This window comes from Lithobates pipiens, unplaced genomic scaffold, assembly GCF_037356315.1.
Source record: "Lithobates pipiens isolate NorthernLeopardFrog02 unplaced genomic scaffold, aLitPip1_a1.2 Scaffold_8, whole genome shotgun sequence".
Lineage (NCBI taxonomy): Eukaryota > Metazoa > Chordata > Amphibia > Anura > Ranidae > Lithobates > Lithobates pipiens.
This window is the reverse complement of record NW_027507903.1, coordinates 656625393-656747288: the sequence shown is the minus strand read 5'-3', so window position 1 is coordinate 656747288 and position 121896 is coordinate 656625393. Positions and strand designations below refer to the sequence as shown.

The window sequence follows — 121896 nt, the reverse complement described above, 5'->3', positions numbered from 1 at the left end:
TTAGGTACAGCGTTGCATGACCGCACAATTGTCATTGAAAATGAGAGAGCTCTAAAACATGAAAATCAGCCTGAGCAGGAAGGGGGTGAAAGTGCCCGGTATCAAATTGGTTAAAGGCCTTGTCCCCTCTGGCAAGGTACCCCCCCCCCCGCCCCCCATGTTGATAACATGTGAAATGGTACGTCTCAAGAAGGAAGGTGACTCACTTGTGAATGCAGATCACCCTAGATAACACCCACATGTGATGCTGAGCCTCCATGTTTGAAAGAACTGAAATTCAGTGAATGACTTGTGGTGGGTCAGGGACACTCAGGCTGGGGAGGAGAGACCTAGGTGACACTGGACCTCCTCCAGCCAAGAAATCAGGCAGGGCTCTATCTGACTCTTTGTAGCTTCTAATGCACATTGTGAGACGCTCATAGCATGTGGTGAAATACAAGACCCTATACAACTGTGCAAGACTAAAGAAAAGGTTGGAGTTTAACTTGAAAACAGCAGATTGGACGCTCTGAGATCCTTAAATTCTAGAAGAACAACAAGTCCCAGCATATCCTGCAGCATTTTATTATACAGTAGTATATTCTATATGGCTGTAGTATGATGGAGGAGCAACAAAGGTACATTAGATAGAGATATCAGGTGTCCTCTGGTGTCCTTCAGTCCATATCAGAAGATCTTCTTCTCACAGATGTACTTTATTATTTCAGTACAGTGACCATCATTCCATTCATGTCCATGCCTTAACATAGCACAGTCTTCCCCTCCTCCAACAACATGACCCTTCCAATCATCGGGCTGACCCTTCTCCCAGAACCTGAAGGACAGAAGTGACAATAAGGGTTTAGACCAATACAGGAACCGAGCAGAACTGGGACCTCAGAAATGCTGTTAAAGACGATGTGAGCCCAACAACTGTGATTGGCTGCAAGAGAACTGACCACACACTACAATTACTACAATCTACTAAGGGTAGATCAGAGGTGGCCAACCCCATACATACATAGCCCCTAGTTATGTGATGTTCTCTTCCTCCCAACTCTTTTCCTGATTGAATATGTGAAGAGTTTTCTCCTCCAGGTCCTTCATGTGAGAAGTTCTTCTCCTTCACTCCTTTACCTATTGGTCTATGTGAGGAGTTCTTTCCCTCATCTCTTTCCTACATTGGCGTGAGGAGTAGGGATGAGCCAATGGTTTGGCTTAAACCTAGGCTGTTAGGGTGTTTGAAAGAATGGCCAAACGTTTGGTCCCCTCTGCCCTGGGAGCTGAGCATCATCTATAGAAGTGGTATTTCTACAGCTTCTATATATAACAGCTTCCTGCTGTCAGTGGTTCCTAAAGCAGCAGCAAGTGTTGGTGCCCGCTGCGTCCCTAGCAACCATCTCTGGCACATTACTCACATGGGTAGGAATCTACAGTTACATTAGCAAAGGGACAGGGATAACAGCAACTGTCACTGGCCATATTTGGTCAATGATGTCACTACTTTCCCCTCCAATTCCCTTATATAGCTGATGACAGCTCAGGGAACTGTCATTCAGCGAGCAGTACCATTGGGAATAGCCATATACATCAGGTCAACCCAGTTTTTAATTCTTAAAAGCAGGCGTAGGGCACCGTGATTGATGAGGGGCTCTTTTTTTGGTATTTTAATTTTTATTTGGGTGTCTTTATTTATGAGTTACACAGTTAATATGCACCGCCTACTCATTGAGGGGAGGCGGTATGTGTAGGCCCCCATATTTTTAACAGGCTTCCAAATTCTGATGAGCTCTCCCCACAATCATTGGCAATGGTCCTGGGGAACAGAACCTTATCTGAATTAACATGAGGATAAAGTGCTTTGCCAGGGTGTCCTCCCTGGCATGGCATCCCTCCAAGTTAAGGTCATTTGGTCTAGCATGGCTCAGGAAGGAGGAAAAAAAACTGAACCAGGGGGTGTTCCGCCCATCCCTAATTAAGATAAAAAGCCTTCTATGTGCAGAAGCCTCCCTCAGCCCCCCTAATACTTACCTGAGCCCCATCTCGAACCAGCAATGTTACAGGAGTGTTTTGGCTGCCTGGGACTCTCCCTCCTCATTGGCTGAGACAGAAGTATGATGCCATTGGCTCCTGCTGTTGTCAATCAAATCAGTCAGCCAATGAGGAGAGAGAGGGTGGGGCTAAACCGTGCCTCCGTGTTTGCCCCCTTGTGGGGCCACTCAACAAGAGGAAGGGGCCAGAAATGTTGACAGAGGACCCATGAAGAGGAGGATCCGAGCTGCTCTGTGCAAAACCATTAAACAGGGCAGGTAAGTATGACATGTTTGTTATTTGTTTTTAAAACTGAGACTTTAGTATCACTTTAAGGATATGAAAGCATTTCCAATAGGATCCACAGGTTTTATGATGCTCACCTTTCACTCACACAAAGAGGCAAGAGGGTGAAAATCAAGTACATCGATCAGGAGAAGAGGCGACACCCCGCTGGAACCTTTTATTACAGAGTCAGTCCCTCTACCCAGCCCCCCACTGGTATGTTCTGCTCAAAAGGTCTTGCTCATAAAGACTGACTCATAGATTATTAATAAACATGTACTGAGGCCCTGCCACTGGAAAAATGGTTGAAAAAAACAGCACAGAGTTCGCACATGTGCAGAGTGCGGGACTCCGGAGTATGGATTTTGAGCTGGAAAAACAATTTTTACAGCTTTCCCGGGATTTTGGTATTCCTGAACGTTTGGAGATGTCAAAGTGCCTTGGGAGCGAAGAAATCTCCAACCCAGTGTCCGGGTTTTGTTGAGGACCAGCAGGGTGTGTGTGAAGGACTGAGAACATTTCAGGGCTCCAGCCAGGAGGGAGGTGCGCTCCCATTCTGGAGACAGGGCTTCACCTTAGGAGACGGGTGTGAGCCAGTATCTCTGGGCACATTAATGAGGAGCTGTGTGCCTTAATGAGGAGCCGTGTGCCTTAATGAGGAGCTGTGTGCCTTAATGAGGAGCTGTGTGCATTGATGGGATTGAAGATATGTGCATTGAAGAGACGTTGGACTGAGGGACACATTACTAAGAGCAGAAGTACTGCTGAAGAAAGAGCCAGGTGGCTTGATATTTTTTGCCTGTTTATGCTGTGAGCTGGGAAAGTTTATGGACTTTACGTTAATCTGTTTTTATAAAAGTGGGCTACCAGGCCCTTAAACCTGCCATGGACTTCACTAAAAAAACATATCTACCCCGAGTCTTATCACTCAATTTCATTATTGTTTTCTGGGTGGCAAAGTATTGTACAGCACTGGGCGGAGTAAATTAAAGTCTTAACAATGTGCTCAAGGATCCATCGGTGTGCCACCTTTTCAGATCATTTTGCCAGATCTTAGAGATATGTGAGAAGAATTCTGATATTTGAGGTTTCTATGTCTTACTTTGGAGTTATGTCATAAGACGTTCCATCCACCCATCTCCAGGTTCCATCCGCATCTGTTAGACCGATCCAAATGGATTGTTTGTTTGCGATCCCACGAAGAAAATTCTTAAGACAAAATATAGAAGTTGTTAGAAGGTGAATTATACACACAATGGCTGATTAGGTCACATGACAGTTGGGCTACCTTTATATTTTAGGGTTTAGGTAGGAAACTGGGGAGCCAGGAGGAAATCCACTAAAATAATGAGAACACGTCACACCCCAACACAAATGTGATCTTCCCCCGGAGGCAAAGACATGGTGGGAGTGGGAGAATTATTGTTTTATCTCTGGAGTTGATCCCCTTTTTAATGGCAATATTCTGTTTGCTTTGTTAGCAGCAGTTTGGCATTGCATTCCATCTACTAGGACCCCCAGGTCCTTTTCCATCCTAGATTCCCCCAGAGGTTCTGCCCCCAATGAGTAGATTGCATTCATATTGTGGTGTTGAGCGTTTTTCATATATCTCAGCAGGTCATCATCAATCGTGAACCCCCCCGAGGAAGCAATTTTTTGTGAAACGCGTCGGTTCCATATGCTTCTTTGTACAGTATTTTACAATTGCTACCTGTTTGATGTGTCCAGTTTATCCTGTTGACTTGATTTTAATGATGGTACTATGGTTTTAAGGAATTTGATAATAAAATCAGTGATTGTAAAGGCAGAAGGTGCATTCTATGCAATGATGTTACAGGAGTGTCTTGGCTGCCCGGGACTACCCTCCTCATTGGCTGAGACTAAGGATGAGCTGAACACCCCCCTGTTCAGTTCGCACCAGAACCTGTGAACAGACCTAAACTTCGTGTGAACTTTAGAACCATATTAAAGTCTATGGGACTCGAACGTTCACAATCTAAAGTGCTAATTTTAAAAGCTAATATGCAAGTTACTGTCCTAAAAAGTGTTTGGGGACCCGGGTCCTGCCCCAGGGGATATGGATCAATGCAAAAAAAAGTTTTAAAAACGGCCGTATTTTTTAATAATGATTAACGTGAAACAATAAAAGTGTAATATTCCTTTAAATTTCGTACCTGGGGGTGTCTATAGTATGCCTGTGAAGGGGCGCATGTTTCCTGTGCTTAGAACTGTCCCTGCACAAAGTGTCATTTCACAAGGAAAAAAAGTCTTTTAAAATCACTTTCCATTGTCGGCTCCCATAATACAGAGAACACGTAATGAGTGCTCTCTGTATTAGCCGACAATTTATTCATTGATAAAAAATTAATTTTTTTTTTTAAAGCGTGGGGGTTCCCCTAAATTCAATTACCAGGCCCTTCAGGTCTGGTATGGATATTAAGGGGAACCCCGCATCAAATTTTCAAAAAAAAATTGACGTGGGGGTCCCCCCTAAAAATCCATACCAGACCCTTTATCCAAGCACGCAACCTGGCAGGCCACAGGAAAAGAGGGGGGGACGAGAGAGCGCCCCCCCCTCCTGAACCGTACCAGGCCACATGCCCTCAACATTGGGAGGATGCTTTTGGGGCCTCATCCCCACAACCCTGAGCGGTGGTTGTGGGGGTCTGGGGGCGGGGAGCTTATCAGAATCTGGAAGCCCCCTTTAACAAGGGGACCCCCAGATCCCACCCCCCTGTTTGAAATGGTAAGGGGGTACAAAAGTACCCCTACCATTTCACAAAGAAAGTGTAAAAATAAGACAAACACACTTTTGAAAAATTCCTTTATTAAAAATAAAAAAAAATAAAAAAATAAAAAAAAGATTCCAGCGGTGGTAATCCACTTTTGCTATCCAGCGACGGATGATCATCTCTCCGGGGTCCAGCGATGGCTGATCTGATCCAGCGACGGGGGATCTCTCAGTCCAGCGCTGTCCATACATCCGTCTTCTGTCTCCACTGCGGAGACACTGCGGGGATCCCAGCGCTGACCTTTCTTATATTAGGAGGGCGGGGCAACCCGTCACCTGACCCTGCCCCCTATGACGCTGGTGAGGGAAGCCATGGGGTTCCCCAGTGACGTATGGGTGACCCCGCCCCCCTCTGATGTAACGCAGGTTACCTGAAGGGTCTGGTATGGATATTTAGGGGGACCCCCACATCATTTTTTTTTTATTTGACACGGGGTTCCCCTTAATATCCATACCAGACCTGAAGGGCCTGGTAATTGAATTTAGGGGGAACCCCCACGCTTTTTTTTTTATCAATGAATGAATGAATTGTCGGCTAATACAGAGAACACTCATTGAGTGTTCTCTGTATTACGGGAGCCGACAATGGAAAGTGATTTTAAAATACTTTTTTTCCTTGCAAAATTACACTTTGTGCAGGGACAGTTCTAAGCACGGGAAACATGCGCCCCTTCACAGGCATACTATAGACACCCCCCAGCTATGAAATTTAAAGGAATATTACACTTTTATTGTTTCACTTTAATCATTATTAAAATCACTGCTTCTGAAAAAACTGCAGTTTTTAAAACTTTTTTTTTGCATTGATCCATGTCCCCTGGGGCAGGACCCGGGTCCCCAAACACTTTTTAGGACAATAACTTGCATATTACCCTTTAAAATTAGCACTTTAGATTTCTCCCATAGACTTGTACAGGGTGTTCCGGCTTTTCAAATTTGCCGTGAACACCCCAAATTGTTCATTGTTCGCTGAACAGGCGAACTCGAAGATCATCCCTAGCTGAGACAGCAGCGCAGCACCATTGGCTCCCTCTGCTGTCAATTAAAGTCAGTCAGCCAGCCAATGAGGAGAGAAAGGGGTGGTGCTGGGCCACGGCTCAGTGTCTGAATGGACACACGGAGCTGTGGTTCAGTTTGGGAGCTGTCAGGAAGGCTCTGCCAGAACACAGAATATTAGCAGTAGACAAATCCCTGTTCCCCAAATATCTGGAAGAAGAGGCGCATTAGTGCGTGGTAATGCACGAACGTATATGCGCATGTCCGGAATTTCAACAAATATGTGCGTGCGTGGACACATGTGCGCGGAGCATCTCGGGACAGATAAGGGCCAAATGGGCTATTTAAGCTGGATCAGCACCCAGGATCAGTGCTGTCTCATCTACAGCGTTCTGTGATTTGTCCTGTTCCCTGTTATCTGCTTCTGCTCTTGAAATACTTACAATCAGGTGAACAAGTTTGTTGCGCTTAAATGAAATAAACAGTAAATAAATAATATAAACAAGTGAGTCCAAGAGTCACAAACGCGTCACGATAGTGAAAGTTTCAATGCCGTGCCACCAACTTCCTCCACCTTGTGCGACCACCACCATTCATGCCCCCCGCCCCCCATGGTAGGCGTTAACACAATTAAAGGCATTTATTGATTATGGCCTCCTTTTCCACCCAGCTGCTCATAGAAGCTATACTACAGCTTCTATGAATGGAACACCAACTATGAATAGATGGGGCAGACCTAACGATCATCCACCCATCCTCCATTCAGAGATCATTTCCCATTCATAGAATAAAGAGGTTTTTTTTTTTTTTTTTTAATTACTCAGGTGTATTGGTAATACTTGAACCATGAAGCCAGAAGGATATCCATAGGAAAGTTTTTTTTTTTTTTTTTTCTGGAAACCTATAATTAGAGAAGAATGTAAGTTTTCCTTGCTGACCTCCTAAACATGCCAGTGGCCTGGATAGAATTCCAGCCAAAACCTTTTCTTTCTACTTTTTAATATACCGGGAAGGAACCAGAACCTCCATCAAGTCGTCATTGTAACACTAAAAGAGATGAGAAGCACTGGATTGCAGTAGCGGCCGCTCCATTAGGGACACAGGGGCATCTCCCCCCTAATCCATGCGCCCGGCCCCAATCTCCAATGTCTTTATGGACCTTCCTTTGTGCACTGGTCCAAATCATTTGGTGGAGTGGGGATTATAGTGTGGGGCTTGGCCCCTTAGTTCCAGTGAAGGGAACTCTTAAGGCGTCAGCATACCAAGACATTTTGGACAATTCCAGACTCCCAACTTTGTGGGAACATTTTGGGGATGGCCCCTTTCTGTTCTAACATGACTGCACACCAGTGTACAAAGCAAGGTCCATAAACACATGGGGGAGCGAGTTTGGGGTGGAGGAACTTGACTCAGAGTCCTGACCTCAACCCGATAGAACATCTTTGGGATGAATTAGAGTGGAGACTGCAAAACAGACTCTCATCCAACATCAGTGCCCGCCTTCACAAATGCTCTGGAAGAATGGTCAAACATTCCCATAGACCCACTCCAAAACCTTCTGGACATCGGCAACTGCAAGTCAAGCTTTCTCATCCAACATCAGTGCCTGACCTCACAAATGTGCTTCTAGAAGAAAGGGCAAACTTTCCCATAGCCACACTCCTAAACCTTGTGGACAGCCTTCCCAGAAGAGTTAAAGCTGCAAATGGTTTTCCAACTCAATATTGAACACTACGGACTAATGCTGGCCATACACTATGCAAAAAATCGGCCGAGTGGGCTTTCGAAAAACGAACATACATTTGTGGGAGCAAATGATCACGTCATCAGGTAAGTAATGATTTTTGAACAATAAATCGTTTAGGAACATCAATGTATCGTCTTTTTGTGCGGTTTTTGCATATAAAATGGAAGTGTCAAAATGCGTTTGACCTCTGCACTGTGGCTTCCTGAGGTTCACGTATACGCACACAGGATCAACGTATGTTCGTCAGAACGAACACTGTGTGTAGTAGAGATCTACTGCACCACTAAGGATGTGCCGAACACCCCCCCGGTTCGGTTCAGGTCTGGTATGGATTTTAAGGGGAACTCCACGCCAAATAAAAAAAAAATGGTGTGGAGTTCCCCCTAAAAATCCATACCAGACCCTTTATCCGAGCATGCAACCTGGCAGGCCGCAGGAAAAGAGGGGGGACAAGAGTGCACCCCCTCCTGAACCATACCAGGCCACATGCTCTCAACATTGGGAGGATGCTTTGGGGGTCACAGACCCCTCAAAGCACCTTGTCCCCATGTTGATGAGGACAAGGACCTCCTCCCCACAACCCTGGCCGGTGGTTGTGGGGGTCTGCGGTGGGGGGCTTGTCAGAATCTGGAAGTCCCCTTTAACAAGGGGACCCCCAGATCCTGCCCCCTCCTGTTTGAAATGGTAAGGGGGTATAAATGTCCCCCTACCATTTCACAAAGAAAGTGTAAAATAATGTAAAAAAGACAAACACACTTTTGAAAAAGTCCTTTATTAAAAAAAAATAAAGATTCCAGTGGTGGTAATCCAGTCTTGCTATCCAGAGATGGATGATCATCTCTCTGGGGTCCAGCGGTGGCTGATCTGATCCAGCCACGGGTGATCAGTGACGGAAACCTGCGTTACATCAGAGGGGGGTGGGGTCACCCACACGTCATTGGGGAAGCAAAGCTTTCCCCCCTGCGTCAGAGGGGGCGGGGTCAGGTGACGGGTGGCCCCGCCCTCCTCCTATAAGAAATGTCAGGCTGCCGGGATCCCTGCAGTGTCTCCGCCAGTGGAGACAGAGGATGAAAGGACTGCGCTGCGCTGGACTGGAAGGAGAGATCACCGTCCCTTTACAGGCATACTATAGACATACCCTAGGTATGAAATTTAAAGGAATATTACACTTTTATTGTTTAACTTTAAGCATTATTAAAATCACTGCTCCCGAAAAAACTGACATTTTTAAAACTTTTTTTTACATTGATACATGTCTCCTGGGGCAGGACCCAGGTCCCCAAACACTTTTTAGGACATTAACTGGCATATTAGTCTTTAAAATTAGCACTTTAGATTTCTCCCATAGACTTTCACAGGGTGTTCCGTGGCTTTTTGAATTTGTCGCGAACACCCCAAATTGTTCACTGTTTGCCAAACAGGCAATGTTCGAGTCGAACATGAGTTCGACTTGAACTTGAAGCTCATCTCTATGCACCACCTTAAATATGGATGTGGATGAGAGGACCATTGCCATAGCAATGCTTGGAATGATGGCTATACACCAAGCAGAGGAGCCCAGAAGCAAAAGGCGAAGGTTATGGAGTAAAGAGTGGCTGAAGAACCGTGATGACCTCTCTCATATGAGATTGGTTCGAGAGCTAAATGAAAACAATCCTGATGATGGGTCCTTTCAGCTGCTACTGAGTAAAGTTTCACCCCTCATAACAAAAAAGGACACAGTCTTAAGACCTAGCATCACAGTGGGGCAGAGACTGGTAGCAACACTTCGTTTTGTGGCAAAAGGATGAAATTTTGAAGACACCAAATTCACCACTGGAATCTCTGCCCAGTCGCTTGGCCACATCATACCTGAGACCTGCCAAGCATCATAAGAATCATGCAAGACGAAACTTAAAGGTAATGACACAGTGCTTTTATTTTTCACTCTCAAACACTGTACAGCTTGCTTTGTTAAACTTTGAATTTAGAAGCTCTAAACATATCATAACTCAAACTAGTTCATAACATGTTAAACTGACAAAAATAACATCTTTTAAACCAAATGTATGTGATTCACGAAGATGTGTACTGATAATCATGTCCCCAGTTGCTTTGTGAACAATCCTGCTGTGTGTATGGTACGTGCCACTGATGCATTTGTTGAGGTAGTTGCGATGATTGGGCGTGTGTGGTTTTGTGCTCAGCTAAGTGCGTATTTGTGGTCAGCTTCCCCCTTAACCCTTTATTAAGAAGCTGAATGAGTAATGGCTCCAGTAATTGTTTTTGGTCTTCTGACATCCTGCGTATTTTCTTGGCAGCGAATGCACCCAGGTCATCACATTCATCACTCACATTCTGATTTAACGCTGCAGATGCTTGTAGTAGAAAGTTGCTTGTAGAATCTTGCCTTGTCTTTCTCTTTCTGTTCCTGCTTACTGGTGGTGATGTGACAGTTTGTGTTTCATTGCCAAATAGATTCTGTATAATAAAGAAAAATAAAAAAATTTATCTAGAATTAAGCCTTACATTTTTTTAACATATATTTTTACCATTGCACAGCTACCGGCATCTGTGGAGGAATGGAAAGCAACAGCTAAACAATTGGAATTTTCCCAACTGTGGTGGTGCCATAGACGGCAAACATGTTCGCATAACACCACCAGAAAAATCTGGCTCCTTCTATTATAATTATAAAGGCTACTTTAGCATCGTCCTAATGGCAATCGTGAATAGACATGTGCATTAGTTTTCGTCCGAATGCATTTTCGTCCAAATTTCAGGTATTTTCGTTTTCGTTTTGACAAACGATAACGAAAGCACAGAATCAGAAAAACGAAAGATCCGACATAAATAAATGCTTTATTTTCGTTTTCCTTGTTACAACAGTTCGATATAGAATAGGAGATTCGACGTGACTCTGACAATAACAATCTGTGTCTACCATTTCACAAAGAATGTGTAAAAAAATTGTTAAATAAGACAAACACACTTTTGAAAAATTCCTATCAATGACCTTCAATGAGTGTTCTCTGTATTACGGAGCCAACAATTCATAATAGCTGCGAGTGATTTTAAAGGACTTTTTGTTCCTGCATAAATGACACTTTGTGCGGGGACAGTTCTAAGCACCAGAAACATGCGTCCCTTCACAGGCATACTATAGACACCCCCCAGCTACGAAATTTAAAGGAATATTACACTTTTATTGTTTCATTGTAATCATTATTAAAATCACTCCCCACGAAAAAACAGCCGTTTTTTAAACTTTTTTTTGCATTGATACATGTCCCCTAGGGCAGGACCTAGGTCCCCAAACACTTTTTAGGACAGTAATTTGCATATTAGCCTTTAAAATTAGCACTTTAGATTTTGAACGTTGGAGTCCCATAGACTTTAATAGGTTTCTAAAGTTCACACAAAGTATGCTATATACTAGCTCTGTCTAATCTTCTTTATACATTCGACAGACACCATAAGCCTTCAAAGATAGATTCGACCGTAATTCATGTGGATTTTCAGACGAATGCAATTTTTGAACGAAAAACGAAATAAATAAAAACGAATTTCGGGAGTAACTAAATAAATTAATTTTTCGGACAAAAACGAAATTCCGAAACAAAATATTTTACTCTGCACATGTCTAATCGTGAATGCAAAGTATGAGTTTATCTTTGTGGACATTGGCAAAAATGGACGAAATTCCGATGGGGGAATGATTGAGAAAACCACATTTTTTTTCATTGTTTAAAAAATAGACTACTAAATCTACCAAGCCAAGAGGACACAGTGGAAGGACTAAACTTCATATTTGTTGCAGATGATGCATTTGCTGTGTTGAAACCATTTACCCTTAAAATCCTTACAACTGATAAAAAAAATCTTTAAATACAGGTTATCTCATGCTAGACGAGTTGTCGAAAATGCTTTTGGTATTATGGCCAACTGCTTTTGTATCTTCCATACAGCAATAAATGTAGCCCCCCCCTCCAAATTGACACTATAGTTCATTGCTGCTGTGTGTTACATAATTTCTTAAGGCGTACTAGCTCCAGCTACATGCCACAATCCCTGGTGAACTGGGAAGATTCTCTGTCTGGGGATGTCATGCCTGGTGAGTGGCATAATGACACAGAAGGGCCATTAAACCTAGGCCGTGCCCCACCACGTCTCTCCAGTCAACTCGCTCGTCAGAATCGCCTGGATTATATGCAATATTTTCTGGGTTGTGGAGCAGTAGATTGGCAAAATAATCTCTAAATGATATATGTAAATTTGAGTGGCTGCATTTATATCTTATTTCAGTACTAAACACAGGTGTCATGTTATTTTTTCATTAAAAATAAAAAAAGTACAAAGGTACATGTACTTTAAATTTTGATGTGTTTTGCATTTTTTTATGTATTATCTTCAATTTTTATTTTCTGATCTGTACGTATAAAAGTGTATTATAAAAAATAATATGATGACTTACCTGACTGTCTGCCATTTCCTCAAATGTTTCTTCTTCTTCATCTCCTGAAATATTTCCACTGATACTGTCTAAACTTGACACAGAGGGTCGTGCTTCCTCCTGGTCAGTCAGAAATCGTAGACTCTCAAAATACCACAGGCGTGGCACATATACTTGATCTGCACCTGCACTCGATTTTTTGGATTCATTAATTTTATTCAATTCTTTTTTGAAGATAGTACGCAGATTTGCAATTTTTTTGGTCACATAGGATATATCTGTTTTGGCATACACAACCGTGCATAGTTCCACTATTTTAGTATACGCTTCATTAAGTTTTTGACGGTCTGAATAGTCTTTGAAGTGTACTTTCCATAGACATGGAAGGTCTCGGTACATTTCAAGGAATTGTGGCAGGAAATGTGGTGAGGTAAATTTGTCCACCATTGCTCCTGTAATAAGAAACAATGCATCATTGTTCAGTTGCCAAACTACACCTAACAATTAATACCCTAGAACACAGATGTCAAACAAAAGGCCTGCGTGCCAAATCCGGCCCTCCAGGCCATTTCATGTGGCCCTCGCACCTTTCCAGCTGCAGGAGAGCTCCAGACCTCCTCTGGTCCTCCTCCAGACCCATACTTTCTGCTTTCAAGCAATGCATCCAGCTTCTTCCCAGCAGCTGCATGAGGAAGGGGTGGTGCACTGTGATGTAAAGTGATGTAAGGGAGAGTGGGGGACTCAACTTCTAAAAGTGGGGTGGCTCTTGACATCTAATATAAGGGAAGGGGATGCGCTGGACATCTAATCTTATAGATACAACCGGCCCTTTTGAGGGCAATCATAATGCTGATGCGGACCACGATGAAATTGAGTTTGTCACCCCTGCCCTATAACTATTGTACTGGTCTGCTTACCTTCAGTTGTTACAAATCTTCTGTGTATTGGTCAGTGTAATAATTTGGCTGATCAGTGACATCGAGCGAGAGTACGTTCTGTTTTCATACCGGACAACGTTCTGTGTGCCGGGTCGGACTGTACCATGGTGCTTTATGGGAGTTTAGAATCTCCGTCCCTCTTCATTCGGCACCATCTTTAGCAACCGAACGATGGCTGAAGAAAAGGGGCATGCCGTTCCCGAAACGATTTTGCCTGCAAAGTTTTAGAATAAAGGCAACACCTATGTCCCTGGATGAGATGAAAACTACGGTGAAGATTCTGGAAAAAAAGGTTATGATGGGAGGTGCAAAAGCTACCCCAGGCCTATTACAAGAAAAGACAACATCATGGAGAAGGTTGTCCATGTGCTGTAGAAGAAGCATGGTATGGAGCGAACAAAGGACCAGCTGCGCAAGAGATGGTCTGACTTGAAGCATAGGGAGGAAGCCCAGTTGCATAAAATACAAAGAAATATCCAAAAAGTTATTTTAGCTTATTTTCTGACATTTCTGCTCTCTCAGCGAGGCATGCAATCCATGTAGTCTCTCGGCAATGTCATCAATGCAAACTATATTCTTTAGCATGCATGCTTTTTTTATGATTTTTTGTTTCATAAACCTAGAAAGACCCAAGAAAGCACACTTTAAGAACAGAACTGTGACAACAGGAATGGATATTGTTCTGGTTGATGACACAACTCCAGCTACTGCTCTAGGACCAGATGATGATGATGCAGAACCATCCCAAATTATAACAGATGTTGAAGCAGACCAGGCCCAGCATTCTTCTGAGACCATCACAAGTAGCACAGGTAATCCACTACACATACGCTTTAACATCAACTCCATTTCCCAAACATTTTCCTGCTTTTTCTTTATTTCTTCTTATCTTCAACAGCATATCATCTGTCTGGTGAACAGGGACTATATTCCCTCACTGCCCAAAGATTGGTATCTGATATTTTGAAGTGCTCATCAGAGTTAGCGAAACTTAAAGATCACTTATCACCAGTTTTATGTTTGTAGTTGACACACTATGTAAAATTTAACACGTGTCACTTTTGTACATGTTTTTTTTTTTCTTTTATGTTTCTAGAGTTCAGTTCCACAGACACCATTGGGATAAGTCCTTTATTAAAAATAAAAAAAATAAAAAAAAGATTCCAGCGGTGGTAATCCACTCTTGGTATCCAGCGATGGGTGATCTCTTCTTCGTTGTGAAATGGTAGGGGTACAATGTACCCGGCCGTTACCATTTCAAACAGAGGGGGGCTGGGATCTGGGGGTCCCCTTGTTAAAGGGGGCTTCCAGATTCTGATAAGCCCCCGCATGCAGACCCCCACAACCACCGGCCAGGGTTGTAGGGATGAGGCCCTTGTCCCCATCAACATGGGAACATGGTGCTTTGAGGGGTCACAGACTCCCAAAGCATCTTCCCTATGTTGAGGGCATGTGGCCTGGTATGGTTCAGGAGGGAGGGCACTCTCTCGTCTCCCCCTCTTTTCCTGCGACCTGCCAGGTTGCGTGCTCGGATAAAGGGTCTGGTATGGATTTTTGGGGGGAAGTCCATGGCATTTTTTTTTTTTTACATTTGGCGTGGAGTTCCCCTTAATATCCATACCAGACCTGAAGGGCCTGGTAATTGAATTTGGGGGGAACCCCACGCATTTTTTTATTTTGTTTTATCAATGACTATACACACTCCCCAAGTACAAAATTTAAAGAAATATTACACTTTTATTGTTTCACTTTAAGTATTATTAAAATCACTGCTCCTGAAAAAACTTCAGTTTCTAAAAGTTTTTTTTGCATTGATAGGACCCATTAACTTGCATATTAGCCTTTAAAATGAGAACTTTTGATTTTGAACGTTCAGAGTCCCATAGACTTTAATAGGGTTCTAAAGTTCACACTACTTTTAGGTCTGTTCGCAGGTTCTGGTGTGAACCAAACCGGGGGGGGGGGGGGGGGGGGGGGTGTTCGGCTCATCCCTAGTGTTCAGACACAACAAGTCAAATATGTATGAACACATATAGTAGTGTTTTTATGCACACAAATATCACATACGTGGACATGCACTTATAGTAGGGGTGACTGCCATCACAAACTTCAAAGAGAAACTCAAACCAGGTTTTTTATGCAGGCCAAAATCTCAAGACTACTGATAATGTTTGACAAAAAATTATATTTTGGAAAACCATGAGAGATACCGGTAATTAAAAATCATTGGTTGATGGATGTATAATGTTCAGTAGTAAAATGTAAATATAACATTTTTGGATGCTATTTAAAAAAAAAATGCACAAAAAAATGTCTTTACTTTTATTTGCAATAAAGTTTTAATAATGCATATTTGGTCTGTTGTACTATTTTTTACAAGTTAGGTATATTACGATTGACCAGGTTGCAGGTTATATAGTTGTTGGTGTGGACATTTTGACGTGAATGTTCTTTGGCACGAATATTTACTTTCCGGGTTAAATGTTTTTCACACATGCGCAGTAGCAACCATTTGTTTTTTTTTACGGACGAAAAACGCATTAACCTTGCAATTTATCGTTCCTTCGGCAGAAGTTTTCCAAACATGCGGTTATTTTTTTCCCACAAAAACATCACTAACGATTAACGAGTTGTGCCCATTAACTTGCCGAAAAACGAATGAAATGTCTACAATATTCGGCCAATTTTCCGTATAGTGTATGGCCAGCATAAGACTGGGATGCCATTAAAGTTAATTTTTGTCTGTATAATTATTAATACACCTTTTTTTTCAATGTTTGATAATCGTGAAGCTGATCGCTCTATTTAGAAATCAAAGGACTTTGTCTCTGTGAAGAAGCTTCAGCAGTGTAAGCTCTGTTACATTCCTGTCTGGATGAGGCAGCAAGTAACACATTTTTTTAAATGTCAGAATTTCACCAAGAGATTCTATAAAGGGTGCAGATGTAGTGTTGTCTACCGTGTGTGTGAAAAGGGTTAACTATTCATTTGACCCGACTCAGTCATAACCCTTGTACATACGATCGGAGATTCCGACAACCAAATCCGTTGAATTTTGTCCGACGGATTTTGTCCGAAAATGTTGCATACACACGGTCGGACGAAGTTGTCGGAAAATCCGATCGTTCAGAATGTGATGACATTATTTCGTTACGACGGGACTATGTTCAGGCTAGTAGCCAATAGCTTTGATGTAGGAATTTGATCTGAGCATGCGTGGCACTTTGTCCGATCGGAAATTCTCTACACATGATCAGAGTATGTCCGATCAGAGCATTTTGTTGGAAAATATTTCCGGCAAGTTGGAAAATTTGGTCCGACCGATATTCCGACGGAAACAGTCCGATGCAGACCACACGCAGTCGGAATATCCGACAAAACGCTCAGTTCAGACACATTCCACCGGAATCTCCGATCGTGTGTACAAGGGCATAATCTCTCTCAGTCTACCAGTGCTTAGATTGTTGTCCTGCAAACTGGACTAGACATGTGCAAATTAGTTCATTTTCGTTTTCATTTCATTTGTTTTTTTTATTTTTTCAGAAATTTGGAATTCGGATGTTTTGGGAATTTTCACATTTCGATTTTTCGGATTTCCGAATTTCCGATTTTCTGAATTTCCGAATTTCCAAATTTCGAATTTTCGGATTTCCGAATTTTTGATTTTCCGAATTTTGTATTTACGAATTTTTCGAATTTCCGAATTTTGAATTTCCGAATTTCCAAATCTCGGATTATCGGAACTCTGAATTTTCGGATTTTCGGAATTCGGGAATTCAAAGATTTGAAAGTCCTAAAATTAGAAAAAAGAAAGAAAATCAGTTTAATTAATATCTAACTATTAAAATAAAGAGTACGAATTTATCAAAAGTTACAAATTATTTGAAATAACAAATGCCGCATCTAAACAAATGGAATGGAACAAATTAATAATAAATAATTAATAATAAATAATTAATAATAATAAAAAGGTTTTATTATTATTAGATCGTTACGTTCCATTTGGTTAGATGTGGCATTCCTTATTTCAGATAATTTAATTAGTAACTTTGGATAAATTCGTATTTGTTATGTTCACTAACAGACACATTTGAAAGGGAATTCCAATACCAATAATTTAATAGTTAGTTATTATTTAGAATTAAACAGATTTTCTTTCTTTTTTATTGATTTTCGAATTTCCGAATTTCCAAATTTCCGAAAATTCGGAATTCCGAAAATCTGAAATTCGAAAGTTTGGAAATCCGAAAAACAGAAATTCGGAAATTTGGAAATCCGAAAATCCGAAATTCAGAAATCCGGAAATTCTGAAATTCGAAATTTCGGAAATTCGTAATTTCGGAAATTCGCAAAACTCTGAAAAATTAAAAAATTCGGAAATTTGGAAAATCTGAATTAACGAATTTGTCAAAATTCGTTGAAAAAAGGAATTTGGAACTAAACGAATTGCACATGTCTAAACTGGACAATCTCTTCCCAGGGTGTGGCTGGGAGCATAATAATCAAATACTGCTGGCAGTAATGTGATCAGACAGTGGGACTAATACAATAGGAAGTGTATATCTGTGCATACCATCTCTGCCTCGCCATTAATGACCACCAGGTGGGCCCCCTTGTTCTCGCACTCTTTCTTGGAGGCGTTCCATGGTATTGAGTCTGAAGACAAGTAGTAACAGCTGAGTCCATTGTGTCTCCATCCCTCACTGCATAATGGATTAGAGGAGCCTGAGGGAGCAAGAAAGAGGATTGGGTGGGTGACGCTGGATTGTTATGGTTATAGCTGTATAGTTTAGCCAAGACGGTAAAATTATAATAAAAGTTAATCAGGCACAGCATGCAGACATTAATTTTGTGGGTGCAATGGGGGTACTCTACTACATGCCAGCATCCCTTTATCACTAAAAAATTGTAAATTTCCCTAATGGGATTTTAAAGGACACTTATTATCACAACACATTGATTTAAAATTATGTAATATGTTTATTAGTACAACATCATACAAAGATTTAAAAACATATAAGTACGGCATAAAATATTACTTTGTAAACGTCCTAGATCAGTGACGGTGAACTTTTTTTGAGCCTGAGTGCCCAAACTGAAATAATAAAGTTGGTTTTGTGTTGCAAAGTGCCAACATGGAAATTCATGAGAGAGGGGGGCTGAGCAAAAGAGAGGGGTTGTGAGAGAGAGTGGTGTGTGTGAGAAAGAGAGGGGGGTTTGTGAGAGAGAAAGAGGGGGTGAGAGAGAGAGAGCCGGTGTAAGAGAGATGCTGAGAGGGAAGGGGGGCTGAGAGAGAGAGAGGGTGTGAGAGAGATGCTGAGAGAGAGGGGTGTGAGAGAGATGCTGAGAGAGAGGGGGGAAAGAGAGAGGGGGTGAGAGAGAGTGTGGATGCTGAGAGGGAGGGGGCTTAGAGAGAGGGAGGGGGGCTGAGAGAGAGAGGGGGGCTGAGAAAGAGGGAGGGGGGGCAGAGAGAGAGAGAGGGTGTGAGAGAGATGCTGAGAGAGAGGGAAGCTGAGAGAGAGGGAGGGGTGCTGAGAGAGAGAGAGAGAGAGAGTGAGAGGGCTGAGAGAGAGGGAGAGGGGACAGAGAGAAGAGAGGGGGTGTGAGAGAGATGCTGAGAGAGAGGGGAGCTGGAAGAGAGGGGGGACAGAGAGATGGAGGGGCAGAGAGAGAAGGGTGTGAGAGAGAGGGAAGGGGACAGAGAGAGGGGGGGCTGAGAGGAGAGATAGACCTCTAGCTCTGTCCTATTCTGCAGTCCCTGCTCTGCCTCCCTGCCCCAGTCTTTGTCTACAGGTTGTCAGTGTATAATTGTGCCCGGTACCTGTCTCTGTCCTTGATCCAGGAGAGCTCTCTGCTCTGTTCCATCCAGCAGCTCCCTCACAGCCTGCGCCTCCCACCTGTCCTCGTCTTACGGGCCCACAGTCAGCCTGTTCTCTGGGCCTTACTGTTGAAGAGGAGGTTTGAGTAGTCCTAGCTCCGGAAGGCGCCAGGGAAGCTGTGCCCGCTGTGCCCCTCTTCGGCCGTCAAGTAATCAGTGAAGCTCTTCTCTCCCTCCCATGCTGTCAGGTCTGTAGCCTTCCGTGTGGAGGCTGTGGGGCCACCCACTCACTCGTGCAGACAGTATCCTGCACCTTGCCACTGCTTGTGGCCATGCTCTACCCGCCGTGAACCTGGACCCTCTCGCGTGACCATTCGTCATCACTGTCCTAGATGTTACAAATTAATTGATGTGACTTTTTTCACCCGATACATTTCGAGAGAAACTAAATCTCCTTCATCAGGGATGTTTGAAGTATCACATCTCCACAATACAATTTGAACATTCACTGAATTGTCAAAAGTATTGCGACACCTGCCTTTACACTCATATGAACTTTAATGGCTTCTCAGTCTTAGTCTGTAGGGTTCAATATTGAGTTGGCCCACCCTATGCAGCTATAATAGCTCTTCTGGGAAGGCTGTCCACAAGGTTTAGGAGTGTGTCTATGGGAATGTTGGACCATTCTTCTAGAACCGCATTTGTGAGGTCAGGCAATAATATTGGATGAGGAGGCCTGGCTCGCAGTCTGTGCTCTAATTAATCCCAAAGGTATTCTGTTGGGTTGAGGTCAGGACTGTCAAGTTTCTCCACCCCAAACTCTCTCATCAATGTCTTTATGGACCTTGATTTGTGCACTGTTGGGCAGTCATGGTGGAACAAGAAGGGGCCATCCCCAAACTGTTCCCACAAATTTGGAAGCATTAAATTGTCCAAAATGTCTTGGTATGCTGATGCCTTAAGAGTTCCCTTCACTGGAACTAAGGGAGGCCAAGCCCAACCCCAACCCCTGAAAAACAACCCAACACCATAATTCCCCCTTCATGAAATGATTGCCGGCCAGTCAAGTTCCTCCACTCCAAACTCGCTCATCCATGTCTTTATGGACTTTGCTTTGTGCACTGGTCCAAATCATTTAGTGGAGGGGGATTATGGTGTGGGGGTTGTTTTTCAGGGGTTGGGCTTGGCCCCTTAGTTCCAGTGATGGAAACTCTCAAGACGTCAGCATACCAAGACATTTTAGACAATTTTATGCTCCCAACTTTGTGGGAACAGTTTGGGGATGGCCCCTTCCTGTTCCAACATGACTGCGCACCATGTAGACCAAAAGAATTGGATAGGCTGCACACCCACACAAATGCATCGGTTCAATCAGTTTAATAAAGCATCATAATACCACTGGATGGGTACAGGTAGAGGAACGAGGCTGAGACGTTTAACACGATGTTGGTTTTGGCAAGGCATGTCAATTGTGTAAAAAACTTCAACCTCGTTCCTCTACCTCTGCCTGTACCATGCAAGAAGTTAGGGGGCTGTGCTAATGAATTGGCTAGTCATTTTTTTCTAGTAAGTTCAAGACAAATTTCAAGTAATAAAAAATGTTTGTGGAAAAGAAAAACACTGAAGCAAAATATTTAATTTTTTTTTGTGTGTGTTTTACCTGCATTTTTTAAATTGATAACAGGGTCTCTTTAAGAGCCCAGGAAAGTAACTGGAACTCCCACTAAGCCCTTGTACACACGGTCGGAGAATCCGTCGGAATGTGTCCTATCGGACCGTGTTGTCGGATAATCCGACTGTGTGTGGTATGCATCGGACTGATTCCATTGGAATATCCGTCGGATCCAAATTTCCAACATGTTGGAAATATTTCCCGACCAACTGGTTTGATCGGACATACTCCGATCATGTGTAGAGAATTTTGATCGGACCAAGTGCCACGCATGCTCAGATCAAATTCCTACATCAAAGCTATTGGCTACTAGCCTGAACGTAGTCCCATCGTAACGAAATTACGTCATCACGTTCTGAATGATCAGATTTTTTGACAACTTAGTCCGACCGTGTGTATGCAACAGTTTCGGACAAAATCCGACGGACAAAATCCGACGGACAAAATCCGACGGACAAAATCCGACGGACAAAATCCGACGGATTTGGTTGTCGAAATCTCCGACCGTGTGTACAGGGGCTTAGAGGAGGCTCAGCTTCCCTTTACACTGGAGTTACAGCATTGGGATGGACTTGTTGCAAGGTGAGGATCACCCCACACAACCCCCCTGATACAGGGCTCCACATATCATTTTGAGGTGAAATATTTTTGGATTTTTTTTCTGATCCTTTTTGTGATGCAAAAAGTACAATTATAACTATAATATAAATTATTGAGGTTTTTTATCTTTATCTGGACTTACAAAGGTACGATCATCAGTAGATGTATTGTAGATCCTTGGAGAATTTTTTGAGGAAATAATTTAAGATGAACTTACTTTTCTGGAGCGCTTCTGCCACTTTCCCCAAAAATCCCAAAATCCTTTGAATGTCGCTGGATAAGGAAGCTGAAATACACAGAATGTCAGGAGAGAGCTGGCATCATTTTATACCAGAGGTCTCCAAACTACAGCCCGCTACAAGATTTAGCCCGCAGCTAGGGGTTAGCGGTCCCTCCCATCCCTACAGTCTTCATTTCTATTCATCCTTACTGATTACATCAAGGCTTGTGATTTTTATGTTGCTGATGGCTATATAAATCCTGTATAATAATAATAATAATAATAATAATAATAATAAATAGTATTTATCCATCCAAATATACAGTAAATTGAGCAGTACATAATTACCAGTGACTTCATCTGTTAAATTATACTTCACGTTGGAATCTGAGAAAGAGAGGAAAACCAACATCAATTAGTATAATCAGGTTTATCATTATACACCTCTCTGTACTCTACATACATTCATTTTGGGTTCACATGGTTTCTGCTAAAGAGTAAAATCCACCAGTCTGAACTTTGATTTTAGGCATTTAGTCATGTGACCATATTGGGATTCTTGAAAAGCGGTTTCTACACATAATACAATGTTTCAGGATGGTTCAGGATGGTTACCATTCATGATCACCATGAAACATGGTAGACCAGGCAGGAGAAATCCTATTTGATAAAAGGTCTGCTTTCAAGCCCAACTCTAGTTTAATACCAAAATTAAAATAAAAAGCAAATGGATTGGGTTCCCCATTGATAACGTCATTTGTGACGAAACGTGTCTGGGAAGGCACGCAGTGACGCCACCACGCTGAACGAGGGGAGGACGGGCTCCCGAATGAATGCCGGCCGGCTTTTTGATTGTTTCCTTTGATGCGCTTTTTTATATGGATTAAATGTAAGTGCAACTATTTTTATTTTAATAAAATGTCCAACTGGTTTTACACTATGGAGGCTCCCTCCTCTTTTTGAGTTACCAATAGTGTTACTACCAATCTGAGATCGCTGATTGTGGGAGTTTCATGGGACGCTGCTGGATACAGGGAAAACTGATCCGTGAGCTTTTGGTGTATGGAAAGGGCACAGCTGAATTAATGATAAGGCTCCATTTGTGTTGTTTTCTGATAAGCGCATCCACTACTCGGTGATGGGCACCTGTTTACTGTTCTGTGTGGATTCACTGTGGTGACCTGAAAATAACTCCTACAAAGGACTCTATCCTATAAGCCTTGTTCTTTACTTTCAAGTTTATGAACTGGGGTCTTGAAGTTTTTCTTTTGGCATTTATTTATGTGAAATGAATTTGATTTATTTATTATTTATATGAATTGTATATATTAATTTATTTAATTAATTTATTTAATTTAGGTATTTGACATTCGGTTAGCTAAATGGGGTTTGTGGCGCAGCTTTAGAGCCATCTTTTTTCCAGTGTATTAAGTGTATGTATCCCACTTTGAGCTGCTGCCTCTAGTTTATTTGTTTTTTTGTTTTTTGATGTTTTGGCATCCTTTTACCTGAGCACAGTTTATTTTCACTTCTATCTCTGGATATGTCCCTTGCAGTAATTATAGTATGACAGTTTTCCAGATTAAATGATGTCCAGTGTCGCTTAACCAACTTCCTGTGAACTCAGGGTGTCAAAGACCTACCTCCGTGGGTATACCATCCATGGGTTCACAGGAGCATGCTGCTGAGAGCAGCACCTTGTCATTATAAGGTCTGCTCTCTGCAACATTCCAGATTCACCCAGTGCTGAGGACAAAAGAGGAACCTTAAGATCAGAACCTACTCTCTGCTGAGGACAAAAGAGAACCCATGAGGTCTGGCCCCAGTCACTGCTAAGGACAGAAGAGGACCCACCATGTAATGAACCAACCCACTGCTCAGGACTAGGGATGAGCTTCGTGTTCGAGTCAAACATACGTTCGACTCGAACATTGACTGTTCGTCTGTTCGGCGAAGTCCGAACATTTTGGTCCGTTCGCGCCAAATTCGTGTGGCGCTCACGGCCCACAATGCACTGTGATGGCGCAGTGCATTGCTGGCTCATGATTGGCCAAGCATGCACTGTGACCCCGCATGCTTGGTCAATCGCAGCGCCAGCAGCGAGGAGAGCCATGATTGGCCACAGGCAGGATGCCTGTGGCCAATCATAGCTCAGGCTGTGTAGTGCACGCCCCACACTATATAAGGCCGCCAGCGCGGCGGCCTTGTGTAGTGTGTTGGCGTCTGAAGCAGTGGGTGTTCTGTGTACCTTCAACACAGTACACACCGATCGTTTTCGGCCGATTTTCGATCTTGCTGTTGTGTAGTGGTTATTGTCTGCGTGCCCTGACCGCAGTATACACCGCTATATTCACCTCACCTATATAGCTAGTGATCTATCTTTTATAATAGAGCTTGCAGTCAGTAGTGTTAGGAGATAGTGTGTGCTGTCTGTGTGCTCTGTACCCAGTACATACCGCTATATCCACCTACATAGCTGTTCTCTATTTGAGCCCACTTGCCATCTGCAGGAGTTATTGGAAGTTGTGTGTGCCTCCAGCACAGCACAGTATACATCTGTATATACCCCTTTATCTCTGGTGTTCTATAATAAAGGCATCTGCAGGAGTTAGTGGGTGTTCTGTGTACCTTCAACACAGTACACACCGATCGTTTTCGGACGATTTTCGATCTTGCTGTTGTGTAGTGGTTGTTGTCTGCGTGCCCTGACCGCAGTATACACCGCTATATTCACCTCACCTATATAGCTAGTGATCTATCTTTTATAATAGAGCTTGCAGTCAGTAGTGTTAGGAGATAGTGCGTGCTGTCTGCGTGCTCTGTACCCAGTACATACCGCTATATCCACCTACATAGCTGTTCTCTATTTGAGCCCACTTGCCATCTGCAGGAGTTATTGGAAGTTGTGTGTGCCTCCAGTACAGCACAGTATACATCTGTATATACCCCTTTATCTCTGGTGTTCTATAATAAAGGCATCTGCAGGAGTTAGTGTGTGTTGTGTGCCTCCAGCACAATATACACTACCCAACTGCTGTTTTACCCAACTCCCTTCAGGCCATTACCATGTCTGGAAGGCCAGCAAGGAGAGGCAGACAGCCACGAGCCGATAAAAGAGGACAAGCAGGCTCTGTGTCTAGAGACAACAGTGCTGGTCGTGGACGCGGTGCATTGTCATCAGCACGTGGCCATGGGACACGCTTGTCCTTCTTTTCGGCAGCTGGACATGTTGAACCGCAACATGCCAACGACTTGGTAGAGTGGATGACCAAGCCCTCTTCATCCTCCTCATCCTCTCTCACCCAGTCTCAGGGTACTAGCAAAGCAGCTGCCAACGCATCGTCTTCCCTCCTCTCAATGTCATCATCAGTGACTCCTTCCCTAGACCCACCACGTCCTTCTGAGGAGTCTCCGGAACTCTTTGAGCACAGTGTTGGGTACATGCTCCAGGAGGATGCCCAGTGTTTTGTGGGCTCTGATGATGACACTCAGCTAGAGGAAGGCAGTAGCGTGAGCGCAGAGAGAGGGGATGCTCAAGAAGGACAGCAATCTGGCAGTCATGTTCCACAAGCTGCAGCATACTGCCAGGTTTGCTACAGCGATGAAGAGGGAGGGGATGATGAGGGCACTGACTCCACGTGGGTGCCTGGAAGGAGAGAGGAGGAGGAGGAGGAGGCACATGTCCAATGAGGCAGGATGCCCTCCGGGGACCAGCTTAGGGGCAGCACACCGACTGAATCACACCGCAGAGCTCCGCCTGTGCAGAGCGCTGCCTCTGCGCGTTATTCTAAAAGTTCTTTGGTGTGGGCCTTTTTTGAGACGAGTGCATCAGATCGCACCGCTGCTATTTGCAACATATGTCTCAAGCGTATCTCATGTGGCCAAAACATCAGCCGCTTGGGCACCACATGCTTGACCAGACATATGTTGACCTGCCATGCAGCTCGTTGGCAAGCATACCTCAAAGACCCACACCAAAGAACAAAGCGGACCTCTCCTTGCTCCTCATCAGCTGGCATCTCCAACCCCACTAGACCTTCAGTCCTCTCTGAAACCTGCTCTGAGAGGAATGAAGGTGTAGAATTAGGTGTGTCACAGCCAAGTGCTTCCGGGAACTCTGCTAGCGGTACACCCACGTCCGATTATAGCAGGCAAATGTCCCTGCCCCAGCTGCTGGACCGGCGAAAGAAGTTCACTCCCAGCCATCCACAAGCCCAGCGGTTGAATGCTAGCTTGGCTAAATTGCTAGCACTTCAACTGCTGTCTTTTCAGTTGGTAGACTCGGCCCCCTTCCGTGAGTTTGTACAATGTGCGGTTCCTCAGTGGCAGGTCCCCAAACGCCACTTTTTCTCACGGAAGGCGATTCCGGCTCTCTACCGGCATGTGGAAGGCAATGTCCTTGCCTCGCTGGACAGGGCGGTCAGCGGTAAGGTGCATATTACCGCTGACTCATTGTCCAGCAAGCATGGACAGGGACGTTACCTGTCTTTCGTGGCCCATTGGGTCACTCTTCTGGCAGCTGGGAAGGATGCAGGACAAGGTGCAGTAGTGTTGGAGGTTGTTCCGCCACCACGCCTCCAAAATGCTACTATTGGTTGTGACACACCTCTCTCCTCCACCCCCTCCTCTTCTTCTTCCTCCATGGCCTCTTCCAGTGCTCTGTCCTCAGAACCAGCGGTGCTCCGTAGGCGTTCCAGGGGCTACGCAAGTACGCAGGCAAAACGATGCCATGCCGTGCTTGCGCTGGTTTGTTTGGGGGACAGGAGCCACACTGGGGCGGATGTTTTGTCAGCTCTGCAGGGGCAGGCCGAGAGGTGGTTGACGCCACACCAGCTTAAGCCAGGAATGGTGGTTTGCGACAATGGCACCAACCTCCTCTCCGCCCTCCGACAGGGACAACTGACCCATGTGCCCTGTGTAGCTCACGTCCTTAACCTGGTGGTGCAGCGGTTCTTGGGCAGGTACCCCGGCTTACAGGATGTCCTGAAGCAGGCCAGGAAAGTCTGTGTGCATTTCCGCCGATCATTTAATGCCTGTGCTCGGCTGGCTGAGCTCCAAAAGGAGTTGAACCTGCCCAAGAACCCCCTTATATGTGACATGCCCACCAGATGGAACTCAACATTGGCCATGCTGCAGTGGCTGCACACGCAGCAGAGGGCCATCAATGAGTACCTGTGTGACTACGGCACCAGGACAGGGTCAGGGGAGCTTGGTTTTTTCTCACCACGCCAGTGGGGCATGATCAGGGATGCATGCACTGTCCTGTCACCGTTTGAGGAGGCCACAAGGATGGTGAGCAGTGACAGTGCATTCATCAGTGACACTGTACCTCTTGTCCACCTCTTGGAGCATACACTGCGTGGAATAATGGACAGGGCACTTGAGGCAGAACAGAGGCAGGAAGAGGAGGACTTCCTTGCCTCTCAAGGCCCCCTTTATCCAGACAGTGTTCCTGCTGTGCCACCCATCACACAGGAAGAGGATGAGGAGGAGGAAGAGGAGGAGGAGGATGATTGTGTCAGCATGGAGGTGGAGGCTGGCACTCAGCATCAGCATCAGCAGCAGCAGCAGCAGTCTTGTAGGGATGATTTACAGTCCCAAGAAACACGTGGACTTGTACGTGGCTGGGAGGAGGTAGCTGCGGATCATGTTGTCCTTAGTGACCCAGAGGACTCCGGACCGAATGCCTCAGCTAACCTACGCTGCATGGCCTCCCTGATCCTGCAAAGCCTGCGGAAGGATCCTCGTATTCTTCGGATCAAGGAGAGGGACCATTACTGGCTGGCCACTCTCCTTGATCCACGGTACAAGGGTAAGGTTGCCGACCTTATCTTGCCATCGCAGAGGGAGCAGAGGATGAGACATCTCCGGGAGGCCTTGCAGAAAGGTCTGTGCAATGCGTTCCCAGAGACTGGGAGGTTACAAACTCCTGGTCCTGGACAACGTGTTGCTGAGGCATCGGTCAGAAGGAGCGGTGGAGAAGGTTGCCGTCTGACTGATGCTTTCAGACAATTTTTTAGTCCGCAGCCCCAAGGTATGATCGGTTCCAGCACCCATCGCCAGCGTCTGATTTACATGGTGCAGGAATACCTAGGGGCAAGGTCAGACTTGGACACCTTTCCCACCAAAAATCCTCTGGCTTACTGGGTCTCTAGGATGGATCACTGGCCAGAGCTTGCACAGTATGCAATTGAGCTACTGGCCTGTCCTGCATCCAGCGTTCTTTCGGAACGCACCTTCAGTGCTGCTGGTGGCTTTGTTACCGATCACAGGGTGCGCCTGTCCACCGAATCAGTTGATCGACTGACCTTCATCAAGATGAATCAGTCTTGGATCATCCACAGCTACCAAGCACCTGAAGCTGATGTAACAGAATATTTTTTTTGAAATATCACATCCCTTCAAGACTGCCTATGCTGATGCTGAGTGACTGTTATGTTGATTGTCTATCCTCTTCCTCCTCCACTGATATGTTGGAAGAACATTTCTGGTTCTGGTTGATGCCATCAGCCCAATTTTTCTGCCCCTGTTTAACAGGGGCGCTTAAGTACAATTTTTGATGCAATGCTTTGCAGCAGGGCTAATTCCTGCAATCAAACAAGAGTATATGGGAGAGGTTGCTGTGTGGTGGCACCAGCACCAGTGTCTAAGGCCCAATTTTTCTGCTCCTGTTTAACAGGGGGGTTTAATTACAATTTTTGATGCAATGCTTTGCAGCAGGGCTAATTCCTGCAATAAAACTAGAGTATATGGCAGAGGTTGCAGTGTGGTGGCACCAGCACCAGTGCCTAAGGCCCAATTTTTCTGCCCCTGTTTAACAGGGGCGTTTAAGTACAATTTTTGATGCAATGCTTTGCAGCAGGGCTAATTCCTGCAATAAAACTAGAGTATATGGCAGAGGTTGCCGTGTGGTGGCACCAGCAGCAGTGCCTAAGGCCAAATTTTTCTGCCCCTGTTTAACAGGGACATGTAATTACAATTCTTGATATAATATTTCACAGGAGGGCCCCTTCCTGTGCCCACCCAGAGTAACGGTGAGGACTTATAGTGTTGTGGCACCAGCACCACAACCACCAAAGGTAAATTTTTCTACCACTGTTCAACAATGGCATGTAATTACAATTCTTGATATAATCGTTCACAGCAGGGCCCTCCAGCGCCCACCAAGAGTCACTTTGAGGGCTTACAATGTTGTGGCAAAACCAACACCTTGTTCCGCCATTTCTGCAGAGCATATAGGGCAGGCCCCTACTTTCAAACATCCAATTTACAAACATCTCCTACTTGCAAACGGAAGGAGACAACAGCAAGTGAGATGAAAAAAGATGGACGACAAAACAAATTATACAGTGGTGATAACCCTTCCCTATGTTTTCCAAAAAGCTTAAAAATAGTTTTTTTGACTGGAGCTACACTTTAAAAATGTACCAGTTGAAAATTACAAACAGATTCAACTTAACACAGCAAACCTACACAGTCCCTGTCTTGTTTGCACCGCCTGTATACTGCTGTTCTGAGTATATAGGGCCTGGGGGCCACACGCATTTCCTTTTTTTAATATGGGTACGGGGTTCCCTTTAATATGCGTACAAGACCTAAAGGGGCTGGTAATGGGCAGGGAGGGCTACCCATGCCATTTTTCTCAATGATTTTCAACCATATTGCAGGAACCAGATATAACATTAAAACCGCAAGCAGTTTTAAATGGTGTTATTTCCGTTTAATGTCATTTTGTGCAGGGACTGTTCTAAACACGGGTAACACGTGGCACTTCACAGGCATACTACAGACTCCCCCCAGGCACCATATTTAAAGGAATATTTCACTTTTTTTTTTCACTTTAATCGTCATTAAAATCAGTGCTCCCGCCAAAACGGCCATTTTTAAAAACATTTTAGGCATTGACCCATGTCCCCTGGGGCAGGTCCCCAAACCCTTTTTAGGACAGTATCTTGCATATTAGCCGTTAAAATTAGCACTTTTCATTTCGAACATTCGAGTCCCATAGACTTCAATGGGGTTCTAACGTTCGTACGAATTTGGGGTCCGTTCGAAAGTTCTGGTGCGAACCGAACCGGGGGGTGTTCGGCTCATCCCTAGTCAGGACCCACCCACTGCTCAAGATAGAGAACCCATGAGGTCAGGAACCACCCACTGCAGAGGACAGAAGAGGACCCATCATGTCATGGACCCATAATGTCAGGTCATATAATTTCCTGAGGATAAAAGGGGACCCATGAGGTCAGGAGCTACCCACTGCTGATGACGGAAGAGAACCCACAAGGTCAGGTGCCACCTACTGTTGAGGGCAGAAGAGGACCCATCATGTCACAGACCCATCACATCAGGATCCACCCACTGCTGAGGACAGAAGATAACCCTATCATGTCACAGACCCATGATATCAGGACCCACCCACTGCTGAGGACAGAAGAGGACCCCCTGAGGTCAAAATCCACCCACTGCTGAGGAAAGAAGAGGACCCATGAGGTCAGGACCCACCCACTGCTGAGGACAGAAGAGGACCCATGAGGTCAGGACCCACCCACTAATGATGACAGAAAATTACCAATGCGGTCAGGACCCCACCCCCCCACCCACTGCTGATGACAGAAGAGAACCCACAAGGTCAGGTGCCACCCCTACTGTTGAGGGCAAAAGAGGACCCATCATGTCACAGACCCATCACATCAGGATCCACCCACTGCTGAGGACAGAAGAGGACCCTATTATGTCACAGACCCATGATGTCAGGACCCACCCACTGCTGAGGACAGAAGAGGACCCATAAGGTCAGGACCCCCCCCCCACTGCTGATGACAGAAGAGGAACTGTAATGTCACAGAGCCATGATGTCAGGGCTCATAAACCACCCACTGCAGAGGACAGAAGAGGACCCATTATGTCATGGACCTGTAATGTCAGTTTTTTTGTTATTAAAATTCACCTAATTTGTTTGATATCTGGATACATTGTTCTACATAGGGATGAGCCGAACACCCCCCGGTTCGGTTCGCACCAGAACTTTCGAATGGACCCCAAGTTCGAACGAACGTTAGAACCCAATTAAAGTCTATGGGACTCGAACGTTCGAAATGAAAAGTGCTAATTTTAACGGCTAATATGCAAGATACTGTCCTAAAAAGGGTTTGGGGACCTGACTCCTGCCTCAGGGGACATGGGTCAATGCAAAAAAAAGTTTTAAAAACGTCCGTTTTGGCGGGAGCACTGATTTTAATGACGATTAAAGTGAAAAAAAAAAAGTGAAATATTCTTTTAAATATCGTGCCTGGGGGGTGTCTGTAGTATGCCTGTGAAGTGCCACGTCTTTCCCGTGTTTAGAACAGTCTCTGCACAAAATGACATTAAACTGAAATAACACCATTTAAAGCTGCTTGCGGTTTTAATGTTATATCTGGTTCCTGCAATATGGAAAAATGGCATGGGTAGCCCTCCCTGCCCATTACCAGCCTATTTGGGTCTTGTACGCATATTAAGGGGAACCCTGTACCCATATTAAAAAAAAGGAAATGCGTGTGGCCCCCAGGCCCTATATACTCAGAACAGCAGTATACAGGCTCTCCTCGCTGCTGGCGCTGCGATTGGCCAAGCATGCGGGGTCACAGTGCATGCTTGGCCAATCATGAGCCAGCAATGCACTGCGCCATCGCACACGAATTTGATGCGAACGGACTAAAATGTTCGGATTTCGCCGAACGGACGAACAGCCAATGTTCGAGTCGAACGTACGTTCGACTCGAACACGAAGCTCATCCCTAGTTCTACAAACAGACAGAGAGAGGCTTTGTGATATCTACATCCTGTTTGCACACTGTGGTGAAAGGTGGTTTGATGGGTAAGTGTTCCAGTGGTTGGAATAAAATAATCTTACTGATTGCTGTCTGGACTTTCTCCAGGTTCCTCACAGATGCTTGAATGCTCTGAACATCTCTGGAAAGAGAACCTGTAATGATAACAATGGTGGCTTATCTCAGATTACTGTGGCTCTACACCCCAATACACCCACAGAACATTACACAAAACTTCATAGGTGCCTGATAATATACAGTCAACTGCTAATAAAATTATACAAATGTAGTCACAAAAAATTTAAAAGTACAGCGCACGAGAGCCACACCCAGCCTATTTACAGAATCCACAATGTATAGGCAATAAAAAATCACTTGTTTCACAGTATAACATTGGCTTTCCCACCCTAGAATAGATACCTCCTTTGTTGTAGGCACATTAGATGACTTCAAGATCCTAGATGACAGTAGCAGGGTGGATCTCATCCCTTATGCCGTGTCCTTGCCTTACCCAGGTAACACATATACTACAAGATGGTTTATTGGATGGTGAAAGGTTGTTATATGCAGCTACCGTATATATCCTTTGTCCTTCCTAAGGATCACACACTATTGTGGGACAATAGAAGAGGGCTAATAGGAGGGTATCCTTTTTTTATGTTAAAGGGATAATCCCTGAGACCCCGCCAAGTGTTTCACAGATCCAGAGGAAGTGGAATATATGGAACCCATAAAAATGCATATTGACATTACCATTGAGACCATTGTACACTCACCATTCCTCATCTGTGACATTTCCTCACCAACACTTTTATCTGAAGAGGAAATAGAAAACAATGTCAGATAAGGTTCTTTAATGTTGGAGAACTCACATCAGAAAATACAGTTTAAAAAAATGAATAAAGACATGGTCTCTAGATTGCACAGACGTGGTCTGGGTGTTGTCAATCTTCATAGTGGTCATTATAAGGCCCCATTGAATCCCATTTCATCGTTTTGGAATTATGAAGCTGACCTGTCACATATACTGCATATTTTGCATATTTGCATGGTAGGTGCACCATTCTACTAATTTGTCAGTGTAACCCCTCCAGGTATTTATGACATCTAATGCCGCGTACACACGATCAGATTATGTGGTGGACTTGGTCTGGCGGACCAGAGTCCGCCGGACAATCCACCCGTGTGTGGGCTCCGGCAGACTTTTGAAATGAACGGACTTGCCCACACATGGAATAATGTCTGTTCATTTTGAACGCGGCTCCAGGTAGATGGAACTAGCGAAGGAAGTCAATGTCGCCGCCTCCATCAGCGAGATTGACACCTCACAAGCCCCGCACCTAGTATGGATTTAAAGGGGAACCCCTAAGCCGAAAGAACGGCATGGGGGTCCCCCCAAAGTCCATAGCAGACCCTTATCCGAGCATGCAGCCCGACCGGTCAGGAAAGGGGGTGGGAACAAGCGAGCACCCCCCCTCCTGAGCCGTACCAGGCCACGTGCCCTCAACATGGGGGGGTGCTTTGGGGAAGGGGGGTCCTGCGGCCCCCCCACCCCAAAGCACCTTGTCCCCATGTTGATGAGGACAAGGGCCTCTTCCCGACAACCCTGGCAATTGGTTGTTGGGGTCTGCGGACAAGGGGCTTATCAGAATCTGGGAGCCCCCTTTAATAAGGGGGCCCCCAGATTCTGGCCCCCACCCAGTCCCGGAGGATGCTGGGACTGTGATATCATAAGGGATGGGGTCACCATGTGACATCAGCCGGTGACCCCACCCCTTGTCCCTATATAAGTCGCCGCACAACGCGTCACCAGCATTAAGTCCGGAGAGAGCGTTGTGTCAACATCTGAAGGAAGAAGAAGAAGCAGAAGGCGGCGGCGCGACAGCGACAGAAGACCGGGCCAACACTAGTTAAAGAGCTGGAAGAAGAAAGCGGAGGCCCGACAAGAAGAAATGAAGAGCGGGACAAGACCCCCGAAGAGCGGGACAAGACCCTGAAGTCAGAAGAAGACCCCCGGACGGCTGCGACGAAGGAGAAAGCCGTGCTCCTCTGCTAGTAAAAGAGCTAGCAGAAGATAGCGGAGGAGTCTGGCGAGAAGACCCCAGAAGATGGAAGAAGAGAAGACCCCCGAGCGGCTCAGGAGGGGGAGCTCGCTCATCCCCACCCCCTTTCCTGACCGGCCGGGCTGCGTGCTCGGATAAGGGTCTGCTATGGACTTTGGGGGGACCCCCACAGAGTTTTTTCAGCGTAGGGGTTCCTCTTTAAATCCATACCAGGCGACAGGGCTTGTGAGGTGTCAATCTCGCCGATGGAGGCAGCGACATTGACTTCCTTCACTAGTTCTGTCTACCTGGAGCCGCGTTCAAAATTAACGGACTTTACTCCGTGTGTGGGCAAGTCCGTTCATTTCAAGTCCGGCAGGTTTTCCGCTGGAAAAGTCCGGTCGTGTGTGGGCAGGTCCACTCGGAAAGTCCGGCGGACCTCCGTTGCAAAGTCCGGCGGGTTGTCCGCCGGATAGTCCGATCGTGTGTACGAGGCATAACAGATAACACAATACCTCCCCTGATAATGCCCTCATCAGCTTCAGAAGGACAGAGCCCACTTTGTTCAGACATCATCCAGGGTCACCATTAGGGATGAGCTTCGAGTTCGAGTCAAACTTAAGTTCGACTCAAACATCGGCTGTTCGAACGTTCGTCGAAGATTGAAGATTATGGGCTGTTCCCACCAAATTCGAGTGGCGCGTCACGGCCCATAATGCACTGCATCATTGCAGTGGTTTGCTGGCTGATGATTGGCCAAGCATGCACTATGACCCCCATAAGCAAATAGAGCCATAATTGGCCAAAGGCAGGGTGCCTTTGGCCAATTATGGCTCAGGGGATTAAGTACACGCCCCACACTATATAAGGCCACCGGCACGTCGACCCTTTGTAGTGTGTTGCTGGCATTCTAGAGAGGTAGAGAGAGAGAGAGTGTCATTTCATTTACTTTGAGCAGGCAGTTTATTCAGTTAGGTAGATCTCACTGCAGACCGTTCCTGCTGTACTGTTTCTAATCTACTTCAGGCAGACATTTGATCCAGTTTAGCTAGATCTCACTGCAGACTGTTCATGCCGTACTGTTTCTAATTTACTTCAGGCAGTTGATCCAGTTTCGCTAGATCTCACTGCAGACTGTTCCTGCTGTACTATTTGTAATCTACTTCAGGCAGGCAGTTGATCCAGCTTAGATCTCACTGCAGACTGTTCATTTTGTTCTGTTCCTAATATACTACAGGCAGGCAGTTAATTCAGTTAGCTGCAGTATATTAAGTACTGTATCCTGTGCAGGTATAGCTCGCTGCAGACCGTTCCTGTGGTTTTGTTCCTAATATACTACAGGTAGGCAGTTCATTCAGTTAGCTGCAGTATATTCAGTACTGTATCCTGTGCAGCTAGATCTCACTGCAGACTGTTCCTGTTCTCTTCCTAATATACTACAGGCAGGCAGTTCATTCAGTTAGCTGCAGTATATTCAGTACTGTAGTCTGTGCAGCTAGATAGATGGGATCTCACTGCAGACCGTTCCTGTTGTTCTGTTCCTAATATAATACAGGAAGGCAGTTGATTCAGTTAGCTGCAGCATATATTGAGTACTGTATCCTGTGCAGCTAGATCTCACTACTGCAGACCAGTTCTGTTGTTCTGTTCCTAATATACTACAGGCAGGCAGTTGATTCAATTAGCTGCAGTATATTCAGTACTGTATTCTGTGCAGCTAGATCTCACTGCAGACAGTTCCTGTTGTTCTGTTCCTAATAGGGATGACTCGAACACCCCCCGGTTCGGTTCGCACCAGAACTTTCGAACGGACCACAAATTCTTGCGAACTTTAGAACCCCATTGAAGTCTATGGGACTCGAACGTTCAAAATAAAAAGTGCTAATTTTAATGGCTAATATGCAAGATATTGTCCTAAAAAGGGTTTGGGGACCTGGCTCCTGCCCCAGGGGACATGGGTCAATGCCTAAAATGTTTTGAAAAATGGCAGTTTTTTCGGGAGCACTGATTTTAATGACGATTAAAGTGAAAAAAAAAGTGAAATATTCCTTTAAATATCGTGCCTGGGGGGTGTCTATAGTATGCCTGTGAAGTGCCACGTGTTTCCCGTGTTTAGAACATTCCCTGCACAAAATGACATTTAACGGAAAAAAAGGCATTTAAAACTGCTTGCAGTTTTAATGTAATATCTGGTTCCCGCAATATGGGTGAAAATCATTGAGAAAAATGGCATGGGTAGCCCCCCCTGCCCATTACCAGACCCTTTGGGTCTTGTACGGATATTAAGGGGAACCCCGTACCCATATTAAAAAAAGGAAAGACGTGGGGCTCAGGGGCGTCTGGAGGGGGTGGCTGGGGGGGCTGCAGCCCCGAATGTGTCCCCCTATAGCCCCGAGTGTCAGCTCTGCAGGGTAGGTGAGAGCGCCGGGACCAATCTGATCCCGAGCGCCTCCGAGCGTGGCCGAGTGCGGCCGAGTGCGGCCTGAGTGCCAGAGCAGGTCCCGCCTTCTGGAGCCTGCACGTCTATAATGGACGTCCCACTGGTCCAAATAGGGACAGTGGGACGTGTGACGTCCATCATAGGCGCTGTTGGCTCCAGAAGGCGGTAATAACAAAGAGGCTGCCACGCCACATCCCCACTTGGCGCTCGGGCAAGCCGCTCTCCTCTCCTCCTCGGATCCTCCTCTGAGGACTGGCTGCTATGACACCACGGCTCAGTAAGGTCAGTGTATGATGTTAATGTCAGTGTAGGTAGGTCAGTGTATGTAAATGTCAGTGTAGGTAAGTCAGTGTGTGTTAATGTCAGTGTAGGTAGGTCACTGTAAGTAGGTCAGTGTATGTAAATGTCAGTGTAGGTAGGTCAGTGTGTGTTAATGTCAGTATAGGTAGGTCAGTGTATGTAAATGTCAGTGTGTGTTAATGTCAGTGTAGGTAGGTCAGTGTGTGTTAATGTCAGTGTAGGTAGGTCAGTGTATGTAAATGTCAGTGTAGGTAGATCGATCAGTGTAGGTAGGTCACTACCGTTAGTTTATGTATATGTCCAGTGTATGTAGATCAGGCAGGTGAGTGTAGGTAGGTCAGATAGGTAGGTCACTGCCGTCAGTGTAGGTAGGTTAGTGTATGTAAGTCACTACTGTCAGTGTCACGGCCCAGCCAAAAAAAACCTGCATCCCATACAACACCCGACCCCCCCCCCCCCCCGTTTCCGCTTGGACTCTGGGCTGAAGCCCCTGGTCCTTTTGCAACCTAGCAACTCCCCTGGTGGGGCCCCCAGGCCCTATATACTCAGAGCAGCAGTATACAGGCGATGCAAACAAGACAGGGACCGTGTAGGTTTGTTGTGTTAAGTAGAATCTGTTTGTCATTTTGAACTGGTACATTTTTAAAGTGTATCTCCAGTCAAAAAATCTATTTTTAAGATTTTTGGAAAACATAGGGAAGGGTTATCACCCCTGTATAATTTGTTTTGCCGTCCATCTTTTTTCATCTCAATTCCTGTTGTCTCCTTCCGTTTGCAAGTAGGAGACGTTTGTAAGTTGGATGTTTGAAAGTAGGGGCCTGCCCTAAATGCTCTGCAGAAATGGCGGAACAAGGTGTTGGTGTTGCCATAACATTGTAAGCCCTCAAAGTGACTCTTGGTGGGCGCTGGAGCGGCCCGCTGTGAACGATTATATCAAGAATTGTAATTACATGCCATTGTTGAACAGTGGTAGAAAAATTGGTTGTGGTGCTGGTGCTACAACACTATAAGTCCTCACAGTTACTCTCGGTGGGCACAGGAAAGGGCCCTGTTGTGAAATATTATATCAAGAATTGTAATTACATGCCCCTGTTAAAGAGGGGCTGAAAAATTGGGCCTTAGGCACTGGTGCTGGTGCCACGACACTGCAACCTCTCCCATATACTCTAGTTGTAGTGCAGGAATGAGCCCTGCTGCAAAGCATTGCATCAAAAATTGTAATTACATGCCCCTGTTAAACAGGGGCTGAAAAATTGGGCCTTAGGCGCTGGTGCCACGACACTGCAACCTCTCCCATATACTCTAGTTGTAGTGCAGGAATGAGCCCTGCTGCAAAGCATTGCATCAAAAATTGTAATTACATGCCCCTGTTAAACAGGGGCTGAAAAATTGGGCTGGTGGAACTGGTGCTGGTGCCACGACACTGCAACCTCTCCCATATACTCTAGTAGTAGTGCAGGAATGAGCCCTGCTGCAAAGCATTGCTTCAAAAATTGTAATTAAACGCCCCTGTTAAACAGGGGCTGAAAAATTGGGCCTTAGGCACTGGTACTGGTGCCACCACACTGCAACCTCTCCCATATACTCTAGTTGGAGTGCAGGAATGAGCCCTGCTGCAAAGCATTGCTTCAAAAATTGTAATTAAACACCCCTGTTAAACAGGGGCAGAAAAATTGGGCTGGCGGCATCACCCAGAACCAAAAATGTTCTTCCAAGATATCAGCGGAGGAGGAAGAGGATAGACAATCAACATAACAGGACAGTCACTCAGCATCAGCATAGGCATTCTTGAAGGGATGTGATATTTCAAAAAAATATATATTTGGTTACATCAGCTTCAGGTGCTTGGCAGCTGTAGGTGATCCAAGACTGTATCGTCTTTATGAAGGTCAGTCGATCAACCGAGTTGGTGGACAGGCGCACCCTGTGATCGGTAACAAATCCACCAGCAGCACTGAAGGTGCGTTCCGAAAAAACGCTGGATGCAGAACAGGCCAGTAGCTCAATTGCATACTGTACAAGCTCTGGCCAGTGATCCATCCTCAAGACCCAGTAAGCCAGAGGATTTTTGGTGGGAAAGGTGTCCAAGCCTGACCTTACCCCTAGTTATTCCTGCACCATGTAAATCAGACACTGGCAATGGTTGCTGGAACCAATCATACCTTGGGGCTGCGGACTAAAAAAAGTCTGAACGCATCGGTCAGGTGGCCACCTTCTCCACCGCACCTTCTGACCGATGCCTCAGCAACACGTTGTCCAGGACCAGGAGTTTGTAACCTCCCAGTCTCTGGGAGACTGGCACAGACCTTTTTGCAAGGCCTCCCGGAGATGTCTCATCCTCTGCTCCCTCTGCAACGGCAAGATAAGGTCGGCAACCTTACCCTTGTACCGTGGATCAAGGAGAGTGGCCAGCCAGTAATGGTCCCTCTCCTTGATCCGAAGAATACAAGGATCCTTCCACAGGCTTTGCAGGATCAGGGAGGCCATGCAGCGTAGGTTAGCTGAGGCATATGGTCCGGAGTCCTCTGGGTCACTAAGGACAACATGATCCGCAGCTACCTCCTCCCAGCCACGTACAAGTTCACAGGTTTTTTGGGACTGTAAATCATCCCTACAAGACTGCTGCTGCTGCTGATGCTGAGTGCCAGCCGCCTCCTCCTCCTCTTCCTGTGTGATGGGTGGGACAGCAGGAACACTGTCTGGATAAAGGGGGCCTTGAGAGGCAAGGAAGTCCTCCTCTTCCTGCCTCTGTTCTGCCTCAAGTGCCCTGTCCATTATTCCACACAGCGTATGCTCCAAGAGGTGGACAAGAGGTACAGTGTCACTGATGCATGCACTGTCACTGCTCACCATCCTTGTGGCCTCCTCAAACGGTGACAGGACAGTGCATGCATCCCTGATAATGCCCCACTGGCGTGGTGAGAAAAAATCGAGCTCCCCTGACCCTGTCCTGGTGTCGTAGTCTCACAGGTACTCATTGATGGCCCTCTGCTGCGTGTGCAGCCGCTGCAGCATGGCCAACGTTGAGTTCCACCTGGTGGGCATGTAACATATAAGGCAGTTCTTGGGCAGGTTAAACTCCTTTTGGAGCTCTGCCAGCCGAACACTGGCTTTAAATGATCGTCGGAAATGCACACAGACTTTCCTGGCCTGATTCAAGACATCCTGTAAGCCTGGGTACCTGCCCAAGAACCGCTGCACCACCAGGTTAAGGATGTGAGCCACACAGGGCACATGGGTCAGTTGTCCCTGTCGGAGGGCGGAGAGGAGGTTGGTGCCATTGTCGCAAACCACCAATCCTGGCTTAAGCTGGCGTGGCGTCAACCACCTCTCGGCCTGCCCCTGCAGAGCTGACAAAATATCTGCCCCAGTGTTGCTCCTGTCCCCCAAACAAACCAGTGCAAGCACGGCATGGCATCGTTTTGCCTGCGTACTTGCGTAGCCCCTTGAAGGCCTATGGAGCACCGCTGGTTCTGAAGACAGAGCACTGGAAGAGGCCATGGAGGAAGAAGAAGAGGAGGGGGTGGAGGAGAGAGGTGTGTCACAACCAGTAGTAGCATTTTGGAGGCGTGGTGGCAGAACCACCTCCAAACACTATTGCACCTTGTCCTGCATCCTTCCCAGCTGCCAGAAGAGTGACCCAATGGGCCATGAAAGACAGGTAATATCCCACCCTGTCCAGCGAGGCAAGGACATTGCCTTCCACATGCCGGTAGAGAGCCGGAATCGCCTTCCGTGAGAAAAAGTGGAGTTTGGGGACCTGCCACTGAGGAACCGCACATTGTACAAACTCATGGAAGGTGGCCGAGTCTACCAACTGAAAAGGCAGCAGTTAAAGTGGTAGCAATTTAGCCAAGCTAGCATTCAACCGCTGGGCATGTGGATGGCTGGGAGTGAACTTCTTTCGACGGTCCAGCAGCTGGGGCAGGGAAATTTGCCTGCTATAATCGGACGTGGGTGTACTGCTAGCAGAGTGCCCGGAAGCACTTGGCTGTGACACACCTAATTCTACACCTTCATTCCTCTCAGTGCAGGTTTCAGAGAGGACTGAAGGTCTAGTGGGGTTGGAGATCCCAGCTGATGAGGAGCAAGGAGAGGTCCGCTTTGTTCTTTGGTGTGGGTCTTTGAGGTATGCTTGCCAATGAGCTGCATGGCAGGTCAACATATGTCTGGCCAAGCAGCAAGTGGTGCCCAAGCGGCTGATGTTTTGGCCACGCGAGATATGCTTGAGACATATGTTGCAAATAGCAGCACGCGATCTGATGCACTCATCTCAAAAAAGGCCCACACTAAAGAACTTTTAGAACAACGCGCAGAGGCAGCGCCCTGCACAGGCGGAGCTCTGCGGTGTGATTCAGTCGGTGTGCTGCCCCTAAGCCGGCCCCCGGAGGGCATCCTGCCTCGTTGGAGATGTGCCTCCTCCTCTCTCCTATCAGGCACCCACGTGGAGTCAGTGCCCTCATCATCCCCTCCCTCTTCATCGCTGAAGCAAACCTGGCAGTATTCTGCAGCTTGTGGAACATGACTGCCAGATTGCTGTCCTTCTTGAGCATCCCCTCTCTCTGCGCTCACTCTACTGCCTTCCTCTAGCTGAGTATCATTATCAGAGCCTACAAAACACTGGGCATCCTCCTGGAGCATGTACCCAACACTGTGCTCAAAGAGTTCAGGGGACTCCTCAGGAGGATGTGGTGGGTCTAGGGAAGGAGTCACTGATGATGACATTGAGACAAGGGAAGAGGATGCATTGGCAGCTGCTTTGCTAGTACCCTGAGCCTGGGCGAGAGAGGATGAGGAGGATGAAGAGGGCTTGGTCATCCACTCTACCAAGTCTTCGGCATGATGCGGCTCAACAAGTCCAGCTGCCGAAAATAAGGACAAGCGTGTCCCATGGCCACGTGCTGATGACGATGCACCGCGTCCACGACCAGCACTGTTGTCTCTAGACACAGAGCCTGCTTGTCCTCTTTTATCGGCTCGTGGCTGTCTTCCTCTCCTTGTTGGCCTTCCAGACATGGTAATGGCCTGAAGGGAGATGGGAAAACAGCAATTGGGTTGTGTATATTGTGCTGGAGGCACACAACACCCACTAACTCCTGCAGATGCCTTTATTATAGAACAACAGGAATTAAAGGGTAGATACCGGTGTATACTGTGCTGTGCTGGAGGCACACAACACCAACTAACTCCTGCAGATGGCAGATGGCTCAATTAGAGAAGAGCAAAATTGGTGGATAATGGTGTATACTGCGCTCAGGGCACACAGACAACACCCACAAACTCCTGCAGCTGGCTGAAAGCTCAATTACAGAAGAGCAATATAGCTATATAGGTGGATAATGGTGTATACTGCGCTCAGGGCACACAGACAACACCCACAAACTCCTGCAGCTGGCTGAAAGCTCAATTACAGAAGAGCAATATAGCTATATAGGTGGATAATGGTGTATACTGTGCTCAGGGCACACAGACAACACCCACAAACTCCTGAAGCTGGCTGAAAGCTCAATTACAGAAGAGCAAGAATGCTAAATCGGTGGATAATGGTGTATACTGCGCTCAGGGCACACAGACAACACCAACAAACTCCTGCAGATGGGTGAAAGCTCAATTACAGAAGAGCAAGAACACTAAATCGGTGGATAACGGATGGTGTATACTGCGTTGAAGGTACACAGAGAACACCCACTAACTCCTACAGACGCCCACACACTACACAAGGCTGCCGCGCTGGCGGCCTTATATAGTGTGGGGCGTGTACTGCACAGCCTGAGCTATGATTGGCCACAGGGATCCTGCCTGTGGCCAATCATGGCTCTCCTCGCTGCCGGCGCTGTGATTGGCCAAGCATGCGGGGTCACAGTGCATTCTTGACCAATCATGAGCCAGCAATGCACTGCGGTGGCGCAGTGCATTGTGGGCCGTGAGCGCCACACAAATTTGGCGCGAACGGCCCACAGAGTTCTGGCTTCGCCGAACGGGCCAACAGCCGGTGTTCGAGTCGAATATGCGTTCGACTCGAACACGAAGCTCATCCCTAGTTCCTAATACAATACAAGAAGGCAGTTGATTCAGTTAGCTGCAGCATATATTGAGTACTGTATCCTGTGCAGCTAGATCTCACTACTGCAGACCATTCCTGTTGTTCTGTTCCCAATATACTACAGGCAGGCAGTTGATTCAGTTAGCTGCAGTATATTCATTACTGTATCCTGTGCAGCTAGATCTCACTTCAGACTGTTCCTGTTGTCCTGTTCCTAATATACTACAGGCAGTTGATTCAGTTAGCTGCAGTATATTCAGAATCAGTATATATGTGTATATATATGTGTATATATATATATATATATATATATATATATATATATATGTGTAGCGGGGTCTCTTTAAGGACTATAAAACTACTGTTCCCAGAACCCCGCTGGTTCCCAGGATGTTTTGAGTTATGTCTCAAAGACTCATGGGGGAGGATATATAAGGAGGGGGAGAGGCCTAGTTCTTCCTCTTTGGACACCCCCCTCTCTTCAAGCAAGAGGAGATCTGTGCTGAACTGCTGAGGCACAAGGCCTGAAGCCTGGGCCTTGTGCTCTTTTCCAAAGAGCTCTCTGCCAGCCTAGTTGCACCTGAGAGACATTTTCTCATTCCTTGCTGCAGTACACCAGAAGGATTGAAGACTCGGAGGTCGGTGGATTCCTGTTCCTAGACGAAAAGGCAGAGAAACCGGACTTGGACTTGTCCGGGTGGTGAGAGCTGTTTAAAGACAGATGCTTTATCTTTATTATTCGTTTGGATTACAAAGTTGTGCTTGAGTTACCCACGCACGCACACACACATATTTAGAGTATAAGTGATTTAATGTGTATTGCTAGATACTAACTGTGCCAGAGTGGGTAGTGCAGATTGCCGGGGGGTTGGCGGAGCTGTGCTCAGGACCCAAACCAAACTTGCGGCCCTCTTAAGTGAGGGTATCGCTATACGTGGGGGCTCGTAAATCCGGGATTTCTGAGACAGCGGTGAACACGCCAGAGGTACCGGCATGGACCCACAGGGAGTCAGAGCGTGGTGTGAAGCGGCTAAGGCCGACCCAAGTCATTCAGTGGTCATTAGCCTCCCAGGGGAGAAATGGTCGACTGAGACCGTAGAGGAGTTAATGAAGTCAGTGTCCCCAGACCATGAACCATGGGTGATGGAGATAAAATCAGACCCAGACATCTCATATCAGTATGCGCTAGTGGAATACTGGGATGGGATGCCGGAGGCTTGCAAGCGCAACCGTGTACGGACACAAGACAACAGATCCTTTAGGTTGGCGCACGCAATAAAGGAGGAGCCTTCGCCAACGGGATCACCGCAGGCTGCGGCCCGTACCACACCCGAGAGTCTCAGATCAGCACCGGCCACCCTTAGCGCAGAACTGTGTGCTGTCCTGGGGGAGATTGTGGCCCAGTGCAAGAAGGATCCCACAGATTACCCGATGTCGGGGTACAGAAAACTCCGGATGTTTTCAGGGAGGAAACCTGTACCTTCGGAAGAAGAGGGATTTGAAGAGTGGTTAGATAGCGCAAGTCAGGCACTAGAGGAATGGGAAGTTCCAGAGCGCATAAAGAAGCAGAGGATTGTGGAAAGTCTAAAGGGGCCTGCTCTAGAGGCCGTACGCAACCTGAAGATGAGCAGGACAGACTGTAATGCACAGGAGTACCTAGATGTACTACAGACTGTGTTTGGTGGGAAAGAGAAAATCTCTGAGCTTGCTTATCAGTTAGAGCATTGCTACCAGAAGAAAGGTGAAAAACTATCAGACTACATGGGACGTTTAGATAAAATCCTGCATAGGATGATCCTAAAGAAGGGGATCAGCCCAGGAAAAGTAGATGAGGCCCGTGCTCAACAGGTACTGAGGGGAGCTCAACCCATGGATCCTATTGCATGGACACTGCGTGCCCGACTGGATGGGAAGAATCTGGAGTACACTGACCTCATCCGAATGATCAGAGAGGAAGAGGCCCTACTGGAAGAGAAAAGGGAAGAACATCTCACCGAGCCCGTCAACCAACCGGTAGCAATAGTTACACCGGCCATGACTCCCGCTAGAGATAAGGAGCTGGACACTTTGAAGTTACAGATGTCCCAGGTGATGGAGATGTTGACTGCTATGATGGCGAAAGGTCAAGGGGGAGCCGAGAAACCAAGTCCTAGGAGGGAGTTGTTTCCAGATACACCAACACCAAGCCCCACTCGAGACCGAGAAGAGATGCTATGCTACAACTGCGGGGGCAGTGGCCACTTCGCCAGTAGATGTTCCAGTCCCAAGAAGAAGAAGATAGATAACCGCCAGCCGGCGGGAAACTTCAGAGGGCCCCGGTGAGGGAGTCAACCGGGTGCCCATGCCTTTCAGTGAACTCCAAACTGAATAGAAGGAAGAGAGAGAGAGGAAACCAGACCCCTCAGAAGGAATGTCTACAAATAAGAGACAATAACATCCCTCAGCGGGTTTGTACTCCCATTACTGTGGGGAGGGTCAATGCATGCCAGGCTCGAAAAAGAGTAAAGTCAAAAACCAACTGGATGAAGACGGGTCCCCAGAAGAGGGTGGCCTCAACCCGGCCCTTCCCAGAAGAATTGGTCGGCCCGTCCCCCACTGTCTCCATCCAGGTGGAAGGAGTCTACACGAAGGCCCTCCTGGACACTGGAGCTCAAGTGACTTTGTTGTACAGAGACTTCTATGATAGGCACTTGAGCCATTTGCCTATACAGAAGATAGAAGAGCTGGAGATATGGGGCCTTGGAACTCAGAGTTTCCCCTACGATGGTTACCTGCCCATAAAGCTGACCTTCGATCCATCTGTGGCAGGGAAAACAGAGGTGTTTGAAACCCTGGCAGTTGTGTGTCCTAGACCGCCCGGGGCCAGCAAGATGTCCCTCATCATAGGGACCAATACGGATCTGGTGCGAAGACTTCTGACCCCTCTAGTGGAGACGAGAAACCATCAAGATCCCAATATCCATCCCATGCTGAAGACAGCCTACCAACGGTTGGTCCTAGAGCAGAAGACCCCAGGAGAGGGGATAGGGAAGGTGTGGAGACTTGGGAGAGAGGGAGTGGTGCTGCAGCCCGGAGGGGTAGCCTGCCTCAGGGCCACGGTGAAGCTTACCTGGGAGCAGCCTGGCCCCTTTGTCATGCTGGAATCCGATCCAAGGGAGGACCACTCAGGCCTGGAAGTGATACCGGAAGTGATTTCAATCAAGGCCCTGAAGAAGGCTCGAGGAAGAGTCCCAGTGAGTGTGAGAAACCCTACGGAGAGACCCATAGAGATCCCTGCCAGGATGCTGTTGGGGCAGGTGAGTCCTGCGGCCCCAGTCAGCTGGTCAGAAGTAAAAGGAACGGGTGAAGGAGGAGATGTTTGGGAGAAACTTTCCATGGAGAACCCGGACCTACCTGGAGCCTGGAAGGAGAGAGCCAAGGCCCAGCTGACTAGATGGGAGAGGATTTTCTCAAAGGATGAGTTTGATGTGGGATGTGCCAGGAGTGCCACCCACCGAATCCGCCTCCAAGAAGACAAACCCTTCAGGGAAAGGGTTAGGCGGGTCCCTCTAGCTGATCTGGAGGATCTGAGGGAGCAGCTTGCGGAGTTGAAGAAGACTGGTGTGATTCGGGAGTCTAGAAGTCCCTATGCCTCCCCCATAGTGATGGTCAGGAAAAAGAATGGGTCGTTGAGGCTTTGTATTGACTACAGGACTCTCAACAGGAGGACCATCCCTGACCAGTATACCACACCGAGAATAGAGGATGCCCTACAGAGTTTGGCTGGTGCCAAGTGGTTCAGTGTAATGGACCTCAAGAGTGGGTACTACCAAATCCCCATGCACCAGGAAGACCGAGAGAAGACAGCCTTCATAACCCCAGTGGGATTCTTCGAATTCAACAGAATGCCTCAGGGCCTGTCTGGAGCCCCTGCTACCTTTCAACGCCTCATGGAGAAGACCGTTGGAGACATGAACCTCATAGAAGTCCTTGTGTACTTGGACGATGTCATTGTCTTCGGGAAAACTTTGGAAGAACATGAGGCCAGGTTGGAGAAGGTGTTGAGAAGACTCAGCGAAGAGGGACTCAAGCTTTCTCCCGAGAAGTGCCGGTTTTACCAATCCTCTGTGAACTATCTGGGACACATAGTGTCTGAAAAGGGAGTGGCTACAGACCCTGAGAAGTTGGAGGCAGTTACCTCTTGGCCAAGACCGACAACAGTCACAGAGCTCAGATCTTTCTTGGGGTTCTGCTCCTATTATAGAAGATTTGTGGATGGGTTTGCCCATCAAGACTGAAGGAGTAGAGAAGACCAGGACTACACCTTATCATCCACAAGGAGATGCCCAACCTGAGAGGTTTAATCGGACCTTACTAAACATGCTTGGAACTCTAGAGACAGAGAAGAAGCAACACTGGAGCCAACACATATCAGCTCTGGTGCACGCTTACAACTGCACCACAAGTGATGTGACGGGTTACTCCCCCTACCGGCTCATGTTTGGGAGAGAAGCAAGATTGCCGGTGGATCTGGCCTTTGGCATTTCCCTAGACCATGCCTCTGCTACCTCCCACAAGGGATATGTGGACCGACTTAGACACAATTTGAAAGTGGCCCATGAACGAGCTCAGGCGGCCTCGGACCAAAGGGGAGCCCGCAACAAGAGGAACTTCGATCTGAAGGTTCGAGTGCAAGACCTGCAGCCTGGGGACCGTGTACTGCTACGCAATCTGGGGATCCCTGGGAAGCACAAGCTTGCTAAAAGATGGAGATCGGAGCCCTATGTCATTTGCAGAAAGCTACCTGGATTGCCTGTGTATAAGCTAAAACCAGAGGGGAAAGTGGGGCCCTTGAAAACTTGGCACAGGAATCATTTGCTCCCACTTACTGAAGCAGTCAGAATACCTCCAGTGAGAGATCCACCTGAATCTGTTTCCATTCTGGATACCCCAGGACCTAGCACTCGGTCTCAGACCTCCCGGGTTAGAGATGGACAAGATTCCCAACAAGGTGAAGGTGGAAGAGGAGAGCTTGAGTGGCTGTGGCCTTCATCAACTCCAGGAAATTCTGCCATAGATCTCCCACCTACTGAGGATACACAGGATGGGACACTGAACCCAGAAGCTACAGAGTTCATTCCATCTAGTGGTGTGCCTGAAGGCTGGGAAGATATCCCTAGCATTTACTCAGAAGAGGAAGGAACTGATGTTCCAGAACCAGTGATGCTGTCAGAATGTGTTCCTGAAGTAGAACCTGTGGCACCAGAGCCTGAAGTCCCAAGAGAACAGAGAGCTCGCCGAGTTGTGAGACCCCCCAAGAAGCTAACCTACTCTCAAATGGGAGAGAGCTCTGAGGACTCTGTTGTGACTGCTAGAAGAAGTGCTGAACGCTCTAATCCTTCCACTGACCATTTGGTGGAGGGCAACCCCAGCTCACTCTCTGGCACAGTTAGGCAGGCCACTCATGTCAGTGTGACCTGTGGGACAGGGAATCCCACCTCTGAGTTCTGGTGGAAATTCCCTGTACCAACATCATACCCAGCACTTTCAAAATTGGTACAGGATATGTGTTAAAAGTTTATCTTTGGGGACCAAAGAGTTTCAGTGGGGGGAGTGTGTAGCGGGGTCTCTTTAAGGACTATAAAACTACTGTTCCCAGAACCCCGCTGGTTCCCAGGATGTTTTGAGTTATGTCTCAAAGACTCATGGGGGAGGATATATAAGGAGGGGGAGAGGCCTAGTTCTTCCTCTTTGGACACCCCCCTCTCTTCAAGCAAGAGGAGATCTGTGCTGAACTGCTGAGGCACAAGGCCTAAAGCCTGGGCCTTGTGCTCTTTTCCAAAGAGCTCTCTGCCAGCCTAGTTGCACCTGAGAGACATTTTCTCATTCCTTGCTGCAGTACACCAGAAGGATTGAAGACTCGGAGATCGGTGGATTCCTGTTCCTAGACGAAAAGGCAGAGAAACCGGACTTGGACTTGTCCGGGTGGTGAGAGCTGTTTAAAGACAGATGCTTTATCTTTATTATTCGTTTGGATTACAAAGTTGTTCTTCAAGTGCACCACCGAAAGATTGCTAGCGAATATTGTTTTACTGGACTTCCATCTAGATCAGTCAGGCCTGACTGCATAGGTAGACAGTGCTGGGTGTTTACCCATGTGGGGAAGTAGCTAAAAAAGGGCAGCGCTAGAGTTGCATAGCAATACTTTATTATGCTGATTACTCTGTTTAGCTTTATTACTGGTTACTGCAGGGACCTGATTATGTGTTGCAATCCAAATGTTTGATTCATGTTATTCCTTTTATAAAAACAATAAGTAAAGTCAGTTATATACTTTCAAAGATTGTCTATGAGCTTGAGTTACCCACGCACGCACACACACATATTTAGAGTATAAGTGATTTAATGTGTATTGCTAGATACTAACTGTGCCAGAGTGGGTAGTGCAGATTGCCGGGGGGTTGGCGGAGCTGTGCTCAGGACCCAAACCAAACTTGCGGCCCTCTTAAGTGAGGGTATCGCTATATATATATATATATATATATATATATATATATATATATATATATTCCTGTTATACCTATTCAAATGCATTACAAATAAATCAAATACGGTATGTCTGGGAGGCCAACAAGGAGAGGCAGATGTTCACAGGCCACTAAAAGAGGGAAAGCAGGCTCTGTGTCTACAGCCAACATTGCTTGTCATTGACACGGTGCATCCTCAGCACATGGCCGTGGGACACGCTTGTCCTCTTTTTCGCCAGCTGGCCGTGTTGAGCCACAACATGCAGAAGAGTTGGTAGAGTGGATGACCAAGCCGTCCTCATCCTGCTCATCCTCTGTCACCCAGGCTCAGATTTCTTTGGCTGCCAATGCAACTGCCAAAGCGGCCTCTTCCATCGGCTCAATGTCACTCCTTCCCTAGCCCCACCATCATTCCCTGAGGAGTCCCCCGGACTGTTTGACCACAGTATTGAGTACATGCTGCAGGAGGATGTGCAGCGTTTTGAAGGCTCCGATGATGGTATCCAGATTGAGGAAGACAGTAAAATGAGCCCAGAGTGAGGGGGTGCCCAAGAAGGACAACAAACTGGCAGTCATGTTCCCCCAGCTGCAGCATACTGCCAGGTTTGCTCCAGCTACAAGGAGGGAGGGGATGATGAGGTCACTGACTCTATGTGGGTGCCTTATAGGAGAGAGGATGAGGAGGAGGCAGGATGCCCTCCAGGGGCCAGCTTAAGGGCAGACAACCCACTGCATCACACCTCAGAGCTCCGCATGTGCAGGGCACTGCTGACTCCGCACGTTTTTCCAAACGTTCTTTGGTGTGGCCCTTTTTTTGAGACGAGTGCAGCAAATCACACCATTGATGTTTGCAACATATGTCTGAAGTGTATCAAGCGTGGCCAAAACAGCAGCCGCTTGGGCACCACATGCTTGACCAGACCTATGTTGAGCTCACATGCAGTCAGTTGGCAAGTTTACTTAAAAGACCCACACCAAAGAAAAAGGTGGACCTCTCCTTGCTCATCATCAGCTGGGATCTCCAATTCCACTATACCTTTAGTTCTCTCAGAAACCTGCACTGACAGGAATGAAGGTGTAGAATTAGGTTTGCCAAGTACTTGCGGGCAATCTGCTATCGTTACACCTACGTCCGATTTGTAACAGTCAAATTTCCCTACCCCAGTTGCTAAACCAGCGAAAGAAATTCAGTCCCAGCCATCCACATACCCAGCGGCTGAATGCTAGCTTGGCTAAATTTCTAGCACTCCAACTGCTACCTTTTCAACTGGTAGGCTCTGCCCTCTTTTGTCAATTTGTGGAATGTGCGGTACCTCAGTGGCAGGTTCCCAAACGCCACTTTTTCTCAATGAAGGCATTTCCGGCTCTCTACCAGCATGTGAAAGGCAGTGTCTTGGCATCACTGCACAGGGTGGTTAGTGGTAAGGTGCATATTACCGCTGATTCATGGTCCAGCAGGCATGGACAGGGACGTTACCTATCTTTAACGGCGCACTGGGTGACCCTGCTGGCAGCTGGGAAGGATGCAGGACAGGGTGCAGTATTCTTGGAGCTTGTTCCGCCACCACACCTCCAAAATGCTACTATTGGTGATTCTGACACACCTCTTTCCTCCACCCCCTCCTCATCTTCTTCCTCCATGGCCTCTTCCTCTATGGATTTGTCCTCAGAACCAGCGGTGCTCCGTAAGCGTTCAAGGGGCTATGCAAGCACTGCGGTGCTTGATCTGGTGTGCTTAGGGGACAGGAGCCACACTGGGACAGAGATTCTGTCAGCTCTGAAGGGGCAGGCTCAGAGGTGGTTGATGCCACGCCAGCTTCAGGCAGGAATTGTGGTTTGCGACAATGACATCAACCTCCTCTCCACTCTCTGACAGGGACACTTCACCCATGTTCCCTGTTTGGCTCACATCCTTAATTTGGTGGTGCAGTGGTTCTTGTGCAGATACCTGGGCTTACAGGATCTCCTAAGGCAGGCCGGGAAACTCTGTGTGAATTTCCACCAGTCATATAATGCCAGTGCTCAGCTGGCTGACCTGCAAAAGGAATACAACCTGCCCAAGAAACGCCTAATCTGTGACATGCCCACCAGATGGAACTCAACGTTGGCCATGCTGCAGTGGCTGCACACGCAGCAGAGGGCCATCAATGAGTACCTGCGACTATGCGACTATGGCACCAGGACAGTGTCAGGTGAGCTTGGCTTTTTTTTCACTACGCCAGTGGCTCATGATCAAGGATGCATGCACTGTCCTGTCACCATTTGAGGAGGCCACGAGGATGGTGAGCAGTGACAGTGCATGTATCAGTGATACTGTCCCTCTTGTCTACCTTTTGGAGCACATGCTGCGTGGAATAATGGACAGGGCACTTCAGGCAGAACAGAGGGAGAAAGAGGAGAACTTCCTTACCTCTAAAGGACCCCTTTATCCAGACAGTGTTCCTGCAGGCCCTCCAATCACACAGGAAGAGGAGGAGGAGGAGATTTGTGTCAGCATGGAAATGGAGCCTAGTACTCAGCATCAGCAGCAGTCTTCAAGGGATCGTTTACAGTCCTCAGAAACCCATAGACTTGTACGTGGCTGGGAGGATATGGCTGCGGATCAGGTTGTCCTTAGTGAGGACTCCGGATCGAAATACCTCAGCAAACCTATACTGCATGGCCTCCCTGATCCTGCAAAACCTGCGAAAGCATGCTTGAATTTGTGGTATCAAGGATGAGGTATCAGTACTGGCTGGCAACCCTCCTTGATCCATGTTACAAGGGTAAGGTTGCGGAACTTATCCAGCTGTCGCAGAGGAAGCAGAGGATGAAACATCTTTGTGAGGCCTTGCAGAAAGGTTTGTGCAATGCATTTCCAGAGCCTGGGAGGTTACAAATTCCTAGTCCTGGACAACGTGTTGCTGAGGCTTCGGTCAGTGGTGGAGAAGGTGTCCTCCTGACAGATGCTTTCAGACAATTTTTTAGTCCGCAGCCCCAAGGTCTGATCGGTTCCAGCATCCATCGCCAGCGTCTGATTTACATGGTGCAGGAATACCTAGGGGCAAGATCAGACTTGGAGACCTTTTCAACTGAAAATTCTCTGGGTTACTGGGTCTTGAGGATGGATCACTGGTCAGAGCTTGCACAGTATGCAATTGAGCTACTGGCCTGTCCTACATCCAGCGTTCTTTCGGAACCCACATTCAGTGCTGCTGGAGGCTTTGTAACCGATCACAGAGTGCGCCTGTCCACCGGCTCGTTTGATCGGCTCACCTTCATAAAAATGAATCAGTCTTGGATCACCAGCTACCAAGCCCCTGATGCTGATGTAACATTTTTTTATGAATGTGAGGTCCCTTGAACACTGCCTATGCTGATGCTGAGTGACTATCCTCTTCCTCCTCAATAATAATGCTGATAGCTTGTAAGAACATTTTTGGTTCTGGGCACCACCACCAGTGGCTAAGGCCCAATTTTTCTTCCCCTGTTTAACAGGGGCGTGTAATTACAATTTTTGCTGTAATATTTTGCAGCAGGATCTTGTTTCTGTGCTCAACTAGAGTAACTGTGAGGGGTTGCAGTGTTGTGGCACCAGCACCAGTTCCTAAAGCCCAATTTTTCTGCCACTGTTCAACAGGGGCATGTAATTACAATTTTTGATCTAATATTTCACAGCAGGGCCCATTCCTGCGCTCACTAAGAGTAACTGTGAGGCTTTACAATGTAGTGGCAACACCACCACACCACCAAAGGCCCAATTTTTCTGACCCTGTTCAACAGGGGCATGTAATTACAATTCTTGATATAATATTTCACAGCAGGGCCCGTTCCAGCCCCCACCAAGAGTGGTGTTCTGGTACCACCAACACCTAAGGCCCAAATTTCTGCAGAGCATATAAGGCAGGCCCCTACTTTCAAACATCTGACTTACAAACGACTCCTACTTACAAATGGAGGGAGAAAACAGAAAGTGAGAGGAAATCTACCCCTAGGAAGGGAAATTCTTTCCTGTAATATAGAGTTAACATGGGAAAAAGGTGTCTCCACTGATGTTTTATCACCAATCCTTGTTTCCCTAATAATCCAAAATTTTCAAAATTCAATTGTCATATGGACAAAAAGTGAGGTGAAATCTTCTGAACAGGGGCACAGACAGCAAAACAAATGTTACAGGGGTGATAATCCTTCCCTATGTTATCCAAAAAGATAGATTTTTTGGCTGGAGCTACACTTACAAAATGTACCTGTTCCAAATTACAAACAGATTCAACTTAAGAACAAACCTACAGTCCATGTCTTTCTTGGGATCGCCTGTATACAGCTGTTCAGAGTATATAGGGCCTGGGGTCCCCATGACTTTTATTTTTTTTAATTTGGGTGCGGGGTTCCCCTTAATATCCATACAAGACCCAAAGGGCCTGGTAATGGGCTGGGGGGTCACCCATGCCGTTTTTCTAAATAATTTTCATACATATTGCCGGGATCCGTCATTACATTACAGCCGCAAGCAGTTTTGATTGACTTTTATTCCTTTAGAAATGTCATTTTGTTCAGGGACTGTTCTCAACATGGGAAACACAGGCCACTTTAAAGGCATACTAGAGACACCACCTAGGCATGATATTTTAAGGAATATTTCACTTTTATTTTTTCACTTTAAGCATCATTAAAATCACTGCTCCCGAAAAAACTTAAGTTTTTAAAACTTTTTTTTGCATTGATACATGTCCCCTGGGGCAGGACCCGGGTCCCCAGACACTTTTTAGGGCAATAACTTGCATATAAGCCTTTAAAATTTGCACTTTTTATTTCTCACGTTCAAGTCCCACAGACTTTAACGGTGTTCGAAAGTTTGCACAAAATTTCGGTCTGTTCGTATGTTCTGGATGCGAACTGAACCAGGGGGTGTTCGGCTCATCCCTAGTCATCATCTATGTTTTGGACCAACTAAGATGCCAGCTCAGAGATGACACAGTAATTACATTTCTGGTGCCTGTGTAGTTCTTAGATGAGTTCACAAACGTCAGCCAACAGTTAGTCAAAGTTATAAATGGGAGCTCAAAGGCGGAGCCTTTCTGAAATGATTATACTGCTCCTGTATATTATGATAAGGTAGGAATTTATTCATGGAGACTTACACTTTATATCTTCAAATTCTTCAATATCGCTGCCAGGCAGTGACGACCCGTCCATAGGGGGCGCATAGGCGCCACCCCCCCATCCATGCATCTGGCCCCTCTTATCTACATGTGGGGTTCCGGACGCATACGTTTCAATGGGCCTGAGGCCTGAGGCTCTAATTGGCTTAAGAAAAAAAGGTGGTCTTAGGGTGCAGAGCACTGCGCCCCGAGCCCGCCAACTTGTGTGACAATAGCAAATTAATGTTCACTATTGTCTTCCCGATTCTCCTCCCAACCAATCAGGAAGCAGTTCCTGAGGAGTCTTAGGCCTCTGATAGCTGCCTCATTCCTATCCGTCTCCTGAGGTGTGGGGGATCGCTGCATTCCAATCTGTCTCCCGCGTAAGACACCATATAAATCATGTATAATAATAATAATTCAGTGGCACCCAGAGGAGACACGTCGGGGTCTAAAAGATTAAAGAGAACCTTGTCACCTAAAAATCATCACACAGGGCACTTTTTGTCCCCTATGTGATGACAAAAAATAAAAATGTTAAGCATAAAAAATAAGGTTAAACCAAAGCACATAACCCCCCCCCCCCCAAAACATTTTGAGCCCCCCACATATACACACGTGAGAATGTAAACACACACATTTATTGCATTTGTTTGCCCTAAGATTCACTTTAGTGTGTTTTTAGTGTGTTTATTTTTTACTGAAAGTTGCAGTAATATCATCTGACATAAAAAAAATTAAAACTACCACTATTTTATTCTCTAGGGCGTGCAATCTTCAGGGCTAAAATGTGTGCAAACAATGCAAAACTGTTTCTTGGTCTTATTCTTGGTCCGGTCGTGGGTCCCGCGGACTCGATCACCGCGGGCATACCCGCGATCGTCTCACGGGGCGGCTGAATGAGGAGATGCCATTGTAAACAGCATCTCCCCGTTCTGCCTAGCAACAAGTGACGCTGATATCTGCTCCATGTGATTGGAGCAGAGATCAGTGTTCACTAAAACAAAGACCAGCCCCCCACAGTTAGTAACACACCCCTAGGAACACTTAAACCCTACACTGCCACCCACTGGTTAACCCCTTCACTGCCAGTGTCATTTACACAGGAATCAGTGCATTTGTATAGCAGTGATTGCTGTATAAATGACAATGGTCCCAAAAATGTGTCAAAAATGTCACAGTCACAATAAAAATCGCTGATCGCCTCCATTACTAGTAAAAAAAAAAGAATATTAATAAAAATGCCATAAAACTATCCCCTATTTTGTAAACGCTATAACTTTTGCTCAACCCAATCATTAATCGCTTATTGTGATTATTTTTTTTACCAAAAATAGAAAAGAATACGTATCGGCCTAAACTGAGGGAAATTTTTTTTTTTTTTATATTATAATAATAATAATAATAATATAATAATATTATAATAAATATGCCCCAAAAAGATATAATAATATATATTATTATATATTTTTGGGGCATATTTATTATAACAAAAAGTAAGAAATAATGTGTTTTTTTTCAAAATTGTCGCTCTATTTTTGTGTTTAGCGCAAAAAATAAAAATCACAGAGGTGATCAAATACCACCAAAATAAAGCTCTATATGTGGGGACAAAAGGACGTCAATTTTGGAGGCACGTCGCACGACCGCGCAATTTTCAGTTAAAGCGACTCAGTGCCGAATCGCAAAAAGTGGTCTGGTCTTAGGCCAGCAAAATGGTCCGCTCTACAAGTGGTTAAGCAATCCCTTTTTTTTTTTTTTAAATGTCAGACAGGTCTAAATTAAGAGGCAGAGGTTCTGCGCAGGAAGGTAGTAGTCTCCTTAGCCCTAGGCAAATATGAAAAACTCTGCCCCCTGTGGGAAGGGCAACAAGTAACGAATACAAAGGTTCAGATGCCAAATCCCAACCCAAATATCCCAATATATTAGAGATACTCACAGGAAATGAACAAGAAAGTCGTGAGGGTGAGCAAAGTAATGAAGACCAATATTAGGAGGACCCCCAGGATCAGTATCACCCGGTGATGTGTATTCTTGGCAGCCGGAATCTCTACAGACAGAGAGGATAGTGAATATTCCTGCGTGTATCAGCCGGTATAATAATCCTCCAGAATTCTTATCTCATGTAAAGACATTTTATATTCATTTTGGATCATCTGTGTGCTCGTTCCCTGCATACAAATCTGTAATCTTCTATTATAACTGTATACATCTATATTTATATCACAGCTATCATATAATAATCTTCCACTATAACTGTATATGTACACATCACATCATGTTATTTCATTATCATGATATAGGCAAATTACAGTGTAGGTTCTGGTTCATACCCCCCTAATACTGTATGTCTACTACATGTCCTACCACCGTATGTCTACTACATATCCTACTACCGTATGCGTAGCACTGACTCCTGAAGGAGCGGCTGGCTTTGTTGGGCTTACCGTTACCTTCTTGACCTTGTGTACGTCTAGGGGTTTCCCGAGGTAGATTGCCCAAAGAACTGTAGAAACCAACACTGGATCCGCTTTTGGGATTTTTATTTGCCAAAAATAGTAATAGACAAAACGCAGTCTCTCAATGAGGATTAGAGGGTTTAGGTAGAAAGTTCCGGTACTCTTGTAACTTCTCAAAATAAAAAGTCTCTCACTTTAGAAATCCAGAGAATAGCCCTCACAACTGGATTCTCACAGCTACCGGATAGATCTCCTCTCACTAGGCCTAGAGAGTTCAGATAAAGCAAAGTCTCAGCCACAGACTTGCATATGGAACGTTTGACTAAAGTCTCTGCCACAGACTTGTTGTAGAACACTTGTTGAATAAAGTCTCTGCCACAGACTTGTTGTAGAACACTTGTTGAATAAAGTCTCTGCCACAGACTTGTTGTAGAACACTTGTTGAATAAAGTCTCTGCCACAGACTTGTTGTAGAACACTTGTTGAATAAAGTCTCTGCCACAGACTTGTTGTAGAACACTTGTTGAATAAAGTCTCTGCCATAGACTTGTTGTAACTGAAGGATGTAGACAAATTTAGAGAGCCCTTATACGGTACCAGTATCTTACAGCTGGTGCGGCGATACCATACAAGTGTAGATTCACTTGGAGTCTTTCAACTAAGCCTCCAGGCTCTTTCTAAGAAGCCAGCCTTCAGTGTGGCCTTCCCCCAAAGAGTCCTTCTCTGGTTGCTTCCTCAGTTGTTGGGCCTCTTCACAGATGAGACGGCACCAGACCACCTTTGAATCCTCCTTTCAGTTACTTTGCCTCCAGCTAGCCAGACCCGAGACTCGGAATTGGATGGATCCGCACCCCAGGCCATGAGGGCTGGTCAGGAGGACCAGGACCAAACAGGCAGAAAGATCTTCTGGACTGGAACCCCAAAGCATGTTATACCAGTACCATAAATACCCTCTCCCAGAACGCACAGCAAGATGACACTCCCACTGGCCTGGTTCAGATAGAAAGTGGCACCCGATGCGCCCAGCTGAACTGCGTTCTCACACTTGCTAGTGATGACAAGCAGAACACAGTGCAATCCAGCTAGACTGGTTTGAACCCATAATTTGGTATAATTAAACCCAAAACCAAACTGCAGTTCTAGGTATTTTAAATAGAGAAAAACACATAGCGCGTGCTCTTCAGGAGCCGGCGCTACATATGTTTACTACATGTCCTACTACTGTATATCTACTACATGCCTACTACTGTATGTCTACTACATGTTCTACTACCATATGTCTACTACATGTCCTACTACAGTAATGTAATGTCCAAAAAATATTCTTATGATGTCCAAAAATTAATGTCCTGTGATTCCCAAAAATAATATCCTGCAATGTCCAAATACAATGCCCCATGTTGTCAAAAAATAATGTCCCAGGATGTTCAAAAAATTATGTCTATGATGTCTAAAAGTTAATTTCCCTTAATATCCAAAAATAATATCCCACAATGTCCAAAAATAATGTTCACGATGTCTAAAAGATAATGTCCCAACATGTCCAAAAATAATGTCCAATGATGTCCAAAAAATTTGTGTCCTACAAAGTCTACAAACAGTCCTATGATGTATAAAAATAATGTCCCTTGATGTCCAAAATATATCCCACAATGTCAAAACAAATTATGCACCAAGATGTCTAAAATATAATGTCCTATCATGCGTAAAAATAATGTCTAAAAGTAAATGTCCCACAATGATTTTTTGCCAATGATCCTCTTACCGGGAATGACAGCAAAGCTTCAATGACATCATAGTGGTTCTTGGATGCTGGTGATCCCCAGTGTCCTAGCAACCAATGATGCATCCCTATTCATCTGAATGGAAACATTGACACTGAGGATGCTTTCTGACATCACTGAGCAAATATGACCATGTGGTGATATTTGGTCAATGACATCTGCTAACATCCACAGTCCAACTATTTACATTCAGATGAATGGCAGCCACAGTGCCCTGCCAACCACAGACCTGAATGGGAAGCTGTGACTCATTAGTGGCAGTAGTAATACCTGTTAACCTGTTAACTGAAACGTGAGTGTCAGGATTAAGGTCTCCCACAAGCCTGTCATTTGTAGTTGGTAGCAGCTTGGATATTAGTGTATGTGTGCATTTTGGGAAATTTGGGATTTCCATTGGGTTGACCAATTTCCAAGGAAGAGCAATGGACGGCAATGCTTCATGCATCATTTTGCATCTGTGTATATATATATATATATATATATATATATATATATATATATATAGTGACAATAAAACACTCAGCCCAGGCAGGTTGAGGGGCTCCGGGTGGGGGGGGGGGGGGGGGGGGCTTAGGTCACATGGAGGAAGCAGGATTTCTGTTTCCTCAGAGTTCAGAAAAACCCTATTTGGGTCCTGGAACCCGGAGACTTTATAGAGACTTATGAGGGATGAACTCTCCAATCCTGGCTCCATGTTTTTTGAGGAACCAGCTTGTGCAATCCTATTTTGTCTTGGGAGAGACTGCCCTTCCATAAGGAGTCCATATGACTGCAAGGGAGCAGCCAGAAACACGTGTCCAGTTTTAGAGGGTATTGTCTGGAGGAAAAGATAAGAGTCTATGTTTGAGGCCAGAGCAACAGATCTGCAAAAACAAACCAGGAAGCTGCTAATAAGTGTTTATTTTCTGAACAATTCTGAATACCCCCTACTAGGAATGAGCTTTGAGTTTGAGTCGAACTCATGTTCGACTCGAACATTGCCTGTTCGCCTGTTCGGTGAACAGTGAACAATTTGGAGTGTTTGCGGCAAATTTCGAAAAGCCGCGGAACACCCTGTACAAGTCTATGGGAGAAATCGAAAGTGCTAATTTTAAAGGCTAATATGCAAGTTACTGTCCTAAAAAGTGTTTGGGGACCCGGGTCCTGCCCCAGGGGACATGGATCAATGCAAAAAAAGTTTTAAAAATGACAGTTTTGTCTGGAGCAGTGATTTTAATAATGCTTAAAGTGAAACAATAATATTTATATTTAATGTAATATTCCTTTAAATTTCGTATCTGGGGGGTGTCTATAGTATGCCTGTAAAGAGGCACATGAGAACAGTCATTGAAAGTCATTGATAAAAAAAAAGCAAAAAAAAAGCGTGGGGTTCCCCCAAATTCAATTACCAGGCCCTTCAGGTCTGGTATGGATATTAGAGGGAACCCGGGCGTCAATTTTTTAAAAATAAATTACGTGGAGTTCCCCCTAAATATCCATACCAGACCCTTCAGGTCTGGTATGGATTTTAAGGGGAACTCCACGCCAAATAAAAAAAAAATCTCACGGAGGTCCCCCTAAAAATCCATACCAGGCCGCAGGAAAAGAGGCGGGGATGAGAGAGTGCTCCCCCTCCTGAACTGTACCAGGCCACATGCCCTCAACATGGGGAGGATGCTTTGGTGGTCTGTGACCCCTCAAAGCACCTTGTCCCCATGTTGATGAGGACAAGGACCTCATCCCCACAACCCTGGCCGGTGGTTGTGGGGGTCTGCGGGCGGGGGGCTTATCAGAATCTGGAAGCCCCCTTTAAGGGTCTGGTATGGATATTTAGGGGGAACCCCACGTCATTTTTTTTTAAATTTGATGTGTACCATACCAGACCTGAAGGGCTTGGTAATTGAATTTGGGGGAACCCCACACTTTTTTTTTTTTATCAATGACTTTCAATGAGTGTTCTCTGTATTACAGGGAGCCGAAAATTAATTATAGCCATGAGTGATTTTAAATGAATTTTTTTCCTACATAAATGACACTTTGTGCAGGGACAGTTCTAAGCATGGGAAACATGCGCCCCTTCACAGGCATACTATAAAAACCCTGCAGGTACGAAATTTAAAGGAATATTACACTTTTATTGTTTCACTTTAATCATTATTAAAATCACTGCTCTTGAAAAAATGGCTGTGTTTAAAAGTTTGTTTTGCATTGATCCATGTCCCCTGGGGCAGGACCCAGGTCCCCAAACACTTTTTAGGACAGTAACTTGCATATTAAAACCAAAAAAATAAGGCTGCGCTAAAACTTATACATTACAGCATTAACAATGTGACGTGTTAATTCTAGTGTTAAAACAATATCTACTGTCAAGAAAAATTGTGTATGAAAACATCAAACTTGAAGCACATAAAAAGTCCAAAGAGGGGGAAGAACGAAGGTATGGAGTAAGTCCCTTGAAGTGACTCTTTATAAACACCCTTTAGATGTATAGCAGGTGCGCCCAAAGAGGAAGTTCTATCCACCACCTATTTCAATGAGGCTTACCAGCTGCCAAGATCTCTTTTTAGGGAGATCATACAGGCATGAAGAAAAAACGATCGTTCCTGGTCTCCTCAATGGGTTCTTGCTGGCGTCTCCACCTCTTATATCTCTTTCTTACAACGTCTCACATTCCACCGAATTTTGGGATAAGACAAGAAAAAAAGGCTCCCATAGCGTAACTCCGCATAAAAATTTATTACGAACGAAATAAGGTAAAACAAACTCACAAATTCCAGTTGAGTACAAACGTAAGTACAAACACGAGCCGGCCGGCTCTCTCTTATTATCACTGCCCGTCCTTCCTGGTCGACGGGGAATGGCGGTAACGTCAGCACGCCGCTCACCCTACGTCGTTTCGTCAAAAGTGACGTCTTCCTGGGGTACGGGCGGCGCGCTGACCCTCCGCCTAAATACTCACTAGCTACAGAACGTAACCGCCCACTTCCGAGCTCCTGGCTACAGCTCCTAATCAGCCATTTTAGGAATGGGCAAAATTGAACGTTCGCCCTGATCATTAAAAGAAAATAAAATGAGCTAAAAACTCGAACGCTGTAAGGAATCGGACACAAACCGCTTCACAAATAGGTTCGTACTCATTTGATCTTTTTTTATTAAATTAAAGGATCTTTAAAAATAAACCACACTAAATAATAGTCTAGAGGATCAGGACTAACCTGTTCTCTAAATAGGATCATATATGATGGTATAATCCGGTCTCATACCTACCACTTATAAGAGCACGATCGGACAAGATCAACCCCCCTTTCCCGAACGCACAATTCTAATAACTGCACCCAGAATATAGGAGGGCCCACCATCATTCCCCGACCTAAGTTTTCCACATAGGAAGAGGACACTGTCAGGTCATCAGACCATCAGGCCACTACCTAAACCTAAAAATTACATAAAACTCTATACAGAAGGAAAGGAACATTCTCGTATACAGGACATTATTCCAATTAGGCCTTATATAGCATAGGCCATTGGGAAAAACCTCAAATAAGCTACATACATCACAAATAACAAAACCATCCCCAAGTGAGCTTAGTTAACCCAAACCCGCAGGGGGGGACCACAATCACATACTTAATTGTGGGTCGCCCACCAATTATGGCAGACCTCTTAAGAGAGGGTATTGATTGGTATTTATTATGGGTCTCTCACCAATTATGGCAGACCTTTTAAGAAAGGGCAGTCAAATATTAATGTTAATTCATATCACCTAATATCTAACATTTTAATCGATACTAAGCCCTCAAAGGTCAGGGGTTCTATGATATCTCCATATGTAGGTAACAGAGACCATAGACCCTCCTCTTTACCCACCTAAAAAGATAAACAGAGCTCGTTCACAGGGTGACCTAAAACATTACAGAGGGTGGCCAGAACCACTCAACCAAGTCTTACTGGTCAGTACTTGAAGCGGGATAAACCCTTCACATCACCTCGAAAGGGATGATGTCGGATAGATGGAAAAAATCCCACAAGATCACCAATTAATTGCTATAATTCAAAGTGTACTTCGAAGTGTACTTCACTAATTTGTCAAAAAGTGGATAATTCCACAATTCCCTAATCATATCAGGACCGAGAATACGGAACGACCCAGGAATTCGGAAGTGGTTCACATAGAAAAGGGTCTAGCTATTGTCTATGAAGGCGTTCACGTCAACATCCACATTAAGACCGTATGGAGTATAGCACCGGGTTTTATGTATCCACATCATTTCTAGTCTAGACAAATCACGCACCAGGGAGCTCCCCCTCCAATGTGCACTAAACTTGTCTATACCCAGAAATAGGGTGTTTGCTGGATTACGGCCATGATGTAAATCATAATGTTTGGATACTGAGTGGAATTTATACCCATTTTTAATATTTGTGATATGCTCACCCAAGCGTACTTGCATAGCTCGCTTGGTTCTCCCTATATATTGGAGCCCACAAGGGCATTGCAAAAGGTATACAACACCCTTAGAGCTACACGTTATAAAGGGTTCAATTTGATATTCTTTCTGGGTACTGGTAGAGACAAAGGATTCAGTTTTTCTCTTTTTACTCTTATTCAACCTACAGATCTGACACCTACGACATTGGTGGTACCCAGTTATATGTTGAAAGAAAGAAATATTCTTAGTAGGGGGATCAATTACATTAGGAGCTATCCTATGTCTCAGGGAGGGAACCCCTCTGAAGATGATCTCTGGTTTAGCTGGAAGAAAGGTACGAATGACTCTATCATTCGACAGCAAATGCCAATGTTTCCGCAGCATTTTCTTGACTAGATAGTGTTGGGTGGAAAAGGTCGTAACAAAAGGGACAATCAATTTCTCCCTTTCCTTACCAGAACTAGCCCGCAAAAGAGCAGCTCTATCACCCTCAGCAATCTGTTCTATAATTGCATTCATGGGTTCGACTTCGTACCCCTTTTCTTCCAGTCTCCCTTTCAAAATGTTAGCCTGCGACCTAAAGTCGCTAACGTCAGAGCAATTCCTCCTCATCCTTATAAACTGACCCTTAGGGATTGATCTTAGCCATGAGTTATGATGGCAGCTCTCTATGGGTATAAAAGAGTTCCTGTCAGTTTTCTTGAAATAGGAAATCGTTTTAAAACCCCCTTCGAATTTACTAATGGTCAGATCAAGAAAATGGACCCTCTCTGGACTGGCCTCCACTGAAAATCTGATGCCCCTATCGTTGTTATTGATATTAAGAAAAAAATCTTCCAGTTGGGGTCTGGTCCCCTCCCACAGGAGGAGGACGTCATCTATATACCTCGCCCAAAACACCAAGTGCGGGCTTCGGTCTTTATAGATGGCGTCCTCCTCCCACTTAGCCATAAAGAGATTTGCTAGGTTAGGGGCGTACTTCGCCCCCATTGCCACTCCCCGAATCTGTTTAAAATATTTTTGCTCAAACCAAAAATAATTATGGCTTGCCGCAAACTCAAGTAACTCGATGATGTACTGTTGTTGCTGTTTTGACACAGTTGACATGGTATTCAAATAGTGTGTCGCAGCCGCGACCCCTAATTCGTGTGGAATGATCGTATAAAGCGAGGTGACATCGGCTGTCACCAATAACGTACATTCATTCGATCTCAACCCTGAGAGTAAATTGATCACCTGTCTTGTATCCTTCAAATAAGAGGGCATTTTCTGGACCAAGGGCTGAAGAAAGAAATCAATATATTTCCCCACCCGGGACGTAATGGAGTCTATACCACTCACTATAGGACGTCCCGGGGGGGAAATAAGGTTCTTATGGATTTTTGGCAGGTAATATAGCACCGGAGTCCGTGGTGCCTTAGGGAAAAGGGATGCTTTCTCCTTCTCATTCAATATCCCAAGTTGAAATCCCTTATCAACCAGGGACTGTAAAGTCTTTTTATATTGGACCACGGGGTTACCTGGCAATGTGATATACGTATCACCGTCATCAACTATATTATGCATCTCTTTGATGTAATCTAGCCGGTCCAGAACTACTATGCCCCCCCCCTTATCCGCAGGGCGAATGACTAGATTTTTATTATTACAGAGCGAGTCTAGACCTTCTTCCGTGCTCTTATCCATCTTATGGTTGGCAATCTTAACTTGTTCTAAATCTTTTAATAATACGTCCCTAAAGACTTTTAGTGAGGGTGCCATCGTCCCTGGGGGATTAAACGTCGAGGCGTTTGAAAGTCCCGAATGTAATACCTCCTGGGGTGTTGCTACATATTGTTTGGTCGGCAAGGTTGCAAAATGTCTCTTGATATTAACCTTACGGACAAATTTATGGATGTCCATATAGGTCTGAAACCTATCAAGTTTCTTTGGTGGTGCAAATTTCAAACCTTTATTGAGTAAGGCAATTTCTGATTTAGTTAGTGTTTGGGTACTAAGATTGAATATTCCCTCTCCCTTTACTTCCTTAGTCTTTTTTGACTGTGCTCTCCTCCCCCCTCTGCTTCCTCTTTGTTTTCTACTGGTCTTTTTACTCCTTGAGCTCCCTTGGGAAAACCCCAATTTTGTTGTGACTGGTCCCCGACATTGGACCTCCCATTGGAGTCCCCAAATGGTTCTCTTACACGACCCTCAAATTCAAAGTCGTTGTATCCCCCATTGAAAGAACCAACTCTGTCCCTTAGAGGAAAAAAACGATTATGTGTATCCACACTATAGTCATAGTCATTCTCCTCACTTTCCCTATTATAGTAGGGTCTATTGTCGTACTGGGGGCCCTGATACCTAGGCATATTATGCACATAATTATCATAATACCCTCTTACAGGTCCCCTACCAACAGAGGGATTTCTCCTAGGGTACGGAGGTTGCATGCTCTCATAGTTCTGACCATACTCCCGGCTACTGCCGCCCATATTACCTTGTGGGTATGGCTGATTCCGACCTGAGTTCCCCACAGGTTGCCCTGTCCTCCCCATGCCTAAAGGCCTCCTAGGTGACTGATGTGTAATATTTTTCCCCCTTTTACCCGATTTGGTATGTGTTTTTTTAGGGGTTCTTGGGGGTTGACCCCCAGTGGGTAGGTGCTGAACACGCATAGCCCCCTCCCCCCCGGGATTCCTCCCCTTGTGTAATTGCATCCATCCTAGGATCTGTTTTTATGGATTGCTCACCCAATAGTTAATGGTTATTTATGAGATTGAAAAATCTAACCATCTCAGAGATCCATACACAATGGGATGTGGCTTTCCTGGAGACCTATGTTAAACTAAACATGGTCCCCAGGAGCCTTAGGTGGGAGGTGTGCCCCCAAAAAGGTGAGACAGAACTGGAGGAGTGGTTCCGTTATTTCAATGAGGCGGGGGTCAAATTTCTACAGTTTCTAGTTGCTCGTAAAAAGAGTAAACTTGTAAGATTGGATGGAGAAATTAAGGCCCTCAGAGACACGTTACTCCTACATAAAGATAAGGATGAATATAAAGATAGATCCATGAATCTTTTAAAGGTTTTAGATAAGGAGGAAAAGGAACAAAAAGCCAAAAAAAGAAAAAAGTATAATAGGGACTATGCAGATTATCAGGCCACTATAGTCTTCGAATGGCAGAAGAAACTATTGGGTGAGCAATCCATAAAAACAGATCCTAGGATGGATGCAATTACACAAGGGGAGGAATCCCGGGGGGAGGGGGCTATGCTTGTTCAGCACCTACCCACTGGGGGTCAACCCCCAAGAACCCCTAAAAAAACACATACCAAATCGGGTAAAAGGGGGAAAAATATTACACATCAGTCACCTAGGAGGCCTTTAGGCATGGGGAGGACAGGGCAACCTGTGGGGAACTCAGGTCGGAATCAGCCATACCCACAAGGTAATATGGGCGGCAGTAGCCGGGAGTATGGTCAGAACTATGAGAGCATGCAACCTCCGTACCCTAGGAGAAATCCCTCTGTTGGTAGGGGACCTGTAAGAGGGTATTATGATAATTATGTGCATAATATGCCTAGGTATCAGGGCCCCCAGTACGACAATAGACCCTACTATAATAGGGAAAGTGAGGAGAATGACTATGACTATAGTGTGGATACACATAATCGTTTTTTTCCTCTAAGGGACAGAGTTGGTTCTTTCAATGGGGGATACAACGACTTTGAATTTGAGGGTCGTGTAAGAGAACCATTTGGGGACTCCAATGGGAGGTCCAATGTCGGGGACCAGTCACAACAAAATTGGGGTTTTCCCAAGGGAGCTCAAGGAGTAAAAAGACCAGTAGAAAACAAAGAGGAAGCAGAGGGGGGAGGAGAGCACAGTCAAAAAAGACTAAGGAAGTAAAGGGAGAGGGAATATTCAATCTTAGTACCCAAACACTAACTAAATCAGAAATTGCCTTACTCAATAAAGGTTTGAAATTTGCACCACCAAAGAAACTTGATAGGTTTCAGACCTATATGGACATCCATAAATTTGTCCGTAAGGTTAATATCAAGAGACATTTTGCAACCTTGCCGACCAAACAATATGTAGCAACACCCCAGGAGGTATTACATTCGGGACTTTCAAACGCCTCGACGTTTAATCCCCCAGGGACGATGGCACCCTCACTAAAAGTCTTTAGGGACGTATTATTAAAAGATTTAGAACAAGTTAAGATTGCCAACCATAAGATGGATAAGAGCACGGAAGAAGGTCTAGACTCGCTCTGTAATAATAAAAATCTAGTCATTCGCCCTGCGGATAAGGGGGGGGGCATAGTAGTTCTGGACCGGCTAGATTACATCAAAGAGATGCATAATATAGTTGATGACGGTGATACGTATATCACATTGCCAGGTAACCCCGTGGTCCAATATAAAAAGACTTTACAGTCCCTGGTTGATAAGGGATTTCAACTTGGGATATTGAATGAGAAGGAGAAAGCATACCTTGTCCCTAAGGCACCACAGACTCCGGTGCTATATTACCTGCCAAAAATCCATAAGAACCTTATTTCCCCCCCGGGACGTCCTATAGTGAGTGGTATAGACTCCATTACGTCCCGGGTGGGGAAATATATTGATTTCTTTCTTCAGCCCTTGGTCCAGAAAATGCCCTCTTATTTGAAGGATACAAGACAGGTGATCAATTTACTCTCAGGGTTGAGATCGAATGAATGTACGTTATTGGTGACAGCCGATGTCACCTCGCTTTATACGATCATTCCACACGAATTAGGGGTCGCGGCTGCGACACACTATTTGAATACCATGTCAACTGTGTCAACACAGCAACAACAGTACATCATCGAGTTACTTGAGTTTGCGGCAAGCCATAATTATTTTTGGTTTGAGCAAAAATATTTTAAACAGATTCGGGGAGTGGCAATGGGGGCGAAGTACGCCCCTAGCCTAGCAAATCTCTTTATGGCTAAGTGGGAGGAGGACGCCATCTATAAAGACCGAAGCCCGCACTTGGTGTTTTGGGCGAGGTATATAGATGACGTCCTCCTCCTGTGGGAGGGGACCAGACCCCAACTGGAAGATTTTTTTCTTAATATCAATAACAACGATAGGGGCATCAGATTTTCAGTGGAGGCCAGTCCAGAGAGGGTCCATTTTCTTGATCTGACCATTAGTAAATTCGAAGGGGGTTTTAAAACGATTTCCTATTTCAAGAAAACTGACAGGAACTCTTTTATACCCATAGAGAGCTGCCATCATAACTCATGGCTAAGATCAATCCCTAAGGGTCAGTTTATAAGGATGAGGAGGAATTGCTCTGACGTTAGCGACTTTAGGTCGCAGGCTAACATTTTGAAAGGGAGACTGGAAGAAAAGGGGTACGAAGTCGAACCCATGAATGCAATTATAGAACAGATTGCTGAGGGTGATAGAGCTGCTCTTTTGCGGGCTAGTTCTGGTAAGGAAAGGGAGAAATTGATTGTCCCTTTTGTTACGACCTTTTCCACCCAACACTATCTAGTCAAGAAAATGCTGCGGAAACATTGGCATTTGCTGTCGAATGATAGAGTCATTCGTACCTTTCTTCCAGCTAAACCAGAGATCATCTTCAGAGGGGTTCCCTCCCTGAGACATAGGATAGCTCCTAATGTAATTGATCCCCCTACTAAGAATATTTCTTTCTTTCAACATATAACTGGGTACCACCAATGTCGTAGGTGTCAGATCTGTAGGTTGAATAAGAGTAAAAAGAGAAAAACTGAATCCTTTGTCTCTACCAGTACCCAGAAAGAATATCAAATTGAACCCTTTATAACGTGTAGCTCTAAGGGTGTTGTATACCTTTTGCAATGCCCTTGTGGGCTCCAATATATAGGGAGAACCAAGCGAGCTATGCAAGTACGCTTGGGTGAGCATATCACAAATATTAAAAATGGGTATAAATTCCACTCAGTATCCAAACATTATGATTTACATCATGGCCGTAATCCAGCAAACACCCTATTTCTGGGTATAGACAAGTTTAGTGCACATTGGAGGGGGAGCTCCCTGGTGCGTGATTTGTCTAGACTAGAAATGATGTGGATACATAAAACCCGGTGCTATACTCCATACGGTCTTAATGTGGATGTTGACGTGAACGCCTTCATAGACAATAGCTAGACCCTTTTCTATGTGAACCACTTCCGAATTCCTGGGTCGTTCCGTATTCTCGGTCCTGATATGATTAGGGAATTGTGGAATTATCCACTTTTTGACAAATTAGTGAAGTACACTTCGAAGTACACTTTGAATTATAGCAATTAATTGGTGATCTTGTGGGATTTTTTCCATCTATCCGACATCATCCCTTTCGAGGTGATGTGAAGGGTTTATCCCGCTTCAAGTACTGACCAGTAAGACTTGGTTGAGTGGTTCTGGCCACCCTCTGTAATGTTTTAGGTCACCCTGTGAACGAGCTCTGTTTATCTTTTTAGGTGGGTAAAGAGGAGGGTCTATGGTCTCTGTTACCTACATATGGAGATATCATAGAACCCCTGACCTTTGAGGGCTTAGTATCGATTAAAATGTTAGATATTAGGTGATATGAATTAACATTAATATTTGACTGCCCTTTCTTAAAAGGTCTGCCATAATTGGTGAGAGACCCATAATAAATACCAATCAATACCCTCTCTTAAGAGGTCTGCCATAATTGGTGGGCGACCCACAATTAAGTATGTGATTGTGGTCCCCCCCTGCGGGTTTGGGTTAACTAAGCTCACTTGGGGATGGTTTTGTTATTTGTGATGTATGTAGCTTATTTGAGGTTTTTCCCAATGGCCTATGCTATATAAGGCCTAATTGGAATAATGTCCTGTATACGAGAATGTTCCTTTCCTTCTGTATAGAGTTTTATGTAATTTTTAGGTTTAGGTAGTGGCCTGATGGTCTGATGACCTGACAGTGTCCTCTTCCTATGTGGAAAACTTAGGTCGGGGAATGATGGTGGGCCCTCCTATATTCTGGGTGCAGTTATTAGAATTGTGCGTTCGGGAAAGGGGGGTTGATCTTGTCCGATCGTGCTCTTATAAGTGGTAGGTATGAGACCGGATTATACCATCATATATGATCCTATTTAGAGAACAGGTTAGTCCTGATCCTCTAGACTATTATTTAGTGTGGTTTATTTTTAAAGATCCTTTAATTTAATAAAAAAAGATCAAATGAGTACGAACCTATTTGTGAAGCGGTTTGTGTCCGATTCCTTACAGCGTTCGAGTTTTTAGCTCATTTTATTTTCTTTTAATGATCAGGGCGAACGTTCAATTTTGCCCATTCCTAAAATGGCTGATTAGGAGCTGTAGCCAGGAGCTCGGAAGTGGGCGGTTACGTTCTGTAGCTAGTGAGTATTTAGGCGGAGGGTCAGCGCGCCGCCCGTACCCCAGGAAGACGTCACTTTTGACGAAACGACGTAGGGTGAGCGGCGTGCTGACGTTACCGCCATTCCCCGTCGACCAGGAAGGACGGGCAGTGATAATAAGAGAGAGCCGGCCGGCTCGTGTTTGTACTTACGTTTGTACTCAACTGGAATTTGTGAGTTTGTTTTACCTTATTTCGTTCGTAATAAATTTTTATGCGGAGTTACGCTATGGGAGCCTTTTTTTCTTGTCTTATCCCAAAATTCGGTGGAATGTGAGACGTTGTAAGAAAGAGATATAAGAGGTGGAGACGCCAGCAAGAACCCATTGAGGAGACCAGGAACGATCGTTTTTTCTTCATGCCTGTATGATCTCCCTAAAAAGAGATCTTGGCAGCTGGTAAGCCTCATTGAAATAGGTGGTGGATAGAACTTCCTCTTTGGGCGCACCTGCTATACATCTAAAGGGTGTTTATAAAGAGTCACTTCAAGGGACTTACTCCATACCTTCGTTCTTCCCCCTCTTTGGACTTTTTATGTGCTTCAAGTTTGATGTTTTCATACACAATTTTTCTTGACAGTAGATATTGTTTTAACACTAGAATTAACACGTCACATTGTTAATGCTGTAATGTATAAGTTTTAGCGCAGCCTTATTTTTTTGGTTTGGGTCTAGTGTGGGTATCTCACATTGGGTTGCAGCAGGAATTTATATTGTTATTATTTACATCATAATTTTTTCACTGGCTTAGGCCTTGGTTTGAATTAATTGAGATATTGTTTGGACAGCGCTGTTTTCCAAAAAGTTTTTTAACTTGCATATTAGCCTTTAAAATTAGCACTTTAGATTGTGAACGTTCGAGTCCCATAGACTTTAATAGGGTTCTAAAGTTCACACAAAGTTTAGGTCTGTTCGCAGGTTCTGGTGCGAACCGAACAGGGGAGTGTTCGGCTCATCCTTACCCCCTACCAGGGTAACCTCTGTATTTTTAATAATAGAGGTCAGGAAGAGGCCTTTTAAAGCGGGAGTCCGCTGTTTTTTTTTTTTTTTTAAAGCCAGCAGCTACAAATACTGCAGCTGCTGACTTTTAAAATAAGGACACTTACCCGCCCAGCGCGCCTGCAATGTTGGCACCCGAAGCCGATCTCTCGATCGTCTCTCGGGTGCTGCCGCCGCCATCTTGGGTGTGGGAATCAGGAAGTGGAGCCTTGCGGCTTCATTTCCCGGTTCCCTACTGCGCATGCGCGAGTCGCGCTGCGCAATAAGGATGGTCCCCGCTGTCTCTGGGATCCGTGTGTTTCCCAGCAGGCAGCGGGGGACCTTCGGAAAGGGGCATAGATTCTGCGGAAAGGGGCGTACCTTCTGCAGATATCTGTGCCGGAAGTGGGTGCAGATACCTGTACTGTACAGGTACCTGCACCCCCCTCCCCCCTGAAAGGTGCCAATTGTGGCGCCGGAGGGGGGGAGGGTTCCAATGAGCGGAAGCTCCACTTTAGGGTGGAGCTCCGCTTTAAGAAGGTTTTGTGAGTGGACTGAGTCCTTATGATCTCTACACTTCAGCTAATTTCCCACAAAATATGTAGGTAACCTGTATATCGTATTTAGGTATAAACTGTATACTAAATCAGTGCAAACAACAAGGTGCTGGCTTTTATTACCTCAATGCAGATAAAGTAAAAGGTGATTTTAGATTGGTAGATCCAGTATAGCAGTATTAGTATTAGTAGACGTGTGTCCTATAAATGGGTCCTCAGCTGTCCATAATAGATTAAGAGGATACCCCCACATTATAATTACTTACCTTTGGCTGTTGATGCATTCTTCATCCTTTTTAAATGAAGATCACCCATATTGGCATACATACTTCTCTCATGAGAGCGCCCTGAAGAAGAAATGTGAAATGTGATACTATTGACTAGTGATGTCCGAACGGTTCGCCCGGCGGTTGTTTCGCAGCGAATTTCGGCTGTTTGCGGTCTGCCCGTTCGGCGGACTATTGGCGCCGTTCGACCGGGGGAAATCCGTGTTTACTGTGTAAAAGAACTTTGACCTATGATGACACATCCATCACGGGGTACAGGACTAGTGATGGACGAACTTCCGACGGGACGTTTCGCGAACGCGAAATGCGAACGGACCCAAACGTTCGCGAAACCGAACGTTCGCCGCGGGCCCCATTGACTTCAATGGGAGGCGAACTTTGCAAACCTTCATGTCGAATTTGCGGCCACGTGGTAATTATTAGGGGGTAAAACGTAGTCCCACCATCTGGACAATGACATAATACATGTATGAGGTGAATTTGGGATCGATAACTACAAGCATTTTTATTTTATTTGGGAAATTGTTCTAACAATTCAGGACTATGGAGCTAATGAAGGCAATGGAGGAGAGGGAAGGTCAGGGACCAGGGTAGGCAAAGAAGAGGGTGCAGGAGATGATCACCAGCAGCGTGACATACCGGAATGACACATGCACCGTGATAGAGGCATCTGACAGCAGCACCGTAATACAGAGCACTGACAGCAGCACCGTGACATACAGCGCTGACAGCAGCACCGTGACATACAGCGCTGACAGCAGCACCGTGACATACAGCGCTGACAGCAGCACCGTGACATACAGCGCTGACAGCAGCACCGTGACATACAGCGCTGACAGCAGCACCGTGACATACAGCGCTGACAGCAGCACCGTGACATACAGCGCTGACAGCAGCACCGTGACATACAGCGCTGACAGCAGCACCGTGACATACAGCGCTGACAGCAGCACCGTGACATACAGCGCTGACAGCAGCACCGTGACATACAGCGCTGACAGCAGCACCGTGACATACAGCACTGACAGCAGCACCGTAAGCAGCCCCAGGAGGAAGTCAGCACAGCACAGGGATGGTGTGATCCCCTCATAATAAGAACCCCCAGGAGGAAGTCAGCACAGCACAGGGATAGTGTGATCCCTTCATAATAAGAACCCCCAGGAGGAAGTCAGCACAGCACAGGGATATCATAAGCAGCCCCAGTAGAAATATGACACCGCTCAACCTCTTCAAAGAGGAGGGTAGGGGCATATAGTACGGTGTGCTTTTTTGGGTCAAGGAAGTGAGCCAAATGAATTAAGAAGGTCTGTGTGCTTGATTAAAAAAATAGTTTATAGACATATACATGGTCTACTGGTCACATGTGTTGAATTCCTCCGAGATCCATGCCTCATTCATTTTTAGAAATGTGAGGTAGTTAACACTGTGGTGAGCTAGGCGAGTACGCTTATCGGTCACAATCCCCCCTGCTGCGCTGAACGTCCTTTCGGACAGGACACTGGATGAGGGGCAAGCCAACAGTTCGATTGCAAATTGGGCAAGCTCTGGCCAGAGGTCAAGCCTGCCCACCCAGTAGTCTAGGGGTTCATCACTCCTCAGAGCGTCCACATCGGCCGTTAACCCAATGTAGTCGGACACCTGACGGTCTAGGCGTTCCCTGATGCTGGATCCGGATGACACCTGTCGATGGGTCGGCTGAAAGAATGACCTCATATCCGAAGTCACCAACACATCTTCAAACCGGCCTCTTCTTGCAGGCGCTGTTGGATTGGTACCCGCAAATCCTTCTCTGGGAGTGGGAATTGCTCCTCTGCCAGCGCACGCAAAAGCAGAATGCAGCATTTCTCGAAGCAAGGCCTGGAAGTGCTGCATTCTGACAGCCCTCTGCGACGGCGGTAACATTTCCGCCATTTTGTGTTTGTACCGGGGGTCTAAGTACGTTGCCACCCAGTACTGGTCCTTGACCCTCATGCTTTTTATACGGGGGTCCCTATTAAAACACTGGAGCATGAAGGCCCCCATTTGCACTAAAGTGGAAGCGGTGTGGTGGCCTGGCTCCTGCTCATCATCCAGGATAATGTCGTCCTCTTCATTCTCCTCTCCCCATCCTCGCACAACAGGGATCCCAGAAAGGTTTAAAGCATGCTCTTCTTGCTCCTGCTCATCCGCCCCGGCACCATCCTCCTCTGACTCCTCATCAGACTCCTGTTGTTGACTTGTCTCAGATAGAGTAGCCCCCCCTGGGAATTCATCCAGCATTGCGACTTCCTCATCTTCCCGCTCCTGCTCCTCCACAGCCTGATCAATGACACGACGCAATGCACGCTCCAGAAAGAAGGCATAAGGTACCATGTCACTGATGGCGCCATGGCTGCGACTGACCAGTTTGGTGATCTCCTCAAATGGCCGCAGAAGTCTGCATGTGTCGCGCATGAGCAGCCACTGGCGCGGTGAAAAAAAACCCAGCTCCCCAGAACCGTTTCTTTCGCAGAGTTCATACAGGTAGACGTTAACTGCACGTTTCTGCTGGAGCAGCCTATCAAGCATATAGAAGGTTGAGTTCCATCGCGTCGGGCAATCGCAAATAAGACGTCTGACCGGCAGATGGTGTCGCCGCTGAATGTCAGCAAGGCGAGCCATGGCCGTGTAAGATCTTCTGAAATGGGCCGAGATTTTCCTTGCCTGCCGCAAGATGTCCTGGACCCCAGGGTATTTGACAAGGAATCGCTGCACGACCAAGTTTAAGACGTGTGCCATGCACGGCACGTGCGTGATTTTGCCCTGTTTCAATGCGCTAAGCAGATTGGCACCGTTGTCACACACCACTTTACCAACTGTCAAATTGAGCGGTGTTAGCCACTCATCTGCCTGTGAACGCAAAGCTGAAAGGAGTGCCGGGCCAGTGTGGCTCTTTGCTTCCAGGCACAACAGACGCAGCACGGCATGGCAACGTCTCACCTGGCATGTGGAATAGGTTCTGGGGAGCTTGGGCGGTGCAGTGGAAGAGACGCTAGCAGCGGAAAAGGAGGAGGCAGCTGAGGAGGAGAGGGAGGAGGATGGAGTAGGAGGAGGAGAAGAAGAGTCAGGCCTGCATGCAATCCGTGGCGGTAAAACCAAATCTACACGGGTGCCACGGGTTACATGCTTGACGGCCGTCAGAAGGTTCACCCAGTGGGCAGTAAAACTGATATACCTTCCCTGCCCGTGTTTGCTAGACCACGTGTCTGTGGTCAGATGTATCTTGGCACCGACACTGTGTGCCAGAGATACATTCACTTGCCGCTGAACATGGCCATATAGCTCTGGGATGCCCTTCTCTGAGAAATACTTCCTTCCTGGGACCTTCCATTGTGGTGTTCCAATGGCCACAAATTTGCGAAAGGCCTCCGAGTCCACCAGTTTATATGGCAGTAGTTGGCGGGCTATGAGTTCTGACAAGCCAGCCGCCAACCGTTGGGCAAGAGGGTTATCCGGCGTCATCATTTTTTTACGCTCAAACATTAGGCCCACGGAAGCCTGCCTTTTTGCAGAAAAATGTGAGCTTGGCGTGATGGAAGGTGGAGTGGAGGACAATTGTGAGGAGAGAGGAGAAGGAGAAGTAGAAGACGAGGCTGGACGGTGAGAGCCTGCAGTGTGGCTTTGTGTGTTCCGTTGCTCCCACTGGGCTCGGTGATGGCTGCTCATGTGCCTTCTTAAGGCGGTCGTCCCTAGGTGAGTATTGGGCTTACCGCGACTAACGCGTTGACTGCAAAGATTGCAGATGGCAACGCTATTGTCAGCAGCGGACACGTTAAAAAAAGCCCACACTGCGGAGCCATGTGCCGGTGTCCTGGGAGCGCCAGATGTGACCGTACATGGTCGATGACTCGCTCCTGATACATTTGCAGTCTGCTTTGTCCCTGCTGTGCAATGTAAGTCATTGCTGCTTCTCCTCCCTATCTGCTGGTCCATATCTCCCTCTGAACTCCCCTCCTCTTCCTCTCTTGTGGGCACCCACGTGACATCACTAGACACGTCATCATCAACGTCACCTTCCCCACCGCTATAAGTAGAGATCTCGGAGTAGGCAGCAACACCGGGGACCAACCTCCTCCTTGGGCTGATCTGGGTACTGGCGTCAGACTGCTGAGTAGCGCTTGTTGCTACCTCCTCTTCCTGATCCAATACCAAGAGTGGCTGCGCATCAGAAATGTCCTCTTGATATGGATCGGAAAATAATTCCAGTGACTCAAGCGGAAGGTATGTGGTGGTGGTGGTGGTGGTCGTGTTGTTGGTGGTAGTGTCTTTGGGGGTGCACATAGCAGAGAGTGAAGAAGAGGGTGCAGATCGAGAGGATGAGGAGGGTGCAGAAGAGTAAGGCTGAGCGAGCCACTCAACCAAGTCTGGTGCATCCTTTAAAGTAATTGAACGCACCTTCTGCAACTTCCCACTTTGGCTCAAGCCTGTTGCTCCTGCCCTACCCCTACCACCCCTGCGGAAGGGCCTGCCTCTTCCTCTGCCTGTCATTTTTTAAATGACCCTGTGACAAAACTCTTAGTCCCTATACCGATGAAGGACTGCTGCAGTATAGGGCAGCGGTCAGCAGTGGTGCACGTCAACCCTATCTATTGTGGACCGATAGCGGTCCTTACAGAACAGCAGACTGTACCGCACTCAAGCCTATGTACCGTAGCACCCTATACCAAGTTACCAGTCCTTATAAGAACTTTTGTGGACCAAGCAGGTTGTGTATTAGTGTTTAGCAGACTGTACGTCAGTCCCTATACCGCTGAAGGACTGCTGCAGTATAGGGCAGCGGTCAGCAGTGGTGCACGTCAACCCTATCTATTGTGGACCGATAGCGGTCCTTACAGAACAGCAGACTGTACCGCACTCAAGCCTATGTACCGTAGCACCCTATACCAAGTTACCAGTCCTTATAAGAACTTTTGTGGACCAAGCAGGTTGTGTATTAGTGTTTAGCAGACTGTACGTCAGTCCCTATACCGCTGAAGGACTGCTGCAGTATAGGGCAGCGGTCAGCAGTGGTGCACGTCAACCCTATCTATTGTGGACCGATAGCGGTCCTTACAGAACAGCAGACTGTACCGCACTCAAGCCTATGTACCGTAGCACCCTATACCAAGTTACCAGTCCTTATAAGAACTTTTGTGGAACAAGCAGGTTGTGTGTTAGTGATTAGCAGACTGTACGTCAGTCCCTATACCGCTGAAGGACTGCTGCAGTATAGGTGAGCGGTCAGCAGTGGTGCACGTCAACCCTATCTATTGTGGACCTATAGCGGTCCTTACAGAACAGCAGACTGTACCGCACTCAAGCCTATGTACCGTAGCACCCTATACCAAGTTACCAGTCCTTATAAGAACTTTTGTGGACCAAGCAGGTTGTGTATTAGTGTTTAGCAGACTGTACGTCAGTCCCTATACCGCTGAAGGACTGCTGCAGTATAGGGCAGCGGTCAGCAGTGGTGCACGTCAACCCTATCTATTGTGGACCGATAGCGGTCCTTACAGAACAGCAGACTGTACCGCACTCAAGCCTATGTACCGTAGCACCCTATACCAAGTTACCAGTCCTTATAAGAACTTTTGTGGAACAAGCAGGTTGTGTGTTAGTGATTAGCAGACTGTACGTCAGTCCCTATACCGCTGAAGGACTGCTGCAGTATAGGGCAGCGGTCAGCAGTGGTGCACGTCAACCCTATCTATTGTGGACCGATAGCGGTCCTTACAGAACAGCAGACTGTACCGCACTCAAGCCTATGTACCGTAGCACCCTATACCAAGTTACCAGTCCTTATAAGAACTTTTGTGGAACAAGTGAGTTGTGAATGTTTAGCAGACTGCAGCAGAAGGGCAGCAGTCAAGTATAATATCCTTTCTATATTTGGAAGAAAGAATATTATACATGTACAAGCCTATTACTGTACCACTGATACCAGTCCTGAAAAGAACCTTTGTGGAACTAATAATAACAGCAAGTCTTTAAAATTACCCTCACTGCCTGACAACACTGCTTCCTTCCTGTCCCTATACAAATTGGCAAAAAAAGAGAACGATTAGTGGTTACTGGAACAGCTCTTTTGTGGACCTTGATAGTAACAGCTAATGATGATGATGATGATGATGATGATGAAAGACTAATCTGGCTGTCCCTGTAGCATACACCGTCCTTTCCCTTTCTCTAAACTAACAAAAGACACTCAGGCTGCTGCAAGAATCAGCAGCACAGCAAACCTATCAACACCTAACACCTATACCAGTCCTGAAAAGAACTTTTGTGTACCAAATAGCTAGTGGTTTATCTCTCCCTACTCCACACAGGAACCTGTCCCTATCGTAACAGAAGAAAGAATGTAAAATGGCCACCGGATCGGGTGTATTTATAGGTTAGGGGGAATGTACAAGTGTCCATGTGCTGTCATGTCTCAATTGGCTGTCCTGTATCACATGATAAACGTGTCACCAAAGGTTAAAGTTCTTGTATACATTAAACACGTAAGTCCGCCGCGGCGAACGACGGAAAAAGGCGTTCGAACGTGCGGACCGCGAATGTCGGAAATTCGCCGCGAAACGACCGCCGGGCGAAACGTTCGTCCATCACTATACAGGACAGCCAATTTAGACATTACAGCACATGGACACTTGGACACTCCCCCTAACTTATAAATACACCCGATCCGGCGGCCATTTTACATTCTTTCTTCTGTCACTATAGGGAGAGGTTGCTGTGAGGAGCAGGGAGAGATTGCAGTGACCCAAATCGCTAGCTATTTGGTACACAAAAGTTCTTTTCAGGACTGGTATAGGTCTTAGGTGTATATAGGTTTGCTGTGCTACTGATTGTTGCAGCAGCCTGAGTGTCTTTTGTCCGTTTAGAGAAAGGGACAGGACGGTGTCTGCTGTAGGGACAGTCAGTTTAGACATTAGCTGTTACTATCAGGTCCACAAAAGTGCTATTCCAGTTATTTTTCCAGTAGCCTCTGTTTTGTCAGTTTATATAGGGACAGGCAGGAAGCTGTGTGTGAGGCAGTGAGGGTCAGTTTAATCAGTAGCTGTTACTATTTTAGGTCCACAAAGGTTCTTTTCAGGACTGGTATCAGTGGTATGGTAATAGGCTTGTACACGTATAATATTCTTTCTTCCAAATATAGAAAGAATATTATACTTGATTGCTGCCCTTCTGCTGCAGTCTGCTAATCATTCACAACCTACTTGTTCCACAAAGGTCCTTGTAAGGACTGGTAATAACCTGGTGTAGGGTGCTATAGTACATAGGGTTGAGTGAGGTACAGTCTGCTATTCTATAAGGACTGGTATCGGTCCACAATACATAGGGTTGAGGTGCACTACTGCTGACCGCTGCCCTATACTGCAGCAGTCCTTCATCGATATAGGGACTGACGTACAGTCTGCTAATCAGTCACACACAACCTACTTGTTCCACAAAGGTCCTTATAAGGACTGGTAACTTGGTCTGTCTAGGGTGCTACAGTACATAAGGTTGAGTGAGGTACAGTCTGCCATTCTATAAGGACTGGTATAGGTCCACAATACATAGGGTTGAGGTGCACTACTGCTGACCGCTGCCCTATACTGCAGCAGTCCTTCATCGGTATAGGGACTGACGTACAGTCTGCTAATCAGTCACACACAACCTACTTGGTCCACAAAGGTCCTTATAAGGACTGGTAAGGTATAGGGTACTACAGTACATAGGGTTGAGTGAGGTACAGTCTGCCATTCTATAAGGACTGGTATAGGTCCACAATACATAGGGTTGAGGTGCACTACTGCTGACCGCTGCCCTATACTGCAGCAGTCCTTCATCGGTATAGGGACTGACGTACAGTCTGCTAATCAGTCACACACAACTTACTTGGTCCACAAAGGACCTTATAAGGACTGGTAAGGTATAGGGTACTACAGTACATAGGGTTGAGTGAGGTACAGTCTGCCATTCTATAAGGACTGGTATAGGTCCACAATACATAGGGTTGAGGTGCACTACTGCTGACCGCTGCCCTATACTTCAGCAGTCCTTCATCGGTATAGGGACTGACGTACAATCTGCTAATCAGTCACACACAACCTACTTGGTCCACAAAGGTCCTTATAAGGACTGGTAAGGTATAGGGTACTACAGTACATAGGGTTGAGTGAGGTACAGTCTGCCATTCTATAAGGACTGGTATAGGTCCACAATACATAGGGTTGAGGTGCACTACTGCTGACCGCTGCCCTATACTGCAGCAGTCCTTCATCGGTATAGGGACTGAGAGTTTTGTCACAGGGTCATTTAAAAAATGACAGGCAGAGGAAGAGGCAGGCCCTTTCGCAGGGGTGGTAGGGGTAGGGCAGGAGCAACAGGCTTGAGCCAAAGTGGGAAGTTGCAGAAGGTGCATTCAATTACTTTAAAGGATGCACCAGACTTGGTTGAGTGGCTCACTCAGCCTTACTCTTCTGCACCCTCCTCATCCTCTCGATCTGCACCCTCTTCTTCACTCTCTGCTATGTGCACCCCCAAAGACACTACCACCAACAACACCACCACCACCACATACCTTCCGCTTGAGTCACAGGAATTATTTTCCGATCCATATCAAGACATTTCTGATGCGCAGCCACTCTTGGCATTGGATCAGGAAGAGGAGGCAGCAACAACCACTAATCAGCAGTCTGACGACAGTACCCAGATCAGCCCAAGGAGGAGGTTGATCCCCGGTGTTGCTGCCTACTCCGAGATCTCTACTTATAGCGGTGGGGAAGGTGACGTTGATGATGACGTGTCTAGTGATGTCACGTGGGTGCCCACAAGAAAGGAAGAGGAGGGGAGTTCAGAGGGAGATATGGACCAGCAGATAGGGAGGAGAAGCAGGAATAACTTACATTGCACAGGAGGGACAAAGCAGACTGCAAATGTATCAGGAGCGAGTCATCGACCATGTACGGTCACATCTTGCGCTCCCAGGACACCGGCACATGGCTCCGCAGTGTGGGCTTTTTTTAACGTGTCCGCTGCTGACAATAGCGTTGCCATCTGCAATCTTTGCAGTCAACGCATTAGTCGCGGTAAGCCCAACACTCACCTAGGGACGACCGCCTTAAGAAGGCACATGAGCAGCCATCACCGAGCCCAGTGGGAGCAACGGAACACACAAAGCCACACTCCAGGCTCTCACCGTCCAGCCTCGTCTTCTACTTCTCCTTCTCCTCTCTCCTCACAATTGTCCTCCACTCCACCTTCCATCACGCCAAGCTCACGTTTTTCTGCAAAATGGCAGGCTTCCGTGGGCCTAATGTTCGAGCGTAAAAAAATGATGATGCCGGATAACCCTCTTGCCCAACGGTTGACGGCTGGCTTGTCAGAACTGATAGCCCCCCAACTACTGCCATATAAACTGGTGGACTCGGAGGCCTTTAGCAAATTTGTGGCCATTGGAACACCACAATGGAAGGTCCCAGGAAGGAAGTATTTCTCACAGAAGGGCATCCCAGAGCTATATGGCCATGTTCAGCAGCAAGTGAATGTATCTCTTGCACACAGTGTCAGTGCCAAGATAAATCTGACCACAGACACGTGGTCTAGCAAAGGGCAGGGAATGTATATCACTTTTACTGCCCGCTGGGTGAACCTTCTGACGGCCGTCAAGCATGTAACCCGTGGCACCCGTGTAGATTTGGTTTTACCGCCACGGATTGCATGCAGGCCTGACTCTTCTTCTCCTCCTCCTCCTACTCCATCCTCCTCCCTCTCCTACTCGGCTGACTCCTCCTTTTCAGCTGCTAGCGTCTCTTCCGCTGCACCGCCCAAGCTCCCCAGAACCTATTCGACATGCCAGGAGAGACGTTGCCATGCCGTGCTGCGTCTGTTGTGCCTGGAAGCCAAGAGCCACACTGGCCCGGCACTCCTTTCAGCTTTGCGTTCACAGGCAGTTCAGTGGCTAACACCGCTCAATTTGACAGTTGGTAAAGTGGTGTGTGACAACAGTGCCAATCTGCTTAGTGCATTGAAACAGGGCAAAATCACGCACGTGCCATGCATGGCACACGTCTTAAACTTGGTCGTGCAGCGATTCGTTGTCAAATACCCTGAGGTCCAGGACATCTTGCGGCAGGCAAGGAAAATCTCGGTCCATTTCAGAAGATCTTACACGGTCATGGCTCGCCTTGCTGACATTTAGCGGCGACACAATCTACCGGTCAGACGTCTTATTTGCGATTGCCCGATGCGATGGAACTCAACCTTCTATATGCTTGATAGGCTGCTCCAGCAGAAACGTGCAGTTAACGTCTACCTGTATGAACTCTGCAGCAAAACAGGTTCTGGGGAGCTGGGTTTTTTTTTCACCGTGCCAGTGGCTGCTCATGCACGACGCATGCAGACTTCTGCGGCCATTTGAGGAGATCACCAAACTGGTCAGTCGCAGCCATGGCGCCATCAGTGACATGGTACCTTATGCCTTCTTTATGGAGCGTGCATTGCGTCGTGTCATTGATCAAGCTGTGGAGGAGCAGGAGCGGGAAGATGAGGAAGTCGCAATGCTGGATGAATTCCCAGGGGGGGCTACTCTATCTGAGACAAGTCAACAACAGGAGTCTGAAGAGGAGTCAGAGGAGGATGGTGCCGGGGCGGATGAGGAGGAGCAAGAAGAGCATGCTTTAAACCTTTCTGGGATCCCTGTTGTGCGTGGATGGGGAGAGGAGAATGAAGAGGATGACATTATCCTGGATGATGAGCAGGAGCCAGGCCACCACACCGCTCCCACTTTAGTGCAAATGGGGGCCTTCATGCTCCAGTGTTTTAATAGGGACCCCCGTATAAAAAGCATAAGGGTCAAGGACCAGTACTGGGTGGCAACGTACTTAGACCCCCGGTACAAACACAAAATGGCGAAAATGTTACCGCCGTCACAGAGGGCTGGCAGAATGGAGCACTTCCAGGCCTTGCTTCGAGAAATGCTGCATTCTGCTTTTGCATGCGCTGCCAGAGGAGCAATTCCCACTCCCAGAGAAGGAGTTGCGGGTACCAATCCAACAGCGCCTGCAAGAAGAGGCCGGTTTGAAGATGTGTTGGTGACTTCGGATATGAGGTCATTCTTTCAGCTGACCCATCGACAGGTGTCATCCGGATCCAGCATCAGGGAACGCCTATACCGTCAGGTGTCCGACTACATCGGGTTAACGGCCGATGTGGACGCTCTGAGGAGTGATGAACCCCTGAACTACTGGGTGGGCAGGCTTGACCTCTGGCTAGAGCTTGCCCAATTTGCAATGGATCTGTTGGCTTGCCCCTCATCCAGTGTCCTGTCCGAAAGGACGTTCAGCGCAGCAGGGGGGATCGTGACCGATAAGCGTACTCGCCTAGCTCACGACAGTGTTAACTAACTCACATTTCTAAAAATGAATGAGGCATGGATCTCGGAGGAATTCAACACATGTGATCAGTAGACCATGTATATGTCTATAAACATTTTTTTTAATCGAGCACAGAGACCTTCTTTCTTCATTTGGCTCACTTCCTTGTCCAAAAAAAGCACACCGTACTATATGCCTGTACCCTCCTCTTTGAAGAGGTTGAGCGGTGTCATATTTCTACTGGGGCTGCTTATTATGAGGGGCTCCCACCATCCCTGTGCTGTGCTGACATCCTCCTGGGGCTGTACCTCTGCTGTGCATATAATGAGGGGCTCCCACCATCCCTATGCTGTGCTGACTTCCTCCTGGGGCTGCTTATTATGAGGGGCTTCCACCATCCCTGTGCTATGCTGACATCCTCCTGGGGCTGCTTATTATGAGAGGCTCCCACCATCCATGTGCTATGCTGACATTTTCCTGGGGCTGCTTATTATGAGGGGCTCCCACCATCCCTGTGCTATGCTCATTATGAGGGGCTCCCACCATCCCTGTGCTATGCTCCTTATGAGGGGCTCCCACCATCTCTGTGCTATGCTCATTATGAGGGGCTCCCACCATCCCTGTGCTATGCTGACTTCCTCCTGGGGCTGCTTACGGTGCAGGTGTCAGTGCTGTATATCACGGTGCTGATGTCAGTACTCTCTATCACGGTGCTGCTGTCAGTGCTGTATTTTACGGTGCTGGTGTTAGTGCTTTATGTCACGCTGCTGATGTCAGTGCTCTCTATAACGGTGCTGCTGTCAGTGCTGTATATCACGGTGCTGGTGTTAGTGCTTTATGTCACGCTGCTGATGTCAGTGCTCTCTATCACGGTGCTGCTGTCAGTGCTGTATTTTACGGTGCTGGTGTTAGTGCTTTATGTCACGCTGCTGATGTCAGTGCTCTCTATAACGGTGCTGCTGTCAGTGCTGTATATCACGGTGCTGGTGTTAGTGCTTTATGTCACGCTGCTGATGTCAGTGCTCTCTATCACGGTGCTGCTGTCAGTGCTGTATATCACGGTGCTGGTGTTAGTGCTTTATGTAACGCTGCTGATGTCAGTGCTCTCTATCACGATGCTGTTGTCAGATGACTCTATCACGGTGCAGGTGTCATTGCTGTATGTCACGCTGCTGATGTCAGTGCTCTCTATCACGGTGCTGCTGTCAGATGACTCTATCACGATGCAGGTGTCATTGCTGTATGTCACGCTGCTGGTGATCATCTCCTGCACCCTCTTCTTTGCCTACCCTGACCTTCCCTCTCCTCCATTGCCTTCATGCGCTCCACAGTCCTGAATTGTCACAACAATTTCCCATAAAAAAAAGAATGCTTGTAGTTGTCGATCCCAGATTCACCTCATACATGTATTATGTCATTGGCCATGTGGTGGGACTATGTTTGCACGGCTATTAATTATTTTGTGGCTGCAAATTTGACCTGTAGGTTTGCGAAGTTCGCCTCCCATTGAAGTCAATGGGGCCCGCCGTGAACGTTCCGGTTCGCAAACTATCGGCTGCGTTCGCGGTCCGCGTTCGTGAAACATCCCGTCGGAAGTTCGTCCATCACTACTATTGACATTTATTGTGACCTATCGGGAATTTATTCTTGGAGAAATGTAAAAGTTGCTGATGCCAATGATACATACTACGATATATCGGAATCACTGGGATCAAGCAGCTGGAAGCTGGTAGGCACACACTGAGAACACAACCTGGAAAGCATTCTAGGACACACTGGGAATACAAGGTTGGAATCAGGTAGGAGATTCTGGGAATACAAGGCTGGAAGCAGACTGGGACACACTGAGAATACTAGGCTGTAAGAAGACTGGAACACACTGGAAGCACAAGACGGAAAGCAGGCCGGGACACACTAGGGGAGGCAAGGCTGGCCGAGGGCTGGGACACACTAAGAAAACATGAGGCTGGAATCAGGCTGGGACACACTGGAAACACAAGGCTTCAAGCAGGATGGGACACAATGGGAGCACAAGGCTGGAAGCTGGTAGGGACACACTGGAAACACGTGGATAGCATGCTAGGACACACTGGGAATACAAATTGGCTCTAATACATTTGTTTCCTAGACATTTCTCAGGTACGTTTATATCTGACCATCACTTGCCTCTCCTTAGTCCTAAACCTATAGATTTATATTTACTCTATCTTATCTCTTGTGCCTCTACAGACTGCCGGGGAACATCGGGGCTCCTCAATGGCATTTTTCATTATATTCTATTTTTATACTGTGATCTTCTTCACTTATCAACATTTGATTTAATTAACCCTCTGAAAAGTATGAACTTAACCACTTGCCGACCGCCGCACGACGATATACGTCGACAGAATGGCACGAGCAGGCATATGGGCGTATATATAAGTCCCTGCCTTCCCGCGGGTGGGGGGCGCGATCGGGCCCCCCCCGGTGCCTGCGGCGGTCGGTATTCGTTCGGGAGCGATCCGGGATGAGGGGGCGGCCATTCATTCATGGCCACCCCCTCGCGATCGCTCCCGACGAATGGAAATCCTTCGTGACATCACTTCCTCTCCTGTAATGTAAACACAGGCAGAGGAAGTGATGTATTCTCTCCTCGTGTCGGTATTTTTCGTTCCGGCACCGAGGAGAGAGGATCGGTGAGTTGCACCAACACGACACTTCACAGTAGAACATGCCAGGCACACTCACACCCCCCCTTTACCCCCCGATCACCCCCCCAATTACCCCTACACCCCCAGTCACAGTGACACCAATGCATTTTTTTTTTTTTTTGCATTGGTGTCATTTGTGACTGTAATAACTGTTAGGGCAGTTAGGGTTAGCCCCCTTTAGTTCTAATGTACCCCCCTAACCCCCCCAATAAAGGTTTAACCCCGTGATCACCCCCCGTCGCCAGTGTCACTAAGGCTGGATTCACATTGCAGCGGTTTATGAGAACGGATGTGATTCGCAGCAGCGGTTTATGAGAACGGATGTGATTCGCACCGCACTGCAGTGCAAATCACATCCGATCTCTGCGATTCGAGTTCAGCCATTCGCCGCACCCGCCGCAATTTCACACGGGACCCTTTTTTTGGTCCTCAGCAGAATCGGATCGCATGGGTGTTCACACCATGCGATCCGAGTTTGCAGATCGCACTGCGATATGCGAACTGATCTGGGGGTGTCATTAACATTTCACTGACACTCCCAGCAGTTCGCATAGGGCAGTGTGAACTGCCGCCGGGAGGCATGCGGTGCGGGAACCCGCCACGGATTCGTGGCGTTCCCGCATCGCTCCAGTGTGAACCCAGCCTAATAAGCGATCGTTTTTCTGATCGCTGTATTAGTGTCACAGGTGACGCTAGTTGGGCAGGTAGGTATTTAGGTTCGCCGCAGCTTTTTATAGCGCCAGGGACCCCCATATACTACCGCATAAAGCCCCCTGATTGCCCCCTAGTTAACCCTTTCACCAGTGATCACCATATAACTGTTACAGGTGACGCTGGTTGGTTAGTTATTTTTTTATAGTTTCAGGGCACCCGCCATTTATTACCTAGTCTCACTAGTGTACCCCTAAATTTAGGGGTGTCTACTTTCCAAAATGGGGTCATTTGGGGGGGGTTTGTGCCATCTTGGCATTTTATGGCCTTCAAAACTGTAACGCCCTTAGAAAGCCTGAAGGCGGTGCTTGGTTTTCGGGGCCTCGTACGCGGCTAGGCTCCCAAAAAGTCCCACATATGTGGTATCCCCATACTCAGGAGAAGCAGCAGAATTTATTTTTGGGTGTCATTTCACATATGCCCATGGCATGCGTGAGCAATATATCATTTAGTGACAACTTTGTGTAAAAAAAAAAAAAAAGTTTGTAATTTTCCCGCAACTTGTGGCAAAATATAAAATATTCCATGGACTCAACATGCCTCTCAGCAAATAGCTTGGGGTGTCTACTTTCTAAAATGGGGTCATTTGTGGGGGTTTTGTGCCATCTTGGCATTTTATGGCCTTCAAAACTGTAATAGGTAGTGAGAAGTGAAATCAAAAATTTACGCCCTTAGAAAGCCTGAAGGCGGTGCTTGGTTTTCGGGGCCCCGTACGTGGCTAGGCTTCCAAAAAGTCCCACATATGTGGTATCCCCGTACTCAGGAGAAGCAGCAGAATTTATTTTGGGGTGTCATTTCACATAAGCCCATAGCATGTGTGAGCAATATATCATTTAATGACAACTTTGTGTCATTATTCAATCGCTTGATGCAAAAAAATAAAATATTCAATGGGCTCAACATGCCACTTATCAATTTCCTTAGAGGGTCTGCTTTCCAAAATGGGGTCATTTGGGGGGGTTTTGTACTGCCCTGCCATTTTAGCACCTCAAGAAATGAGATAGGCAGTCGTAAACTAAAAGCTGCGTAAATTCCAGAAAACGTACCTTTGTTTGTAGATGTGACAACTTTTGCGCAAACCAATAAATATACAGTTATTGACTTTTTTTTACCAAAGACATGTGGCTGAATAGATTTTGGCCTAAATGTATGACTAAAATTGAGTTTATTGGATTTTTCTAATAACAAAAAGTAGAAAATATCATTTTTTTTCAAAATTTGCGGTCTTTTTACGTTTATATCGCAAAAAATAAAAATCGCAGAGTCAGTCAAATACCTTTAAAAGAAAGCTCTATTTGTGGGAAGAAAAGGACGCAAATTTCGTTTGGGTACAACATTGCATGACCGCGCAATTACCAGTTAAAGCAGCGCAGTGCCAAAGTGTAAAAAGACCTCTGGTCATTTACCAGCAAAATGGTCCCGTCTGAAAGTGGTTAAAGACCCATTGGGTAAGGCGGCCATTTTGAAAGCTTAATCGAAGTCTCCAATTGGATAGTTTTGAAACTGTCCGATTTTGTTCCAATGTTACAGTTTATGTATATATAATCCCATGATATACTAATTTGTATCTATTTTCTGTTACTTTGTAATAATGTCCTTGCTTGAAAATTTCATTTAATAAGGAATGTACCTGCCTTGGTCAATTGAGGTTGGTCAGAGCAGATACTACAGTTCAATAGACTAATATGTGTTTCAAACATTTTTTTGGGATGCATTGAAAAAATAAATTTATTGATTATTTTGTATATTTTTCAGTTTCTCTGTATAACTGTACACGCTGCAATGTCCTGAAGAAGCTCTGAAGAGCGAAACTTGTAGAGAGAAAAATGCAGCATATATAATGTACAAATTCGGTAACATGTGTAGTTCTGTATGACTTTGCACTAGTTCTTGTATGTTAGGACTTGCTACTTATATTTATATATTTTCCTTTTCCGGAAATGTTTTTATACATTTGTATTTTCAATAAAATTATATATATTTTTTTTCTGTTTTTGCTATTGGGTACCGTCTTAAAAGTCCCGGGGGTTGGTTACCCTCCAGTCCCCTGTTTGTTTCTTCCCTATATCTTTAAATATTTATTGCTTGGGATGTGGTACCATTCTATTTTTTGATCAAACCCTATCTATACAAATCTTTTACTGGGAATACAAGGTTCGAATCAGGTAGGGAGACTCTGGGAATACAAGGCTGGAAGCAGACTGGAACACACTGAGAGCACAAGACTGGGAGCAAGCTGGGACACACTGGGGACACAAGGCTGGTCGAAGGCTGGGGCACACTAAGAAAGCATGGGGCTGGAAGCAGGCTGGGACACACTGGGAACTCAAGGCTGGCCGAAGGCTAGGACACACTGGGAACTCAAGGCTTTAAGCAGGTTAGGACACAATGACAAAACAAGGCTGGCTGAAGGCTGGGACACACTAAGAAAACATGGGGCTGGAAGCAGGCTTGGACACACTGGAAAAACAAGGCTTGAAGCAGGATGGGACACAATGGGAGCACAAGGCTGGAAGCAGACTTGGAAACAATAGGAACACAAAACTGTATGCAGGCTGGTACAAACTGGGAACACAAGACTGAGTGAGTAGCTTTAATATTTCCAACTACGCAATTTTTATAAAGAGCTGAGTAGGTCAAGTCTCTGTGGGGACTTAACTGAGTTTGAGGAGTTGTGCCTCTCTGACTCAAAATGCCCCCATGCTTTATCTATAACATATGCCATTTTATTATCACACACATTTCCCGACTGCCCCTTCTATATCCAAGACTGGGAGCTAGGTAAACATGTGGCCCTTGAAGACTGGGATAAAGTTTTCTCTCTCAGTTTTAACTACATGCCGTCCACCCTATAGCCAAAAAAATGGCTACAGTGCGGGCCTTAATTGCCGGGAGGCCGTCCATGGACATCCTCCCCTGCATAAGCTGCCTGCATGTCCCTGGGGGTGCGCTTTGCGGTCACCGAGTCTATGTCCGCCAATGACAGTTGATCACGTGATGTAAACAGAAGTATTTTTTTCCCATCACACTGTCAGTGTGAGTAGAAAAAAAGCAGATCATCACCTTCTGTTAGCAGGACATTGGTCCCTCACACAGAGAGCCATGGCTGCCTCACCAGTGCCACCCATTAATGCCCACCAGTGCCTCATCATCAGTGCCTCTGATCAGTGCTGCTTATCAGTGCCACCCATCAGTGCCAATCAGTATCAACCATCAGTGCCAGTTCTGAGTGCCACCTATCAGTGCCGCCTCTTCAGTGCTTATCAGTACCACCTATCAGTGCCCAATCGTGCCACCTTATCAGTGATAATTAGGGATGAGTAAATAAATAAATAAAGTCCCGCTACAGACTTTCCACTCTGTATGTGACTAAAACGAATGAAAATTGAAATAAAATTAAAATAAAAACTACTGTGACTTGTGAGATTTACAAGGGTTAGAGCTGCCTTTGCCTAGATCCTCCACCCCCTATAGGTGGGGGGGGGAGGTTGGAATGTAAAGGATTAGATGGTGGGCTATGGCGCTAAAACCCAATGTGTATTTAACCTATAAAGGTCTATTCATGAAAATATATACACAATTAATTTATAAGTGTTGCAATACGGTGCTACAAAAAAAATATTTTTATATATTCAGTGTGTGCAAATATGTGCTGACACTACTGTGACCCATAAATATGATTTGCTTATAATAATAATAACAAATTCATAAAAATTCATTAAAAAATCATAAAAAACATTCAAAAATTTGTCCAGAAGACGTCACTCTGACGAAACGCGTAGGGTGTGGCTATGTAGGTGCACCCTTCCCATAGCCAGCAGCGGCCGGCGGAGTTTGTTTTCTATCTGTTCACAAATGGGAACTGTTCTCATAAGTAAATGTGAGTAATTTTCTTTCATACAACCAAATAAAAATCTGGTTTAAACGTATTTGAACCATGGATATGTTTTTCTTCCCTCAATGTATATAACAACGGAGTACACATAAAGTGAAGAGTGAACATTCCCCCAGCGCACCAGCAGCAGTATCCAGTCAGCAGCACAGTGGCTCATACTGTGAAAGCCCATCCAACCCCACAGGGGTACATGATCTGGTGAGAGCATTCACATTACCACAACACTGAGTGGTGCACCGGGGATGAGTGTTTTCTCTACATTGAGGATTGGCACTTTTGCACTAGTCACTTTACTTTATTACCACTACTTGGAACATTACTGTATGGGACTTTCCAGCGATCCCAGAATGCGATTTTGAAAGTTTTTTTCTATGCACAAAGACGTTCTTTGGGATTAATTATTTTGCACAATCTCTTATATGGTTTTTTTGGGATTAATCATTTTGCACACATTTTTGAATGTTTTTTATGATTTTTTTTATGAATTTTATGAATTTTTATGAATTTGTTATTATTATTATAAGCTAATCATATTTATGGGTCACAGTAGTGTCAGCACATATTTGCACACACTGAATATATAAAAATTTTTTTTTTGTAGCACCGTATTGTAACACTTATAAATTAATTGTGCATATATTTTCATGAATAGACCTTTATAGGTTAAATAAATAAATAATAAATATATGGATGTTCATTTTGTTTGTTTTGAATTTTATGTATACCGCATCGGGATGTAATTAATAATTAATGATTTGACTGATTAATGGCTGATCAACTCGAATCTGATCTGCCTTTTTGTAACAGTTTAATTTGTTTATAAACAGTTATGCATATTTATGGTTTATTGTAATTATTACCTCATCAATGCTCAGGTGTTTTGTTTTTTTCTCTTTGACCACAGTGTGCGACCACGTAAGCGCGACCCCCAATGATCCCATGGGATTTCCATTCAGGATGTAGGGTCTGGCGCTCCACCATAGGGACCCGTGGGTTGTCCTCACGGTCCCCTCTGGTATTGTCCCCATCCGATGTATCGAAACGAGGCCCCTCTGTTCACCTCCGCAGATCGGGGAGGAACCTTTGAGGTGTTCCTCCTATATCCGGTGCACGTCTGTTTGTTATGGTGGCCAGACGTTTTGTTTTGGTATACGAACGTACACACGCCTTATGCGAGGACGCCGCACGTTCGGGTGTAGCGTCGTGGCCGTCCGAACGCATCGTAGGAGACGTTGGTCGGGTAGGTGAACGTCACTTCCGTCTAGTGCGGAGTGGCGTCACTACCGGGACGGATATATATAAAAGGACACACGTGGCTGGTGTCCATGAATGGCGGCCATCTTGTACACAACAAACAATATGATAGGGGTGAATGGGCTGAATAGTCTGCCTTTTTGATTCCCCCTTTTACCTTCCTTCTTTACCCAGTGGGAACTTGGTCCGTTTTCATTGCACCTTGAGGTAATTGGTCTACACAACTGTATATATCCTTCTCTTATTTTCACTGGATATATTTCTTTCATCTCTTTTAACTATTATGGTGGGTTTCTTAAAGCACTATTAATAGTTTAGTCTCAGCATACACTGCACAATTTTTCTTGCTGGCTCTCTTTTTTTTCTTTTTTTCTTTGTTGTTCAAATAATTGGCGTTTCACCTAAATAGTGGGTCCTTTATTTTCTCTCACTCTTAGGGATATTTTTTTATGTTTTTGGATATTATTTATATAAAATCCTAAAAATCCCCATTTTTATGTTTTTTCTTTTATCTATACAGCTCAGGGGATACTAAACAGTATCCATCACCGATCCTACTTCTGTTTACTTACGTCTCAAGAATACTTATTAAACACTGAAGATTTGAAACCTTATGAGCCCAATACACCTTTAAAGTGATTCCACTAAGCTCAAAATCTATATTTATATTTTTCTGCTCAACAATTACTTCCCTTTTTTTTCCCCCTTTTTTTCCTTCCCTTTCTTCTTTTCCCTTTTTTTTTTCTCCCTTTGTGGAGAAATGGTTGTGTAATCAATCGTACCAACTTCCCCAGTCTCCTTCGGAAATGGTGGTCTCTTTATATGGGACACACTCTATGAAGGAATGTAAGTATTGATGGCTTGACACTATATGATATGAAATAGGAATGTTATATCCGCCCCCACATCGTGGTCCCAGAAAATCCCCTTTTTTCCCTCTCCCCCCTCCCCCCCCCTTTTTTTTTTTCCCTCTCCTTCATTCCCCCCCTTTTTTGAAACACCTCAGTACTCTGATGGGTGATATAACGAAATATGTTATATATATTTGGATATATGTATTTTATATGTATGCTTATATATGTGTTTTTTAGTATTTTATATACATATATGTTTTTTCCTTTTTTATTTATTTATATTCTCTCCTTACAATTTAGAATACTGTTATCAGCTCTTGAAGAAGCGTCATCACAGACGCGAAACATGTAGAGCACCAAAAATATATGTAATTACTGACTGTATGGTTGATATCCTTGATCCTATATTTATATAGATATATATTTTGTCTTTTCCTTTTTGGATATTTGAAATGGATTTTACTACTTTTGATAGGATGTCAATTAGGTCTTAAATGTGTAGTTATAAGGAGGAAACATTTATTTTTTGTGTGTAAAAAGGAAATTAAACTCTTTATTTTCTGTTTTTATTTTTTGTTTTAAAAATAAATAGAAATAATTTCTTTTGAATATACTGGTTGTGTTTACAACTTTCTTTATGCCTAAAAAGTCCAACTGAACCCACATTTTTTCTTTTGAGGTCTTTTATGTGAAGGTTCTTTTATTTTTATTTTTTATTTTTCTCCCTTACTCCCCCTTTTCCTTGTCAATATTTATAGGTTAAATACACATTGGGTTTTAGCGCCATAGCTCACCATCTAATCCTTATCATTAGGGATGAGCCGAACACCATCCCCCCCGGTTCGGTTCGCATCCAGAACATGCGAACAGGCAAAAACATTGTTTGAAAATGCTTAAAGTCTATGGGACATGAATAATCAAAAGTGCTAATTTTAAAGACATATGCATGGCATTGTCATAAAAAGTGTTTGGGGACCCAGATCCTGCCCCAGGGGACATGTATAAATGCAAAAAAAGTTTTAAAAATGGCAATTTTTTCAGGAGCAGTGATTTTATTCATGCTTAATGTGAAACAATAAAAGTGTAATATTCCTTTAAATTTCGTACCTGGGGGGTGTATATAGTATGCCTGTGAAGGTGCGCATGTTTCCTGTGTATAGAACAGACTGACAGCAAAATTACATTTCTAAAGGAAAAAAAGTCATTTAACCACTTGCAGACCGGACCATTTTGCTGGTCAAAGACCAGACCACTTTTTGCGATTCGGCACTGCGTCGCTTTAACTGACAATTGCGCGGTCGTGCGACGTCGCTCCCAAACAAAATTGACGTCCTTTTTTTCCCACAAATAGAGCTTTCTTTTGGTGGTATTTGATCACCCCTGCGGTTTTTATTTTTTGCGCTATAAACAAAAATAGAGCGACAATTTTGAAAAAAAAAACGCATTATTTTTTACTTTTTGTTATAATAAATATCCCCAAAAATATATAAAAAAACATTTTTTTCCCTCAGTTTAGGCCGATACGTATTCTTCTACATATTTTTGGTAAAAAAAATAGCAATTACTTCCAGCTGGCACCCCCTGGCCCATATCTTTAATAATCCTGCCTTCCCCCCCGGTTTAAACGTTAAAGCTTTTCGATGGTGGCTGGACAAAGGCCTATATAGGATTGGGCACTTCTTTAATATGAATGGTCCCGTCACCTTAAAGCAATGCATCTCCCAACTTGCCATGCCCCCCACGGAGCAGTTCCATTTTTATCAGATAAATCACTTTTTACGCTCTCTCCTACACACCAACTCAGATCGCCTTGAGGTCACTCCTTATGAACAGTGGTGTGTCTCAGCCATGGACATGAAGGGGGGAATCTCCCTGATCTACACAGCTCTGTCTACCCCCTCGGAGAAATCCAGTTATATGCTAAGCTGGGAGCGAGACCTTGACTTAGAGTGGGACATGGACACTTGGCACTCCTATTTTTCAAGAGCCTTCACAGGGATCCTTAATGTCTCCCTCATTGAGGCAGACGTTAAGGTCCTCACTAGATGGTATCTGGTCCCAACCCGCCTGGCTAAATTCTACCCACAGACCTCGCCTTTATGTTTTCGAGGCTGTGGCCACATGGGCTCCCTTCTCCATATCCTATGGGAGTGTCCCCGGGTAAGAAGCTACTGGAACAAAATCTTCTCTCTGATCCGCAAGGTCACTGACGTTGCAGCCCCCCAAACCCCTGCTATAGCGCTCCTGAACCAGCCAATCCCTAATACTTCTAAATACCAACAATGTTTGATCCACTACATTTTGATTAGTGCCAAGATGACCATAGCCCGGGCTTGGAAGTCCCCAAAGGTCTCGTACCCAGCAGCTAAACAGAAAATCTCCTGGATTATGTTCCAGGAAAAGACCTCCAGTCTCATCATTGATAAATATAAAAAATTCAAGAAAATCTGGAATCCCTGGGCTCGCTACGTGGGGGTTCTCCTCTAGCCCTAGAACAGGGCGTATTTTTGACAACCTGTATCACAACGAGATCCCTGCCTTCCCCTAGGAGCTCCCCCTGGCACGGGTACCTCCCCTACCCATTCCTTTCCCTTCTCCCTTTCCCTATTCTGTCCCCTCTGTTTCTGTCCTGTCTTTCTTCTTCTCTCTACTCCGTCCCTCCCCTCGAAATCTTTCGTCGGGAGGTGTTGGATATGCGGCACAAGTTTGGAGCCTGGACTGAGCAAGATTGACCTACCTTTTGGCCTGCATAGACACTGTTATCTTGTGGCCCATAGGGCCTTCCCTACTCTGGCCCCTCCCATTGTTTCTTGTTTGGAGGGTCCAGAGTCGGATCGCATTTTTTACTACGTTTTCAGTCCCTGAGTTCGTTTGGTTGACATTATTCTTGTTAAGTTGTTCTATGTCAGGTTTGATGCACGCGGTAGTCCTAGGGGGTTAGGGGTTTGGGGGGCTCAGAGCTCCGGGCACAGTCTGAGCCCATGTGGGGTGTCTGGAAGCCGGGCTCCCCAAAAGAAATTGAATTCTCCCTTTACCACTGAAACCGTTCCCCTCTCCCCCTTCCCTGGACTTCTTTTTAGCTGGGGACTCCCGTGTGCATCACTCGCTCCCCCCCAATTCACATGTGCCCCGCATTTTTGACCAGTATTCTTGTAGTTTTGGTTCGCGGGCGCCATCATCCCCCTTTTCATTGTCCTTTGGCATATTGTCTTTTGTTGTTTACTACGTGCCTTACTGCTGTCTCTCCTACGTGAGAGCAATTTGATATATGTATTGTCTTGGTTTCAATAAACATCTTTTAAATTAAAAAAAATAAAATAAAAAAAAATAAAAAAAAATAGCAATAAGCGATTATTGATTGGTTTGCGCAAAAGTTATAGCGTTTACAAAATAGGGATAGTTTTATAGCATTTTTATTAATAATTTTTTATTATTATTTTTTTTACTAGTAATGGCGGCGATCAGCGATTTTTATTGTGACTGTGACATTGTGGGGGACCCATCGGACATTTTTGACACATTTTTGGGACCATTGTCATTTATACAGTAATCACTGCTATATAAATGCAGTGATTCCTGTGTAAATGACACTGGCAGTGAAGGGGTTAACCAGGGGGTGGCAGTGTAGGGGTTAAGTGTTCCTAGGGGTGTGTTACTAACTGTGGGGGGGTTGGGCTTTCATTTAGTGAACACTGATCTCTGCTCCAATCACATGGAGCAGAGATCAGCGTCACTAGTTGCTAGGCAGAATGGAGAAATGCTGTTTACACGGCATTTCCTCCATTCGGCCGCTCCGTGAGACGATCGCCGGGATGCCCGTGGCGATCGAGTCTGTGGGTCCCGCGCCCGGACTCACGGGGGTCCCGACCAGCGCGGGAGCACACCGCCTGCGGCGCGCTCCCGATGGCAGGGCGGCATTGAATATTGGACGTACCTGTACGCCAATATGCCTGCCCGTGCCATTCTGTCGACGTACATCGTCGTGCGCTGGTCGGGAAGTGGTTAAAACTACTCGTGGCTATAATGAATTGTTGGTCCTACAATACACATAAAAGTTCATTGATAGAAACGGCATGGGATTTCCCCACAGGAGAACTCCAAACCAAAATTTTGAAAAAAAAACGCGTGGGGGTTCCCCTAAATTCCATACCAGGCCCTTCAGGTCTGGTATGGATATTAAGGGGAACCCCGTGCCAAAATGTAAAATTTTGGCATGGGGAAATTAATAAAGGACTTGTCAAAAACTCTCTTTTTAACCTTTTTGGCAATTTTTTTGTGAAATGGTAGGGGTACATTTGTACCTTTTTATCAATTCACGCAGGGGGGCGGAATCTGGGGGTCCCCTTGTTAAAGGAGGCTTCCATATTCCGATAAGCCCCCCGCCCGCAGACCCCCACAACCATCGGGCAAGGGTTGTGGGGATGAGGCCCTTCTCCCCATCAACATGGGGACAAGGTGCTTTGGGGGGACTGCTACCCCAAAGCACCTTCCCAATGTTGAGGGCATGTGGCCTGGTACGGTTCAGGAGGCAGTCGCTCTCTCGCTCCCCCTCTTTTCCTGTGGCCTGCCAGCTTGCCTACTCGGATAAGGGTCTGGTAAGGATTTTTGGGGGGACCCCACACTATTTTTTTTCATTTTGGCACGGGGTTTCCCTTAAAATCCATACCAGACCTGGTATGGAATTTAGGGAGGACCCCCAGGCATTTAAAAAAAAAAGTTTGGTTCAGGGTTCCCCTGTAGGGAAATTCCATGCCGTTTTTATCAATTAACTTTTATGTGTATTGTCAGACTGACAATTCATTATAGCCGCGAGTAGTTTTAAATTACTTTTTTCCTTTAGAAATTTAATTTTGCTGTCAGACTGTTCTAAACATGGGAAACAAGCCCCCCTTTACAGGCATACTATAGACACCCCCCAGGTACGAAATATAAAGGAATATTACACTTTTTTTGTTTCACTTTAAGCATTATTAAAATAACTGCTCCCAAAAAAACGTCCGCATTTAAAATTTTTGTTTGCATTGATACATGTCCCCTGGGTCCCCAAACACTTTTTATGACAATAACTTGCATATAAGCCTTTAAAATTAGGACTTTTGATTTCTCCCATAGACTTATAAAGGGTGTTCTGCGGCTTTTATATTTGCCCATCCCTAGTGTCCATCAGTGCCTCCTCATCAATGCACATCAATGAAGGGGAAAAATGATCTGTTTTCAAAATTTTATAACAAACTATGAAACTGTTTTTCAAAATGTTCCGTCTTTTTTATTATTTTTTTAGCAAAAAAAAAACCCACAGTGATTAAATACCATCAATAGAAAGCTCTATTTGTGAAAGCTGAATATTGGTCTGGGCAGGAAGGGGGTTTAAGTGCCCAGTAGGTAAGTGGTTAAAATAATTTTATCCTCTTATTCACAGAAACACAACTATAAGATTTTGACAAGACTTTATCGTTTCCCGGTCCTATTAAACAAAATGAATCCAGCTATGTCTGACCTATGTTGGAAATGTTGTGAATCGAGAGGCACATTATTACTCTTGTGGTGGTTTTGCCGGATATAAAACCATTTTGGTCGGCTATATTTAAACTAAGTCATGTGGTCAACGGCAAAAAGTGTCAGGAGTCTACGGAGGTAGCGCTCCTCTCTCTGATCCCGGGATCAATTAAATCAATTATAAAGGGAATATTTTGATTTTTCTTGATGGCAGGAAGAGCTTTAATTCCAAGACATTAGAAATCTCCAATAACACCAACAATATTGGAATGGATAGTAAAGATGAACCACACAATGCAGATGGAAGAGCTAATATCCACAGCAAATAATAATGACTTATGTTTAGGGAAGTCTGGGCACCGTGGGGGAACTTTCTGGAATCACCTCAGCTGTCATCTTGAGATTGTTAGGAGGCTATAATTTTTCCTAATTTTACTTCATTCATCTATTTATTTATTTTATTTTTGTCTCTTATTTCTCTCCTTTTTTTTAATGTAAAAATTGGCATGGATAGCAAATATTTCAGCCTGTTTCATTTGTGCAGTCTCTTGTTTCTCAGTTGACAAAGCACAAGAGGACATGTGGTAATACAAAATTCGGGTGGCCACTGTATATTCAGGACACGGTTAATAAGTATTGTTATTTCCTTTTTTTCCTTTCTACAATGCCATTCTTCTCAATAAAATATATTAAACTGAAGAACACAAGACTAGAAGCAGACTGGGACACACAGGGAACTCAAGGCTGGAAGCAGGTTGGGACACATTGGAAACACAAGGCTCGAAGCAGGCTGGGAAACACTGGGAGCACAGGGCTGGAAGAAGGCTGGGACACACAGGGAACTTAAGGCTGGAAGAAGGATGGGACACACAGGGAACTTAAGGCTGAAAGCAGGCTGGGACACATTGGGAGCAAACTAGAACATGATGGGAATTACTGAAAGCACAGAAAAACTCTAGATGAGAAAACGGGTCCAGCGACTAGCATGTCAACATGGACATGTTCAAACACTGTGCAACTCTTTGGCCAACTGCATCAAAGTAATCCCTCTCTGGCCAAATGCATGAAAATGGTCTTTCTCTGGTCAACTGCGTCAAAGTGAGCCCATTCTGGTCAACTGAATCAAAGTAATCCTTAACTGGACAACGGCATCAGCGTAGTTAATTTGCTGGCCAACTATGTCAAAGTGATCCCTCTCTGATCAACTGAATCAAAGTGATCCCTCCCTGGCCAACTGAATCAAAATGATCCCTCTTTGGTCAACCGCATCAAAGTGATCCCTCTCTGGTCAACTGCATCAAAGTTATCCCTTTCTGGTCAACTGTGTTAAAGTGAGCAATTTCTGGTCAACTCAATCAAAGTAATCCTTCACTGACCAACTGCGTCAAAGTAATCCCTTTGCTGGCCAACTATGTCAAAGTGACCCCTCTCTGGTCAACTGAATCAAAGTGATCCCTCTGTGGTCAACTGCGTTAAAGTAATCCCTCTCTGGCCAACTGAATAAAGTTATCCCTCTCTGGCCAACTGAATCAAATTGATACCTCTCTGGCCAACTGCATCAAATGTATTCTTTTCTGGTCAACTGAATCAAAGTCATCCCTCTCTGGCCAAATGCGTCAAAGTCATCCCTCTCTGGCCAACTGCGTCATAGTCATCCCTCTCTGGCCAACTGCATCAAATGTATTAATTTCTGGTCAACTGAATCAAAGTCATCCCTCTCTGGCCAACTGCATTGAAGTGATCCCTCTCTGGTCAACTACATCAAAGTGAACCCTTTCTGGTCAACTGAATCAAACTAATCCCTCTCTAGTCAAATTTGTTAAAGTGATCCCTCTCTGGCCAACTGTGTCAAAGTGATCCCTCTCTGGCCAACTGCATGAAAGAAATCTCTCTCTGGTCAACTGCATCAAAGTGATACCTTTATGGTCATCTGAATCAAAGTGGTTCCGCTCTGGTCAACTGAATCAAAGAGATCGCTCTCTGGTTAACTGAATCAAAGTGATCCCTTTCTGGTCAACTTAATCAAAGTGATCCCTCGCTTGACAACTGCATCAATGTGATTTCTTTCTGGCCGAAGCATCAGAGTGATCCCCACCAGGCCAACTGAATGAAAGTGATCTCTTTCTAGCCAACTGAATGAAAGTGATCTCTTTCTAGCCAACTGAATCAAAGTGATCCCTCCCTGACCAATTGAATTTAAAGTAATCCCTCTCTGGTCAACCACATCAAAGTGATCCCTCCCTGGCCAACCTCATCAAAGTGAATGCTCTCTGGTCCACTGCATCAAAGTTATCCCTTCCTGGTCAACTTTGTTAAAGTGAGCCCTTTCTGGTCCACTACATCAAAGTGATCCCTCACTAGCCAAATGCATCAAATTAATTGCTTTGCTGGCCAACTATGTCAAAGTGACCCCATTTCTATCCCCCCCCAATATTAATCAATGATCACATCTATAACCTACCTGGTTCTCTCTCTTGATTTTTACCCCCCCTCATTGCAGGCTGCAGACAAACCCGATTCTGTGCCCTGCTCAGTCTGCATCCTTGATATCTGTTGATGTTATCTTTAAGAACTTCCTAAAATAAGGTGTTACCACATACTGCATTTCAGTTTTAGGAACTTAGAAATGCCACAATAAAGAGGAAGTCTATGTAGTTCTGTAATAGTCTGTAGAAACGTGTGCCCACTCATGAACATCTTGTTATTTAATATCAGTGGTTTATGGACTATAATTGGTTTATAATACATTTGTATGCACTGCTAATCTACTACTCTGGAGGATGGGGTAAACAGTTTAATCTCTGTATTTGCAGGTGATACTAAGCTAAGCAGGGCAATAACTTCTCTGCAGGATTTGGAATCCTTACAAAAAGATCTGAACAAATTAATGGGGTGGGCAACTACATGGCAAATGAGGTTCAATGTAGAAAAATGTAAAATAATGCGTTTGGGTGGCAAAAATATGAATGCAATCCATACACTGGGGGGAGAACCTCTGGGGGAATCAAGGATGGAAAAGGACCTGGGGGTCCTAGTAGATGATAGGCTAAGCAATGGCATGCAATGCCAAGCTGCTGCTAACAAAGCAAACAGAATATTGGCATGCATTAAAAAGGGGATTAATTCCAGAGATAAAACAATAATTCTCCCGCTAGAGTATGCCGTCCAGTTCTGGGCACCAGTCCTCAGGAAGGATGTACTGGAAATGGACGACTACAAAGAAGGGCAACAAAGCTAATAAAGGGTCTGGAGGATATTAGTTATGAGGAAAGGTTGTGAGCACTGAACTTATTCTCTCTGGAGAAGAGACGCTTGAGAGGGGATATGATATACCAATACCATACTGGTGCCCCCACAATAGGGATAAAACTTTTTTGCAGGAGAGAGTTTAACAAGACACATGGCCACTCATTAACCATTTGCCAACTGGCTCACGCCGGCAGAATGGCACATACAGGCATATTAGCATACCTGTACATTGCCGTTTAAGATGCAGCATTGTGGGTGCGCGCGCCCACTGCAAGCTCTGTGAGTGTGAACGAGGGTCCTGTGGACTCATTGTCCGTGGGAATACCCGCGTTCGTCTCACGGAGAGGAAGAATGGGGAAATGCTGATGTAGACAAGCATTTTCCCATTCTTCCTAGTGACAGGATACTGATCACAGCTCCCTGTGATTGGGAGCGGATATCAGTGTTGCGTCACACGTAGCCCCTCCCCCCCACAGTTAGAATAACTCCCTAGGACACACTTAACCCCCTTAGCACCCCCTCCTGGTTATCCCCTTCACTGCCAGTCACATTTACATTGCTGTATACATTTAATCGCTGTATAAATGTGAATGGTCCCAAAATAGCGCCAAAAGTGTGTGATCGGTCTGCCATAATATCACAGTCACAATAAAAATCACTGATCACCGCCATTAATAGTAAAAAAATATATTAATAAAAATGAGATAAAACTATCCCCTATTTTGTAGACGCTATAACTTTTGTGCAAATCAATCAATAAACGCTTATTGTGATTTTTTTTTTAACCAAAAATATGTAGAAGAATAAACCTAAACTGTGGGGAAAAAAATTATATATTTTTTGGGGATATTTATTATAGCAAAAAGTAAAAAAAAAATGCATTTTTTTCTAAATTGTCACTTTTTTTTTGTTTATAGCGCTAAAAATAAAAACCACAGAGGTGTTCAAATACCGCCAAAAGAAAGCTCTATTTGTGAGGAAAAAAAGGACATCAATTTTGTTTGGGAGGCACATCGCATGGCTGCGCAATTGTCAGTTAAATCAACGCAGTGCCGAATCGCAAAACGTGGTCTAGTCTTTGGCCAGCCAAATGGTCCAAAGCTTAAGTGGTTAAAATTAGAATTAAAGAGGTTTAACCTTAAACTATGTAGAGGGTTCTTTACTGTAAGCCCTTGTACACATGGTCGGACATTCCGACAACCAAATCCGTCGGATAAATTCCGACAGATTTAGTCCGGAAGTGGTCCAAAAGTGGTGTTGCATACACACGGTCCGACTAAGTTGTCGGAATTTCTGGTTGCCAAGAACACGGTGACGTAAGCCGTGTACAACGGCACTAGAAAAGGGAAGTTCAGCACCATGTCCGGCACCCTTTGGGCTCCTTCTGCTAATCTCGTGTTTATCGCATGTTAGTAGATGTTTGGTTAGAGACAATTTGCGCTTTTCAGATTTGTGCTTCAGATCGTTACTGCTCTTCAGTTAGTGCTTGTCGGTGCGTATCTGCTTATCAGTGCATGTAGTCAGTTTGCATTTGTTGCTCATTGTTGACTATATCTTGGTATAGTACGCTTTGATTTTCATTGCTTATTGTCTGCTCGTTTCTGGTTTTCAAGTCGTTCTTTCAGGCATTGCTGTTTATCGGTGCTTTCTGTTGTCCGTTCTGACCAGCCGACCGTTTTAAGCCATGTTTCGTGTACGTACTCGTCGTAAAGTTTGTGCTGTGCATGGGCTTGGTGTTGGGCTTTTAGCTTTGACAAAAGTCCGGTCCATGAACAGGGCGAGGAGGAGTTTGTGGACCAAGAATTGCTAATGTGTTGTATTTCTTTTCTCATTCCCTACTTACCATGATTGCAATATGCTGTAATTGATATGCTGTGCCCTTTTGTCCTCATGCATGCTGGAAGCTTTTCAAGTTCCTTTTTTGTCCTTCATGCATATTTGCCTTTACTAACTTCCCCAGCATGCTCTTCTGGGGCCATAAACCTATAGCCTAGTGGCTTAGCAATGTATTTTGTCAGCTTCATAGTATTGCTTTCCCCTAAACACCCCCTAAAATGTGTACAAATGTTATGTGTGTGCTTAAATTCATGCAGAGTGCCAGAGTTTTTTTTTTTTGGTTGGGCCAAACTCATTAGGAACCCCCCTCCCCTCAACTGCTAGGTCAGCTGATAGCAATCCTCTATCTGCTGACTTTGCCAAACCCAATACACACTATACCTACCTTTTTCTGGTCTGATTTATGGATGAATTCACCAAAGCATGTAGTGCAAGGGCCTGCTTCAATACTTTCAAATGCTACAGTTTCAAGTTTGTTTGTTCCTATTATTATCTTGATAGGTAATAGCAGAATGTCAAAATGTGCTTCCATTTGTTCCTTATTTTGTATTATGGCACTTCTTACCTGTCCGGTGGGCTGCCAATAGTGTAAGTAAGGAGGGGCTGGCCAAAGTATCACACATTATTTATGCATTCAGCTCTCAATGAAGTGGAGAGGGTTACCTTTCCAAAACATCCCCCCTCTCATTTTTTGCAATGGCCTATCAGATGGGGGGGATGGGAGGGTGATGACTCTGATAAGGGGGCCTTATACTTTAGGCTTTAAATACTTATTTCCCAAAATGTTATACTGATATTGTCAAAAAATGTTTGTGTCTAATCTGCTTGCAATGTTGATGTGCAAAATTACTATTTTTTTTTTTCTGGTTTCACTCCACAGTTTCCTTCAACGCCACAGGAATGGCAGACTGTGGCCTCCCACTTTGCCAGCCGTTGGGACTTTCCCAATTGTGGAGGTGCAATTGATGGTAAACACTTCCGCATCATCCCACCCCTTAATTCAGGGTCCTACTATTATAATTACAAGGGGTATAATATTATTGTGAAATTGGCAGTGGTGTCAGCGACCTATGACTTCCTGTATGTGGATGTGGGGAAAATGGCCTTATGTTGGATGGTGGAGTGTTCTTACGGACGGAATTCTACTGGCATCTCCAGAGTGGCAGTCTGGGCTTGCCACCTCCAGAGGAGACTGTAGAAGAACTCTCATTCGTTTTCGTCATGGATGAGGCGTTTGCTCTGGCAAACCACCTGATGCGACCTTTCCCGATGAGGACCCTCACCCCGGATCAGAGGATCTTTAATGTGCGGCCTGCCAAAGCCAGAAGAGTCGTGGAGAACACTTTCGGGATAATGGCCAGCCGGTTCCGCCTATTTTTGATGCCAATACACATGACGGAATATAAACTAAATCACATTGTGCTTGCCTGCTGTGTTCTGCACAATTTTTGGAAAAAACATTCAGCAAACTATGTGGTCTCAGTTGGCCTTGATGCAGACCTGCTGGAAAATGTCAACCTTACGGCCCTTGAAGCTGCTCGTCCTGGCTTGCCCCCCCCCCCCCCCCCAAAGTGCCCGCGAGGTCAGAAACCAATACATGGAGTACTATGTGGGTAGGGGGGCCATTGATATGCCAGACAATGTCTGAGAGGCATTTTTTTAATACATTTTTACTTGAAACTGCAATAATTTTTGTTTTCATTTACTGCTTGGCTTTGTTTTAGGTGTCTCCTAGGTTTTTGTTGCTGTTTGTTTTGGCCCTTTTTCTACAACACTGCAAACCCAAGTTCAGAGCAAGATGAGGGGACAGTCTCTTCTTCAGATAATCTTATTATGTTGTGGGTCTGCTACACACACACCTTGTTTTTGTTGATAATGTATGTAGTGCATTACTGACAAAAATATTGCTCATTTTCAGCACCATGGCAGAAATATGTGGGGTCCTGAAAATGGCATGATTGGGGAAATTTAAACATCACTGTGGGTGTTATTTACTAAAGGCAAATCCACTATGCACTACAAGTGCACTGCAAAAGTGCACCTGAAACTGCACTTGGAGTGCAAAGTGGAGTTGCCTTTAGTAAATAACACCCATTGTCACAGAAAACAACAACTTTACTACAAATACTGCTTTTGCACATTGAAAAAGGAAGCCACACATTGTTGATAATTTCACTTTTTACTCAAAGCACATTCACATGTGCATTTAGAAAAGGGTTTTACAACAAACCAACATATTTGGTGTATATACTGTAACATTATGTTGGGTAACATTTTTATAACTTGGCATTTTTGTGTAAACAGGCATGTATCAAAGCATAACATACAGAACACAGGAACTTACAAAGTTCAACTTTGAAAAGTGAAGACAATATCAGACATGAGTATGTACAAACTGTGCTGATATTGCCTTCGTCAGATGGGGTGTCACCCCTGGAAAACCCAAATTTGGAAGATGCACACAAATTGAGAATCATAAAGTGGCCATTTTCCTCATGATTCCATGCCTAATGTCAACATGTGCTATCTCCCATCATGGGGTATCAATGTACGTGTTTTGGGGGTGCAACACCTTCATCTCAGCCACTTTAGTAGCAAGGAAGGGGTTGGACCCACAAAACACATACATTGACCCCCCATGATGGGAGATAGCACATGTTGACACACTGTGTGCATCTTCCAAATTTGGCTTTTCTAAAAATATAAAAGTGTTTTTGAAAATTTAAAAACGATGCTAGCTAGTTTGGGGTGTTTCAGATTCTCCCCAAAACATCAATGATGTTCTTCATTTTTTGTTGAACATCATTGATGTTTTTCTGTATATTCTCTAAATCGCAATTGCACCCCATTATCTCCCCAATGAGGATCTGGGCACTTTCACTGGTAAAATGTGATTCTTCTTCCACATCACCATGTATTATAAATATGCCGACATACATTGATTAGCTTACCTGAAGCTGTGGTCTCGGGCACTCACCTGTTGTGGTGCCAATTTCGTCAATTTCAACAATCTCTCCTTCCTCCTCCTCCTCTGCTTCTGGTGTTGGTATTTCCCCTTCTTTGGGAGGTGTGGGGTCCCTGGTGTCCTCAGACGTCCCGAGTCTTCTCTCCCTATGAGAATGTAAAAAAAGAATACTTAGCATACAGAGGGCAAAAAGAGGTATATGAAATATTGCTTGGAAGTGTCGTACAATTGTGTTTTTTGGCAGAGTTCAGCGGTGAAAAAATTATTTTTGGCACTTTCTAAAGCTGGGATACTTACCTGTAGTGTGAACAAATGTAGTCAGGTGCAAGTTGGCAAAACATTGTTTTGGAGTGGGCTAACGAACAATGTTTATTACGAACGATTGAATTCATGACCATGAAAGTGGCCATTTTAAACTGTACAACATTAAATCAAAGCACATGGAGCAGTATGCAAGCAATAATAATAATATGAACACACGACAACTACTTACTTTTTTGAAGAACTTGCTTGATCCTTCTGTACTGATCGTGCTCCCTCAGTTTCAGGTCTGACCAGCGTTTTCTCAGTTGATCCTTGGATCGTCGTACCCCAAAATTCTTCTGAAGACTCTTCACAACTTTAGTCATGATCTTGGCCTTTCTGATATTTGGGTTTGGGTAAGGTCCATACTTCCCATCATAGTCGGTCCTCTTCAATATGTCCAACATCTCTCCAAAAGACATATTTGAGGCCTTAAATCTTCTCTCCCGGGATCGGGACGTTTCTGGCTCCAGGCTTTCCTCGTCCTCCTCCTCGTTAGTGGAATTATTATTGCGCACCTGCTGTGTCTCCACCATGTGCTCTCCCCACTGCGCCGAAAGAGAAGGGGTGGGGAATAGACTAGAAAGAACGCCAGGGGCGGGAGGAGTTTCACGCATGCGCACTGTATATAAAACGCAACACACGTGTGTCGTACGTACTATCTGTGAGCAGAGTGAGGAGCTGACACGCTAATCGTGCAAACGACGGTACAATTTTTTTAACTTGGTACATCACTAGCCTATACTGCTTCTATATAGGCCTATGTTGGGACAAGATTAGGAGAGTTTAGCATGGTATTATTATTAGGGTTTGTCTTGTGTTGTGTCTTGCGAACAAGATGGATCCCTTCCAGAAATCTCATTTTATGGGGCTATTCATTGATCTGCTCAGGAAGCTGCCCTGCCTGTGGCAGATGAACAACCCCTTTTATAATGACCTAAGAAAGAGGAAGGCAGCGCTGGAGAAACTGCTTGGTTTTGTAAAGACCATGGTCCCCACGGCAGACATGACCTATGTGAAGGCCAAAGTTGGTGCCCTGAGGAGTACATATCTCAGGGAGCGCAAGAAGTACCTGAATTCCCTGAGATCAGGAGATCCAGATGCCATTTATATCCCCAGGATGGTGTACTATGAGAGGCTGCATTTTCTTGCAGACCAGGGGGAACCCAGGCCACCACTCTACAGTCTTCCTTCAAGGCTTCCTTCACCCCCAGCTGAGGCTTCCAACGTCCAACCTGGGCCTTCCAGGCAGCAACATGTGGAGGGGCCCAGTTTGAGACAGGTATAGCATTGTTGAATATATTTCTTGACATACATTTAAGGATGTTAACTAGATGTTATTATCGATCAGTAAGTTGTGATTTAACAAAGTGGTTTACATATCAATAGACAGTAGTGACCAAAAATGATTGGGACAAGAATGAAAATTGCTGAGCTCAGAATGATAGTCTATAACATTCAATTTGCAACAGTCATGAGCACAAAATTGTGTGATTAATGACCAAAAAACGAAAACGATGTCCCATTTTCATGCACAGGAAGACCTCAGCAGAGAGGAGGCTGTGGCAAGTGGCAGCCGGGAGGTCGACCATCGCCCTCCTTCTCCTCCTCCTGCCGCAACTACAGGAGCCGAGCCACAGCCTGGAAGGAAGCCTGGAGGGAAGTGCCCAAAGAAGACCAGAGTGTGATGGCCTGGGTTCAGTCTGGTCTGACAGAAGATGCAGCCTCTTGTAGGACCACAGCCTGAGTGAGGACATAGATGGCATCTGCTCTTCCTGATCTCTAGGACTTCTGGACCAGACTACTCTCCCTGAGATAAGTACTCCTCAGGCCACCAATTTTGCATTTTCAAATTAGTTCATGTCTGCCCTGGGGGCCAAAGGCCTCGCCAAATTGACCAGTTTCTCCAGCGCTGTCTCCCTCTTTAGTTGTTTGACACCTAAATAAAGGTTTTTTTTTGGTTGAAGAAATACTTACCTATGCCTATGTGTTTTACTTTAAAAAGGACAGTTTATTTGTGAGTAGGCAGGTACATTTCAAAAATACAACGTCAAATTAATAACAATAGGCACCAACACCAAACAACCTCCTCTAGATTAAAAAATAAAAAAATAAAATAAAAAGATAATAATGGTGTTCTGGTAAGCTGACACACAAAACACAACAAAAAAACTGTGAAGATGAGCAAACTGTCAAAAAGGGAGATGTTTATTAAAAAAACCAACCACCAAATTTAAAACCCCAAAAAAATAAAAAATGATTGGGGAGATGTGACGAATTAAAATATTGTATTGATGAAATGAGTAAAAAGAATAAATAAATACGTTTGGGAGAAGTGTGTGTGAATATGAGCAGCAAAACAACTTCATTCTTGTAGCATTGTAAAGAAAAAGAGAATGCGCTGCATTAAAGAGGAAGTAAACCCTGATGGGTTTACTTCCTCTTTGGTTCCCTGCAAATGTAAAGCATAATGGACTACTATGCATCGCATAGTAGTCCATTATGTGTCACTTACCTGACACAAGAGTAGGGATGAGCTTCGTGTTCGAGTCGAACTTACGTTCGACTCGAACATCGGCTGTTCGTCCGTTCGGCGAAGTCCGAACATTTTGGTCCGTTCGCACCAAATTCGTGTGGCGCTCACGGCCCACAATGCACTGCTATGGCACAGTGCATTGCTGGCTCATGATTGGCCAAGCATGCACTGTGACCCCGCATGCTTGGCCAATCACAGTGCCGGCAGCGAGGAGAGCCATGATTGGCCACAGGCAGGATGCCTGTGGCCAATCATAGCTCAGGCTGTGTAGTACACGCCCCACACTATATAAGGCCGCCAGCGCGACGGCCTTGTGTAGTGTGTTGGCGTCTGAAGCAGTTAGTGGGTGTTCTGTGTACCTTCAACACAGTATACACCGATCGTTATCGGCCGATTTTTCGATCTTGCTCTTCTGTAGTGGTTGTTGTCTGCGTGCCCTGACCGCAGTATACACCGCTATATTCACCTCACCTATATAGCTAGCGATATATCTATCTTTTATAATAGAGCTTGCAGTCAGTGTTAGGAGCTTGTGCATGCTGTCTGCATGCTCTGTACCCAGTACACACCGCTATATCCACCTACATAGCTCTTCTCTATTTGAGCCATCTGCCATCTGCAGGAGTTATTGGAAGTTGTGTGTGCCTCCAGCACAGCACAGTATACATCTGTATTTACCCTTTATTGCTGGTGTTCTATAATAGAGGCATCTGCAGGAGTTAGTGGGTGTTGTGTGCCTCCAGCACAATATACACCTGTATCTACCCTTTATTGTTGTTCTCTAATAGAGCCATCTGCAGGGCTTAGTGGGTGTTGTGTGCCTCCAGTACAGTATACCCCTTTATCTCTGGTGTTCTATAATAAAGGCATCTGCAGGAGTTAGTGGGTGTTGTGTGCCTCCAGTACAATATACACCTGTATCTACCCTTTATTGCTGTTCTCTAATAGAGCCATCTGCAGGGCTTAGTGGGTGTTGTGTGCCTCCAGTACAGTATACCCCTTTATCTACCCTTTATTGCTGGAGTTCTATAATAAAGGCATCTGCAGGAGTTAGTGGGTGTTGTGTGCCTCCAGCACAATATACACTACCCAACTGCTGTTTTACCCAACTTCCTTCAGGCCATTACCATGTCTGGAAGGCCAGCAAGGAGAGGCAGACAGGCGCGAGCCGATAAAAGAGGGCTAGCAGGCTCTGTGTCTAGAGACAACAGTGCTGGTCGTGGACGCGGTGCATTGTCATCAGCACGTGGCCATGGGACGTGGATGCTTGTCCTTCTTTTCGGCAGCTGGACATGTTGAGCCGCAACATGCCAAAGACTTGGTAGAGTGGATGACCAAGCCCTCTTCATCCTCCTCATCCTCTCTTACCCAGTCTCAGGGTACTAGCAAATCAGCTGCCAACGCATCGTCTTCCCTCGTCTCAATTTCATCATCAGTGACTCCTTCCCTAGACCCACCACGTCCTCCTGAGGAGTCTCCTGAACTCTTTGAGCACAGTGTTGGGTACATGCTCCAGAAGGATGCCCAGTGTTTTGTAGGCTCTGATGATGACACTCAGCTAGAGGAAGGCAGTAGCGTGAATGCAGAGAGAGGGGATGCTCAAGAAGGACAGCAATATGGCAGTCATGTTCCACAAGCTGCAGCCTACTGCCAGGTTTGCTACAGAGATGAAGAGGGAGGGGATGATGAGGGCACTGACTCCACATGAGTGCCTGGTAGGAGAGAGGAGGAGGAGGCACATGTCCAATGAGGCAGGATGCCCTCCGGGAGCCAGCTTAGGGGCAGCACACCAACTGAATCACACCGTAGAGCTCCGCCTGTGCAGGACGCTGCCTCTGCGCGTTATTCTAAAAGTTCTTTGGTGTGGGCCTTTTTTGAGACGTGTGCATCAGATCGCACTGCTGCTATTTGCAACATATGTCTCAAGCGTATCTCGCGTGGCCAAAACATCAGCCGCTTGGGCACCACATGCTTGACCAGACATATGTTCACCTGCCATGCAGCGTACCTCAAAGACCCACACCAAAGAACAAATCGGACCTCTCCTTGCTCCTCATCAGCTGGCATCTCCAACCCCACTAGACCTTCAGTCCTCTCTGAAACCTGTTCTGAGAGGAATGAAGGTGTAGAATTAGGTGTGTCACAGCCAAGTGGTTCCGGGCACTCTGCTAGCAGTACACCCACGTCCGATTATAGCAGGCAAATGTCCCTGCCCCAGCTGCTGGACCGGCGAAAGAAGTTCACTCCCAGCCATCCACATGCCCAGCGGTTGAATGATAGCTTGGCTAAATTGCTAGCACTTCAACTGCTGCCTTTTCAGTGGGTAGACTCGGCCCCCTTCCGTGAGTTTGTACAATGTGCGGTTCCTCAGTGCCAGGTCCCCAAACGCCACTTTTTCTCACGGAAGGCGATTCCAGCTCTCTACCGGCATGTGGAAGGCAATGTCCTTGCCTCGCTGGACAGGGCGGTCAGCGGTAAGGTGCATATTACCACTGACTTGTGGTCCAGCAGGCATGGACAGGGACGTTACCTGTCTTTCACTGCCCATTGGGTCACTCTTCTGGCAGCTGGGAAGAATGCAGGACAAGGTGCAGTAGTGTTGGAGGTTGTTCTGCCACCACGCCTCCAAAATGCTACTATTGGTTGTGACACACCTCTCCCCCCCCCCTCCTCTTCTTCTTCCTCCATGGCCTCTTCCAGTACTCTGTCGTCAGAATCAGCGGTGCTCCGTAGGCGTTCCAGGGGATACGCAAGTACGCAGGCAAAACGATGCCATGCCGTGCTTGCACTGTTCTGTCACCGTTTGAGGACGCCACAAGGATGGTGAGCAGTGACAGTGCATGCATAAGTGACACTGTACCTCTTGTCCACCTGTTGGAGCATACGCTGCGTGGAATAATGGACAGGGCACTTGAGGCAGAACAGAGGCAGGAAGAGGAGAACTTCCTTGCCTCTCAAGGCCCCCTTTATCCAGACAGTGCTCCTGCTGTGCTACCCATCACACAGGAAGAGGATGAGGAGGAGGAAGAGGAGGAGGAGGATGATTGTGTCAGCATGGAGGTGGAGGCTGGCACTCAGCATCAGCAGCAGTCTTGTAGGGATGATTTACATTCCCAAGAAACACGTGGACTTGTACATGGCTGGGAGGAGGTAGCTGCGGATCATGTTGTCATTAGTGACCCAGAGGGCTCTGGACCGAATGCCTCAGCTAACCTACGCTGCATGGCCTCCCTGATCCTGCAAAGCCTGCGGAAGGATCCTCGTATTCTTCGGATCAAGGAGAGGGACCATTACTGGTTGGCCACTCTCCTTGATCCATGGTACAAGGGTAAGGTTGCCGACCTTATCTTGCCATCGCAGAGGGAGCAGAGGATGAGACATCTCCGGGAGGCCTTGCAGAAAGGTCTGTGCAATGCTTTCCCACAGACTGGGAGGTTACAAACTCCAGATCCTGGACAACATGTTGCTGAGGCATCGGTCAGAAGGAGCGGTGGAGAAGGTGGCCGTCTGACTGATGCTTTCAGACAATTTTTTAGTCCGCAGCCCCAAGGTATGATCGGTTCCAGCAACCATCGCCAGCGTCTGATTTACATGGTGCAGGAATACCTAGGGGCAAGGTCAGACTTGGACACCTTTCCCAACGAAAATCCTCTGGCTTACTGGGTCTTGAGGATGGATCACTGGCCAGAGCTTGCACAGTATGCAATTGAGCTACTGGCCTGTCCTGCATCCAGCGTTCTTTCAGAACGCACCTTCAGTGCTGCTGGTGGTTTTGTTACCGATCACAGGGTGCGCCTGTCCACCGAATCAGTTGATCGACTGACCTTCATTAAGATGAATCAGTCTTGGATCACCCACAGCTACCAAGCACCTGAAGCTGATGTAACCGAATAATTTTTTTTGAAATATCACATCCCTTCAAGACTGCCTATGCTGATGCTGAGTGACTGTTCTGTTATGTTGATTGTCTATCCTCTTCCTCCTCCGCTGATATGTTGGAAGAACATTTCTGGTTCTGGGTGATGCAATAAGTCCAATTTTTCTACCCCTGTTTAACAGGGGCGTTTAATTACAATTTTTGATGCAATGCTTTGCAGCAGGGCTAATTCCTGAAATAAAACTAGAGTATATGGGAGAGGTTGCAGTGTCATGGCACCAGCACCAGTGCCTAAGGCCCAATTTTTCTGCCCCTGTTTAACAGGGGCGTTTAATTACAATTTTTGATGCAATGCTTTGCAGCAGGGCTAATTCCTGCAATAAAACTAGAGTATATGGGAGAGGTTGCAGTGTCGTAGCACCAGCACCAGTGCCTAAGGCCCAATTTTTCTGCCCCTGTTTAACAGGGGCGTTTAATCACAATTTTTGATGCAATGCTTTGCAGCAGGGCTAATTCCTGCAATAAAACTAGAGTATATGGGAGAGGTTGCAGTGTCGTGGCACCAGCACCAGTGCCTAAGGCCCAATTTTTCTGCCCCTGTTTAACAGGGCGTTTAATTACAATTTTTGTTGCAATGCTTTGCAGCAGGGCTAATTCCTGCAATAAAACTAGAGTATATGGGAGAGGTTGCAGTGTCGTGGCATCAGCACCAGTGCCTAAGGCCCAATTTTTCTGCCCCTGTTTAACAGGGGCGTTTAATTACAATTTTTGATGCAATGCTTTGCAGCAGGGCTAATTCTTGCAATAAAACTAGAGTATATGGGAGAGGTTGCAGTGTCATGGCACCAGCACCAGTGCCTAAGGCCCAATTTTTCTGCCCCTGTTTAACAGGGGCATTTAATTAAAATTTTTCATGCAATGCTTTGCAGCAGGGCTAATTCCTGCAATAAAACTAGAGTATATAGGAGAGGTTGCAGTGTCGTGGCACCAGCACCAGTGCCTAAGGCCCAATTTTTCTGCCCCTGTTTAACAGGGGCGTTTAATTACAATTTTTGATGCAATGCTTTGCAGCAGGGCTAATTCCTGCAATAAAACTAGAGTATATGGGAGAGGTTGCAGTGTCGTGGCACCAGCACCAGTGCCTAAGGCCCAATTTTTCTGCCCCTGTTTAACAGGGGCGTTTAATTACAATTTTTGATGCAATGCTTTGCAGCAGGGCTAATTCCTGCAATAAAACTAGAGTATATGGGAGAGGTTGCAGTGTCGTGGCACCAGCACCAGTGCCTAAGGCCCAATTTTTCTGCCCCTGTTTAACAGGGGCGTTTAATTACAATTTTTGATGCAATGCTTTGCAGCAGGGCTAATTTCTGCAATAAAACTAGAGTATATGGGAGAGGTTGCAGTGTCGTGGCACCAGCACCAGTGCCTAAGGCCCAATTTTTCTGCCCCTGTTTAACAGGGGCGTTTAATTACAATTTTTGATGCAATGCTTTGCAGCAGGGCTAATTCCTGCAATAAAACTAGAGTATATGGGAGAGGTTGCAGTGTCGTGGCACCAGCACCAGTGCCTAAGGCCCAATTTTTCTTCCCCTGTTTAACAGGGGCGTTTAATTACAATTTTTGATGCAATGCTTTGCAGCAGGGCTAATTCCTGCAATAAAACTAGAGTATATGGGAGAGGTTGCAGTGTCGTGGCACCAGCACCAGTGCCTAAGGCCCAATTTTTCTGCCCCTGTTTAACAGGGGCGTTTAATTACAATTTTTGATGCAATGATTTGCAGCAGGGCTAATTCCTGCAATAAAACTAGAGTATATGGGAGAGGTTGCAGTGTCATGGCACCAGCACCAGTGCCTAAGGCCCAATTTTTCTGCCCCTGTTTAACAGGGGCGTTTAATTACAATTTTTGATGCAATGCTTTGCAGCAGGGCTAATTCCTGCAATAAAACTAGAGTATATGGGAGAGGTTGCAGTGTCGTGGCACCAGCACCAGTGCCTAAGGCCCAATTTTTCTGCCCCTGTTTAACAGGGGCGTTTAATTACAATTTTTGATGCAATGATTTGCAGCAGGGCTAATTCCTGCAATAAAACTAGAGTATATGGGAGAGGTTGCAGTGTCATGGCACCAGTACCAGTGCCTAAGGCCCAATTTTTCTGCCCCTGTTTAACAGGGGCATTTAATTACAATTTTTGATGCAATGCTTTGCAGCAGGGCTAATTCCTGCAATAAAACTAGAGTATATGGGAGAGGTTGCAGTGTCGTGGCACCAGCACCAGTGCCTAAGGCCCAATTTTTCTGCCCCTGTTTAACAGGGGCGTTTAATTAAAATTTTTGATGCAATGCTTTGCAGCAGGGCTAATTCCTGCAATAAAACTAGAGTATATGGGAGAGGTTGCAGTGTCGTGGCACCAGCACCAGTGCCTAAGGCCCAATTTGTCTGCCCCTGTTTAACAGGGGCGTTTAATTACAATTTTTGATGCAATGCTTTGCAGCAGGGCTAATTCCTGCAATAAAACTAGAGTATATGGGAGAGGTTGCAGTGTATTGGCACCAGCACCAGTGCCTAAGGCCCAATTTTTCTTCCCCTGTTTAACAGGGGTGTTTAATTACAATTTTTGATGCAATGCTTTGCAGCAGGGCTAATTCTTGCAATAAAAATAGAGTATATGGGGGAGGTTGCAGTGTCGTGGCACCAGTGCCTAAGGCCCAATTTTTCTGCCCCTGTTTAACAGGGGCGTTTAATTACAATTTTTGATGCAATGATTTGCAGCAGGGCTAATTCCTGCACTAAAACTAGAGTATATGGGAGAGGTTGCAGTGTCGTGGCACCAGCACCAGTGCCTAAGGCCCAATTTTCCTGCCCCTGTTTAACAGGGACATATAATTACAATTCTTGATATAATATTTCACAGAAGGGCCCGTTCCTGTGCCCACTCAGAGTAACTGTGAGGACTTATAGTGTTGTGGCACCAGCACCACAACCACCAAAGGTCAATTTTTCTACCACTGTACCAATCGTTCACAGCAGGGCACTCCAGCGCCCACCAAGAGTCACTTTGAGGGCTTACAATGTTGTGGTAAAACCAACACCTTGTTCCACCATTTCTGCAGAGCATATAGGGCAGGCCCCTACTTTCAAACATCCAACTTACAAACATCTCCTACTTGCAAACGAAAGGAGACAACAGCAAGTGAGATGAAAAAAGATGGACGACAAAACAAATTATACAGGGGTGATAACCCTTCCCTATGTTTTCCAAAAAGCTTAAAAATAGTTTTTTGGACTGGAGCTACACTTTAAAAATGTACCAGTTGAAAATTACAAACAGATTCAACTTAACACAACAAACCTACACAGTCCCTGTCTTGTTTGCACCGCCTGTATACTGCTGTTCTGAGTATATAGGGCCTGGGGGCCACACGCATTTCCTATTTTTAATATGGGTACAGGATTCCCCTTAATATGCATACAAGACCCAAAGGGGCTGGTAATGGGCAGGGAGGGCTACCCATGCCATTTTTCTCAATGATTTTCAGCCATATTGCAGGAACCAGATATAACATTAACCACTTCAATACAGGGCACTTAAACACCTTCCTGCCCAGACCAATTTTGAGCTTTCAGCGCTGTCGCACTTTGAATGACAATTGCGCGGTCATGCTACACTGTACCCAAATGAAATTTTTATCATTTTTTTCCCACAAATAGAGCTTTCTTTTGGTGGTATTTGATCACCTCTACGGTTTTTATTTTTTGCGCTACAAATAAAAAAATACCGAAAATTTTGAAAAAAAAAATGTTTTTTTTTGTTTCAGTTTCAAAACTTTGTAAATAAGTAAGTTTTCTCCTTCACTGATGGGCACTGATGGGGCTACACTGATGGGCACTGATAAGGCGGCACTGATGGGCACCAATGTGGCACCAATGAAGTGGCACTGATGAGGTGGCATTGAAGGACACTGATATGTGGCACTGAAAGGCGGCACTGATAGGCGGCACTGATAGGCGACACGAATGGGCGACATGGACGGAAACTTATAGGTGGCACAAATTGGCACTGATAGCTGGCACGGATTGGCATGGATGGGCGGCACAGATGAGCGGCACAGATGGGCATAGATAGGCGGCACAGATGGGCATGGATAGGCGACACAGATGGGCATGGGTGGGCATGGGTGGGCATGGATAGGCGGCACAGGTGGGCACTGATAGGCGGCACAGGTGGGCACTCATAGGCAGGCCAGGTGGGCACTCATAGGCGGCATTGGTGTTATACTGTAGTAATGGATGCCAATCAGTGCCAAACAATAATGCATGCCAATCAGTGATGCCCATTGTGGGCACTGATTGGCATCCATTATGGGCACTGACTGGCATCCATTGTGCTGACTGGCATCCCTGGTGGTCTAGGGAGGATTACCTTTTCCCTGGTGGTCTGGTGGCGTCCCTGGTGGTCCAGTGTGGGCATCCTGGGGGGGGGCTGTGCTGATAATCGATCAGCACAGACCCCCCCTGTCAGAGGAGCCGGTGATCGGCTTTCCCTCACTCGCGTCTGTCGTGACTGGATACCGCCTCGACGTACGTTTCGTTTGACACGTCATCAGGAAGCGTACCCACGAAACGTACGTCGAGGCGGTATCCAGTCACGTTCGTTTACGTCTAGTTCTGGTCGTCCTTGGTCATCGGCTGCCCTTCGGTGGAACGCACGCCTTATACCACGAGGAACTACGTATCCATTACAAAAACTTTTTGTTTTAAGCAAGCAGCCCCAGTGCCAGGTTTGGCACCAACATATGTAAGCAGCCATTTGGCCTTATGTTTTATAATTTATGTTTTATTAAACGGTATTACGCTATGGATTTTTGTTTGGCTTTTTTTATGACCCATCTGAGTCTATGAGGAGAAGCTTCTGTCCATAGGAGGTCCACCTGATTCCATGTGAGCAGGGATTTTACCCTGCATAAGCCTATTTGACTATCTTTTTAATTAAAGTAGTCAACAGCATCTGGTAAGAAGACATCTATTTTCTTCACAAGTGGGGTGTCTTTTTTATGTCCATAAATTCTTGGTGAAGGGACATTGTTTTATTACGTTATAGAAGATCCCAGCAGTTGTTCTGTTTATGGATTCAGAAGAAGGTTTTCACAGAAAAAAAACCACTGCTTTGGACTTTTGGATTTATACTTATTTATTTATCTGTATTTCCTTTTTTTGGTGTTAGCAGCTAATTGGGACTTCACCTACTATTGTTGTTCACCTATTTTGTTTGCAACTTTTGTTTGGTATATTGCAGTTTTTTGTGATATGTTATGTACCATTTTAGATATTGTATGATCACTAGTCTCATATTTTTTATTGTTTGGTATTTGGTCTAGCGCCCCTATTATGAGTATATATTGCTTTTTGACTGCTGGTGACTGCTGGGTTACATTTTTAGGTTCTTTTGGGGCTTTTCCTTGTAGCTTTTTAATACCCTTTTCTGACACTTTTTAAACAGATTAATTTTTTTTCTTTACTTCCTTCAGCCTGCTAATTAAGGGGAGTGGTTAATTGGGCGCAGGTGCTTGAGGTCTATATAACTTTGTGTAGAACTCATGTGAGCCTGCTCATCTTGAGTCTGTGGGAACTCTGTCTAAGTGGAATTGGTCAAAGTGGTGAGTTAAAAACCAGAGTTAGTGGAATTGGTCAAAGTGGTGAGTTAAAAACCAGAGTTAGTGGAACTGGTCAAAGTGGTGAGTTAAAAACCAGAGTTAGTGGAACTGGTCAAAGTGGTGAGTTAAAAACCAGAGTTAGTGGAACTGGTCAAAGTGGTGAGTTAAAAACCAGAGTTTAAAACAGGAGGTTATAACAGGGGTCATAGTAGCTATGTAGTGTGAGTACCTGAGTGTTGTCTGAGTAGAGTGTGTGCGTGTGTGTGTTTTTATCGTTAGTACTTGTGTATTGTGGGTGCACGCTGGTTTTTGAGTATCTATGTACTGTCTTGTTGAGTATTAGTGTCGGGAAGCTAGTTGTTAGGTAATTTGGACTGGGTATAATCTCTAATCCACATTAAATTAATAGGTACGATGACTGGCAGGTGTGGAGAGGCGACTCGGTGTACATCTTGCGGCATGTATGTGTTCCTTAATCATCTGATCGAGGGCGAATACTGCTGTGCAAAATGTAAGCACATAGTTTCCCTGGAAGCCCAGGTTCTGAATCTGGGGAAGCAACTGTCAGCACTGAGAGGACCCTCCACCCTAAATAAGAGCCAGGAATGTACACAGCAGGTGCCGGAAGGGCCCAGCACAGAGGTGGGTGGAGACAAAGAGGTGCAGGCACTAGCAGAGAGTAGATGGGTGACAGTCAGGAAGGGTAGAGGGGCAAGTGCCAGGGAGGCCGATCCAGAGCTGGGGCATCCCAATAAGTACGCTCCATTGAGTGACATTGGTGATCCCAGTCAGGGACCAGCACTGCTGGAGCTGAGGGATTCTCCTAGCTGATAGGGGAAGAACTCCTCCAGTGAGAGTGGGGGGGAGCGAAGGGAAAGGAAAGACAGATTCTGGTGGTAGGGGACTCAATTCATAGGAGGACAGAGAGGCCAATCTGTAACAACAACCTGAAGTGCCGAACTGTATGTTGTCTGCCGGGCGCTCGGGTTCGTCACATCACGGATCTGGTGGACAGATTACTGGGAGGGGCTGGGGAAGACCCAGCTGTCATGGTGCATGTTGGCACCAATGACAAAGTCAGAGGCAGAAGGAGTGTCCTAAAGAATGATTTTAGGGACTTGGGAGCTAAATTGGGGAAAAGGACCTCCAAGGTAGTATTCTCAGGAATACTACCGGTACATCGAGCCACACCAGAAAGGAAGAGGGAGATTAGCGAAGTAAACAAGTGGCTCAAGAGCTGGTGTAGTAAGGAGGGGTTTGGGTTCCTGGAGGACTGGTACGACTTCTCATTCGATAACCTGTACTATAGAAGGGACGGACTGCACCTAAATGAGGAGGGTGCAGATCAGCTGGGATTAAGGATGGCCAAAAAGTTAGAGGGGTTTTTAAACTAGGCAATAGGGGGAGGGTCCAGAGATAGAGATAGTCAGCATGGAGCATATCCCAGAGGGTAATATTAGGGGCATTAGTGGTAGGGTAAGCAAAGCACATAAGCCCAAGGTAAATATAGTAGCAAGTCCTAGTTGTAATCTTGGAACACCCAAGAGGATAGTATGTGACCGGTCAAAATATATTAATGCATTAAAATGTTTGTTCACCAATGCCAGAAGTCTGCCAAGCAAAATAGGTGAGTTGGAAGCTCTGGTGCATCAGGAGAGCTATGATGTAATCAGTATTGCTGAAACTTGGCTTCATTCCTCACATGACTGGGCTGTTAATATTCCTGGCTATGCACTCTTTCGGAAAGACAGAGTAAAAAGGAAAGGTGGAGGGGTCTGTCTGTATGTGAGAAGTGATCTCAAAGCGAGTGAGAAAGAGGACCTGGTGGACGGAGAGTGTGATGAGTCTGAAGCATTATGGGTGGAACTGCATACAGATGTGCGTAGTTCAAAGTTAATCATTGGAATTTCTTATAGACCACCCAGTGTTAATGAGGAGGTGGAGACTCAGCTCCTTGCACAGATAGAAAGGGCTGCAAGGGCTGGGACAGTGATAATAATGGGGGATTTTAACTACCCAGAAATTGAGTGGGGTATTGGCACTGCTGGTACAGTTACAGGGAAAATTTTATAAACCTATTACAGGACAATTTTATGGTCCAGTTTATTGAGGCCCCAACTAGGAATGATGCTCTGTTGGACCTGGTAATCTCAAACCATGCAGAATGTGTTACTAATGTTCAGATAAAGGAACACCTGGGTAGCAGTGACCATAACGTGATTTCATTTGATGTTAGCTGTAAGCAAAAATCACATACGGGGAAGATAAAAACACTTAATTTCAAGAGAGCAAATTTTCCAAGGATGAGGGCTGCTCTCCAGGACCTAGACTGGGAGAGAATATTGGCATCAATGGGCACAGAACAGAATTGGGAATTCTTCAAATAGACTGTTTGTGATCTCACGGCAAAGTATATATTCCCATGGGCAATACGTTTAAAAGGCTAAAAATAAAACCGATGTGGCTCATGGCCAAAGTTAAAAAAGCTCTAAACTATAAAAAAGAGCTTTTAAAAAATATAAAAATGAAGGAACGCTAGTGTCATTTAAATGTTACAAAGAATATAACAGAATATGTAAAAAGGAAATCAAGGATGCAAAAATTCAAAATGAAAGACAGATTGCAAAAGATAGTAGGACAAACCCCAAAAAATCCTTCAAATATCTTAATAGTAAAAAGGTCAAGTCTGAGCATGTAGGCCCTTTACAAAATAATCTAGAGTGGGTGACTGGGGACAAAGAGAAGGCTAAATTATTAAATATTTTCTTCAGCTCTGTGTATACAAAGGAGCATGGGGGAGCTCATGTCCATAATGGGAGTGGTAGTGACACAGCCCCAAATCCGCAATGGCTCAAAAGTGATATGGTCCAAAAATATTTGGACAGAATAAAGGTGGATAAAGCACCTAGAGCTGATGGCATCCACCCACAGATCCTAAAAGAATTGAGCTCTGTAATTTTAAAGCCATTTTATCTAATTTTTAGGGACTCGTTAATGACAGGAATAGTACCACTGGATTGGTGCAGGGCCAATGTGGTGCCTATATTTAAAAAGGGAACAAAGTCTTTAACAAGTAACTATAGACCTGTTAGTTGAACTTCTATAGTTGGGAAGATACTGGAGTGTTTAATAAAAGACCACATAGACAAGTTCTTGCAGGAAAAAAATATTTTAACCACTTGCTTACTGGGCACTTAAACCCCCCTCAGTCCCAGACCAATTTTTAGCTTTCAGCGCTGATGCACTTTGAATGACAATTGCGCGGCCATACAACACTGCACCCAAATGAAATTTTTAACTTTTTTTTCCCACAAATAGAGCTTTCTTTTGGTGGTATTTAATTACAGCTGGGAGTTTTATTTTTTGCTAAACAAACAAAAAATCATGTTTAATAGTTTGTTATAAAATTTTGCAAACAGGTCATTTTTCTCCTTCATTGAAATGCGCTGATGAGGCGGCACTGGTGGGCACTGATGGGCGGCACTGGTGGGCACTGATGGGCGGCACTGGTGGGCACTAATAGGCACAGTTAAGGCGACACTAATAGGCACAGATAAGGTGGCATCGATAGGCACAGATAAGGCA

The 121896-nt window shown here is 45.5% G+C and overlaps 2 protein-coding genes across 4 annotated transcripts; both read right to left on the bottom strand.

The window, feature by feature from the left end:
- Positions 1-548: 548 nt before the first annotated feature.
- LOC143961742 (asialoglycoprotein receptor 2-like) lies at positions 549-100423 on the bottom strand. Of its 3 annotated transcripts, XM_077471081.1 has the most exons (10): positions 100356-100423; positions 71617-71697; positions 55709-55819; positions 32095-32133; positions 31402-31473; positions 21858-21896; positions 21507-21575; positions 17773-17924; positions 3398-3504; positions 549-814 (listed from the first exon to the last, which is right to left on the bottom strand). In XM_077471081.1, exons 1-10 carry the CDS (start codon positions 100387-100389, stop codon positions 667-669), a joined length of 852 nt encoding a protein of 283 aa, XP_077327207.1. In that variant the 5' UTR covers positions 100390-100423; the 3' UTR covers positions 549-666. The 3 variants fall into 3 exon arrangements, with proteins under 3 accessions (XP_077327207.1, XP_077327209.1, XP_077327208.1); XM_077471083.1 differs by lacking the exon at positions 55709-55819; XM_077471082.1 differs by lacking the exon at positions 71617-71697 and having other exon boundaries at positions 100356-100409.
- Positions 9760-12834, bottom strand: LOC143964216 (uncharacterized). The gene is made up of 2 exons (XM_077473922.1): positions 12283-12834; positions 9760-10289 (listed from the first exon to the last, which is right to left on the bottom strand). Exons 1-2 carry the CDS (start codon positions 12706-12708, stop codon positions 9885-9887), a joined length of 831 nt encoding a protein of 276 aa, XP_077330048.1. The 5' UTR covers positions 12709-12834; the 3' UTR covers positions 9760-9884.
- Positions 100424-121896: the final 21473 nt, after the last annotated feature.

Excerpts from the sequence above, each read along its gene's own strand:
- LOC143964216 (XM_077473922.1), bottom strand. The coding sequence starts at position 12,708 with ATGGTGGACAAATTTACCTCACCACATTTCCTGCCACAATTCCTTGAA. Across the intron at positions 10,290-12,282 it reads AGGAAATGGCAGACAGTCAG|AATCTATTTGGCAATGAAAC; the intron begins GTAAGTCATCAT and ends TTTATTATACAG.
- LOC143961742 (XM_077471081.1), bottom strand. The coding sequence starts at position 100,389 with ATGAGGGGGGGTAAAAATCAAGAGAGAGAACCAG. Across the intron at positions 21,897-31,401 it reads GAAAGTCCAGACAGCAATCA|ATTCCAACGTGAAGTATAAT; the intron begins GTAAGATTATTT and ends TCTCTTTCTCAG. Across the intron at positions 21,576-21,857 it reads TTTAACAGATGAAGTCACTG|CTTCCTTATCCAGCGACATT; the intron begins GTAATTATGTAC and ends TGTGTATTTCAG.